This window comes from Acanthochromis polyacanthus, chromosome 10 (genome assembly GCF_021347895.1).
Source record: "Acanthochromis polyacanthus isolate Apoly-LR-REF ecotype Palm Island chromosome 10, KAUST_Apoly_ChrSc, whole genome shotgun sequence".
Lineage (NCBI taxonomy): Eukaryota > Metazoa > Chordata > Actinopteri > Pomacentridae > Acanthochromis > Acanthochromis polyacanthus.
The window spans coordinates 32,650,914-32,795,092 of record NC_067122.1 but is presented as its reverse complement, the minus strand read 5'-3'; the positions used below and the strand labels follow the sequence as shown (position 1 = coordinate 32,795,092).

The window sequence follows — 144,179 nt, the reverse complement described above, 5'->3', positions numbered from 1 at the left end:
CTAGCTGATGCAGTGAAGAGCTTTTCATTTCTTAAACAACTGTATCGAAAGACACATCTTATGGTCAGGGAAAGGATGTTACTCTGTCTCAGATGGGTTAAATTTTTGGCTGGCAGATAGCAAATAAACCACTGAGGAGATGCTTAAAACTACTAAAATCAGGTTAAGAACCGTCCAATGCATTATTAAAACCTGGAAGGATAGTGGTGAAGCATCATCGTTGAGAAAGAAATGTGGTCGGTACAAACTCTTAGATGATCATGATCAGAGATCATTTAAACGTTTGGTGAAATCATATCATAAGAAATCAACAGTAGAACTCACAGCTATGTTTTAATAATGAAAGGAAGAGGTTCAGGGGGCATGAGACATAATTTTCACACATGGATTGGCCTCCACAGAGTCCAGACTTCAGCTCCATTGAGAATCTTTGGGATGTGCTGAAGAAGACTTTATGCAGCACTCCAACTCTCTCATTGTCAACACAAGATCTTGGCAGAAAATTAAGCCAACTCTGGACAGAAGTAAATGCTGCGACACTGCAGAAGCTTACTAAAATGATACCACAGTGAATGCGTGCCATACTCAAAACGAAAAGCAGTCCAAGAAAATATGAAAGTGTGCGACTTTTTTGGGGGGCAGGCAGTATACATTCAGTGGTTCACTTCATCTGAGAATGGTAATGGTTTACTAGTATACATAAAAAGTCTGAATAAGTAATGTATGGCTTGCTGTAGACATGAGCATCAGGTGTGGAAATCATAGAAGGCATGTGGTGGAGGACTGGTGAACTGTAGGGCATGGGGGAGGGATGCAGCTAAAATGTGGAGGATGTGATGAAGTCTGTCACAGGGCTACATATACAGACACACAATCACACCTACGGGCAATTTAGAGTAATCAATTAACCTCAGCATATTTTTGGACTGTGGGAGGAAGCCGGAGTACCCGGAGAAAACCCACGCATGCTCAGGGAGAACATGCAAACTCCATGCAGAAAGATCCCAGGCCCACCCCAGGATTTGAACCGGGGACCTTCTTGGTGCAAGGCGAAAGTGCTAACCACTACTCTACTGTGCAGCCCCCTACTAGAACAGCTAAACTTTATTTGAGGTTAATCAGAGGCACTTTAAATGGTGACAGGTGTGTGCTAACACCAATTTCACATGAGTTTGAATGTACTTGGTTAAATCTGAACACAGTCACATTCCCAGTTATAAGAAGGTTTGCACACTTTTGCAAGCTCATTATTTCAGTTGTTTATTTTTACTTCACCTCCCTGAAAGGTTTTAGCTGTTTTTCAATTGTGTTGTACAGGTTATAGGTCACATTAAAGGTTGAAAAAGTTGTGAATTTATATATCTTGTCTTTTTTTTTGCAACACAAAAACTTGGCATTTGAACAGGGGTGTGTAGACTTTTTATATCCACTGTATACGTTGAAAAGGCTTGATCATTACCAAAACAGTGTTTTTTCATCTTGGTAGTATTGCTCATCATGGTGTGATAAAATAGACTGGATTACTATAATGCTTGATTATGGTAATGCTGTCTTCTTTTAAAAGTACTGTGTTGATATTTAATTATTTATTTTACATCTGTATGTGTGGTGCTAGTTATTAATGTAACATACTAGTGAAAATAAAGCTTGCATATGTGAAATTTAAGATGATGCACCATCACCAGTGTATGAATGATACCAACATGGTAGCAAAGATTAAACCTCAGCAACCATATAGGAACAATTCCTTTCTTTTACTTTGCATCCAGCTTAACAAACAAGATATGATGTGAGTTTGATGTGAGTATACATACATTATTTATACACCACTTAATCCTCATTAGGGTCATGGGGGGCTGGAGTCTATCCCAGCTGACTTGGGCAAAGGCAGGGGACACCCTGGACAGGTCACCAGTCTGTCACAGGGCTACATATACAGACAATCACACCCACGGACAATCTGGAATAATCAATTAATCTCGGCATATTTTTGGACTGTGGGAGGAAGCCGGAGTCCCTGGAGAAAACCCACACATGCACAGGGAGAACATGCAAACTCCATGCAGAAAGATCCCAGGAAAGTCGAGACGTGAACAAGGGATTTTCTCGCTGCAAGGCGAACGTGCTAACCAATACGCCACTGTGAATATACATATATATGCACACACACACACACACACACACACACACACACACACACACACACACACACACACACACACACACACACACACACACACACACACACACACAACCTTTTGCTTTTGAATGCTGTTAATTTACTTTATTTAAATGTATTTGAGCTTTTGAGCTAACCTTTTTCAAAAGTTTGCCAAAAAAAACCAAACGAAAATAAACAATGACAGAGCAACTTTGTCTTCATCTTAGTGTATTTTTGTTTTCATCTTCTCAGTTTTTCTGTCTCTCTGGAAATATTTCAACATGTCAAAGCTTAGCTTTCCTGCAGTGCCCAGCTATCTTGCCAACAGCTCTGCTTCTGCATAGCCTTGGATTTGGCACCACTATTGCTCTTCACAAACAATACACTGATGGAGGCGTAGAGATGGATAAAAATGTGTGGGATAAACCAGCTAGACACTAAGCGATTCTTGGATAAAGCTATGGGGCGAGACATGTCAATCCTGGTAAATCATGTAAATATTATAGAAAAAATAAAACTTACAAAATAAATTTATTTGGCAGTATAAGCAGCATCTGACATAAACCTAGGTCTGAATTTTAAATTAGTTTTCAAAATCTAATTTGTACTTGACAATGTCCACACACACAACTGAGTGAAAACAACATCTTGAATGGTAATAGGTATGAGCACGTTTTTTTTTCATGCTAAATGTTACTATGAAGCAATTTGAAATGACAAAATGTCTAAACAATGGTAAATTTATGTTTATTTATGTTGCAAAAGGTAACTCATTATTATTAATGCTGTGTGCTTTCATTTAAATTTTAGTACTGAATTTTTACCAGTTGTCTCAGTTCGTTACATATGCCACTTGTCTGAATGAATGACACATTGATAAGCATTCAGTGATAACTTTAGTACATGGATCAAGGGTTACCGGCCCAAAAGACTCTTTCTTTACAGGAACAACTGATCACTTATCCAACAGCAAACTGACCCTCCAGCAGCTCCACTGGCACAACAATAATTCTCTAACCTTTATGACACCACAGCCCTTCACTGACATGTGTTTACTGTGCTCAAATTTTAAACAGTTATTTAAGGCTCAAAAAGAGTATCTCAATTCGCTCATCTTTGCATCTGGCCACTGAGTTGTAACTCTAAATATGTACACTACCGTTCAAAAGTTTGGGGTCAGGTGGACAACTTCATGTTTTCCATGAAAACTCACACTTTTATTCATGTGCTAACATAACTGAACAAGGGTTTTCTAATCATCAATGATCCTTTCAGCACCATTAGCTAACACAATGTAGCATTAGAACACAGGAGTGATGGTTGCTGGAAATGTTCCTCTGTACCCCTATGGAGATATTCCATTAAAAAACAGTCGTTTACAGCTACAATAGTCATTTACCACATTAACTATGTCTACACTGGATTTATCATTCATTTCATGCTATCTTCACTGAAAAATGCTTTCCTTTCAAAAATATGAATATTTCTAAGCAACCCCAAACTTTTGAATGGTAGTGTATGTATGTGCTGTACCTATAATTGCATTGGTATTTACTCAGTCCATTAGAATACAATACAATTCCCAGCAGTGTGTTGTTTGGTGTTTATAGTCAGCCATCAGTCTTGTCTTAAAGATAGTCTAGCTGCAGTGGAGAAAAGCTGATCTCACAAGTCAAGCATGTAGGAGTCTTTTTAAAGTAGCTACAATGGCCACCTATTAACTGTCAAACCTCTCTGTCCATCCCTCATCTGTCCTGTCCCGTCTTTCATGAGACAGAACAGAGGCAGCAGGAGTTGTCAGGCTGAGAGTAGGCGGCGGCGCTCTGGGCGAAAATGAATAGACAGTTAAGATCTGACTATCAGCTCCAATGCTGTAAAGAAGAGGATGAAGCATCATTCATCACATTTCCCATTGACAGCGGTACTTTCACCTTCCTGTTACTTCATCAGTTCTGCCATGAAACACGGGAAAGGATACAAAGCCATCTTTGCCAAGTTGCCAAGCAAATATTGACTTCTTTCCACACTGCCAAGCAAACCAGTTTAATTAGTTTTTCACAGATTCAATTAAAGGTTTCATGTTAATGTGTTTCTCTGCCAGTGTTCAAAAAGTTATCTGATATTAATTTATCATGTTGAGGCGTCATGACACTGTCATCTTGATTGAAAAACAGAAGAGGAATCAAAAAAAGAAGAAAATCGCTTTATTTCAGGGAGGACTCGGGTCCTGCAATATTACTCTATGCATCTCGTTTTTTGTTGTTTTTTTTTACTTTCAGTGGTCCTAAAAAGTGTTTCAAACTCCATAAATGGTTCAATACATCAATGTGGTGGGTGGAAATGTTCCCTTTCAAAGTTTATGGAAATTTCATTTTGTCTGCAAACCTTCACAAGAAAATTAGATGTGCATATGTTTAAAGCCAGTCGCCATGATTGGGCAGGTGCCAGGCATATCTCAGCATACATCAGTCTTCTGGAAGTAGATTTTAATTTTACAAGGATACATGCAGTCACAATGACAGATTACATGCAGCTATATGGAAGTAGAGAAGCTTGACCAAAGAAACAGAAAAAAACTAACCTAAGCTAACCTTATGTGATGCTACATTTAAAAAATGACTTGAAAGCAACAGTGCTGTTGAAGAACAGACTAACAAGTTAAAGTGCACAAAACTCACCACTGAAAATAACTTCAACTGCTCACTATATGTTAAGTTATAGTAACAAAACACGAGAACCTCCAAGTTGCTCCGTTATGCAGTGATTGGTTGGGTGACTGGATATATGAAGGGAGACAACACAATGCAGTCCAACACTTTGTAGTTTCTGAAAGAATGCAGTGCTAGCTCCTCGCCTGTGTTTCACCATCTTTAATTGTAGATAACACACGGAGCTCCACAGATGAATTCATGAATTCATTTGTGTGATTTAAAATAGACTTTTATTCCTCTAGTTACTTCCTGTAGCCACATATCTGACTTTCCATGAGACTGCAACAACACTGTAGTTCTCCCTCTTATCACTATGACTGTCCTGGCTCTGACTTCTTACTCTCTCCACCCTCTGATGTCTGGACAGACATCCTCCCATTGACTGACATGAACAGTCTGAAGATCACTCATTAGCTAGGCTTTGCACAGCAATGTATACACTAGACAAAACTCTGCTCTTTGTTTATTTATGTGTTTTTTTCATGAATGCTGTTAAATAAAGGGTCCAAAAACCTCTGAGCTTCACTGTCTATCGATACGGTAATTTTGGTTGAAGTTATGGAATTTATATTTGACTATATCTTATTAGACTGACATTGTGACTCATGAGAGTGACTGTTTTGGCATTTCTGTTTTCCTTCAATTGCAGGTGGTGCCCTGATTGTAAACAAGACTGATGTTGTTGTACCTACACTATGATGACTTGCATTTCATCACACCCTCTAGTGTGGCCAGTTGCAAAAGCATAGACAATTTTGTGGGACTACATAGTGCATCATAAAATGATGGTAAATAGTACTTGGTTCATATAAATGTGTCCCAAAGGAACCTGACAGTGGGCTGCACAGTGGCGTGGTGGTTAGCACCTTCACGTTGCAGCTAGAAAATCCCCAGTTCGCATATCATATCTGCCCAAGGATCTTCCTGGGATCTTTCTGCATGGAGATGCGTGGATTTTCTCCGGATACTCCGGCTTCCTCCCATAATCCAAAATATTCTGAAGTTTATTGATTATCCTAAATTGCCCGTAGCTGTGAATGTGAGTGTGATTGTTTGTCTGTATAGACTATTCACAAAAAGTTAGGGATGTTGTTGCTTGAGTGCTTTTCCTATTTGGTCTGAATTTTAAAGAAATAAGTATAGTTCCCTTTGATACTGCTATTAATGAATGAGAAGAAACACCATTTTTATTAGTGTAATATTTATTACCCCAACAATTTATACAATAACAAAGATAGCCCCAAATAACCAACATTGACAAAGTCAGTAGCGGGTGTTTCCACCATTTGTCACAATGAGAGCCTGACATTGACGTCTCATGCTCTTAACTAGCCTCACGATGTTGTTCTGAGGCAATGCGTTCCACTCTTCCACACTGCCAGTAGTTCTGAGTCTTGCTGCAAGTCTGCTGATGACACTTTGAGACACACCAAGTTCACAGCAACATCTGACTGCCTGCTACCGACCTGAAGGCGTGCTATGGCCAGGTGGTGCTGCTCGTCCATTAAGTGACGTTGTGTGTTCATGGCTGCTTGAATGATGAACTGGGAATGACTTACTGACAATAGCAGCTTTTTATACCCCCACAATGTTGAAATTGATGCCACATTGAAAAGGGTTGTCTTTTTGTATTTGTTGGTATTTTCCCCAATATGTAAGGTGCACTGTACACAGTGAGACCATGATGTGGAAAACACAAAATGAGGTGTGTCTAGCACCCTAATACAATTACCTCCCTATCCCCAAAACAAACACCTTATGTATGAAATCCAGTGAGGACCTCACAATATCCCTAGCTTATTGTGTGTAGTGTATGTAGCCCTGCGACAGACTGGCGACCTGTCCAGGGTGTCCTCTGCCTTTGCCCCCAGTCAGCTGTGACAGTCTTAAGCCCCACCATGACCCTAATGAGGATTAAGCAGTATAGATAATGGATGATTGATCCTGACAGTGAGGCAGTATATGATGAGTTGGGAAACAGACTCCAGATTTCCTCTGTTTTAATTATCTACCTGAAATGCATCTCTGATGTTCTCAGGAGACACTTTGAAAAATTGGGTTTCAATCAATCTTGAAAGCTACATGGATGCATTTGCACTTAGTATCACATGCTGAAGCAATTTGACCTGAGAAAGATGGATAAAGTGTGGAAATTTTAATAGGACTGGTGTTTCTTGTGGAACCAAAGGCACAGTTTTGTTATCTAGGACTGGGGCAAAGGCAGGTGAAAAGACAGTACTAATGACCTTGCAAGCAGAAATCTGTGAAAGTAGTCCCATTTAACATGGTGTTTGTTGAATCTGAATGCATTCAATAAGCAATGATATTAGTCGTCCCTAATAATATTTTTACATCAAAATATTTCATGTAAATTCTTCTGAGGATTTCAAAATCTCAAATTTGGTGAGTCTGATAATCACACTTTATTGTCTTTTTTAAAAATCACACACACGGACATGTTCAACATCCTCCGTGTCTTTACTGACTGACATATATGTTTGTGGTGGGTTATTTAGTCCCACTATTGTCATTGCAATAATGTCATCTGTTCGTCTCTGGCATCATATATAAAGGCAAGTGGAAACATTTACCACTACTTGTAGGACAGGGGAGGAGGTTATTAGAAATATGAAAGTACAATAGACTAGGACAGCCACATAGCCAGTACAATAACCAATTCCTCCTACCAAGGGAGATTAAACCATTTAATCATTGAATTTAAAAGAGTAACAACAAATGAATACTGCATTACTGCCTTGAGTACTAAGCCTTACAAAGTTAATAAACTTGCTAATCTGCCAGCTAAGTGTATCAACAATGACAAAGTGCTACATTAGACTCATCAAGGGAAGTGAGTGACTCACAAACATATCTGTAGGTTCATTATTCTCATCTCTCAATATTTTTGCATTTATGTGTATATGAATGTGTGCATGTGTGAGTTGGCAATGTTTAACATTGGCAAGACAGGTGGCATGTCTGTCAACACATTGGAAGAGGACACACACATGGGCACACACACACGCGTTCAATTTAAGCACAGTTTCTGTGGTTTTTACAATAGCCTCAAGGCCATTTCACAACAAAGTCAAACTAGATAACATGGAACGTCATTTTAACCTCTTCTATTGGCTGTGTCTCCATTTTCTGATCCAAACACATATTGTAGCCAAGAAGATTCTTCTGTTTAAATTAATTACTTTTTATTTTTCTTAATTTGCTATGGTGATTAAAACTGTTGTCCTTCAGGAGTAGAAAAAAAATAGCTGCAACTGAATGATGAGTCATCAAAGCTAATGGCAAAAGTAAACACAATGCGTTTTCTTTTCATTTCTGTTGAACCTGTTTTTGTTTTAATCGCCACCGTTCTGAAACTGTCACCGCATAGTTATTTTAACCATGGCGATGATGTTGCCTGGAAAATCCAGACTGACTTTATTTATGTATTAATATAAATACAAATAAAGGCAGTCTGGCACTGTGATGATACGAGACGATTTCAAAAAGGAGGGGCTAACAAATGCAGCTTGAACGAGAAAGAACCAATCAGCGTAACACGGATGTGATGCACAAACAAATCGACCTTGAAGTCCATGTAGTCCAAACAACAATGGCATGCAGCCGAGAAAGCGTCGCGGTGAATGATTACTGCTGTTTTTGTCACAAAAATCTGCGAATACATGGGGTACTCTGAAGTACAACACTTATTTTTGAAAAGGCTACGCAACAAAAGACTCCTTCCGAACGATTAGCGGTGTTAGGAATAACTTTAAATCAGAGTCAAACCAAGTCGGAGCGTATGTGTAAAAGTTGCTTAAATGTACTCACGTTTGGAACGGGATTTTCCTCTGTACAAACAATGGCAAGAAGCCGAAAGTAACGAGCCATCCACTGCCTCCTCATCATCGGAAACGTCAAGTGAAAAGAGGCAACGACTAACGCCATCCAAAACGCCAAGAGACCACAAAAAGATTCGCTTTGGCCCCACTCCTCCTCCTCCTCCGGCATCATCTTCGAGGCGAAGCATTACCAAGGCAGCTGAAGTTGAACACTTGCATAAACAATATGTAGGCTTGCTGGGTGGTGTGACATGCAGGATTTGCGTCGGGTATCTTTTCTTCACATTGTTTCAAATAATGAATTGATTCTCTGACGTGAGATAGCCTCAATCCGTGTACTCTTTAGCAAATCGAAGTGTTTTTTTCTGTAATTCCGTTTAAAAAAATACTATGAAAAGACTAATATACAAAATCAAAAAAGTTGGATAGGGTTTGAGATATTTTCGTTTTGATCCGTGAATCGCTCTGATAATGCAGAACCAAAGCGCACGGAACAACACGTATGTCCAGCACTGATGCCGCTGTGGTGGGAAATATGGGTATAATTTGACAAAAGGTATTAAAAGCAAAAGTAAAGGTGGTGAAATCGGGAGTTGTTGTTTTGAAGTCACCAAGTTATTATTTGTAGCATTTATTTAGGCACTTTTAATGTTTTTACTCTTTCACTTACGTAAAAAAAAGACTTACTTTTATTAGACTTACTGTGTCTGTACTTTCACTCAAGTAATGATATAATTTACTTTACCACCTCTGAATATATCATATCAAACATCCAACAGCAAGCCTACTCAACACACTGTAAATTTAGCTCAAAAACAACTTTCAAGTCCTCCACTATATGAGTGTCTTTTTTCCCCACAGATGATCGCAACATTTCCCACTAAGTCAGTTAATACTGTTGCAGATCAGACGGAAGCAGGAATTCTTCAACATGTAGCCAACAGAAACTGGAAGACTGCTGCAAATTTAATCTCATCTCACAAAGAGCACATGGCTGAATTAAAACCCCAAATAATTGGCTTACTGGAAAAAGAATGCATCCACCTATGCAATCCACACCATGGATTCATGCTCTGGAAGTGTTCAGGAGAAGATCTGAAGGCATTCTCATTTTCAAACCTTTTGCTGGACCTTGAGCGTCGGTCTCCTTTCCTCTTAAGCATTTTCCAAACAATTAGCAAAACAATGTCCCAGCTCTTTGTGCTGGTCTATCTGTAGCATTGAGAGGAAGGGAACCTCATTTATCAGCCTTTGCCTATTATATTAACAGCATCTTGCAGCATGGTGGAACTAAAAAGGCTGCCTTTAATAGGCTGTCAAAAATGGCCATCACAACTAACTACAGCAATGCTATAGGAAGGCAGAAAGAGATAGCCAAACTTTGTGGAGAATCTCTCCAAACATTAAAAGTCAGCAATGAACTTTTCCTCACAGATACAGTTGAAAGGCGCTTGGAACTGGAGATCTCCAAGTGCATGGAAGACCTTACATTGACAAGTAAGATATTAGTGCACATATCATGCAACCAGAATTGTTTATTAAATGTTTACTCATGCAAATCTTTTCAAACAGGTGATGGTGTTGAATCTGATCACCTTACAGACCTGCCTTTCAGCCAACTGCATAATGCAGAACTTGAAGATGTCCAGAACACATCCACAAGCACTTCATCTTTACTGCCAGCTCCATCTTCACAACCAGCTCCACCTGCATCATACTCTATTATTTTTGACAATATAGACTTATTTGTGAAAGCACACCACCAGTCCTCACTACATACCAATAAGTCAATTCACTGGGTTCATCACATAGCTGTTGAGGATCGCATTCCAATTAACCATCTCAGCAATGAAAAACCAGTAGTTGATGTTTCAAAGTATGACATCATTCGCTCACTCCCTGGACCTGAAATTCAACATCATACCCGCAGAGAATTCACTGTGTTGGGAAGCTGAATTCTAACAGAGTATTTGGATGCCTTCAAACCCTTGGCAAAAGTTGTGGTGCAACAGATACCACACCAATATTCAGATGAAACAGCGCAGCGTTCCACTGATGTAAGTGAACACCAACAAAAAACAACAACACTATCAACACATCTGTAATATAGCTATAACTACTTTAATGGTATTACTTTGCATCTTCATTTCAGTACCCACTTGGCATTATCTTCAAAAATGAGAATAAAACCACAGAGCTTGTGAATGTGCTACAACATCTGCAAAAAGAGTATGTCTTTTTCTTAAGTCTGCATTGTAGCCAACTATCAATTCTTTTTGTTTTGCTTTATTTCTATATATACTCTGTTTTTCTTTCAGATATGTACCACGAGGACCTGATGGGGTTTCTTGTGTATTGGTGGGTGGGGACCGCCTGATGGAAGGCAACTGCTGTAATGTACAATGGGTTTTCGCAGATGCTGCTACCAAAGAGGGACGGTTTGAAGGACTGGCGTTCAAGCTCGAAGACTGGCACGCTATAAGAAACTTGCTTCAGGTAAAACATTCTTGTCTTTTACTATGCCTCAATTGTTTTATTACAATAATTGATTACATTATGTGGGTTGCATTGTATATCCACCACAAAATATTCGTCAAAAAGGAATCAGCGAAAGATCATGGCACACTCTATGCCAACATGAATGTGCTAAAGTAAGTATCATAAACTCTCCTATCTGTCTGTCTAAACTCAACTCTAATCAACTCAACTCAAATAAATTCCACTCAGTTCAATTCAATTCAATTCTATATTTTAGGTGCTCAAACAGGGTCCCAATGCAGCATACAACGAGTACAAAAGCTTTATGAAGAAAGATACAGTGGCTCTCTTCCTGGCTGCAGCGATGGAGAACTTCAGCCTCAAAGATATGAAAGGTATAGCCAAGATACATTTTAATTGTATATATACTTCATGTTTATTGAACACTGTGAAATTATAGGAAATAATCTTTTTTTTTTTTTTTGGTCTATAGACACTCCAACAGACTTCATTCCTAAGGCAGTGCTGACAGGAACAGAGGAGGAGAAGAGAGAGTGGTTACATGCAAAGGCTAGAGAAGTTGTTGACACGTTTGTTTTGCTTGATACTATGGTCCGACCAGAAGGTCCAGAAAAGGTGCACTTCACATGTTGTAAAGAAGATTGTGGAAAAAAATACCTTTCTGAGAAAGCAAAGCAAATCCATGAGTGTAAAAAGCACAACCTAGTGTCATCTACTCAGTCATGTCCCCCCATTACCTCCACATCATCCAAAAAGGATCACAAGAAGGAGCACTCTGAGACAAGACTTGGATTTGGCTTTTTGTTACTTGACATGCTGGATGCAGTCAAAGAAGGAGACGGTGAACGTCTACTTCGCCTCTATAAAGTAGCACTCCTTTACTATAAAGCATATGGCCACAGCCACTATGCTTACAGCACTTTTCTGATGACTGTACAGGTCAATTGCACACTGTCACCTCGAATGGCTCACAGCGTCACTTGGAACCGCTTTTGGAATGACCGGGGAGGGAAAAAAAAACAACATACCTCTCGACCTTCACCTGGAGCATCTTAACAACTACCTTAAGTCATTTTTGAAGGGGCTTGGTCCAAACTTGAATGAGAAGTCAGCAGACAGAGTGAGTCGGTCAATTGGTGTCCTAAAGGAATTTATGGACAACATTGATGGAGAACTTCGGGTCACAACACCTAGTGGACGGCACCGCACACATTCAGACCTAAATGACATTGAGAGCCTTGTTGACATTTTCATGAAAGTCAAACTCTTCAAGTGCCAACCACACAGGGAGTTTAGATCATTCCCTTCCTTCCAAAACGACCTTCTGGGAAAGTTAAAATACGATTCCCTGTGCCAGTGGATGAAAGACAAACTAAAAGACTGGAGAAATGTTCCCATTTGAAAACAATTCTTTTGAGCATGACTGTAATTTGACCTATGGATCAGTTGTTATCGGTTATTTTACTATTTTGTCATTTTGCACTTTCTTAAAAGTTCTTTGAAATGTAGCGCATATCTTCAGGTGAAGATAAACAAAAAAAACATTTTATATTGCTTTGTTTAAACTAATACTGTATTTTGTGAATTTAGAATTTATATTTGTTGTTTTATTATTATGCTAAACATATTTCTACATTATAGGACATTTTTTTCTCATGTTGCAAAAGAAAACTTACTGTGAATGTTATAAGTATGCAGTGTAATACTATTTTTTAGTTATTTATTTAATTTTTTTCATGTTTGCACTTCCTAAAGGTTTCTTATAAATGTAGCACATATCTTCAAATGAAGATAATAAAACAGTTTACATTCTTTTGTTTTAATTTAGATTGTATTTCGTAGATTTAGATTTGTTATTTTCTTGTCATGCTAAACTTTTCTACATTATAGTTCACCCTTTATCTTTTAATGTTGGAAAAGAAAACTTATTGTGAAGGTTATGATTATACGTGATTTTTTTTTATTTATTTCAAATTTTTGCACTTTCTTAGAAGTTGAACCTTCTTAAAAGGTCTTTAAAATGTAGCACATATCTTGATGGGAAGATAATGAAGCTTTTCACTCTTTATCTTGTTTTCTTTATACTGTTTTTTTGTCCATTTAAATTGGTTTTGCACTTTCTTAAAAGTTATTATGTTGTACATACCTTCAGGTGAAGATAAAGCTTTTCGCTCACATTGTTTTGTTTTACTTATACTGTTTTTGGTAGATAGAGATTGGTTTTTTCACCCTTTTTTACGGTGGCCCTGAAGTGCAAACCACAACAGCAAATAACTAAACATATTGGCAAATGACTAAACACAACAGCAAATTAAGAAACACATTGGCAAATAACTAAACACAACGGCAAATAACTAAACACAACGGCAAATAGCTCTGTATACCGGAAGAGGTAGGTACTTGTGGCGGTATTAATCGTCCGTGATTGGACGAGAGAGAGAGAGAGAAGGAGAACTTGCTTGATTGGCCAGGCATCACACCTATCGATGCCTGGCCAAGGACCTGGACGCTTACGCCATGAACACGGACATGACAATGGACTGCATTGGCAGCCTCCACGGCGGGGTGGCGGTGAGCTCCATGGCCCCTGACGCGGAGCTGATGAGCGGCGACAGCCCGCATCATTGCCGCGGCGGCTCGTCGGGGGGACACGGGGCTGCGGCTGTAGATATTACAAAACAGGGAGAAAGAGGAGTGCTCCTCACTGTCTTGCCCACTGTGTGCAGGAGAACATGTCACTCGGTGGAACACACTAGTTTAGCTGTGTTTAATTCATTAAAGGTTTGTTTATTTTAATGCACTGTTATTAATATGTTGTGTAAAATGTTTGTTAAAGCTTTATTAGAACAGGGTCACGTGAATAAAAAGTTTTGCTATTTGTAATAGTAGTGCTGATTTCAACCCCCAAATCGTTGTCCGTGAAAAATCAGATAGTGATGTTTGACTTTTCCACAGACAACGATGACCCCAGCACACTGATTGTAAAATATTTCTTGTAACTTGATTAGAACTTGATAAAAGGTTCTTGAATGAATGGACTTAAATACACTGTTAATACACAAAATACATTTATTTTTAATATATAATGTGTTTACATCATTAAATACTGATGTTCAAATTCCATGAACCCACATATTTATATGACATTATGCATAATAGAAAAGAGAACAGCAGATGACTGACATGACAGGCTCCGCACAGATTCACGGAAGCGCCTTCATCACTCGGATTACCAGCCAATCACGAGGCGCCTTCATCAGCCGGCTCATTAATATTTATGAGATTCCCGGATCTATCCTATGGAGAAAAAAAATATCGCTCACCGGTAACCATAGATATGCCGGTAATGCGAATGTTTAACCCTTTAAGCTTCAGTCAATTCCAGCCGTTTTCAGTACAAAAAAATCGCTAATATTCTATTTTTAAATAAAAAAAATTACGAAAAATACGGGGAATATTGGACGGGCATCGCGAGGTGCATTTCCTTGAAAACGACCGATTCGGGGATTTTATACCGACTTCAGGACATGTTTTGGACAAAATAGTTTACTGGCTTGTGTTGTCTGGATGTAAAAGGTTGGATTATGGCCGTTTGTTGTGTGTAGTAATGAACCCGGAAATGTGAGTCGCGCTGTGTGCGTTGAAGCCATGTATAGAGAACGGATGGATGAATATTCGTTTTTGTCGGACAAATGTGTTTTTCTCACCCGCTGTAGTAATCGCATCTGAAAGTGGTTTATACCGGCGGATTCATGAGAATCTAAGCTTTCCATCGGTGTATAGTGTTTGTATAATCGTGTTTGCAGCCGTCGGACATTCTTGAAATTCCTATGCAAATTAGTAGGTGTACCGCCGGCGGTACACTGAAGCTTAACGGGTTAAACCACACCAAATGCACAATAACTTCCTGGTCAAAGGTTAAACGGTGCTTTCGTCCAATCAAGCAAGTTCTCCTTCTCTCTCTCTCTCTCGTCCAATCACGGACGGTTAATACCGCCACAAGTACCTACCTCTTCTGGTATACAGAGCTATTTGCCGTTGTGTTTAGTTATTTGCCGTTGTGTTTAGTTATTTGCCAAAGTGTTTAGTTATTTGCCGTTGTGTTTTTTAATTTGCTGTTGTGTTTAGTTATTTGCCAAAGTGTTTAGTTATTTGCTGTTGTGGTTTGCACTTCAGGGCCACCGTACTTTTTTCATGTTGCAAAAGAAAACTTACTGTGGTTCTTTGTTTAAAAAATAAAGAGAATTCTGATCATTTAAAATGTTTAATATTTATTATTCATCATGTAGTTCACATCAAAGAAACAGTTGTAATTCAAAATTTAGGGATATATTCAAATGGTTTCGTAAGAAATACAAGTTGTTTTAGACATTATCTGAAAAGGCATGACATATAGAATGAGAATATCTTCATTCACAGTAATTACAAAAAAAAAGTAAATGAAAATCAGTATGAGCATTCCAATGGAGCTATTCCTGACTCTGAACTGCTAAGCGATGACGCACCCTGGGTCTCTTCTACATCAAAGTACCCGCTGTAATTTATATCAGGAATCGAAAAGGAATCAATGTCAGAATCTGCTGGACTTGGACAGTTTTCAATATCCTCAAAAACCTCTTGAACTATTCAGAGAATACCTTCAGCATGCTTGTATGCAAAAACTGGAAGGTGTGAAGTTTTGTAAGACACATCAAAGATTCTGGAACTGTGCTCTATGATGGCCTCAATGAGTTCTACACCAAAACCAGTGCAAGCAGTTTTACTAGTACAAAGGTGTGTAGTTTCATGAAGCAAATGGTCTTGGTATTGCTCCAGCAAATCTCTTAACAGTACTCTGTCATCATCCGTTAGCTCTCTACTTTTAGTGAATACAGATGCGTCACTTCGGGGTCGCTCATACGAAGCTAAGGGCTCCTTGCACCCGTCAGGGTGGCAGACACATTTTAAGTGACAATATGTACAGCACAAATATCCTGGAAGAACAGATGGGATCTTCATCAAAATGACTGTACAAAGCTTTTCGGATGCATCTACTCGGGGCTACATTCAGCAGCTCTTTTACTGTGCCATCCACATTTGTATTTTGTTTAATACTGTAAATCACAGCATGTGACTGCGCCCCGTTTCTCCCCGCCCTGCCAATCTCCTGAACAATTACTTCCACATCCTCAGGTACACCGTATAAAACTACATGGGACACATTAGGAAAATTTAATCCCATACCAAGAGCTGTTGTGGCCACCACAACTCTACAATTGCCATTTCTGCTGAAAGAGGATAGCACGTAATTTTTATTTTCTGAAAGCGTTTTACTGTGATACATGCCAACAAGCAAGTTCTCAAGTTTGTGCTCCGGATCCCTGTCAACCCAAGAATCCTCACCCAATTCTGCTTTTAAATAGCAGATGACTCTCCCAACAGCTTTTAATGTCCGGCAGTAAATTATTATCGGAGACATCGACAGCCTTTTGTCTTTTAGCTCCTCTACAATCCAGTCCAGACAGTCCAGAGAATCTCCAGAAATATGCTGGACTCCAAGTCTGATGTTTGATCTGTTAGGACTCTCTGTCAAAACCATTGGGTTGTCCAGAAGTAGCTGCCTTATCACCATTGCTCTGCAGAAGCTGTCAGTGTCAATGTTGGTGTACCTGGTGAAAAAAAAAACAATTTGTAATTCAACTGTAAATATGTCATAGCAATGATTTAAAAAATTATGAATACATAACTGGGGGGACATATTGACCTTAACTGTCATTCCTGTAAATTATTGTCATTACTGTCATATTGACAGTTTTTAATATATACTCGTATATATTTTTTGATCATAACTAGGCTAAATTATATAATTGTAACTTGGAACTTAAAATAAGTCACTTGGGCTAAATATTAAACAAGCTCTTGCAATATATTCCTCCATTTTGTAGTGAGGAACTATAGTATCATATCCACTATCCACACCCCGCAGAACACTCACATAAGTCGGACTAAGACCCTTGGTCTGATTTCCAAAATGCATATGAACATGTTAATTAAGTTGGAGGGGGGTCACAGAATAGAGGGTGCTCTAATGTATTCCAATGGGACAAGAACTGGTTTGAGCATACTGACTGGTTATCTTTAGGGTAATCGGACCAAGGCCAGCATGTGACTGCAGTGAATGTATCTCAATGGGATAAAAACTGGTTTGACTGGTTTTAATGCACATACCGATTGAAAATCAAATCTTTTGCATGTGAGTGCAACGAGTATTGCAGCTACCTTTGAGATCACACTGTTGATCCTTTGTAACTGTTAATATTACTGTAGTCATTTAACAATGTAAAAATAAATCTCACCAGCTTTGACCATGGATTGCAGTTCAGCCAGCCTTGAGAAACTATCTCTGAAAGCACGCCTGCCCTTTCCAGCTTGGCCCCTTGTGACAAAAGCATTTACATTAGAATGTTTACATTTTTAGCCTTGGTATTAGGGATCAGGTAATTTTACAGAAACAAAAAATACGTACCATTTGTATGTCAGGTGAACCTCGTCCACTACGACACCAACAAGATCCGTTTGGCTAGACAATAAATTACGCCATTTATCATTTAGCAGCCATGCCTTCGGACTTCCAAACAACAACTGAGCTTGACCGCTGAAAATGTCTTTGTCACTGTGTTCACCAAGCTGCATAGCAGTGACCCCAAATGTACTCGCATCCTTTACTTGTTGTTCCATCAGTGCCAAGAGTGGTGAAACAACCACCATGACTGGATTAGCATACAGGCCCATTTTCTTAGCTACGAGTGGAGCAAGCTGATAAATCAGACTTTTTCCAAATCCTGTCGGTAGTGTAGCAAAGACGTCACTTTTAAAAAGAAAAGCCCTCAAAGCTACTTCTTGCTGTGGTTTTAAGGTCAAATCGAGCTCATTCAAAACAGAAGAAAGAGCGGTGGTAAAAGATCGATGTGTTGCGGTCGCCATCTTGAATGTTTGTGTTTGGTTACGGGAGGTGCGCAGGTGTTTTATGGGTAATCCAAGCGCTGAAGATGACGCAGCATTAACTCCCGCCTCCCGTGCTATGATTGGTCGTACCAAACTGTACCGGGAGGGAAACGTGATTCAATTCGCACAATGTCAAACTGACTCTCCTGTATCTCCTAACATGGAGATAGGAGATTACATGGAGATTCAGTTTGGATTTTCCAAGCTAGCGATGATGGGTCTTTTATTGCATCAGACTACATATTAGTTAAACGATAGTTAACCCAACATGTGGTAAATGAGATGCCTGTCACTCTACCTGTTTTATGTGCATTTTCAAGTTATGTATGAAAACCCCAAGTTTAAGCATTGATCCTGCCTTAGAGTGATGCTGAAAACCTTGTCCATGCATTTATAACTATTATCCTAACCCTGTTATCAGGATGTCCCAATATTTCTCTGAAAAATCTCCAACTGATGAAAAATGCTGCAGCCAGAATTCTGACAGACAGTGTCTCCTACATTAGCTTCTCTCTCATGGCTCCCTATAAAATCCAGGGTAGAAATCAAGCCTGTAATCCTGCCTCTAATCTCTCAATATCTATATGTATATACACACGTGGACAAAATTGTTGGTACCCCTCAGTTAAAGAAGGAAAAACCCACAATTCTCACTGAAATCACTTGAAACTCACAAAAGTAACAATAAATAAAAATTTATTGAAAATTAAATAATCAAAATCAGCCATCACTTTTGAATTGTTGATTAACATAATTATTTAAAAAAAACAAACTAATGAAATAGGGCTGGACAAAAATGATGGTACCCATAACTTAATATTTTGTTGCACAACCTTTTGAGGCAATCACTGCAATTAAACGATTTCTGTATTTGTCAATGAGCGTTCTGCAGCTGTCAACAGGTATTTTGGCCCACTCCTCATGAGCAAACAGCTCCAGTTGTCTCAGGTTTGATGGGTGTCTTCTCCAAATGGCATGTTTCAGCTCCTTCCACATATGTTCAATGGGATTCAGATCTGGGCTCATAGAAGGCCACTTTAGAATAGTCCAACGCTTTTCTCTCAGCCATTCTTGGGTGTTTTTGGCTGTGTGTTTTGGATCGTTGTCCTGTTGGAAGACCCATGACCTGCGACTGAGACCAAGCTTTCTGACACTAGGCAGCACATTTCTCTCCAGAATGCCTTGATAGTCTTCAGATTTCATCGTACCTTGCACACTTTCAAGACACCCTGTGCCAGATGCAGCAAAGCAGCCCCAAAACATTACTGAACCTCCTCCATGTTTCACCGTAGGGACAGTGTTCTTTTCTTCGTATGCTTGGTTTGTGAGTCTATGAACATAGAGTTGATGTGTCTTACCAAAAAGCTCCAGTTTGGTCTCATCTGTCCAAAGGACATTCTCCCAGAAGCTTTGTGGCTTGTCAACATGCATTTTTGCAAATTCCAGTCTGGCTTTTTAATGAGTTTTTTTCAGCAGTGGTGTCCTCCTTGGTCGTCTCCCATGAAGTCCACTTTGGCTCAAACAACGACGAATGGTGCGATCTGACACTGATGTACCTTGGCCTTGGAGTTCACCTTTAATTTCTTTGGAGGTTGCTCTGGGCTCTTTGGATACAATTCCAACGATCCGTCTCTTCAATTTGTCATCAATTTTCCTCTTGCGGCCACGTCCAGGGAGGTTGGCTACTGTCCCGTGGGTCTTGAACTTCTGAATAATATGAGCCACTGTTGTCACAGGAACTTCAAGCTGTTTAGAGATGGTCTTATAGCCTTTACCTTTAAGATGTTTGTCTATATTTTTTTTTCGGATGTCCTGGGACAATTCTCTCCTTCGCTTTCTGTTGTCCATGTTCAGTGTGGTACACACCTTTTCACCAAACAGCAGGGTGACTACTTGTCTCCCTTTAAATAGGCAGACTGACTGATTATGAGTTTGGAAACACCTGTGATGTCAATTAAATGACACACCTGAGTTAATCATGTCACTCTGGTCAAATAGTTTTCAATCTTTTATAGAGGTACCATCATTTTTGTCCAGGCCTGTTTCATTAGTTTGTTTTTTTAAATAATTATGTTAATCAACAATTCAAAAGTAATGGCTGTTTTTGATTATTTAATTTTCAATAAATTTTTATTTATTGTTACTTTTGTGAGTTTCAAGTGATTTCAGTGAGAATTGTGGGTTTTTCCTTCTTTAACTGAGGGGTACCAACAATTTTGTCCACGTGTGTATATACATGTAGTGGTTAGCACTTTTACCTTGCAGCAAGAAGATCCCCGGTTCAAATCCCGGCCTGGACCTGGGATCTTTCTGCATGGAGTTTGCATGTTCTCCCTGTGCATGCGTGGGTTTTCTCCGGGTACTCCGGCTTCCTCCCACAGTCCAAAAATATGCTGAGGTTAATTGGTTACTCTAAATAGTCCGTAGGTGTGAATGTGAGTGTGATTGTGTGTCTGTATATGTAGCCCTGTGACAGACTGGTGACCTGTCCAGGGTGTCCCCTGCCTTCACCTGAGTCAGCTGGGATAGACTCCAGCACCCCCCATGACCATACTGAGGATAAAGCGGTATATTGAGGATGGATGATGCATATATATATATATATATATATATATATATAAATACACAAATTAACTAAGTTTCTCCATTGTGCAGTTACCTTTGCTTTAGAAAGTAGTTGCTGTCACAGTTTAGTTGTGTGAAAACACAATTTCTAGGAAACAGCTGCTTCCTCAGAAGTGAAATGAGTCAAATTATTAGAAGAAGAATATTTTCTGTCTGCCAACATTCTTATTCTATCTAAAACAAACATGCCAAAAAAAGCAAAACAAAATATTTCATGAAAGATGGGAAGCTGTGATTGGTCGGTACAGGATGTAGACACTGTATTCTTTGTTTTACTATATCTGTGTAGGTTCTCATTCATCCAGGTCATGGTTATCCAAAGTTGTTTAAATCAATCCACTGGACTTTAAGAAAGTTCCTTCAAGGAACTTTCTTGGGCAGAGAAAGTTCTGCAAGACACACTCTGCCCAAGAGTGTGTCTTGGGCAGAGTGTCTACATTCATTTCATTCATATATCTTTGATTAATTTGATTGATATTTACAGGGTGCTCAGTGGTGATTCTCTCATTCCCTTTTCAAACACCAAAGTGGCTGATTTTATATAAAAGTATGACCTCTCTCTGACATCGGTGATTCACCCCAGAGATTCTGTTAAAACTAGTGGTGGGGCACAATTTTAAAAAATGAATCAAATTACTCGTGATTTATCACATTTTTGTCAAATGGCAGTATTTGACAACAATTTTTTCAATTCAAATAAATTTTGGTTGATGACTGAATTGATGAATAAACATATACGTGAACTTAAATAACAAAAATGATGGTATTATTTCTATTTATCTACATTTTTCATCTGTCTACTACATTGATTATTGTAAACTTCAAGTGTAATTATAGTGATTATATTCAACATTTTAAGGCTTTTTATGAACTCAAGCACTTTCAATGTCTTGAAAAGGGGTGTATTATGGAATAGCCGCACCATTTGCTGCTATCGGGACTGTTGTAGTTAATGCTAGCTCTGGTGCTAACACCAACACCTTTTGAAATGCTGCAGTGATAAGCAAACTCTTTGTTGCACAATTTATACACAACCACGTTTTTATCCAAGCTGTCATTGAGAAGAGTTTTTGAGAAAACTTTTAAAGCAAAGCAATGCGGTCTTGTCTTCCATCACTGCTCATCAAACTTTCTTGTGCGCTGACATCTTGTGCATCTTCTTCGCGGCTGGAAAAAAAGACTTTAGGTTCATTACAGTCCCCTACTGGGCTGGAGTGTTCATCAATGTTACTGGTTTGCCAGACATTAGGGATCTGAGAAAGGTGCGATTAAATGCATCATTTTTTTTTTTTAATTAGCAGAAATGAACATGTTAAAGTCCCAGTCCCAGTTAAAACACAAACTTTTGCCATGAATGTAAGACATCTAGGAAAAATCATCTCAGTAACTCAGACGTAAAATCTACTTTGTGTCTCAGAGTTGGATGGAATGAAGAAACTAGAAAGAAACATGAGAGTGAGACACAGAGGTAAATCACAGGGAGAGGAGGATGTTCTCATTGACAAATTTGTTGTTTTGACAGTTGATATTCACTTCTCTGCTTATGCAGATAAACAGTCGTGCCAATAAATGTGGCGCTGAAATGGGAGAACTACATGGCATCAAAACTGCTGCATCTCCTGCTTCCTGACCGAGGGCCCCGGTTCCTTTTTCACATTTAATGTTGCTGCAATCTATCAGAGCCTCCATCTGTTCACCGTCACTCTGCCATCCACCCATCCATCAGCAGGACCCCCGTCTCTCTCTCTCTCTGAATATTAGCACTCTGCCGTTAGTGTGCTCACTAAGGTAAAAAAAAACAAAACAATGGTCCACACCTACAAGTCACACAAAAAAATGGTTAAATGGTCTGCACTTGTATAATGCTTTTCTACCTCAATGCCACTTAAAGGCTTTTACGGTGTTTCCGATGCACATAAACACAACAATGGCATTAGAGCTGCCATACAAGACGCTCACCTTTCATTGGCAGCAACTTTGGGTTCAGTGTCCAAGGAGACTTTGGCAACAAGAAAACCGACATCCTCCAATATTTAGAGGTATTTTACTTTGACATGTTGTTCCCTAGTGGGTGAGTTTTCTCATTGCAGTGACTGCAGATAGAAAGATGCACAATATGATGATACTTCATCCTGCTCAGTTATTTAAAAAAAAACACATGTAACTGAACTTTATGTGCCTGCTGTCAGCAACCTCTAACTTTTTTTGGAAATCTCCAAAGCATGATGTCATGGAAGGACAGTATTAATCAGGATGTTTCCGTGCATTTGTGACTCAACAAGACCAGTCAGTCACACTTCATCATATGGCTGAAAGAACATTTTGAGTTTTGACAGATCCACTGAGCTTTTTTGGAGGCAGGCTGTAGTCATGGAAGAAAGAGCTGCCAATTGTAAAAGTGTATGTCTTGCTGTGGGAGGAGGGTTACTGCAAATGTGTGCAGGGAGGTGAGGCTCTGGGACCACACTACTCTAAAAGAAGAAAGAAAAGCATACAATGGGGCATTGGAGAACCCAGGCGCAAGCACAGATATGGCAGACAGGTGGCAAATAGAAAACAGGTTTTTATTCAAACAAAACAGGAACTAAACCAATACAGAAAAGAGAAACCAAGGGGAAAAACTAAACCAAATCTAGTACTAAAATAAGCTACACTACTAAGCCTACAAAACCCACAGCTGAACTACAAAAAACAAACAGGAATAAACTGAACCAGGCAACAAAACAGAGTACTTACAAAAACCAGGGAAGCTAAGCTATATGGGGCAGGGAAGCAGGCACAGGGAATCCAAAGACCAACAACAAGACAAGGCAGGAGAAGACACATTGGAGACAGAAACGGTACAGACGGAAATCCAGGGGGAGAGCTAGGTCCATGGGTGAGTATTGTGTTCTGGAGATGATACAAGAACTGATGGAAATCCTTAAGGGTGAAACTGAGTCTGTCAGGAGAACTCAGACTATGGGGGGCTGAAGTCGTTGAGAGGAAAGCAGAGCTAGGTGGGGGAAAACAGAATCCATCAGAGAACTGAGTCTGTGATCTGGTGGAGAGTAAGTGAATGAACAGAGCTTAAATACCTGGAGGTGTGAGTGTACGCAGGTGAGTTGACTGGCCTGATTACTGCAGCTGACTCCTGTCACAGCAATCAGCAGAATGCAGACAAGTGTTGCAGGAGAGTGAGTGAGAGAGACAAAGGGAGAAGGCAGACAGACAGAGACCAACAGGTGCAAACAGAGGAAGCCAGAGGGACAAGATGATATAGGAAGGAGAAGGAGAAAGAAGGGCAGGAGCAGGGATCATAAAAATCTCACTTTTCTAATGTTTATTCTTGTGTAGACTACAGTTGGTTCACAATGTCACAGGTTTGTTAATGAGCTGAAGCTGCCAGAGCAGAAAGGTATGGAGAGGTAGAGACTTCATAGGTCTACACATCTTCACATAGATTATACACTTTCTAGTGGACGCAATGGCAAAGAGTTACAATGAAGTCATATTAAGTTGTAAAGGAATGATCTCCTTGGAAGAAAAACGAACAAAGAAAAGGATCACTCACCACACAAGTACACACTTCATACGCTCAAAATGTAATCAAGGTAAAAATCAACACTCATTTGTGGCTTCACCCAGGACTAAAACCATATTCTTATTAGTAGAAGTCTTCTGTTTAGCCCATTGAACCAGCACATCCTACTCTCTCCCTGGATCTTGGTGCCATTTATCCTATCTCATCGGATCAGTGAAATGCTTTGAGAATGACTGAAATGTTCCATCCTGGTCTAGTTTTCCTAAAGCTTAAAAATGGAGTTAGGAAGTGGAGCACCAGTCTAGTTTCTTCTCAGACCACTTAGAAGACAATATGGCGAAAGTTCAGCATTGAATTATTGCCCAATGACATCAAAATATCCTGCATACTTCAGCTTTTAGCAACTTCATATAATCTGCAAAGACGTCACACCTCAGTGTTAAAATTTTGAAGAGGGAACTAAATGGTGAAGATAAATACCTTACCTCTAACCTTTCCAAAGGTCTAAAGTCTTTCAATAGTGTCATGGTTTATAAAGAATTTAGATTCACATTAATTGACTTTTCAGTTACTGAAGGAAAAATGCTGTCCAGCCCCACCTTGCTTATGCAAAAAAAAAACAACAAAAAAAAACAATTCACCCTTAGCAACCAGTCTACCAAATAATCAAATTTATTCGGCAACTAAGTTCAGTTTTACCAGCCACACTCGCATATGACTACGGCCAGGCTTGCTGAATCTAAACATCACTAAATAGAACCTTTCTGGCATTGTGAATTAGCTAAAGGGTCTCAAAAAAGAGCACATAATGTCACATTCTAAAGACATACAAGAAGAAATGAGAAACAAATTCATTGACATTTGTCAGTCTGGAGGGTTGCAAAGCCATGAGGCTCTGGGACTCCAGAGAACCACAATGAGAACCAGAACTAGTAGTCTGCTGGGTGGACTTTACTTCAAAGCCTGGTCATCAGAGACAATGATCAGATTGGAGGGGTCTATCATGCCTTTCACATCTAGCTTTGCTTAGTTGGAGCTTTCTCTCTTCCCCACCTTCTCCCTCCCTATTTGTCCTTCATGTGGCCATGAGTGAAGTGTGTGTGCATGTATGTGTGTGCATGTGCGTGCTTGTGCGTGCATGTGTGTGTATTTTTTGTAGGTGCAGGCCATTGGATTTTTACCTGAGTGAGCACACGAGCAGCAGAGTAGTCGATCTGCTAATATTTACTTCTGCACCATAAATGCCAGGCTCAGACCATGGCACGATGCCGTTGATCATTGAATAACCTCAGTTAGTCAACCCAGCCACTACTGAGTAGTTTTTGTTCTCAGTTCATGCTTCTAAACTGTTTCTCCTTGTTCAGTCTGTGACCAACCCTGCCTGCTCTGCTTGCTTGCTCCGTTCACCTCCTGTCTGGGTTACAGATTGCACCTGCCATCTCCACTCTGGTCTCATCAGGTCACCTCATTGGAATCTTCACCTGACCTGCACCTGTCGAAGGCTCCATCACAGCTCCCATGCCGCTGGCCAAACTCCATTGGCTCCTTCGGCTGCCAGCTAAGTTACCCCTCTCTTTTGCTGGGTTCCTTGTTGTGTAGTTCTGTGTAATGTGTAGCATGTAGTTTCAGTTTCTGTATTTCTGGCCTGAGTTGCTGCTGATCAGTGTGGTCAGTATGAGGCTTCATGCTGACCACACTGATCTTCTGAGATTCCTGACGCTCATCAGTTCATCCTGAACATATGTGTGTACATTAAAGCAATTTGGATTTGTTTTTGTGGGCCAAAACCAACTGTGCAGTTACGTGCAATAAGCCAAGCAAATAAATCCTTGACACATTAGTAGGAGTGCAACTAAAATAAAAGTCTGCAACTGCCACAATTTTGGCCAACATACATAGAATGCTGAACTGACTGCTATCTGCTTTGTGGATCACACATTTTTGACGAAATGGAAGTTTGATTTGAATGGTAGCACTTTATGATGATCGTTTTTGAGAGAAAAATTTTGTTAAAAACCATAATGGTGTTGGAGACATTGAAGGATCACCAAATGAACCTTTAGATGCACGAATGATTGGACCCTACACTGTTCCATAAGTGGGTCAAAAATGACCCATATAGAATCAATTTGGATTTTGTGTCATTTTGGTATTATTGTTTGTATTACATTTTAGCCCACACAAAACTGATTTCTTGCTTGAAATATGTTTATTTTTCACTTTATAACAGATTTTGAACATTTTGATAATGGTTAAGTCTCTGGAGTACTGATTAGAAGATCAGTGGTTCAAACCCTGATACGACCACTGTCAGGCCTTTGAGCAAGGCACTTAACCCTTCCTGCTCCAGGGGTGCTGTACTATAGCTGACCCTGCGCTCATCCCATGATCGGGATAAGCGAAACATAACATTTCACAGTGCTGTAATGTTTTTGTGACAAATAAAGGCAAATTATTAATAATTATTACACAGACCAGCAATAGAAGAATGTCAACATCCATTTTGTAGACATTATGGCTCAGTCTGCTGCTGGATGTGGTTTGGACTTCACTGTCTTCTAAAGAGGACTCATCAGAGAAATCTTCTGTGTCTGATTGATCCTGTTCAGTTAGGAGAGATGAATTTCCAGGTGGACGACCAACACCTCCAGCCAGACGATTCTGAGTCCAATCCCATAACTGCCTCTCCATCATCCAGCGTCTGGGTGACCATTTCTCTTGTAAACCGAGCAGTCATGACAAAAAGCATAAAAGCAACAGTATGTTTTGCAAGCTGAGTTAGCTAACTAGTGTTAGCTAACTATAAAATAGGCTAATTTGACGATACATAATAATAACACAGTCTTTCACACAAGAGTCATGAATGTCCAAATATGTTGAAAAATATCAATTTGATGACATCATTTTTCTGAGGTAAAAAAAACTGTAGATGATACTTGTAAGTTTTAGGTCTTGCTGTGTAAAACAATCTTCCTGATTGGTGACACTTCTGACATAGTGTGTGTGGTCAACAGTAAATATATTCCTGACAGTTACAATTAATAAGAATTACAGATTTCCATGAATTTCTATGGGAAATGAATGCGAGTCATTTTTGACCCACTTACGGAAGCTTGAGGTAGTAATACGAACATTATAACTAGCTTCTTAAAAAGGTAACTTTAATTTAAATGGAATGATATCAAAAGCATGTTTTTGAAGAATACCTGGAATGTGAAATAACTTTTCATTCCAAAGATATTACAAGAAAATGACCTCACCGAGTCATTTTTGAACCACATATTCATCTAAGGGTTAGGGATGGCTCATCATCTGAAGACCAGAAATGTCTCTGCAAAAAGTCTTTGTAATCCATCCAACCGATCCATCCATCCATCCATCCCCAGTCCAACACTGTGCTGGAACTATGACTGTCTGAAATTACACAACCACTACTACAAGGCTGCAGCAGACAACACAGTTCTTTTCCTGTCTTTTGAAGCTAGCAGCTCATGTAAAATTAGGTAGCCTCGTGCTTCAGGTGAGTGCTAAATCCTTAAATACAGTACTGAAAGCCTTCACATGTCCTAAAATCTACTGAATCTGCTGTTCAGTGAGTCACAATGCTGAAGCTGAAACACCTGTCACAGTGACATCATTGTGGTTGTCACATAATGATAAGTTAATACTAAATGTAGGACTGGTGACTGGCATCTGAGGCAAAACTGGAGCAGTCAGACCTTACCTTGATCAGACATATTCAAAACTCAAGCAAATTTCATTGTTTTTACAGAGTGCAATGCATGAAATTAATGAAAGAAGCTGAAATGCTGCGCAAAATGTAGTGCTACTTTTGTTTTCTACATTTTTCCAAAAGTTCTCCTGTAACAAAGCCTGTTTTGTCGTCGGTGCCTAACTGTAAAGCATTTTAAAATTCTGGACAGTTCACCCACTTCACAAATCACTTTTGGTTTCATTTGTCTTTGTATTACTGTATGAGATTTATGTACCTACCCAATACAGAGGAGCTGAATTGAATTTTGCTTGCAGTGTTCTAAACTTACAAAAAAATAAGAAGACGTAAGAAATCAGCAACAGTCCCCGTGTTGCTTTGGATAATTTACTGACTTCATTTTGTAAAGGTCCTATAAGAGTAGTTGCTCCTAAAAAAGTTTACCTCGAAAAACCCTTAGAGAGCGCAGTACTCCACCAAGGTTGTTGAGCCCCCCATAAGGCGTTGTCAGAAATGCAGCACATTTTTGTATTTATTAGTTTTATTAGTATCAGTAGTTTTGTGTTTATTAGTGATTGATGATCAGAAATCACAGCAACACAGAATGTGTCCATTTAATACAGATGTACCCACAAACAAAATGACTTGGCTGAGCACAGGCGTGTGTTCTGCATGTGAATGTTATATACCGAAATATGTAGCAGGAGGCGGGAATTGATGGGACTCGGAAACACCTCCACAATTTAATCAGTTGTTCCTTGTATCATTTCTAATGGTTAAGTCCAGATAAGTCCAGAGCGGTAGATTTGTAGTAGGATTGCAATCATGTGATCGTCAGCAGGCAGCTGAGGTAGTGTTCACTGGTGTAATATTTACAGTGACGCTGTGCCGCTACCTCACAATGATACAGAAATCTTTAACAAATCCATGGATCCAGGCTATAAGCTGCATCACCGCCAAAATCTAATCACTTGGTCCTTGTATCATTTCTGACCTTCCCTGAAAATTTCATCCGAACCCATTATTCTGTTTTTGAGTAATGTTGTACACGGACAAACATAAATTGATCATCACATAACTTCACCACATTCCTTGACAGAGTAATTATTCAGGACAGTGTATTTTTTCAGTAACCAAATGCAAGCAATCCAGCAAGCAAATAAATAAATAGGAAAAAGAAAGAAAAAATGTTAAATGTAAAGGGTCAATAGTTGACTGGGTCACTCACAATAAATCACATACAACTCCACAGAAAAATTCACATGTATATGGTATGTGTGACAAGTAAAGGCCTTACGGAGAAATATAAGATTCAAGTGTGGCGGAGTGGGAAAGTTACCTAAGCAAGTAATGTCTTTGGTGGACATTAAGTTGCACTATTATAACTCATGTGGAGATCTTAGCAAAGTGTTTTGATGACTATCTTGCTAACCTGAATTGTTTTTCTTTTATTTCAATAAAGTTCATCTTGCTCATTTTTTGCGTGGTTTTCTGGTATTGTTCAAGAGTGATGAAAATATGTTTTTATTTGTTTTGCTCTGGGCGTAACTGAAAAAGAGAATCTGATGAGAAAATCGCTCAATATAACAGCAGCAGATCCGAGCATATTAAGAGAAGATCAATGAAAAAGGGTCCTGATATTATGGGTAATAACAGGAAAAGATCTCACAAGAGAAAATACAATGAGAAATGTTTTTTTTTTATTATTACAAGGAAACCTGATCCAGTGTTGTGGAGATGAATGCAACCCCAGTGCTGTGTTCAAGGTAAACTCTCTAGGTGATGTTTGTGAAATAATGAGAGGCATTTTGCTTGCTTAGTAATAAACATATTACAATATCCACGGAGCATAGATTGCAGCACATATATGTCTACAGTGCCAGAGATGATTATTTCCTTTGCGCTGCAAGAGGTGAAGCTGCCATGGTGCATATTAAACAGGCTCTCTCTGTAGACTTGCCCTCAGTGGTGCTCATATTAAACTGTTTAGTCAGACAAAGCAATTACGTGATTTTTTCAAAACTCTTCACAAGGCCCAGGTTCATTTCCTACCCCTTGGGGCATGATATAAGTAAACATTAAATATACACATTTACAAAGCAGTTAATGCTTTACAGTAGTAAAAGGTGGGAGAGCCTTGAGTTGCATAGTCCATAATGATAAAATGTCACTTCATTCATGACAAATGCTATTCATAACTGCCATACACATAGACAAGTATGTGAATGGACATTTTCTTTGTATGGAAAAGTCAGTACTATCTTTACTTGGACTTCCTAAGCACTGCAATCGACCTAATGGTGATATATCCGAGGTTCCAAATAACTAAAAACAGCTAAAAATGTACTGTCTCGCTGTACAGTACATCTTATTGGCTACTATTACTTCGACATGTGAAAGTTTGACATTTAATGTGTGCATTGTCTTTGTCCTGCAAAAGACAGCAGCTAAGGATGTAATGTTCCATTTGCCCAACATCGACGCAAGTATACAGATATAAAACTTGTGCTACATTCAATCATACTGGGGACAAAATTAATTTTCTTTAGTAATGGTAATGTTTAGTGTTTGTCTTTATGTCTTCATGTCAATTTACACACTTCAGTGTATAGCACTATACATCTCTCACTATGTAACTGTGAATCTGAATTTGACCAACATCAGACATTATTCGCTGAAACCCATATTAACAATGTTCACTGATTGCTTCATAATTTTTTGTTTCAATTCTGCGATGCCCACTGATGCATACTATAGATCCTGTACAAGAAAGACTTGTCAAGCTCACGTGTCAGAATTTTAAATGTTAAGGCTTCTAAACAAGGATTTCAATTTCAACATTGCCAATCTACACAGACGTTGATATGACAAGCCATGTTTAGGTGAATATACAGTGAACCCTCGTTTATCGCGGGGGTTACGTTCCAAAAAGAACCCGCAATAGGTGAAATCCGTGAAGTAGTCAGCTTTTTTATTTACCTTATTATACAATACTGCACTTAGGGGAGCGCTGCAGCTGCAGCCAGGTGGACGCCGTGGCGGTACTCTTGCCTCAGAGAGCGGGCCGGCTGAATCAATTGGAGGGGTCGGGGGTGGGGAAGGCTCGTGCCAGTGCTCTTCTCCTGGGGGACGCGGCTGCGGTGGCCAGAGACGGCTGGGGACCACGTCCACTGTCCGGTTGACGGTGGGGGAAAAGAATAAGGCTGCTCCGTCGGCTCCGTCGTTCAGGGTGTCTCACTACATGGAGACCAAGGAGAGAAATGATCCAGCACTCCACAGCAGGCAGCGCTGGCCTGTATGGCAGAGGAGACGAGGCGCGGAGACTGTTCACGTTGGTCAGTCCCTTAGCCAATCAGGATGCAGAACACAATGCACTGTTTAAAAAAATGAAAATGAAAATGATGAAAAATGAAATGATGGAGTAGGCAAACTGACAAGCAAGGACAGAAATCACGCATGCACATGCTTTTGTCAGTGCTGATAGATTTTCAATGGCAGGATTTGGAGGATGAGTGAATGTGCTGAGGCTTCATTAGCTCCGTCAGATGCTTTTAAGAGACATATTGACATGTTCATTAATGAGGAAATCAAGTGAGTTACAGAGTCAAAAATGTCTCTCTCAATTTGTTCAGGAGTGTTCAGAGAAGTGTGGAGCTGCATGTGTGCTGATGTATGTACATCTGTGTGAGACACCGTACTCCTACCGCTTCAGCTGGAATCACCTTCACTAGGTTTTAGTTTTACACTTGTGCGATACTGACATCCTAATAGTACAAGGTGAAATCAAATAAAATTAAAATGCCAAAACCTCACTTCCTAAAATTGGCCTGTGCCCAAGGGTAAAGATCAAGTTAAGCTGCTCATACTTCCAGCTAAAAGTTTGCTGGGCTGCAGGTGCATCTCTGTTGCTATTTTATTCAGGTTTCATTAAATGTCAGTCTTCTAAAAGATTCTAGAACTGAACATCAGGATGAGGCAGTAATTGCAATAAAGATGAAACCTGATTGTCTCCGTAAAACAAAATGTGATTGTCAATTGAGTTTACCAATACACTGTCACATATCACTGTTTTCTACTCTATTGCAATGTTTTCTACTGTTTGTTTTATTTCTTGGTTTTCTTTCATTATTCCAAATTGCTTCTGCAATTATTTATACCAAAATAAATATTACTTTACAATCAAAACCCTTTCATTGAAGATGCAGTGATAGCACTAGATGAGCATTCAGTGTGAGACTGAGAAGAGTTTATCCCTTGAAGACAGTCTAATGCTGCATATTTGTCAGATATCTTGAAATGCCAATCTTTTTCCATTTTTAATTTTTTAATAACCTAAATAGCCAATGAAGTATCTGCTCTCAGTGAGTGAATTTGCTCTGTGCATGGCAGCTTAACCTAATGCTGATGTCAGGTTTAGCTGATCAGGTTGCTGTCATTCTGGTTTTGTTGTTGCCCTTGAATGCGGCATTGCCTCTGGGGGTACTGTGTCTTTCTCATGCACCATCTCTCCACATCAAGGAAATGCCATCATTCATACACTTCTAAGCGAATTTCCATAGAATGGAGTGATGGATTCTTTTCTTTCCAAAACATGTCCTCTCCATCTCAGTTGGAATGTGTGTTTCTGTGCATAAGAAAATTGAATTCCCAACTTTGCTGCTTGGTGCAGGAAGGCATGAATGTATAATTAGAGGGCTGTAGGGAACAGATAAGAAAAATAAAGACTCACTTTGATGTTGATCACAAATTGTTTCATGCTTTGAGTAAGCGCACACACACACACACACACGCACACGCACACACACCCACACCCACGTGTCTGTCTTGCTATCATTGTGGGGACATACCATTGACTCCCATTCATATCTAACCCCTAACCCTAACCAAACCCTAACCCTAACCAAAACAATGTCTAACCCTAAAGAAACGTTTTTGTACTTTTATTTTTTTCAGTAACAACAACATGGCCAAGAAAACACTGTTTAAACTTGTGGGGACCAAAATGAGGTCCCCACAAGTGACATAGTTTTCGGTTTTCCTACAGTTGTGGGGACATTTGGTCCCCACAATGTAGCAAAAACATGGACACACACACACACACACACACACACACACACACACACACACACACACACACACACATTCCAAATCCACACAATAATACTACATTAATAATTTGCAAACACTATTAATACTGCAGACCTCTGTCAGAGTGGTCATCTTTGGTTTGTGTTTTCCTGTTTTGTTCTTGTTATTTTGTTGTTGTGTCTTCCAGGATCTCTCCATCTATCATGTATGGAATATGGAATTGGTTGTCATTTTCTGAAATCATTTCTGATGTGTCCTCTAAGTCAGTAGAGCCAAGGCTTGAGAAATTAGGTTACACATTACATAGAGATAAATTTCTAGTATTAAACTGACTGTGGACTTCAAATATGCAGTAGAAACTGGAATTTATTAGATCTTCAAGAAACAAATACTTTAATTCTTTTGCACTGATGAAGTCAGAGGCTGAGGGTCAGGGGGACAGGTCAGATATTTAGAAATATCTGACCTCCTTTGACTGTATTCTCCAAGAGATGTGAGATTTCTGTAGTGACTGATGATGTTCGTGCTGTATTTAGATTGGTGCAGTACAGCTTCAGCATGCCTCAGGATTCCATTGGAGAGTAATGGTGATGGATAGCACTGTTGGCCATGCTGGTCTAAAGTCTCCCATAAGTGTTCAGTTAGGTTGAGATTTGGTGACTGCAAAGGCTGTATCGTATGATTCACATCATATTCAGATTTATCAAACAATTCAGTGACTCATTGTCATCTATCTTTTAAGAGACCACTTGAGCCAAGACAAAACTGTTTTGTCTTATGATAAAGGTGATAACTCAGTACTACTTTATGATTTGCAGTGACTCTTTCCTCTAAGGCAACAAGGGGACCCAAACCATCAGCATAACGGAGCTAGCAGATTCACTCACTGGTCAATTCACATTACAATAGCAATATATATATTGTAGAACATAATATTTCCTTTTCGTAAACATTGTTGGCTAGTGATAGATAAATTGTAGAAATCTTTAACTGTAATACTACTAAAAAATTGCATTGTGGATATATTGGCATGGAATTTTTTTTTTCGCTGTGAAATTGGCTTGGAACTCACCACGAAGAAACTGTTAATATCTACAATTACTATTACTGCCACAGAAGGAATGTTATTAGTGCTTGTCAAACAGGAGAAACATAAGAAAAGCATAAGCTATTTTACCTTGTTATTTAACTAAATACACCTCTGAATCTGGATTTTTAAAATAAATCCCATATAAATCAGATACTGAGACTCTTATTAGTGAATTGATTCTTTGTAGTTATATGTCAAAACTTATGTGATAAAGGGCAACACATTCATTTTCTCAGGTTATTTCACCACTTCCAGGTGGGTGGATTGGATTTAGTTTGGCTTAGTTTAGGATGATTTCTGCATGAAAAACATGTGACTGAATTAAGAATGACATCTGTGGAAGCTGGTTTCCATGGAAGACTTTTTAAACCTGTCTGTGTTAGTAAACACAACAACAACAACATTTTTAAAAAAATTGCTAGCTAGGTTGTTCATGTTTTTTTTTTTTTTTTTAGATTAGCACTTTTATCCTGATCAAACAGGGATAATGCTGTTGGGACATATAAGAGGCATTTCGTTGCTCGGTGCTGGTGGGTGTATGCTTGCAACGCATTCACTGCATAACAACTATCCCACACAAACACATGTATGATCACAGTGAATTGGATGGCATTGCCCACAGGGACACAACTAATCCTCAGCATTTCCATTTATCAGCTGTGGGCAGAGGCTGCTCTCGGCAGATCACGGCCCATCACTTCTAACAATGTTTGAAAGGCTGTCGACCTGTTTCTCACAAAACAAAACCCTCTCATTCGCTCCCTCTCCCTCCACTAATAGCGTCTTATAAGGCCACAGGCCAGAATGTAATGCCTCCCAAACATATTCAATTTGATCATAATTAAGAATAGATTATCTATCCAGCTAAACACGATTTATCATAATCATCAGTCTAACCTTTTAGAGGTTTAAATAATCTGATGCAGGGATCCATAATTCCTTGTGACACCACAATAATTTGTTTACAGCCACATCTATTTGGTATACCATCCTTTAATCAATAGCAGTAAATCTACAGTCCATTTTGCTGCACATTTCTCCTCTTGGGAAAAAAAGGCCTTGTTGAGAACGGAGCAGTTTAGGCCTCAGGAATTGCATTCACACTTCATGTGGCTAATGCTTCACAAGTTTGAATGGGATTATGCTAGTCTGGTAATTGTAAACAGTGCTGTGTATCACAGGGCAGTCCACGAGGCAATGAAAGATTTAGATAACAGGAGTGATGTTGTCATAAACTAGAGATAATCAACTGATTCATTAAGATAAGAACAAGATGGATAGCCAGGGCAGTTCTTTTCACAGCACTGTAACTGAGAGCTGTGCAGCGAAGTGGCGTGGCCGCCCATATGTTGTGAACTGTTAGTCTCACAAATGTAACTTAAAATCCACATTAAACTGATCAAGCAGCTGAAACGGATCAGTCTAATGCTCAGAATCAGACAGTCATTGGCAAGGTCGCAATTTTATTTTTCAAAATGAACAGCAATGGTGTAATTTCCAGTTTGACCTGATGGTGGCAGTGCGACTCGAGTGCTATACTGCTTAAACCCTCGACACGATAGGCCATATTTGCTAATATGTGCATAAAAATGTTGCGACTTTGCTAATATGTGCACATAATTACCATCAATTTCCACTATGTTAATGCTAATGAATCAGTAATGTGTTATCAGCGTGCCATGCCCCCGCTTCTGTATATAAAGAATTACATTTGCCTGGAGGTGTATTATCGTGAGAGTGTTCAATTTGTTCTGAGAGAAGAACAGCCCTTAAAGCAAAAAAAGCAAAATAATTTTATCACCAAAGAATCCAAAACAATTCTGTCTGAGGGTAGAAGGCAGAAAAAGCACAAGTGTTTCCTAGTGTTATGAACCAAGGCAGTAAATGCTATATCCCCTGAGAACATAAATAAGGGTTGGTTTTGAAGTGTTTTATTAAATTTGCTGTGGAGAAATGTAGGCTTCATAACAGTATTTTCAGTTGGTCCTTTTCAAATTAATCATTTTTGAGTGACCTGACAGTGAGTGGTTAGGATGTACACCACATGGGTAAAAACAACATTAGTAGAGATTCCTACTTTAATCCTCAGGCAACCAGATCTTTATTGTTTGTTTCTGTTCCCCTGCTGTCCGTGGACAAGTCAAAGATATGTTCTGTTACGCTGTACTTGAGGGGTAAAGGTGGCAAAGAGTCATCAGTTTTCTGCCATATCTTCAGTCACCTAAACAATAGGAATTATTTTAGCATAAACAGAATATAATGTTTAGATTCAATAACTTACACAAAAGACCCTCACTAACAAGCCTTATGCAATTTATAGTGTACAGTGTTGAGTGCATGGCAGTCAACATCATAGACTACCCAGATAGCACTGAATGTTCCAAAATATAGTCTAATATATTTATTAAACAACTGTGTAAAGGTTCCTAATTAACATATTAATGTTTGAGTTCTGGCGACTGTGAACTTTGACCTTTGACAACTAAAGCCAACCCAAAGGCGTAATGCTTGTGACCGCCATTGTTGCCAGTGTGGAGGCATAAAAAGGGTACATTTCACGCAAAAGGTTAACTACCATATGCAAGTGATGCAGTACTTTTGGACTTGCAACAGTTTGATTAAATTTCTTCCACTATCATGAGTAATTAACTTAGATGACTTTTAAATAAGAAGCCAAACCCCACAAAAGATCAGTGTTTTTTCCTGCCTGTGTTAACACAATGGGAAAAAAAAGTTTTCTCAATGTAAGCATGTCAAGGAACAGAAAACACTATAACATGATCAATGCTAGAACAAATAGATCAAGAAGCAAACAAACAAACAACTTCAGAAATCACTACAATCCGTTTAATTTATCGCAAAAAAAAGTCCAGTTTGTTTTTTCTTAAATAATTATTTCCCTCCCTGTCTGCGCTAATGTGTCATCACTTGGACATAATTGCCATGCTGTTTGCAGGAGAGGGAATAGATAATTATATCATCAAGGTACACAAAGTAAGTGTTTCCCTGAAGTGCTCTAAGTACCACATCCCTGAGCTTTTGGATGGTGGCAGGGACATTTTATAAAACAAAATTCATTACCTTAAACTGGAGACACAAGGGCATATAAACACCATCTTAGCTCATGATTCTGGATCTATCTTGACTTGCCAGTATTCACAGTTCCAGATCCAGAGCAAGATCCAGAGCAGAGAACACTGTGGCTCCTGCCAGAGATTCCAAGATTTCCTGAATGGTAGGGGTGGGTGTAGGATCCACCAGCCATTATCAACAATGAAACAGAACCAGGACAGGGTTTTGTTTATTCCCCCACCGAAAGCTCTGGAGTCCTAGCACCTCTGTAGCCACAGGATGGAGACAGGCTCCCCTTTTGATCAGCGAAGCAAGAGGGACACCAGGACACCACGCCAGATGTGGGAAATATCTGGCATGGGGGTGCGAAGCATCAAATCAGCAGGAAGCGAGGCCGAGAGCTGACTTCAAAGGATTCCCCCCACTACAGACCTCCAGGATGCGTATTGGACCTGTCTTAGCAAAAGACTGGCTCAAAACCCCCAAGTACCACCAAGCCTCCAAGGAACCAAGTTGATGGCAATAAAAATTCTGACTGATTCCTGAACCACAGAAAGGAAGAAGCTCAGAAACCTGGAGGAACACTTCAAAGACATTCCATTCACAGACAAAGGAACTCTGGACTCACCTCAAAACAAACAAAGACAATCATCCCACAATTCTGGACAAAACTCCTTTTATGTACATCCATTTCATCAAACAAGTGAACTTTTCAATGACTTTGTGATTAATCTACCTCTTGCCTTACTTTTAATATTCTATTCCTCCTGATTAGTATCAATGTAATAATTTTTAACATGTCTGCCGATTACATATGAGCATGTTTGGTACCATTTTAATCAGCTATCTATCAGTAATGCTCCTAGATAAACCATGTTCACCAAATTTCAATATTTTGGAAAGTTATAGAAATTACCTGGAAATGTAACTCTGTGAGAGACATCTGGACCTCAGCCTTCCCTGATGGAAGATGTACCAGACCCCTGCTGAGTTAATGATATGCAAAGGCCCACTTCAAAAGACCACATCAGAAAGGACCACTTTGACTTCTCCTGAATTTTGAAGTCGACTTGCTATCCATCACTCTGAGGCTCCACTCTGTCCACCGTTGTTCCGACCCGCTTCCACAGGCCAACCGGACCGCACGCATCATCGTCACCTTCGTCATCATCATCATGGGCACGCAAGTACCTTCCAATCACTGAATACTTGGTGCATTCCTCTAAATTCTTAGATTTCCTAAAACCATTAATTTGGCAGACTTTCACATTGGCATTTCCCAAAAGTCACGGCTGCTTTCAGGTGTAGTCTTCTAATTTCGTCCTCCCAGAGCGCCATATTACAATGTAATATTCTCCCAATATATGCGTCGTAATATTGTACTCTATTCCTTCCCTTCCCCGTCATTCACATTCCTCTTACTGTTTGTTTTGTGTTAGTGTTTTGTGTTGTATGTGTATTGTTGTGCTATTATTTTTTAGATATCATTAATCATAGTTAGTTGTTGTCTTGTTTGTTGTTAGTAAGTAAATGTTTTAATAACTAAGTCCAGTTGACTCAACTGTTTATTGTTCACATTTTGGTCCCTAAGTTGTATTTGATTCCAGCTACCGAAATTCTACTCATAACCTTCTTGAGCTAAAATAATTCCCTTGCTTACTTTATGAGGTTTTTCTTGTCTGCAGAAAGAGATGTTTCAGATGCTGCTTTAATATATTGGAATAACTCAAATATTTCACTGGCCGAAAACTAGTTAGACTACTTAAAAATTCTGCACAAAGTAATCTTAACCCCATTTACCGTAACATTTCATTATTTGGTGGAGAAAGAATTTCAACTTTACAAACACATATGTAAAAAATCCTACAGTGGGTGTGGTGTTATTGTATGTTGATTCATAGTATGGTTTAATGCTATGGGAGTACTTGAGTTATGTTACCAGGTGGTGGCGCTGTGGTGCCATGTGGGATGGCTGTGCTCTGATTAAAGAAAAAAGGAATTGGTATTGGACAAGTCGGAGGGAGTCTTACTTTTTCTTACTAAATACTGCTGTAAGAACACGACATGGTGTCAGAAGTGCTGTGAGCCTGTAACCTGAACGGGAAACGTCCCATCTGGAAGTAAAAACAAGAGTTTTAGTGTGCAAGGCGAATGAGTGACAGAGAAGACGAGCACGGTGGAGAAGGAGCTAGCAGGATGGCTAACACACCCACCGCTACGTTTAGCATTCAGCCGCCGGAGCCCTTCGACTTTTCCAAGCCGCACGAGTGGACAAAATGGATAAGACGATTTGAAAGATTTCGTCAAGCAAGTAACTTATCTGCAAGCTCCGAAGAAAACCAGGTGAATACTTTAATTTACTGTATGGGAGATGAAGCGGACGATGTTTTGAGAGGCTTGAAGCTTAGTGATGCAGACCAGTGCCAGTACACTAAAGTAAGAGATGGCTTCCAGTCATTCTTCATAGTGAAGAAGAACATTGTGTATGAACGTGCACGCTTTAATATGCGCAAACAGGAGCCAAATGAGACTGTCGATGCATTCGTCACCGCTCTGTATACATTAGCAGAGCACTGCAATTATGGGGTATTGCATGATGAGCTAATCAGGGACAGGATAGTGGTTGGACTGGCTGACACACGACTCTCAGAACGCATGCAGATGGAAAAAGACTTGGACTTGGAAAAAGCCATTAATATTGCAAGGCAATCAGAGGAAATCAAAAAGCAGCAAAACACGCTGAGGAGTGAAGCCAGCAGTGTAAAACAGATGGATGTATGCTCCGTAGATAGAGTATTTAAAGGGAATCAGCAAAAGGAGAAGCCAAGATCCAACAAGTTCAATAGTAATGGAGCTAAGCCACGCAGCAGTCAGAGCAAAAACCAAAAAGGCTCCCGGTGCTACAAATGTGGCGGCACACCTCACCCAAAACATGAGTGCCCTGCTAAGGATGCCAAGTGCCATTCCTGTGGGAAAAAGGGTCACTACCAGCGTGTGTGCCGTGCAGGAAACGCTGTGCATGGTATAGAGGAAGAGGAGGAAAGTTTCTTTTTGGGCTCTGTGACATCAGATGGCAATATGTGGACTGCTGACATAGACATAATGGACAAAAATATTACCTTCAAACTCGACACTGGAGCAGATGTCACCGCTGTATCACAGACAGAGTTTAACAACATCTTTTCCAACACACAGCAGCCTGTTCTCCAAAAGCCAGAAAAACCTTTATTAGGCCCTGGACGAATTCCTTTGGAGGTGTCGGGGTTCTCCAGACTTATGCTAAAGAAAGGGACTAAGCAGACGATGGAGAAGGTCTACGTAGTCAAAAACCTGAGTACACCTTTGCTTGGGTTGCCAGCCATTAAAGCCCTTGGCTTGCTCATCCGTGTCAATAGCATAGACATGCAGACTTTCAAGACAAGTTACCCTAAGCTGTGCAGTGGACTAGGCATGCTACAGCAACCTTACACCATCAAGTTCAAGCCAGGTGCTGTGCCGTATTCTGTAAAGACCCCCAGGAGGATTCCACTACCTCTGGTGAACGAAGTTAAAAAAGAGCTCCAGCGAATGGAAGCTCTGGGCGTTATCAGCAGGGTGGAGGAGCCGACAGACTGGTGTGCTGGCATGGTGGTTGTGCCTAAAAAGGAAAAAAAAAAGGTACGGCTTTGTGTGGATCTGACCGGCTTAAACAAGTACGTGTGCCGTGAAAAGTACATTCTGCCATCAGTGGAACAGAGCCTGGGAACACTGACTGGAGCTGAAGTGTTCAGCAAGTTGGATGCCAATATGGGGTTCTGGCAGATTCCACTAACGGAGGAATCGGCCAAGTACACTACTTTTATAACACCCTTCGGGCGGTTCCATTTTAACCGTCTTCCATTTGGCATCGCCTCTGCACCCGAACATTTCCAATGCAGGATGGCAGAGATCACGGAGGGGCTCGAAGGTGTGGTCTGCCACATCGATGATCTGTTGGTGTGGGGGCGGGACCAGGAAGAGCATGACGCTCGACTTCACGCCGTGCTGCGGAGGCTGGAAAAAGCAGGCATCACACTAAATGTGGACAAGTGTGAACTCTCCAAGAGTGAGGTAGCCTTCCTGGGCCATATCATCACAGCTGCAGGCATCCGCCCAGACCCAAGAAAGACAGAGGCCATCACAGACATGGCAGAGCCCACAAATGTGAGTGAGTTAAGGAGTTTCCTTGGTATGGTCAACCAGCTGGGAAAATTTATTCCCCAGCTAGCGGAAAAAGATAAACCACTCCGTGACCTTCTCTCGAAGAAAAACTGCTGGGTCTGGGATGTGGACCAGGCAGCAGCGTTTGCAGCGCTAAAGAAAGCTCTATCCTCTCCTCCCGTGCTTGCTATGTACGACTCTGGCAGAGACACCAAAGTATCTGCTGATGCGTCATCATATGGCTTGGGGGGCGTTCTTCTCCAGAAGTGGGAGGAAGAATGGAAGCCTGTGGCTTATGCTTCTCGGTCACTCACCCCAACCGAGCAACGATACGCTCAGGTAGAGAAGGAGGCCCTGGGCCTCACATGGGCCTGCGAGCGGTTCCGGGATTTCCTCATAGGAAAGCATTTTTGCCTGGAGACCGACCATAAACCTCTCCTCAGCCTGCTTGCAGCTCAAGCGTTAGATCTTTTGCCACCAAGAATACAGCGCTTCAGGATGAGGCCGATGCGCTATGCATACTCCATCGAGCATGTACCAGGAAAGTCACTGTGGACAGCGGACACACTGTCACGCTCACCTGTAAAAGCAGGCACGTCCACTGATGAGCAGGAGCTGATGGAGAGCACCAACATTTACGTGGACTGTGTCATTGAAAGTCTACCTGTCAGCTCATCATACATGGAATATCTGAAAGAGCAGCTGAAAGTTGACAGCGTCTGCTCACGCGTCATGACACTGTGCACAGAAGGATGGCCAGCACATGCAAAACAGGAACCAGTGCTGAAACACTACTGGCCAGAGCGTGCTACACTCACAGTGGAAGATGGCTTATTGTTGAAAGACACACGGCTTGTAATACCGTCAGCAATGCGGAATGACGTTCTCGCTAAACTTCACGAAGGACACCTCGGTGTAGTGAAGTGTAAAGCACGTGCACATCAGTCTGTGTGGTGGCCGGGAATTAGCCAGCAAGTGAAAGAAATGGTGCTCAAATGCAGGACATGCATACAGGAGCGACATAATCCCAGAGAGCCACTTATGCCATCAGAGCGCCCCGAAAGACCATGGCAAAAGTTGGGGACAGACCTGTTTGTCCTGGGGAGTAAAACATACTTGCTTGTTATTGATTATTTCTCCAGGTATGTTGAGATTGCACAATTATCTCACACCAGGTCGACTGACATCATTGTTCATCTGAAGTCAATCTTTGCTCGCCATGGCATCCCGGAGGTCCTGATGTCGGATAATGGGCCACAGTTTTCTGGACAAGTCTTCACATCCTTTGCAACTTCATACGGGTTCAGGCACGTCACGAGCAGCCCGGGATATCCGCAGAGTAATGGTGAAGCAGAACGGGCAGTCCAGACAGTAAAAAACCTCCTGAAAAAGGCAGCAGACCCATATCTGGCTTTACTCTCCTATAGGGCCACACCTCTCCAGAGTGGGTACAGCCCAGCTCAACTCCTCATGGGCCGACGTCTTCGCACTACGGTACCGACTCTTCCCTCTCAGCTGGACCCTGCACTGCCTGACAGTGTTACGTTCGCCAGGAAAGAAAAGGTGAAGGAGTTGGCAGATGCTGGGAACTATAACAGGCGTCACCGTGCCCAAATTCTCAGTGACTTGTCACCAGGACAACAGGTATGGGAAACCAATGCGAAGCTATCTGGAACTGTACTCCGGCGCTACACCGCTCCGAGGTCATACTTGGTGGGTTTACCTCAGGGGGTCGTGAGACGAAACCGTCATCACTTAATACCTCTACCCACACCTGCACGAAACAGAGGTTCACCACCGCCGCAGCAGATGCCAGAGCCATCTCCAACACAGGCATCTCGGTCGCCTGCTGTGGTAACCCAGGTCTCACCTGCAGAGACTCCTGCTCCCAGAACCAGGTCTGGGAGAGCTATTGTTAAACCTGTTAGGCTTAACTTATAAACTGACATGCAAAAAAAAAAAAAAAAAAGGACAACGTGAAAACCTGAAATAAGGAAATATTGAGAAAAAGAAAGAAACCCCTATTTTATTTTATGTTATGGACACTCTATGTTAATGTATGTGGGGTAATTTTCAGTACTTTTAGAATAATATTTGAGGATTTGAGAAATGGTAATTGATTGATTGCATTAGACTGACGAACCACTAGAGAGTCTATGTTATAGTGTTCTCCTGTTCCAGATTTTGATAGGAACAGACCTTTCTACAATGGAGGCAGAATAATCCTTCAAGGTCTGATGAGACAAAGGTAGTCTACCCTTTGTTCTCTAGAAAGAGGAGATGTGGTGTTATTGTATGTTGATTCATAGTATGGTTTAATGCTATGGGAGTACTTGAGTTATGTTACCAGGTGGTGGCGCTGTGGTGCCATGTGGGATGGCTGTGCTCTGATTAAAGAAAAAAGGAATTGGTATTGGACAAGTCGGAGGGAGTCTTACTTTTTCTTACTAAATACTGCTGTAAGAACACGACAGTGGGATAGGCATCAGCATGAGTGTTGGTATTTGGTTTTCTGTAATCCACACAGAACCTGGAAAACTAAATTTTTCTATCGGTGAGACCCACGCTGAAAAGGAACGCTCTGTCACATTATTTGCCAACATTTTATCCAGAAGGCAACACCTTTTGGTGGAGAGGGGTGGGAGGGTTTCTTTTTTATTGGCACATTATCTGTCAAAAATATTTTATGTTCCAGCAACCTAGTGTTGTAAGGGCTCCTCTGCTGTTGTGTGGTGTTGTGTTTCTTTCCCTCTCTCTCTCCTCTCTCTCCTCCTGTTCTCTCTTCCCTCCGGCTGTGGCTGGGTGGAGGCAGCCCACGGCTGGCTCCACTCAGTAATCAGTGTCCCTCCAGATCACGAGCAGCTGAGCGTCATCAATCAATCTACACACCTGCAATGAAAGACCGGTCCCTGCTTGTACACCCTACCAGATCGTAAACTATGCTCATGCAGTTAGTTTCCCTCTCGCCACGTATGTATTCTGTAACTTACAATTTGTGTAACTAATTCCTGCCTGTCCTCCTTTCCATGCAGTTGGACCCAGCTGCTCGGATCGTCTCCTGCCTCTGTTGGATTATTCGGTGTGTTTCCTTGGATCTCTGGTTCCGTCCTTCGTCTGCCCAACCGGACTCCCTGCCTCCCAGCTCTACTGTCTGTTGGGTTCTCCTCTCCGGCAACTGAGCCCCCACCCTGCTCACCTCCCCTGAGTCTCCAGGCCACCGCTCCGCTCACCTCCGCCGAGCCTCCGTCTGCTTCCAGCCGCCACACTCTCGCCCTTCCCCGGTGACCACCAGCTGTCGTCCCCTGGCTCCGATACCCTCGCCTTCAAGCCCAGAAGCCAGCTGATTCCCCAGGACCCAATTCCCCCTCCCTCATTTCCCCCTGATTTCTCCATTAAATCTGCTAAATCCTGTCTCAGCCTTCTCTGTGTATTCTCTGCTTGGGTTCAACAAATTAGCGTTCCTTAACAGTACGATCTGGCCACCATGAACCCAGAGAACATGCAGTTGGGGTCTGACCAGTCATCCCCTCCCAAAGTGCTGCAAGCTGTAGCCTGCCAAGGAAAACTGCTCGGACAACATAATAAGACGCTCCAGGAGCTCGCTGAATCCAACCAGCAGATGAGTACTCAGTTGCAGGCAGTTACAGAACAATTAAATCATGTTTCCTCAGTCCTCGCCCAACTCACAGCCCTGCACGCCCCGTCAGTCCCATCTCCTGTCATTCCACCAGTCCCAGCACCCGTAACCTCCGCTCCAGAATCAATGCGAGAACCACATGTCCCCACCCCAGAACATTATGCTGGCGACCAGGGCGCCTGTCAGGAATGTTTAATGCAGACCTCGCTGGTATTCCAGATGCAGCCTAACACTTGCCGCACTGACGAGTCACATATCGCATACACCCTCAGTCTCCTCACCGGGGCAGCGCGACGCTGGGGAAGGGCAGTATGGATGTCCAACAATCCCATCTGTGGCTCGTATCAGTCGTTTGTGGAGGAGATGAGATGGGTTTTTGATCACCCGGTCCAAGGACAGAACCCTGGAAAACAACTCAGCAATTTAACCCAGGGAGGCTTGAGTGTAGCGGAGTATGCGGTGGAGTTTAGAACGCTCGCGGCGGAGTGTAATTGGAATGACTCCGCTCTCCAGGAAGCGTTCCAGCGAGGACTCAGCGAGCGTTTAAAGGATGAACTCGCCTCCAAGGATGAGGCTGCGGATTTAAACGCTCTCATCGCCCTGACCATCCACCTGGACAACCGCCTTCAGGAGCGCCGACGTGAGAAGGCAACCCTGGAGCAGAGGGGCATTTTATTGACGAGGCCCTCGTCCGTCAACTGCAGATCCCCACTGAGCCTGTTCACCCTCCTTTATGCGTTCTAGCCTTGAACGGGCAGAAGTTGGCCCGTGTGCAGATCCAGACCCTCCCAGTTACCATCGGAATCGCAGGTAATCATTCTGAGTCTATTGCTTTTTGTACTTTGCAAAACCTCCATACCCCCTGGTCCTTGGGCACCCATGGCTAGTTCTTCACAACCCTCACATCGATTGGAGCCAGGGGAGGATCCTGACCTGGAGTCCAGCCTGTCACTCATCCTGTTTGCTCTCGGCGCCACCTCCCGGTAGTCCAGCTCCCCCAACCCGTGCAAAACCCCCAGATCTGTCCAATATTCCTGCCGAGTACCATGACCTGGCCCAGGTCTTCGATAAAGATCTGGCGTTGTCTCTCCCCCCCACCGCCCAAGCAGCAGGTCTGATTCGCCCCTCTATGTCCCCCGTGGGAGCTGGATTCTTCTTTGTCGGGAAGAAGGATGGCGGATTACACCCCTGTGTGGACTATCGGGGGTTGAACAAGGTGACCATCAGGAACAAGTACCCACTTCCCCTCATTGACTCTGCATTTACCCCACTACATGGCGCCTTCATATTCTCCAAACTCGATCTCCGCAATGCATACCACCTGGTGCGGATCCGAGAAGGAGACGAGTGGAAGACGGCTTTCAATACCCTCCTTGGCCACTTCGAGTATCAGGTCTTGCCCTTCGGACTTACCAATGCCCCAGCAGTATTTCAGCATCTGGTCAATGTTTTTTGACAGGTTCAACTTTACTCTGTCATATCGCCCTGGTACCAGAAATATTAAACCCGACCCTCTGTCCCGCATCTACCGTAAGGAGGAGTCCCCGGAGGCTCCAGAACCCATCCTGTCCCCCTGCCACCTGGCTTGTCTGACCTGGGATATAGACACCACCGTCCGACAGGCACAGCATGACCAACCTGACCTCGGAGGTGGTCCACCCAACACCTTATTCGTCCCAGACTCAGTTTGATCCAACATTCTCCAGTGGGTTAACTCCAGCCAGTTCTCCTGCCACCCTGGGGTCTCCAGGATGCTAGCGGTTCTTCGCCGGAGGTTCTGATGGCCTTCCATGATCCGAGACACCCGTGAGTACATCTCAGTCTGCTCCGTCTGCACCCAGAACAAGACCTCCACACAGCCTAGTACTGGCCTATTGCATCCTCTGCCTATCCCTAGATGACCTTGGTCCCATATAGCTCTAGATTTCGTTACTGGCCTTCCCCCCTCACAGGGTAACACCGCCATCCTCTCCATTATTGACTGTTTCTCCAAATCGGCCCACTTTGTTCCCCTGCCAAAACTCCCCACAGCCCGAGAATTTAGATAGATTTAGAAATTAGCATTCCTTAACAAGTGTGTCCTACTTTGGTTGTACAGATGACATTGTTGATTTGCAGCTTCTTCAAATGTGTCATTTCTTTTTCCTGCGTGTGAGTCTTGAGCTGCCTTGTCTAATAGATTGGAGTCTTGGGGGATATAAGGCTGTATGACCCAAGGACCATCTGCCGAGACGAGAGCAGCATGGTAGCCTCTCTCCCTTCCAGGGTGATGGGTTGACTGGCCTGTGAAACATACCTCCCTCTCTCCCCATTGAACCAGTAGGAGCTCCCTGCAGCATCTATTTGCATTCCACTTAAAAACACAAAGTCCAGTCCTGGCACAACAGAGAAAGTCAGTTCTTGAGGAGAAAGCACAACTAATAGGTATTAATCACGTTTTCACGTGCAGGTCTCAACATCAGTCCATCCAAGATAGTGCTCTGGTTTTCCGTGTAATTGGATGCCTGTGCATATATTAAGTTTGGCTTCTGTTAGCCTGATGTCATTTCATAACTGTTCATTGATTAATATGGATGAAGATCCAGTATCCAAGATGGCAGCTTCTTACTATGCTCTGATGGTGAGTGGCACTTTTAAGTGTCACAGTAATGGACTGTCTAAGGAAGAGGCAGCATCATTTCCATATGCCAGAGTGATGGATTGGAAAGGAAATATTGACTGCATCTCTATTTGACCAAGAGCACTGGCATATGACTGGCTTGCTTGCACATTCCATGACTGCTGCACTTTGCCTTGTGTCATGGTGGGAGGCTTTGGTTTCTTCTACTGGAAATTTGAAAATGCATAAGGAGGATGACTGCCTTTTCACATCCAGCAAAATACTTGAGCAGCGCTGGGCTGCTCTGCAGGTAAGGGTTGGTACTGCTGTGAGGGTGTTTGGGTTGATTCTCCTTTGTCTATTTGTTGACTTAGTTGTATTTTTTTTCCTGTTGGTCATGTTGTGTTTGTGAGTCTGCTGCTCACACAGCGTGCAAAGTATGGAACACAGACAGAATAGGTTGTCATTGGGAAAAAAATGACATTAAAAATAAAATTTGTCAGTGAAAAAAATAATTTTTCATTGAAAATGAAATCAGATATTTTTTTATGTCTGTGATTTAAAAGACAAATTCATTTCTTATGCTCAAAGTTTTACAATGTTTCTTTTGGCATGGAGGTGATCAGTCTGAAGGGAGGGGCAATAATCGCTTCATTTACATTTCATTTGCAAGCCAAGAAGCATCGCCCTCTGTTCAGAATCTGCCAGTGACTGACAAGTTCAGGGCACACAGCCCTGTCTCTTTATGCTTTCATATGAAAATAATTCATGCCAATATATTCTGAAGTTTCTAGGATCATTTTACAATCTTTATTTAGGATGTCCCTGCTGATACCAGAAGTGTTGAGCTTCTTTAGTAGATACTGTTGTTGCTGACATTCTCTGAAGATAATGAAGACATTTCTCCTCAGTGTTGGAGGAAAATTTGAATGTATTAACAAAAATTCCTGTGAAAATTTCTCAAGCTGCTGATTGCTGTGAGTTTGTGAGCTGTGAGGAAGCTTTGAAGGCAGTGCATAAAAGGAAAAAGCAAACAGCCTGGGGTTTGAGGCAAAGAAGCAATGTGAAACCAAAAGTAACATGGGCTACATGGTGGAAAAGAAGCAGGACTCTGATTTCTGTACCCTAACCTCCCTTACTCATTGTTGTTTTCAGTTGTTGTTCTTCTTTCTTGTGATATGTGGTGATTTTGACAATCCAGCTAATGTGAGCTTGAACTCCTCCTTCAGGCTGTTTCATGCATAGACCTGCATGTTATTATTTACAGAAATATATTAGTCCAGTGTGCTGTCGTACAGATGAGGTGATATATTTTAGATTTTGACCTGAGGTCACAGTTCATAGTCCTGATAGCATGAAGAAAGAAGCTCTTCCAGAATCTCTCTGTGTTTGCCTTGATGTTCCTCAGGTGTTGGCCAGAACGTTTGCTGGGGTGGTGGGGGTACTCTATGATCCTGTTTGCCCTGATCACATTTCTCCTGATGTAGATGTAGGTGTAGATGTCCTTCATGGTGGGAGCACTGTGGTCGGTATGCTTTGCTGACCTCAGCACCCTCTACAGGGCCCTCCAGTCCCAGGCAGTGTTGTATCTACACCACTGGGGAATATTCCCAGTCAGGGCCCTCTCCACCATTCCTTTGTAAAACATCTTCAGAACCTTCAGAGAGACTCTGAATTTCCTCAGCTGTCTGAGGTAATAAAGGCACTGCCTTGCCTTCTTCACCTTATTGCCTGTGTGTTTTGACCATGAGAGATCCTCAGAGATGTGCCCTCTGTGGGTGAAGAAAAAGAATCACTCTCTCAAAATGAGGATCTTGAAGTCAGTGTCTCTTTATTCAGCAGTGCACATAATCTCACACAACACTGGATTTTGGGAGAGAAACTCCCCAATATAAAAGGACTGTCAGTATTTGTGAAGGTTCTCAGTCTTCCAGTATTTATACTTCATAGCATATAGCTGTTACGGTTTGAGGCAAAATTGAACCCAAATGAGAGTAGCACAGAGCAGACGACAGGCAGACTAGAATAAATGTGTTATTTTACAATAACACAAACACTCACAAACGACAGCTACACACGTGGACAAAATTGTTGGTACCCCTCAGTTAAAGAAGGAAAAACCCACAATTCTCACTGAAATCACTTGAAACTCACAAAAGTAACAATAAATAAAAATTTATTGAAAATTAAATAATCAAAAACAGCCATTACTTTTGAATTGTTGATTAACATAATTATTTAAAAAAACAAACTAATGAAACAGGCCTGGACAAAAATGATGGTACCTCTATAAAAGATTGAAAACTATTTGACCAGAGTGACATGATTAACTCAGGTGTGTCATTTAATTGACATCACAGGTGTTTCCAAACTCATAATCAGTCAGTCTGCCTATTTAAAGGGAGACAAGTAGTCACCCTGCTGTTTGGTGAAAAGGTGTGTACCACACTGAACATGGACAACAGAAAGCGAAGGAGAGAATTGTCCCAGGACATCCAAAAAAAATGATAGACAAACATCTTAAAGGTAAAGGCTATAAGACCATCTCTAAACAGCTTGAAGTTCCTGTGACAACAGTGGCTCATATTATTCAGAAGTTCAAGACCCACGGGACAGTAGCCAACCTCCCTGGACGTGGCCGCAAGAGGAAAATTGATGACAAATTGAAGAGACGGATCGTTCGAATTGTATCTAAAGAGCCCAGAGCAACCTCCAAAGAAATTAAAGGTGAACTCCAAGGCCAAGGTACATCAGTGTCAGATCGCACCATTCGTCGTCGTTTGAGCCAAAGTGGACTTCATGGGAGACGACCAAGGAGGACACCACTGCTGAAAAAAAGTCATAAAAAAGCGAGACTGGAATTTGCAAAAATGCATGTTGACAAGCCACAAAGCTTCTGGGAGAATGTCCTTTGGACAGATGAGACCAAACTGGAGCTTTTTGGTAAGGCACATCAACTCTATGTTCATAGACTCAAAAACCAAGCATACGAAGAAAAGAACACTGTCCCTACGGTGAAACATGGAGGAGGCTCAGTAATGTTTTGGGGCTGCTTTGCTGCATCTGGCACAGGGTGTCTTGAAAGTGTGCAAGGTACGATGAAATCTGAAGACTATCAAGGCATTCTGGAGAGAAATGTGCTGCCTAGTGTCAGAAAGCTTGGTCTCAGTCGCAGGTCATGGGTCTTCCAACAGGACAACGATCCAAAACACACAGCCAAAAACACCCAAGAATGGCTGAGAGAAAAGCGTTGGACTATTCTAAAGTGGCCTTCTATGAGCCCAGATCTGAATCCCATTCAACATATGTGGAAGGAGCTGAAACATGCCATTTGGAGAAGACACCCATCAAACCTGAGACAACTGGAGCTGTTTGCTCATGAGGAGTGGGCCAAAATACCTGTTGACAGCTGCAGAACGCTCATTGACAAATACAGAAATCGTTTAATTGCAGTGATTGTCTCAAAAGGTTGTGCAACAAAATATTAAGTTATGGGTACCATCATTTTTGTCCAGCCCTATTTCATTAGTTTGTTTTTTTAAATAATTATGTTAATCAACAATTCAAAAGTGATGGCTGATTTTGATTATTTAATTTTCAATAAATTTTTATTTATTGTTACTTTTGTGAGTTTCAAGTGATTTCAGTGAGAATTGTGGGTTTTTCCTTCTTTAACTGAGGGGTATCAACAATTTTGTCCACGTGTGGAGGCCAGAACTCTCTACTCGTGAAAGAGGGAGGAAGACGGGCTCCCAGGGGGCGGCAGTTGAGGTGGAGGCGACAATGGCACTCACAGCAACTGGCAGAGCATGGCAGCAGTGGCCATGAACGTTGCTGGGTCCTTCTTGGGAAGTAGACCAGCCGATTGGGGTAGTCCAGGGAGTGGAAGTCCACATTCTCTCTTTGGAGGACGGCTGGGGGAAAAGTAGGCTGCTCCGTCGGCTCAATCTCAAGCCGTGTCTCCTCAGTGGAGACCAACAACGGCAGGAAATGATCCGGTGCTGCACTGCACACGGCGCCGGTCTTTATCGGTGATGATTGGACCAGCTGCAAGTGTGCATCTGGTGCACCTGCTCTGCATCCACGCTGATCTCCAGCAGCGTGGATGGAGGGGCCGTGACAATAGCCTCTGGTCACAACACCTTCATTCTGTGCCATTCTTTGTTTGTATCTTGGCATCAGGAGGGCGGTGCTATGGTATGATTTGCTGAGGCAGGTGAGGCAGAGAAACCGCTTTGTAGCACTCTTTGAATGGTGTGTTGCTGTGGTCCAGTATGTTGCTCCCTCTGGTGAAACATGTGAAGTGTTGATACAAATTCTTTATCACCTTCCTGAGATTTGTCTTATTAAAATCCCCAGCCACAATGAGGACACTGTCCAGGTGTTTTTTTGGTACTAACGCAGCATGTCTTGTAGCTCCATGTCGTGTCGGTGCGAATCACTATAACACTGTAACGGATGGAAATTAGCCTAGTGCTAAATCTGACATATTTACTGCAACCTTGTGTAAACTATTATGCTAACGGTGGTCATTAGCATGAGCCACCTCACATGAGTCATTCTGCTGAGTAGTTCTTTTGGGGAGTTTTGAAAGGACCTGATTGTAAATCGGCGAAAGATGATGTCGCAGACCACCCCCCCTCTACTTTGTCAAAGTAGAGAAGCCATCTCTGAACAGGGGGGGTGGTCTATGACATCATCTTTCACCAATTTACAATCAGGTCCTTTCAAAACTCCCCAAAAGAACTACTCAGCAGAATGACTCATGTGAGGTGGCTCATGCTAATGACCACCATTAGCATACGAGGGCTCGGTGAAATTCGGATTTCAGGGACCCCCATTGCACTCCCTGGCTCCCAACGACCATCGTTGAGGAGCCTGACAGGTCTTGGCAATGGTTGTTGGAATATGAATAGCACTGATCACACCTCAGAGAGGTTATTAGCTGAGGGAACTCCAACCACCACCAGAACTGAAGAAGCCTCTTGGATGAGAGGTGAAATGTTTTAAAGGAACTTTCCTAAAGTCCAGTGGATTGTTTTAAACAACTTTGGAGAACCATGACCTGGATGAATGAGAACCTACACAGACATCTCAGCAGGCTAGAAATTCATCCTTCTTACGTCTAAGTGTGAACAACATTATATGTTTATCACATGAAGAACAAATTATAATGGTCGACCAGTATAAAATGGAAAAACAGCACAGCTGCTGCAGCCAAAGTCAGGAAGGAAAGCTGCAAACAGCTGCAGACTGTGTGAAAGCATAATGGATATTTCACTGCCCCATTGTGTATAAGTTGTCAGACGTAGATTTCTTATTCAAGATTCAGTTGAATTATCATTGTGCATCACAAATTTGTATAACAAAATTACAGATGCTGTCCTTTTATGCTACTACTAAAAAAAGACATTATTTAAAGCATAATTAACAAAGTAATAAAAATGGGGAAAAAAATGCTTTCAATGTGACGTGGAAGATGGATCCATTAATCTCACATCAAGTCCCATTTTTAAGGTGTATAAACATTCTTAGCTTCATTCTTTCAGCTGCTTGGTGGTGTTAAATGGTTTTACAAGCAAATAAAGAAAAAATACAAAAATATAGTTCAAATCAGTAAGTTTAGTGCAAATCTTACGAGCTCTCCTCGAAGTTTCTGCACACCCAGCTCTGTTAGATCCTCCAAGAGAACTAATTCATCAGCAGGTAGTGTTTTAATATGTATTGATCTGTTATCTTGAACATAATGTAGTCACATAATATAGTCTATGTTTATACCTATATTTACTACACTTAAATGGCAGTGCACACGGACGCAGTGGCTCAACACTTTTCATTTTATTTTTGATCAATTTTGTTGCAAAATTTGCAATGGTAATGAAAGGAACTCCATTATGTAACCTTTTCCAGAACAAGATAGACATTCAACACTGAATTAAACATGATGATAACCTCAGACTCTGCTTCCTAATACAGGTGTCATGCCCTCCACCTCCACCTCTGTTTATTTGGCAGCTTCCTCTTCTTCCTCCTTCCCTTTTCCCTTCATGTGGGCATGAGTTAGTTGTGTGTGTTGGAATGTGTGTACTTACAGCTCATTGGATAATCACCTGATCAGGAGGTTCACTTGCAAATTCTCACCTCTCACCATATTAGCTGAGCTCAGACCACTGGACACCACATCAACATCTCAATATCCTGCACCTCCTGCTGAAGCCTAAGCTCCTGTCTTTCCTGCCCAGACCCGGTACCTGTTGCCTCCATGGATTTCCCTACCTGACTCCTGCACCTGTCGGAGTGACCATTCCTGGCACACTACATACCTCCTCCACCCGTATTCCCTCAACTATTCTCCCAGTCAGGCTGCAACTAACTTTTAGTTTCACTCTTGGGCTTGTAGTATGTCAGATCCTGCATGTAGTACTTTTGTCTTGTTAATATTAAAATCCATGTGTTAGCTGCCACGTCTCACCAGAGTAGTGGTACGCCATGTCAGCATTCTGTACTGTGTGTGTTTGTTTGCAAAATCAGTTATCACATCGAGCATTTTGTTACCACACTGTATGCATGTTTCTTTATTCCTGATCTGTCCTAGTCTTTCCTAGCCTGGTATTACTCAGTCCTGGTTAGCTTTGTGCCTCTATATTAGTGCTCTTGTAAAATTAGGTCTGTATTGGTGTTGTATTGTTGTCTGAAATCTCACAAACTTAGTCTCTGGTCCTGCCTCGTCTAATTCCCCCTCCTGTCGCAAGTTGTCTTCTTTGGGAGAAGTCCTGCCTAGTGTGTGCCCTGGTGGCTTCAGTTCCTCTTCTTTACACCGCGTGTCTATTTATATTGATATTGGAAATAAATTGTTTATTGTCTGAATGTGCTGGTCTGTTGCGTCTTTGCTGTCTGCACTTGCAGTCTTTGACTTCTTGTGACAACTAGCCTCTGAACAGTCAACAGTCTGGCTGATGGATGGTATGCTGAATATCTGGCAGGGCAGAACTTTTGGTTGGGTTGCATTTCATACAGGTCAATAATTGGATTACCAACATTATCTGCTTACAAATTCCAGTGAAGTTGTTTAAATATTATTGCAGTGAAGATCAGCATCAGAAATGGATGGGAAGATTTCAAAAGGCTAAGACTTTAAATGGTTCATGTCAGAATGGCCTGGATTTGCTTTGTTCACAAAATAGATGCACAATGTCATCAATAAACTCCAAGAAAACAGAAACACATGTTAGATCTGTAATGTATGATAAGTATGTATCAGCATTTAGTGCTTTTTTGGTATAAAAATAAGAGATTGATGTGCTACGTTGTGGGAATGTAATTTGAAATATACAGCAAAATATAACACTACAACTCAGACTTCTGTTGACCTATGACAATGATGTTTGCCTGATTGTATTTGGCATTTGTCATTGCTTTCAGAAAAATAAATAAATAAATAAATACAAATAATTCTAATGTTGACAAAAACACTGTACAAATGTGGAACTGAAAGTAACAGTAAGAAATGAATACAACACAATGTGCATCTGCAGAGGTCTGAAACACAGATTTGAAGCAAGGGAATGTACATGTTTTCATTCATGTTTGAGGGTGCCATCTTTGACAGGATGTCATCCAAAACCCAGACTATCGTACTATTTAATGTGCCAGAAAACAGGGCTTAGGATACCACAGTACAGTACATAGTATGTCAATCCAGTGTGCAGAGGAAAATATGTCACAGACGTCATGGAGTCTAGTCGAGTACAAACAAGCATGAACCACTGAGCATACACAGGCGGCAGCTCATTTCACTCTGCAGACTGAGATGAATACTCGAGCAAGACAGTTAAAGCAGCATGCCCCACTTGTGTGCACACTGCATGCAACAGTATGTACTTTCTAAGGATAACTGCAGTACATAGTGAAAGTAAAGGGACAGCACATGCAATTTGGAATCAGGAATGTACTCTGCTTGTGTCTCCCGTCCCTTCATTGCCTGCACTGTCTTTCTGTCTCTTGTGAGACTGCGTCTTTGTGTCCCTAATTCCAGGAGTAGTGACAGGTGTGCTGGAGCTACCAGTCCGAGCCTCGGCCACACATTCCCCCAGCTTGCTCTCCTGTACCTCGCTCATTTTAAAATTGACCACTTCCTTTGCCTTGTACCTCAGGCTCTACACTTGGGTTCACCAGTCTATTCATGGCAGCTTAGTATTAGTATTAGTTTTAATATTTCCTTTCCCCCCCACTTTGGACAGAGCTAGGATAGATGTTTGCTCATGTTTCCAGTGTTTATGTTAACATCCTGACCTAAAAAAACATGGTAATGTTTCTGATCTTTTCATGAGGAACAATAAAATCAATGCAAATATTTTCCAAAATGTTGAACTTTCCTTTTATATTTTGTTTCAGTAGTGTGATTGATTCACATCTGAGTGTGCCTCTTGTAATTACTCCGCCAAGGAATGCGGCAAAGTTATGTCCGTCCGTTTGTCTGTCCGTTCACAGCATTTCCCAAAAACGGACTAACGGATTTGGATGAAATTTTCAAGGAAGAGTGGAACAGACACAAGGACCAAGAGATTAGATTTTGGCAGAGATGTGGCTTATAGTCTGGATCCACAGATTTGTTAAGGATTTCCGTGTCACTGCGGAATAGCATCACGGTGTCACTGTAACTATGACATCAAGTGAATGCTACGTCACCTGCCTGCCCACGATCATGATTGGGATCCTACTACAAACCACTGCTGTGAGCCATAAATTCTTTAAAGATTTCATCCATCAGAAATCGTAAGACTGAGCAGCCGTGAAGTAGTACTGTGCTCTCTGAGTGCTTTTCTTGTTTTTTCTGTGATGATCATTTGTAAATACAACCATCAAACAATGCTAATAAATCATATGATCTTAATATGTGTTTTTTTTCTCCAGCTGAGCTTGATGTATGTTTCCAGCTACATATTGTTTTGCAGTATTTCTGCTTGAGCCAAGTCTGTGAAGGTAATGACAAGCAGGATGACTGACTGATGGAATGATTAAGCTGTGGGACCAAACTGTTTGTTTTTGAAAGCTAATAATACCAAAATCAATATGTTCTGTGAGGCTGTGAGGCTAAGTAGAAGGTGTTTGAGGAGGCACAGATAACTTGAGAATGAATATGGAGGAAGGCTTTTGTAGACTTTTGTTCTTTCAAACCCTTTCCACTCTTCCCATCCATGTACAGTGTTTGCACTGGCGTTGTTAGTATTTACCCGTGCAGTGCTGTGGCTGGGCCCTGCAGGCTCCAAAGCCATCTAATTGCCTGTCACATGAAAAGCTTTGTCTTCTGTCACACGGATCAACTGGAGATCAATACTGCCAACTGAGCAAGGTGTGTGTGTTGGTGTGTGTGTGTGCGTGCATGAGTGGAGACAAATGAGTTTGAATACCTGTGAGGAAAGGGAGACTTTGAAGGATGCAGCAGCTTTACTGTCATCTTGTTGCCTGGTGTGCACAGGAGAGAGAGCTAACACGCACAAGTATGCAGAGACGTTCTCAACACACACATGCAATCTGGCGTATTCACACTGTTACACGCCACCTCGCAGCACTGCCAAGTACAGGGTTAAAAAGTGGGTGGACTCTAGCTGGAAAACCTCATTAAGTTTTAATTCCTTCCTGTATCCTTTTTCTATAATGGGGAATTGATTTTTACTTAGTGCACTGGACCAGAAATAATTCTATTTCAAATCATTTTATTCTCTTCTGTTTGTCTTTGTGTGTGTGTGTGTGTGTGTGTGTGTGTGTGTGTGTGTGTGTGTGTGTGTGTGTGTCTATGATCCGCATTCAGCGAAGATGCCGATGTTTATCCTTAATCCATTCGGAACGAGAAAAAGAGACTGTCATTCTTTGTGAACACACATTGTTAAGCCGTTTTAATGGGTGCACACTTGCTGATGCGCCTCCAGTACACATGCTTTAAATATAATCAATATAACATATCAGGGATTCCTTTGAACACGATACCATGCTATTATTGATAAAGAATAATTTTTCATTCCTTTCATATGATGATATTGGGGTAATTTCCTGCTTTAATCAACAAAAAAGTCATAATTAATTGAAAGCAACTTTGCAGGATTAACGTATTCAGACAGTCAGAGAATGTGTGATAATGAGACCTGGCAGAGCAACAAACAGCATACTGATTAGTTGTGAGGTTAAAATTGGATTCTCGTGTGGGACAAGGAAACCACCGCTCTGATTTGTTTAACAGTCTTGGGAAAGCAGTGTCTGTCTGTTAGCTTAGCCAGAGCCTAAGCCTGTTCAAACCAGGTTTTGTTTAGAATGGGCGGAGTGAACCCAAGCAGCAGGCGGACACACAGGCAGATTGGTAATAAACAAGGTTTTAATAATAAAACATAACACAAAAACTCTCCATATGGGAGGCACGGAAACTAAACAGACAGGGCTAAACTAAAACGTAACTGAGGGTGATGATGCGGGGCCGTGGAGGTGACTAAACTAAAACTGACAGGGAGAGGTGACTCACACAATGTCCGGGGAATCGAAAGACGAGGTGGGGGACAGAGCTGTGGGAGCCGGTGGCGAGGATATGGTGAGAACCGTGGAGCAGGCAGACCAGGAGCAGACGAAGGAGGGGTGCAGAGCGGGGGGAGTGGTGACGAGCAGACGAGGGGTTCCGAGGTGAGGAGGGAAGACGGAGCTGGCAAGGTAATCCACAGGTAGCCTAGCCGCGCTAGACAACCCACGGCAACGAATTTAATTCTCTGCCAGGGTGGGTCTAGTTACCCTCCATAAGGCTCGAGGCTGGATTCTCCTAAAACTGGTCGGACGAATCACCATGAAGTGTAGAGTCAGAAGGTGGGCGTAACTAAGTGACGACAGAGGCGCGACGATTCTGACAGAAACAACCGGAAACAACTAGCTTAGCCGCGCTACACAACACACGGCAACAAATTTAATTCTCTCCCAGGGTCGACAACAAAAACGACAGCAGTCGTTGAGCTCCATTAGCACCGACTCTGAATAATCTTTCTGTTAACATGTCTGTAATATACTTGAGCTTCACCCATTGACTCTATAAATAAGGCTTCACCAAACTACCGCATCCTCTGATTTCCGGCGCTCTAGGAGCCTATTCGTTGTGCTGATTGGTTGTATACCTACCCAATTGCTGCAGAGTGATTTGATAGACAACCTTTTAGCCCGTCTCCCTCCCTGTCGAGCGTTCCTAGACCCTTGTGCCTTCAGAAACAAGGGTCTAGCGTGGCTAGGCTAATCCACAGAATGATAGAATCCAAACAGCGATGTGTGCATGACAGAGTTCCACATGTTGAGACAAAGTCCAGGGAGCGACGTGCATGGAACGGAGAGCGGCATGCAATGGCCCAGCGTCAGAGCTGAGGCAGAGCCAGGCCTTTATCAGCCGCTGATTGCTGATCACGAGCAGCTGCGCTCGTCCACAGCTGCTCGTGATAAGCGGAGCCAGAGCACCCGAGAGGGAGAGGGCATGACAGGTTTCATGTCTCTGTGTCTTTGCTTTGTTTCTTGTAACATTTTTTATCCTTTACACAAACATGTGCAAAAGTGTTTTTGAAAATAGACACATTTTAAAATTTGCAGATGACACTGTCATTGTCAGTTTGCTGCCTAATAATGAATCCAGCCATGGTCCAGTCCTGCAGGATTTCATCAGTTGGTGTGACCTTTCCTTCTTGGTGCTGAACACGTCAAAGACAAAGGACATGTTCATTGATTTTAGAACACAGGCTCCAAACTGCGACCCCACAATCATTAAGGGCCAGCCTGTTGAACGTGTGGACTGCTACAAATATCTTGGGACTGTCATTGACGCCAAACTGACTTTTAGTAGGAATTGTGAAGAGCTGTGCAAGAAGAGACATCAGCGTTTATTTTACTTGCGGAAGCTGTCCCGTTTTAATATTGACAGATCTATGCTGACCCTGTTCTATCATGCTTTTATTGAGTCTGTATTATCTTTTGCTCTGGTTACCTGGTTTGGAAATTTGTCTCTACAGGACAAAAATTCCCTCAACCTAATTATCAAGTGGGCTGGTCGGTTAATTGGGAAGCCTCAACCCACTATGCCAGCCTTGTATAGCACACAGCTGCAGCGTAAAGTCAGCACCATTCTAAAAGACTGCTCACATCACCCGGAATGGGGAGTTCCAGCTCCTTCGTTCAGGCTGCCGGTTTGTGGTCCCTCAGGGACAGACAAAACGCTATAGGTGCAGTTTTGTACCCTCAGATATTTTAATGCTTAACTGCAAGTCCACCAGGTGAACACTCTTGTGCAGATTGTTTTTAGGTAGATCAGGATATGTTGGAGCAGTTTCCCTTTTCTTTTATTTCTGATTATGCTTTTTGTGTGATTTGTCTGGTCTGAATGTTTGTTGGGTGTTTTGTTATTTCACTTGTTGGGATCGCTGAGTTCCTTTTTGCACAACAATTTTACCATTTGGTACAATAAAGAAACCTTGAACCTTGAACCTTGATTATCATGCATGCACTTGGACAACTTTCTATCATGTTAATTGAGTTTTTTGTAAATTCCTTCTGGCCTAATGACTGAGTCATAGCCTCTTCAATATACGAGGTCTGTAGAGTCCTCCTTGTCAGCAATGTTCTAAATATGGAGAAACCATGACATGATCACAGGGTGGTGGGGAATGTGCTGAAACAAGTCTGGTCCACCACAGCTAGTGTGCTTACTTTGCAGGACTTAAGGGAGCTTCTGTTAACTTCTTGGTAGACATTTTTAGAGGACTTGTAGAATTCACTACTCAGTGAGTTGGAGCCATTTTTAGTGACCTACAGAGGACCGACAGATTGTTAGGCAGGAGAAACTATAATGTTTTCAGGGAAACACTTTGTTATCTGATGCTGTATGTATATTTTGTTCCCATTACTTCTTACATTAAATGTTGAATACAAGACTTTTACATGTAACAATGGTTCTCCAGCATAGTGTTGTTACTGTTACTTTCCCCTCTGGGTGTATCTGTACTATCTTTGTGGGTATCTTGGAGCATAGGATACTGACAGTGTTTCTAGAGTATCATGTGAGTGTTTTGATGCTTACACATAATCCTAGTAGTTCTAGCAAAAACTAACATCAGCACTAGCCTGTATACCAAACATGCCTCCGAATAATGCTGACATGTTATAATTTAAACACATTCTGTCAATACAAGTTGGAAAGAGTTAACTGCTGAGATGAAAAACTAAGGCAATCCAAAATAACAGTAATAATAATAATAAAACATTTGATTTGTGAAGAGAGCACCAAAACAATGGCAAATGGTAAAATTATAGCCCAAAGTATGAATTCCAATGGTCCTTGCAGTACTTTGACATAATGCATTTAAAAGGATTTTTGGAGGATATGCTTTTTGTGCATGCTCAGCAATCTGTAAATGACATGGTATTGATAATGCTTACTGTACACCTATTACAGTGGCACTGCTTACGGGTATGAAGAAGAGGATCACTGACACAATCAATCTTGATAGAGTTAAGGAGGCTTCCAGCTCCTCATCAGACATTTACTCTCTGTGGGTGTGAAAGTCTCCACAGACAGCAGTTCGGCCCAGCGGCCTCCATTGGTTTCACTTACTAAGACGACTAATAGGCTGCTACCCCTGAACATTATATTATGATCGATTGAGATTCATACTGTGCTGTTATATCAAATTCACTCTGATAATGATCCTCTCCTCCTTGTGAAGCATATACTGTATGTGCAGCCTTATTTCCTCTTTGACATAAAAAGCAGTCATGGTTATAATTATATACCATGATATCTTCTCAATGCCACTGATTCTGCTTTTTCTGCTCAACCTTTTCCTCTTGCAAGCTACTTGTCTTTGTCTCCCTCATCCAATCTACTGGCCTCCCTCCCTCCATCCTGCACAAAACCAGACGCTCTTATTAAGGTTGAACTCCTTCTAGGCCCCTGTATCTTCCTCTCCCTGCCTTCACCTTGCCCTCATCTGCTCCCATAGCTTCCTCAGAGCAGCCCAATTTCACCAACCTGAGTTTCTGAGTTCCACCTTTGGTGCATAGAGCCCTTCTCTGGGGATCCCAAAGCAATAATACAGCGTCTGAGGCAAAAACAATAATCAAATCTAATGCACTTGCTGATCTGACTTCCATAACCTCGCTTATACCTTAATTTATTAGACATGGCCAAGAGGAGAGATTGAGGAATTCGATGTGTGTCTGACCCCCAAGATGCTTTCAGAAGATATTGTTTATTGCTTGGGATTTATAATTTGGAATACAGGCCATTTCTTAGCTTTCTGGTGTTGGACTAAGTTTCCATTGTATGATTCTCCAACGTTTAAATATTAGGTATAACATAAACAACACAAGTTGACTTTTATGATAGGTGTAAATGTATACAAGCATCTTAAAATAGTATAATATTTCATATCAGGTTTGAATAAATCACTGTATGAATACTGTGTATCTTTCAGTCTAGTTCAGTGTATGCCAGCAGTCATAGTGTTCTATTGAATGGTAAGTTGAACGGATGGAAGGGAGTGGATGGAAAAGAGTGGTAGAGGATAATAATAGAAGAATTCATTACTGTGCAACCAACACTTAAATATTGTTGGTCAAGAACATTGTTGCACTACCAGTATTTCATGTGTATTGCACCATTATGTACAGTTTCTTTTATCTGCACCTGTTCTCATAGGTCACTCATAAGTGCCCTCTGGAAACCCTTTAGTGTCTGTCTCATACAAATGTTTCTGTCACAGCTTTTCGAACTGTATGTCCTCTCTGGATCTCAATATTTGCTCCATCAACTTGGATGGGTTATTGACATTAAGAGCTCTGTGTAAGTTTGTGTAGGCCTGTGAATTGTATTTATACTATATAATGTAATGATATGACATTAATTGTTGTTGGCATTCTTCCAGATACAACATTAACTGGTCAGATGACATCTGGTACTCAGCTAACAGCAAGAGTCTCTTTCATTCTTGAAGGAGAATGAGATTAGGAATGTAGACGGTGATGATGAGAGCATCAACTCTATAGAGCTAAGACATAGGAAAGAAGAACCATGTGTCAGCAGGAGATTATATGGTTTTACTCACTTTCAGCAAAAGATGAGAAACTGGTGTAGTTGTTGGTTTTAATGAAAATATCTGATTTAATCTATGGTTTTATTGTTGGTATTATTCTAAACAGTGATGGTGGTGTTCTTTCTGTGGCATTTGCTTGGACATGCTTCCAATCAGTATGGACCCCGACTAAACTTGCACAGACATACCACAAATCACCACCGAGAATCCTGATCCAGAGTCATGTGTGAAGACAATGTCATCGGCCATACAGCATCTATTCCATATGATAGTCTGAAATGACTTTCTAAATATCTTCCGCTACCTGTGCTACATGTGGACTGTGCAGAATCCTGTAACATCCCCAAGAAAGTGAAATACACATAATATTCAGGGCCACAGCTACTGTAAGTGAAAAGGTGAGTCCAATTTTGGCATAAATTGTATGTCTTCATAAAAATCCTCTGCTCTGCTGGCCCATAGACTGTATATAAAGATGGACGTAGCATCTGGCTCCAAAAATGAAGCCCACCCAGAAGTGTCAAAAACTTGCAATATCACACTGTCCGCTAGGGTTGGCTCCAAAAAGCTTTTGCTCCATAGACCCCAATTCATCACCGGAAAAAATAAAATTTGATAGACTGATTTTCTACAGCTCAGGATTTTTTCCCGTTAGTTTTCATGGTCAAAATGAGACATCAGGTGGCGGATCTTAAAATAAATCAATACTGAATTTTAAATAAATTGTTAAAGTTGGCGGAGCCAGGGGGCGTGGCTATACTTGATAGACAGTCTTGTCTGGAATGATTGACAGATCCTTTAGGGCGAGGCTTTCAGCAGTCTGGCTTGAGTATGGCCCACCCATAGACTGGTCCTGCCCCTAGTTGCTCTCCGGTCCAGTCTGTTTGATGACGCTTTTTACGTCACTGGCTCCAAAAAATCCAAAATGGCGACCAGGAAGTAGCAAAATCCAGGCTTCATTTTTTCGGCGTTGAAACCAACGGGTGACGTCATGGTTAGTTCACGCCTGTGCTGGCCATAATGTGCATAATGTGACATTCACTTATACACACATAGTTGTTCCTTCCAGCTAAAATCCACAGCCACTGGATCTTTCACTGCAGAAGTCCCAGGTTCAGGTTTCTTTGCTTTTACCCATCAGTGTGCGCCTTTGTTACATTCTCAAAATTATTGTGAATACTGTATGTACTTTTGCATTTTGTGTTGGCTTATGTACATATTTGTCATACATATTTTGCATTTTAGATCCCATTCCTACACCCTTTTTTAAATCGGTCCATGGCTTTTTGGTTAAGGATTTGCTCGACATAATAAACAACTCTCTCCAGATCGGTGTTTTCCCATCCTCACTCAAAACTGCAATAGTCAAACCCCTTCTGAAAAGAAACAGTCTAGATCCATCAATTCTCAGTAATTACAGACCAGTATCCAATCTGACATTTTTAAGTAAGATCTTAGAAAAGCTTGTTTTTAATCAGTTAAATGATTTTTTAAATTGTAATGACATTGCCGAAAAATTTCAATCTGGTTTTCGGGTCAAACACAGTGCAGAGTCGGCATTAACAAAAGTTGTGAACGACCTAAGGTCCAACATGGATGTGAAGAAACTTTCTGTTCTGGTTTTACTGGACCTAAGTGCAGCATTTGACACGGTTGACCACAAAATCCTTCTGAACAGACCTCACACCATGGTTGGTCTCTCTGGCACTGTTTTTAGCTGGTTCAAATCCTACCTTACTGGTAGAGAGTTTTTTATAAGCATGGGTGGATACTCCTCAAGGAGCTATGGATTGAAGTGTGGTGTCCCTCAAGGTTCAATTTTAGGTCCCACTCTTTTTAATCTTTATATGTTGCCACTGGGCGATGTCATCAGGAAACATGGCATTAATTTCCATAGTTACGCTGATGACACTCAGCTTTACGTAGCCGTGTCTCCTGATGACACCAGGCCAACAGATGCACTTTTAAATTGTATTTCGGATATTAAGTTACGGATGGCAGGTAACTTCTTACAGCTCAACCAGGACAAAACAGAAGTACTTGTTATCGGTCCTGAGGCAGACAGGGAAAAGTTTAACTTACGACTCAAAGCCCTGGATTTTAACTCATCTGATCGAGTAAAAAACCTTGGTACTATTCTAGATTTTAAATAAAATTTTAATGCTCACATTAAAAGCATAGTTAGGAGCGGTTTTTATCATCTCAAGAACATTTCCAGGGTACGGCCATTTTTATCTCAAGCCAACACTGAAGCACTAATGCATGCTTTTATTACCTGCAGAATAGATTACTGTAACGCTCTTCTTTCTGGTCTCTCTAAAAAAAGTATTATCCCACTACAGCATCTTCAGAACTCAGCTGCACAGGTTTTGACGAGGACCAGAAAGAAAGCACACATTACACCAATTTTAAAGTCTCTGCACTGGTTACCTGTCTGCTTCAGAATCGATTTTAAGATTCTTTTAATGGTTTTTAAAGCTTTTAATGGTTTTGGTCCAAATTACTTATCTGATCTGCTTTTGAAATATGTGCCTTTTAGAACCCTCAGGTCTTCAGGCAGCACTCTTCTAACTGTTCCTCATGTTTTAACCAAACCATATGGTGAGGCCTCTTTCTGCCATTACGGCCCATGTTTGTGGAACAGTCTGCCTGAGGACCTGAGGAAAACAGAGAATGTGGACATTTTTAAAAGCAAACTCAAGACCTACCTTTTTAGCTTGGCTTTTGATTAAACTATATTTATTATTTGTTTATTATTTTAACCTTTTAGTCTGGTTTTAGCTACTTGTGTTATTTTATTATTTGTCGTGTTTTTATTTTTTACATCGGCTTCAGTCCGGTCTGAAGTCTTTTATTCCTTGTATTTATTTATCTTAATTTTTTATTGCTCTTATTTGCTTTTATTTATATATCCTATTTATTTTTATTTATATATCCTTTTACCGATTCATCTTAATTTTTCTTTGCTTTTATTGCTTTTATTTATATATCCTATTTTTTCCATTTTAATCTAAACCTCATTCTCTGTTGTTTCCCCACTGTGTGAGGTAGCGTTTCCTCAAGTGTTCTTAATTCCCGAGTTTGTGCAAGTGTGTGTTTATGTGTAGGTGTATGTGTGTGCGTATGTTTGTTTTTATATCTCTTGTATTAAGTGCTTTTAATTGTTGTATTGTTTTTATGTAAAGCACTTTGAGCTGCTCCCTGGCATGAAAAGGGCTTTATAAATAAAGATTGATTGATTGATTTACTTAACTATTCATTGACAACAGGACATGGAGTGACGGGAAAGGGGCAAACTGAGAGGGGGGAGCTGAAATGTGAATAAATGAAATGTCCAGTGGCCACATCAAACTTTCCAATTATGCGTCACTTTCATTTACTTATTAAATCAGTGAACATCCAAAATGGCTAACAAGCATAGAAATGACTCTCTCCATATATAGGACAACAATAATCTCTCCTAGAAAATCCTGTCATAGACAAATTACGACTGATGTTGACTTGTTGGTTGTGTTTTCAATCTTGTGACATGATGAATAAAAGGGGAGGTTTTAATTATGTCTGGACGTGTACACACTTAGGGCTGAGGACGTACATTATCAGAGGAGGCAGAAATCATTAGAGTTCTCCTGTGCTGCTGAAGGTTTTTCGCTGCCAAGAGGCATCAAAGGCATTGGAGCCCACCCCATATTAAAAATGGTAAACTGGGGTCATGTCTTATTAACCTTCTTTAGGTGTTTTAATAGTGCTCCTGCCTACCTCATGTTGCCCATAGCTTTGATTTTAGCAGATTACTTAATAAACTTGCTCTTCCTACCCGTTAGGCATTCTTTGACTGCCATTCTGAATCTGTGCTGCTGTGACTTAGAACAGTGAAGCCAAAGTAAGAGCAAGCATACCATGTGTTTGTCATTTTGACATATGCAACAAAAACAAAAAGGTGACAACAAAAGTCACCAGTACAAAAACAACAACAACAACTAAAGCAAATCAAGAAAAAAAAATTGCTTGAACATTCATGAGAACCTTGCGGAACTTCCTCAAGTTGAACAACAAGAAGGTTTAAGCATGTGAATTATGCAAAGATAAAGCATGATAAAACACATAGACTATGCCATTTTAGCCAGGCTTGGGTCACCTTTATACAGTGCCTTGTGAAAGTATTCGGCCCCCTTGAACTTTCCAACCTTTCGCCACATTTCAGGCTTCAAACATAAAGATATAAAATTTAAATTTTTTTGTCAAGAATCAACAACAATTGGGACACAATCTTGAAGTGGAATGAAATTTATTGAATATTTTATACTTTTTTAACAAATAAAAAACTGAAAAGTGGGGTGTGCAATATTATTCGGCCCCTTTACTTTCAGTGCAGCAAACTCACTCCAGAAGTTCAGTGAGGATCTCTGAATGATCCAATGTTGTCCTAAATGACTGATGATGATAAATAGAATCCACCTGTGTGTAATCAAGTCTCCGTATAAATGCACCTGCTCTGTGATAGTCTCAGGGTTCTGTTTAAAGTGCAGAGAGCATCATGAAGACCAAAGAACACACCAGGCAGGTCCCAGATACTGTTGTGGAGAAATTTAAAGCCGGATTTGGATACAAAAAGATTTCCCAAGCTTTAAACATCTCAAGGAGCACTGTGCAAGCAATCATATTGAAATGGAAGGAGTATCAGACCACTGCAGATCTACCAACACCCGGCCGTCCCTCTAAACTTTCACCTCCAACAAGGAGAAGACTGATCAGAGATGCAGCCAAGAGGCCCATGATCACTCTGGATGAACTGCAGAGATCTACAGCTGAGGTGGGAGAGTCTGTCCATAGGACAACAATCAGTCATACACTGCACAAATCTGGCCTTTATGGAAGAGTGGCAAGAAGAAAGCCATTTCTCAAAGATATCCATAAAAAGTCTGGTTTGAAGTTTGCCACAAGCTACCTGGGAGACACACCAAACATGTGGAAGAAGGTGCTCTGGTCAGATGAAACCAAAATCCAACTTTTTGGCCACAATGCAAAACGATATGTTTGGCGTAAAAGCAACACAGCTTATCACCCTGAACACACCATCCCCACTGTCAAACATGGTGGTGGCAGCCTCATGGTTTGGGCCTGCTTTTCTTCAGCTGGGACAGGGAAGATGGTTAAAATTGATGGGAAGATGAATGGAGCCAAATACAGGAGCATTCTGGAAGAAAACCTGTTGGAGTCTGCAAAAGACCTGAGACTGGGACGGAGATTTATCTTCCAACAGGACAATGATCCAAAACATAAAGCCAAATCTACAATGGAATGGTTCACAAATAAACGTATCCAGGTGTTAGAATGGCCAAGTCAAAGTCCAGACCTGAATCCAATCCAGAATCTGTGGGCAGAGCTGAAGACTGCTGTTCACAAACGCTCTCCATCCAACCTCACTGAGCTCGAGCTGTTTTGCAAGGAAGAATGGGCAAGAATTTCAGTCTCTCAATGTGCAAAACTGATAGAGACATACCCCAAGCGACTTGCAGCTGTAATTGCAGCAAAAGGTGGTGCTACAAAGTATTAATGCAAGGGGGCCGAATGATATTGCACGCCCCACTTTTCAGGTTTTTATTTGTTAAAAAAGTTTAAAATATCCAATTGTGTCCCACTTGTTGTTGATTCTTGACAAAAAATTAAAATTTTATATCTTTATGTTTGAAGCCTGAAATGTGGCGAAAGGTTGAAAAGTTCAAGGGGGCCGAATACTTTCACAAGGCACTGTAGGAGAAAAAAAATTGCACTGATTTGGGAAAAACTTTTATAAGTTTTTGGACAGCAGGATTTTATTTTATTTTTTTACATGGCAGAGCAGGGAAAAAACTAATTTAAATCAAGTCAAAAATAGTTAAATAATTAGCTGCCTCTGTTTCTGTACCATACTATTCAGGGTCCTCTTTATTTGCTCACTGCCATACTGTCATAACCATGTCTGCTGTGGAAAAGATCTATTAGCTAATGAAGACAATTTCTTGCTCCATCCCTTCCTAAATGACCAAAAACAAGAGTAAAATGGGACCAGCAACTAGCCTAGCCGCGCTAGACAACCCACGGCAAAGAATTTAATTCTCTGCCAGGGTGGGTCTAGTTACCCTCCATAAAGCTCGAGGCTGGATTCTCCTGGCCGGACCAATCACCATGAAGTGTAGAGTCAGAAGGCGGGTGTAACTAAGTGACGACAGAGGCGTGACGATTCTGACAGAAACAAACGGCGCACAATAAACAGTTATCTTTCGACTCGGCTTTGGCCACAGCCCTTAAAGATTTGAAGCTAAAATTCAACTTGAAAGATAAACAAAGGATGGCACTGAAGTGTTTCATTGAGAAGAAAGACGTATTTGGACTTATGCCAATGGGATATGGCAAATCCTTAATATACCAGTTGGCTCTGCTGGTTGGGAAGCTAATGGGACTTAGCCACAATCCACCGGCGCTCCAGGAACTACGTCAGCCTATTCGTTGCGCTGATTGGTTGTATACCTACCCAATTGCTGCAGAGTGATTTGAAAGACAACCTTTTAGCCCCCCTCCCTCCCTGTCGAGCGGCCCTAGACCCTTGTGCCTTCAGAAACATGGGTCTAGCGTGGCTAGGCTAACCAGCAACAGCAATAGAATAATAAACCTGAAACATGACTGTCACATCTTATTGGAATAATGTAAGTGTGCTGGAACAGATTGGCTCACTGTCAAAAGTGGTGACAACCTCGAAAACAGATACTGTGTGGTAGCTTTTTATGTTCATATTGATATAAATGTAGATGGATATATATTATTATATCCATCATGGTCTAAATTAAAGCAGATGTCACATGTGATGTTTGTCCCGACTGTGGTTTGTCGGGAAGCTCTGCAGCAGGAGCAATAATGTAATGTAATAATTCTCTGCTGAAATGAGGGCTGGCTATGAGAAGTATTGGCTGGTGTCCAAAGAAGCAGCATCAGTTGTTGAAACATAGATGGGATTAATGATACATCAGTACTCTTTTTATTTATATGCCTCTAATCTCACTCATCTCCCGACAAATACAATTTCTTTTGCAGTAGATCATGTTTGTTACATACTATGTGACGAAATACCATCCACCAGCTTGGCGACGGGATGTGAGGAATGTTTCCCAGGATGACAAACATTTGTTTTTCCCTGCTTTATGACACACTTAAAGTGTGTGTCCTATATAACAACAATATAAATGACAATATACAAAATGCAGGCATCATACAATCCTGGAGTCAGAACGATCCACATTTTCTTCAAACAGTGGCACTGTGTCACAAAAATAATTTTAAAGTTTCATGGTGCAGATTTGCTAAAAAGAAAGCACTCAAGGTGTCAGTGGCAATACAACTGGCAAAACCTAAATCAGCATGACAACCACAATGCCAAAGTTCAGAACATGCTATCTGAAATAGAAGTAAAAAACAAAACTACAGCAGAGGTGACACAATTAGTGCCTCGTATCTCTTCTCATTACATTAGTGAGGCTAATATATTTTATCTCTGAACCTGGCTCTTCTCTTCTACTTCCTATGGAAATACAGCCAACCTATTCATTCTTTACAATTACTGTGTTTTCTATAAAACCCTACCTTTCCCTTGACTGTACAGGAATGTAGCACAACATGAAAATCAATATCTGTCAGAAAATAGACAATAATACAAGTCTGGGAAAAGGCATATGGAAACGAAGAGAAGACGAGTAATATTTTTTAAAATAAAAAATGTTTTTCTTTGTAAAAAAGCAAAGTGTAAATTGAATCTTTTTTTGACTGATTCATTTGTATTAAAGGCTATGAAGCAGCATTTAATATGTTAGCTGAAATGATTCATATTTCTATTAAATATATAAATTGCCATGAAAAAGTAGTAAAGAACAAATGCAAAAAAAAAAAAAAAGTCATTGACATTTACCAGTGCGGAGGGTTATAAAGCCATTGTGAAGGCTCTAGGACTTCAGAGAAACACAGTGAGAAGCATTAACCACAAATCGAGAATGGAACAGTGGTGAACTTTCGCAGGAGTGGACCAGCGACCAACATTTCTCTAAGAACATGTCAATATCTAATCCAGGAGATCTCAAAATAACCCAGTTGAACATCAAAAGATTTGCAGAGCTCAGAGGCCTCATTGAAGGTCCATCTATGAGATTCCACAATAAGGAAGACCCTGAGCTAAAATCACATCCATGGGAACGCTGCAGGGTGCAAGCCATGACTGACTAAAATCAACATTAAAGTTCGTCATTTGGAAAAATAAGTATCTAGATGAGCCCCAAGACTTTTGGGATAACATCCTGTGAACTGATAAGTCAAAGGTGGAACTTTTTGGAAGACATGGGTCCTATTACATCTAGTGTAAAGCTAATACTGCATTCCACAAGAAGAACATGATACCAATCAGTGTTTCCTCTCGGTTTTTTTTTTTCAGCAGCAGCAACAGGCTCTCCAGGAGACGTGGCGACAAATGACATTTGACTGTAGATTTTACTTGTACAGTCTATTAATTGAATGGCCAGTTAAAAATAGCTTTTTAAAGGATATAAAAAAGGCTATAAAAAAAGCCCACAGGCTACGGGTACGGCACTTTCCATTTGCCAGACAGATACGGACCCGTACGCGAGTCTCGCGAGTCAAGAAGCTGCTAACCACTGCAAACTGTTGAAAGGTAAGCAAAGGTTAAGGTTAGGGTTAGTGTTAGGGTCAGGTTTAGGGTCCGTACCCGTCGTACCGATGCTACGGGTCCGTACAGCTAGCGTCTACCGGGAGTCACGTGACCAGATCTCGCGTATCTGATTGGCAAATGGCAAGTGCCGTATCCGTAGTCCACAGGCTACGGGTACGGGTCCGTACCTCTAGCAACAACCATAAAAAAAACAAAAAATTGAACAAGCTCATCTGAAAATGCAGTCAGCAGTTACATCACGGCATGTAGATAGTAGCTTAATGCTATCAATAGTTTACTCATGTTAGCAACACTGAGTTAGCACCAGGCCCAATTAACTGAAGCTACTGATTTGTTACGTCACCTTAGCTGTAAATCAATATTTTACGAATATGTACTGAACTTGTAAAATCTATTATGAGTTATCTTAAGCTAATAACTTTTCTCTGGTAACTCACTCTCCTATTTTCCAAGACGACACTCCTCTGACTCTCTGACCTGCTGCCTTGTTGCTTGACGTGACGTCACTTACAAGGCTACGCTCTCGCGACATCAACGTTGTATTAACCCGACATATCAAAGAGTAGATACTGAGCAAGATAGTTATCTGTAGTTTGCCTTGGTACTTGCAAGTGCCCGACACAGTACAGAACTCTGCTGTGAAGGTGGAGACATGCGGCAGTGGTGTATTTGCGACAATTAAAGGAAAAAGAAAGAAAGAAATCTGAAGAAGCTGCGGCTAGGATCTAGGAATGGCGGCTCGCGGCTCCTCAATGAAAGTAGAGGAAACACTGCCAATAGTGAACCATGGTGGTTTTAGGGTGATGTCTTGGGGCTGCTTTGCTTCCACAGGACCCGTACAACTTGTCATAATTGATTGAGTTATGAATCCTGCTCTCTATCAGAAAAAAATCCTCCTGGAGAGTATCCACCATCAGTACATGACCTAAAACTCAACACAAATGGTTTATGCAGCATGACAATGAGCCAAACCACCCAAACAAGTCCACCTGTGCGTGGCAAGAACAAAATGAAGGTTCTGCAGTGGCCGAGTTAAAGTTCGAACTTGCATCCAATTGAGATGCTGTGGCAAGACCTCAAAAGGACAGTTCATGCTGGAAAAGCATCAAATGTGACCGAAATAAAACTATTCTGCAGGGAAGTCTGGACGAAAATTCCTCCGTGTTGATGTAAAAGACTGATCACAACCTGTAACAAACGTTTAACTACAGTTGTTGCTGCCAAGAGTGGACCAGCCAGTTAGTAGGGCTAGAGGGGCAGTTACTTCTTCACAGTGGTTTTACAGGTTTTTAGTCAATCTTTAATAATCATAATTTAAAAATTGCTTTTTGTGTTTTGTGGGTAATCTCTTTCTTTTATTCAATAAATATAAATATTAGGTTGATGATCGGGAATATTTAAGTGTGAAAACTATTTTTTTTAAAAAGACATCAGGAAATCAGTCAGTAAAATACTTTTCACAGCACTGTATATCCATTTATTGCAGAGAGAGTAAAACAGTAATGAGTGTGACAGTCTATCTGACTGTACTTTCGCTAAACTGAATTTGTAAATATGAAACTGAGAAACCCAAAACTACACCGATTAAAACATATACAGAAAACATTCATAAGGCATACTTTCATATTGCATACCTCAGCTTTCTGCTATTGTACAGACACAAAACATGTCCCTAGAATACAAATGGAGCTGACCTCAGGCGAGAACATTTGCGAAGCACTGTTTAACTTGATTTACTCAGTGTAGTTGCAGCGTAATCCATAACAAGTGTTTGACCTATAAATGAGCATGTTGCTATTTACTTAATAACTATGTGTACTGTCATCATTCAACATCTTTAACTAATGCTGTGTGCTTGCTGGAAGGAGACTGAACGCCCATGAAATCATTGATTCCATTTCCACAGCCAAACCCAGAAATAGTCTTGGCTGTGGCTCATGCCTCTCAGCGCCCCTGCCTTAATCATAGCACTCAGCTACTAAATACACCCAATAGCCTGTCAGTGTGATCCCTGTGGGGTGAGACAGCAGTGGGATAAATTGATGTCATAGATGACTACTCACACTTTTCAGTTTCTACAAATCACTTTTTGCCATTCATCTCCCAAAGAAAATGAAATACAGTTTTGGATAATTCCATTCCAGGGTGGTCCAGTGGATCAATGGTTAGCACTGTTGCCTCACAGCTGGAAGACTCCTGGTTCGCATCCCGGCCTGGGGTCGTTCTGCATGTTCTCCCTGCGCCTGCATGGGTTCTCACTGGGTGCTCCCACTGTCCAAAAAATATGCTGAGGTTAACTGGTGATTCTAAATTGTCCAGTGGTGCGAATGTGAGTGTGATTGCTTGTCTCTATGTGTAGCCCTGTGATAGTAAGTCAGCTGGGATAGACTCCAGCCCCCCTGACACCCTACAGAGGGTTAAGCGCTGTGTAGATAATGGATGGATGAATAGTTCCATCCCTTAGGGCTGTAGGAAAGTAGCTACAGGTCAAATACGATAAACTGTATTTCATGTCTATTCTTCGGTTCTGGGCTGGGGATAGTGGTCAATGATAGTCACTCTTAATTGAATGAACAGTACTCTGTGCCTGCACCTGCCACACCCACAACAACACTTACATCCAGATTCCTAAACATCATCAGATTTTACAGTGACGCTCACACATCCCATGAACCTAAACAAACAGATGTTAGTCACTGTGTCAGCGTCGCAAACTCACACTTCATTAGTGTAAAGTGTATTCCTATACTGATGAGCCAAAAGAAATGTTTGATGTAAAGTTCAGTACTTGTTCACCTGGAAACTAAAATAGAACAGATATATAGGCCATGTCATGACCCCCCAGGGTCGACCTCAGTCCCTGCATGCCTCCCTCTTTCTTTCTCCCCTCCTCTCCCTCTTATTGTCCCTCTTGCTTGGCCTCTCTCTCTCTCTCTCCTGTCTTTCCAGTCCTGCAGACAGTGTGCTAGATTACAGGGATTCAAGACAGCTGCAGGGATCAGCTCACTTGCGTTCAATCACCATGTGCCATGAAATCCTGGTTCATTCCACCACATGCTGCCAGACCAGGTCTCTGACCTGATCCTTCACAGACTTTTACTCTAAATGAGTCAAAAAGTGAAAACACACTGACTTCAGGTTTGGATTTTTATACAAACTTTGAAAAAAAATTACCTTACCACTCCCCACCTTTGCTGCTGTTGGCCTGAATAGGCTCATATTTAGCCAGGTGGCCATGCTAGCCAGCTACTTTCACCATGGGACTGTGTGAGAAATGCATACCGGTCTACTCACAGTTCACTGAAGACATCCGTCGCTTACAAGAGGATCTGAAGAAGAAGGATATGGAACAACGACACCACCCTGCCCTGGACTAGGTCTATCCTCGCCATGGGTGAAGCGGCCCGCTGGCTGCTAAGGGGGACCTATGTTTGTGCTTGGGGGTAAAGCCATTGAACACAGCATGTTCCACACCGGAGCCCTGGTCAGTGTTCATTGTTAGAAGGCATGAAGACAAGTGCCCACCTTCCTACTCCATACCAGAAAGCATCCGACTGGAGAACAAGTTTGAAGCGTTGGGGGGTCGGATCAATTTCCAGAATGAGCTAGAGTTTCCTCCACTGTGTGGACAGCTCCAACCTTATGTGGACAACTTCATGACCTTCTACAACATCCTGTCTCCTATCTGTGATGATGTGGGTGCTTCTATCAAGTCAAGTCTTCCTGCTACAGTTTCATGTGCCATCAGTGTACCTCAACGCTTCAACGAGTTCATTTCTTTGAAAGCTAGACTGTTCAACAGTAGCTCTATCACTGTAGAGGATGTTTATGACTTAGTAGTACTTATCAGTCAGCAGGCTGCAGCAGAAAATTTGATGTTTTGACCAAAACAGTTTTCCTATATTTTGCAAGACACCAAATATTCAAAGTAGTGTTTTGTCTGTCCATACAGACAATACAGAGGCATCATCTACAGAAACACCTCTACTTCCACTCTGAAAGCTTTAGATTCAGTTCATCTCTCAACCCTCAGTTCAATTCAATTCATTTCAATTCAGTTCAATTCAATTTTATTTATATAGCGCCAATTACAGTCAAATTGTCTCAAGACGCTTTACAGACCCCATATGCCTGACCCCCAGAGCAAGCCCTCAGATTCACATTACCTGTGACAGCTACTCCACTCATTACTGCTTGGTGTTAAAAATGTTTTAGCTTTTCAGCTGCACATACTTGGAACATCACTACGGCAACAGCATTCTTTATGGTTCATCTTCAGAAGTTCTCAGTAAACTTCAGTACATCCAGAACTCTGCTGCTGCCTCCTCACCCACCCCTGCTGCCGTGAACACATCACCTCTGTCCTCCAAAACCTCCACTGGCTCCCTGTCCCACAATGCATCCAGAAACCTGCTCCACCACCACACTCCCTCCCGCAACCTTTGTTCATCTACAGCAAACCTTCTCTCCCCCCCGCTCAGAACCAAGCACTGAACCTGGAGGGACAGAGTCTTCTCCTTATCTGCCCCCACAACACCCCAACACATCCGTAACTGCACAGACCTGACCACTTTCAAATCACTCCTGAAGACCAAACTGCTTTTAACACATAATACAAACTTATTTTTATGATGTATCTTATGAGTTTTTGTATGATGGTCCTTTATTATTAATGTTTGCTAATTTTATGTTATAGTATTATAAGTGTCTTTGAATGTTCTAAAAAAGAGCGCTATACAAACAAAACTTATCATTGTTATTATTATTACTATTATGAATATTATGTTGCAGAAAACATTAAAGCTTGGTGCAGCCTATCTGATCACTGACTGTACAGTTTCTGAAAGTGATTATTTTTAACTGTGCTCCTTGATTTGCTGTTTTATTAGGGTCCGAGCACCGAGGGTGCCGAGGACAGGCGGTGCAAGGGCACCGACTGTCCAAGGCACCAGCGGTGCCTAGGACCCTATTGAAACCCGAGGGTTTATTAGGGTCCGAGCACCGAGGGTGCCGAGGACAGGCGGTGCAAGGGCACCGACTGTCCAAGGCACCAGCGGTGCCAAGGACCCTATTGAAACCCTAGGGTTTCAATAGGGTCCTTTTTTTTCTCCCGGAAAGTAAATTGGCTTTTTGGGGGCCTTATCATACTCCAAAACGCATGAAATTTGGCATGCACATCAGGACTGGCGAAAAATTTGATATTTCATGGGAGTTGCACATGCGCGTGGCAAAATGGCTCTATAGCGCCACCTGCAAACTTGAAAAAGTAGTCATTAGGCCAACTGCCACAATGTTTCATGTACAGCTACAATATTTGGTGGGCATATGCAGAACATCAGGACACACCAAAAAGTCAATTACAGCCACGCCCTAAACTCAACAGGAAGTCGGCCATCTTGAATTTGCTGTACATTTGTCAAAATTAATAGCTCCTAGTGGATAAGTCTGAGAGAACTGAAATTTGGCCAGTACATGCACCAGACCTTTCTGATGAAAAGTTATCAAAAACTCAACCAGAAGCCAAAAGGTGTGGCCATGGCGGAGCCTCAAACAACTGATCCTTTGCCATGAAACAGGAAGTGGTGTCTAATTCTTCTCAATATGCTCCAATCTGCCTGAAACTTTACATGTATGATGACAGTCCTGTCCTGATGTCATCCACATAGGGATATTCATTGACAGTCATAGCACCACCTTGTGGTTTCAGGAAATAGACATCTTTTACACTTTCATGCCCTATTGTTACCCGGTTGATCATATTCACTTCAAATGCTGTGACAACAGGCTGAACACATTGATGATGCATCCCAGTGAAAATGGTGACTTGTCATCAAAGGGCGTGTCTGTGGCGGCCAAACCAATTTCGATGTTTCGCCATGAAAATGTAACGATTCATATCTCAGCTGAACAAGATCCTATCTGCCCCAAACTTCACATGATGGACACCAGGTCCAGTCTGAACACATCCACACTCATAAATTCCACAAAGGTCATAGCGCCACCTGTTGGTAATAGTAAGTTTAAGGCCTTATATTTTCAGGTACAATGGCCCCAAACTTGGTGATATCATGCTGGAAATTGGTCAGTCGAGTCTTCACCTCTTGACAATCCCACACTGTGAAGGGTGTGACATTTCATGCAACGCTGTTGCCGTAGCAACCAAATATCCCCATGTAAAACAACGTGCCTTTTGACAGGTTAGGAATACTCCAATGCTCACTAAAATTACCACACACATCACCATCGACCCAAGGAACGACACCGTGTGCATCTCGGCACTGCACATGCTATAGCGCCCCCTACAGTATTTTTAACAAACAGCCCCCCCAGCACGTTTCACCTACATCCATGAAATTTGGGAGGCTTATAGAGCACATCAGGACGCACAAAAAAGCCTCTTGGAGCCATGTCCTAAACCCAACAGGAAGTCGGCCATCTTGGATTAATTGTGAGATTTTTGATGATTTTTCTCATTTTTGAGAGTGAATACCTCCTAGGGGATAATTCCAGGAGACCTGAAATTTTGTCAGTCCACACAGCAGGACTTGGTGATGAAAAGTTATCAAAAGTTTAACCAGAAGCCAAATGGCGTGGCCATGGCGACCATCAGAGTTTTGATGCTTCGCCATGAAACAACAACTGCTGTATAACTCTCTTCTGCATGCTCCAGTCTGCCTCAAACTTTCCATGTGTGATCACAATCCAATCCTGATCACATCTACAGGCCAACAGACACTCTCAGTTGCAGCGCCACCTGTTGGAGGGACAGTAAATGCTGTATAACTGGCCTCTACATGATCAAATCAGCCTGAAACTTTTCATGAGTGATCAGAGTCCAGCCCTCATCACATCCACTGTTTGAAATACACTCTGAGTTACAGCGCCACCTGGTGGTGGATGGGCAGGAAATGCTGTATAACTAGTCTGAACATGCTCCAATCTGGCTGAAATTTTACGTGTGATTAAACTCTGGTCCAGATGTGATTCAGAGGCCGGCACACACTCTCAGTCACAGTGCCACCTGGTGGACGTGCATGGATTCGCCGACCAGCGTGGATGCGAGGACCCGTCCATCGCTGCTTGCAGCTTTAATTTAGAGTTGTTCCCTGTTTTTTGTAGTTTTGCCCTTTATTAAAACTTACACTTGGTTTCTCCAATCTGTTTTCCCCTCAGTTTAGTTTCCTCTTCCTGTATTGGTTTCAGTTTAATTCTGTTGTCTATATCCCCATTTTGTCAGTTTAGTTTCATTTATTCATGTCTCTTTTCCTCAGGTCTCTCCTCTGCTGTTACTTTGAGTATTTCTTAAGTTTTGCAGTTTTGTCCCTTCTTTGAATTGGGTTTGCTTTGCTGCTGCTCCATTTTCCCCTCAGCTTAGTTTTCCCATTCTATATTAGTTTGAGTTCTATCCTTGCACAAAAAAATCCTTTGAAAACTCTGCCTGGCTCTGCCTGCTCTGTGTCTCCTCTTAAGGTTCCCAGACCCAACAAGTATTGGTTACATTTGCGCTTTTCCTACTAAAGCAAATCAATAATCCTAACTACAGTGAGGCAACTTAATTTCTAAATGTCGCTTTTTCTTTTTTGCATTCCATCGAGGCCTAAGACTGCATGCAATTCCAAGAAAACTGAGCTTTTCCAAGATGATCTCCAATCTGTGTGTCCAAAAATGCCAATTTGCCATTGTAGAGTGGATGTGTAGTTCAACAGCCATTTTGTGGTTGTACTCAATGCATTTTGTTTATTTACTTTCATCTAAAAGCAGAAGAGGAAGAGGAGGAAATACCATAAAAGCAACAATGGCAATGGCTTAATGTGACTGTTGTCTTTGTTTCTTATAGGTTGTCTACAGTTGAACACTGTCATCCAGCATAGATGGCCTGCCTACATACTAAATAAGTAATTTAATTTACAGATGTTGAACAAGCCATAGCTCAAAACTGTCTGATATAAACAGTCCACTCAAAATTGCTTACTGACTGCAGGTTCTCTGTGGCTGACTTGCTCATGTCTACTCTGCACATGTCCAGTAGAAGTGGTGTAATGTCCTACTGGAGTGTGCATCATTTTAATGCGGATGGTATCTGCATAAAATGACCTGGGATGGATGCATGTTGTCTTTGTACGAAAGCAGTATTTTAAATTTTAGCTTAATGTGACCAAAATGGCTTCTGTAAGGAATAACGGAACACCAAGTCAAACTCAAACCATGCATAAGCATGACTGCAGTACTGATTTGTTACACAAAAAGTCTGTCCTCTCTCACTTTAACAAACATGGCAAAACAAACAGCAGACACATCTTCAAATACAACCTTCATCATGAGATAAGAGACAAACAGGCTTTTCCACTTTTACTGCGCAGAGGTTCTCTTCTGAGGAGATAAAAACAAGGCAGCGGGGGAGATGCACAGTAAGGCCGAGGCAGACAAAGTAGCAGGCAGACATGGAGTCAAACAGCGAGGGCTCACGTAGAGACAGCAGGGAGACTCACTGATCAATTATTCAGTTCATCACTAGCTTTTCCTGGAATGGGCAATGTGCAGGCCGGACGGTCGGGGGCGTCTCTTTAGTTGAGAAGATGCCACACTGAAAACAGTTTTCCCTTCACCAACCACTGTTAATAACCCACACCAGCCTCAAACACTCATTTTTTTCTGTAAATCCATGTAAATATATCAGCATCTGTTTATCCACCTTATTTACCTTATTACACAGCAGAAACTGTCAGAGCTCCCTTCTCATCCCCTGTCTTTCCCATCTGGCATCCCAAATACCTTTTTCCCCATCTCTCTCCCTCTCATGCTCCTCTCCCCTTCTCCTGTTCCTCTCCCTCTCATGCTCTGGTCTCCCATCCGCTCCTCTGCCTTGTCTCTCCCTCTGCAGCTCGGTGCCTGAGTGGAGTCGAGCTTCCCAGCTGACTCCACTCAGGCAATCAACCTCCTCTACAGCTCCCGGACAGCTGATGAACATCATTCTGATTACACACCTCTGCAATAAGAACCGGCTCTTCCTTCCACTCTCTGCCAGATTGTTGAACAAAGACCTCACAGTCAGTTTGCTGTCTAGCCTCCTGTTTGATCTGTTCAGTTTGCCCGTTGTTTTACATTGTTTTTTCCTTCTGCCTCTGCCAGATTCAGCTGTCCGGGATCCCCGCTGTCCTCCTCCCCCTCCGGCTCTCCCCAACCCAGTCGTCACCGGTTTTCTCCTCCTAGACCCCCCCTGCTCATGCCTGGACCCCCATTCCTGCCTGGACCCCTTCTGTCCCTGCCTGGACCCCCCGTTCCTGGCCAAAACCCCCCACTACACCAGCCGTTTCTGCACTCTGGTTTCCCCATCTCGGCCATTATTCATCCCCAGCAATAAATCATTCTAAATCTCCTCTGGTCTTGGTGGTGTGGCTCTCTGCTTTGGTCCAGCCCTCCCTAGTTCGTGACAGAAACACAAAGTGATGATTACATAATGACTTCTGAGATCATGGAGTCCTTACTGAACAACATGAATTCATCCTCTTTGCTCAACAAGGGAGTTTATTTTATGAATTTATGTTCCATCCCATTTTTTTTCCCTCCAGTCATGAATTTGATGAAAGATACATTTGCCAATTAAATTATCCCTTTTGGCACAATTAAATGTGCCCACTGAAGATGTTAAATGATTTAATTCGCCTTTGTTTTTGTTTTTTTTGTTTGTTTTTGTTTAAATATAAAAACAGGTTGATGCAATTTTAAAATGTTTGCTTTGTCCCAGATATCATGCTGCTGCAAAAGTTTAGGGGTGACTTGGCTTGTTGTTCAGCAACGTAAGATTAAACTTGATTTTAATAGCAAGGCTACTTTTTAGCTCTCTGATCTTTAGCCTAGATTTGAATCATGAAGAACTGGAACTGGGGTGGCGTAGTGGAGTAGTGGTTAGCACTTTCACCTTGCAGCAAGAAGATCCCCGGTTCAAATCCCGGCCTGGGGTCTTTCTGCATGGAGTTTGCATGTTCTCCCTGTGCATGCGTGGGTTTTCTCCGGGTACTCCGGCTTCCTCCCACAGTCCAAAAACATGCTGAGGTTAATTGGTTACTCTAAATTGTCCGTAGGTGTGAATGTGAGTGTGATTGTGTGTCTGTATATGTAGCCCTGTGACAGACTGGTGACCTGTCCAGGGTGTCCCCTGCCTTCACCTGAGTCAGCTGGGATAGACTCCAGCACCCCCCATGACCCTAGTGAGGATAAAGCGGTGGATAGAGGATGGATGGATGGATGGATGGATGTGTCAGTAATCTCCACAAGCCTTTCATCAAGATCCAGGATGCAACCAGGAACCACACCATACAATTGTTTAAATGTTTCTAAAAGACTTAAAGCTGAAGAGGCTCAAACTAGAGGGAGGTCTTTACTTCTCCCTGTTCTGCTATGGATGTGAGCCACTGAATTTGAATAAGCAGGAGTCTGCTAGTGATTTGTGAGTCAGGCCAGAGAGAGTGCACTGCAGTAATCCAGTCTGCATTAAACAGAGCCATGCATAAGCTTGTCTGCACTTGACAGGGGAAGGTGCGGTCTGACATTTGTAGGGTCTTCTTAGGACTGTTTCAGTTTCTTAATTTCTTAATACCTAGTTTGTGATCTGTGACACCCCCACTATAATAATCATAAAATGATGTTATTAATACACAGCCACATTTAATGAACTCCAAATCCATTATTCATTCTAAAAAATCAAAACCACCAAAACACAATAAAGCAGCATTTTCTTGCATTTCAAATGAGTTCAGTTCAGTGTTATTGATATAGCACCAGTTCACAACATATGTCATTTTAAGGCACTTCGTACAGTCAGGTGATGACCTTACAACATGTAGACAGAGAAACTCAACAAATCTGAACATTAACAAAAACAAACTTATAATAAAACCTCACGTATATGTTGCTGTGTAACTGCCACCTCACGGATAGTTACATTGACTTTATGACCACCATTACACTGTGTTTTAACGTTTAACTAGTGATGTCCATTACTCAGTCACAGAGGCCACTGGTTACTAGAAGATATCTGTTACTCTAGCTTTAAAATTTAATTACCTCTCACTGTTTTACTATTTAAATGGGCAATTTTAGTTCATTTGTTTTTCTTCATAACACTATTACAGCTCATGTTCCCTCAGTCCAAAAGAATCATTTATATGTGTTTTGTAGTCATATGCTGCCACTTAGTACTTTGTTTGGATCCGCCCTTTGTTCCACAACCCCTACTCAGAGAACGTGTGTGCGTGCGTGCGTGCGTGCGTGCGTGCGTGCATTTATGTGTGTGCATGCAGGCATCCGTGCGTGCTAAGGGTTGTATAGAAAGTTGTAGACAGAGGGAGCAGCGATCTGGGTCAGTGTGCTGTGTCGTGTGCAGGCAGCAGCATCACTGCCCAGCAGGCTGCACACTTCCTGGTGGTTGTACACACTGACACGGTGGATTGGGAAGGGGGAGGGGAACCGCCTTGAGGTGCATTCTGGGTGACAAAGACGGGACATGAAACAGAAAACCCACTGAAACACATCAAATTGTGCTTGGTAGACTGAATCCACAGAACACAGACAACAGGTCACTGCTGCAGAGGCACGAAAGACAGAGAACAGAGAGTAAGACTACAGTTTTTACCAATGTATTTACATCACTGGGTTAATGGCATACTGTAAAAGCCAATTCTGTGGATGGAGTTGCGACAGTGAGTGGACAAGCGGTGGATAGTGGGATTCAATGTGGAGGCACATTACAACAGAAACAGACCTGATTACACATCTGTATACACAGTAAAGAGAGATGCACTCTGAGGGAACACCGCCAAACTTGTTGATCTTTACTGTGTCCTGCAGATGTAGCAGCTGAGAGAAGCCTTTCGCTATTTGACAACTGTCTCATCTCTTAATACATTTTTTCTGCCTTTACCTCATCATCTGCACTTTCTCTTTGCCATCATATCTCTTTTACGCGTCCCTCTTCTCTCAGTATGATCATACAAATGTTGCTGAAAGCACTGCCACACAGTTTCCCCATGACCTTTACTCCTAGAAGTGTGTAATATCACTACATATACTGTATGTTAAAGTTTTTTGACTGCTCATAATCCACAGAACTGTGAGCATTGTGTGAGCATTTTTTGCTCCTGTCACATTTACTTGTTGTGGGCTCATTTTCCACTGCAATGTAGAGTTTGGCACTTCTATGGGGATAGCACAACCATGAAGAAGTAGAGAGAAGTAAAAACAAACTGCAATATATACATATATATATATATATATATATATATATATGTATACACCCTCTGTCAAAAGTTTATGACACTTTCTCATTCAGCTTGGTGTCACTGCATGCTTGGCTAACTTTCCAGGTGCTGTCCCCTGTGGCTCGGCGTGGTTGGCCTTGCCCCTCGGCACTGTTGCCAACTCCTCAGCAAGGAAAGTCGCTGTTGGCCGTCCTAAAAGTCGCCAGAAGTCACTAAATGACGTCATCACCTAATTTGCATATTTCCAAGTTTGCATGTAATTGTACTTAACATTGTAGGAGAGAGGAATAACGTTGTGGAAGAGACCAAAAAGTGAGTATAAAACACCCAAAATATGTTTTTGTACTAGAAGCTAAATGCTGTGGTTTATTTTGGCATGACAGTGAAGAAACATTTTCATTTATATTCCGCTCCGTAAGTCTGGATGGGATCTGTAGGGACTTTGCGCATGCGCGATTCATCTGCCGTCTGGCCGCAGAGTGATATGGTCTCCCCCTCCCCTCACTGGGACTGATGTGGGGTTACTGGACTGACAGCCTGTGCTCTGGGAGGGGGAGGAGTTCACAGCAGCACCTGACCTGCTGCTTGTTGAAAACAGTAACTGCAGAATGATCCGAGTTTTCCTATCAGAGTCTCCAAAACGGTAGAAAAAGTCGCGAGATTTGTCGCTAGTCGCTTTTGACAAAAAAAAGTCGCTAGGAGCTTTGAAAAGTCGCTAGATTTAGCGAGAAAGTCGCTAAGTTGGCAACACTGAAAAGAAAAAGAAAAAAAATGGAATGATCTGCTTCATCTGCTGCCTTCGCGACCTGATGCCTGAAAGAAAATGAATGGATGGATGGATGGATGGATTCAGTAGATGTAGCATTACATTACTGTCACCATTTAAGATTATGATGAGCTTTGGAAACAGAACTTACTTTACAGTACTGAATACATTTTCAAACATGCAAGTAATATTATTCCTCGTTTTTTGTAGGGAAACCATTATGTGCATACTGTGCACCTCTATGTCCAGATGGTAACATTTATGTCTCAAAACATTCCAGCACATATTGTTTAATTTGCATTTTTAACCTCATCTTTTGTCTTAGTCTCGTAATTATTAGTATAATTACAATAAGCAATGAAAACAGCTACATCCGTCTGACATGAGTACATTGTTCATGTTTATACCTAAAGATAGACCACATTTTCTATGAATACCGTCGCTGCCCTTCCCTCTCTGCTCGCTTGTGTCTTTTTTTGTTAGCATCACAGCAAGTAATTCTTTCCTCAGCCTCCACATTAGCAAAGGCCTCCAATCTTCCTGCTCATTGTTTCATTTGTTTGCATTCATTGTGCTCCCCTCATAATTCTGCTCATCTGTGAAGTAATGCTCTGGCGATTAATTGATCTGAAGATGACTCATGGAGCCCGTAATAAAAGAAAAGATGCCTTTGTTGTTTATCTTATTGTTTCACTTGCAAATCAGGAAACTACCAGCTGAATAGAAACAAGTCTTTCTTGCTTAAATACTCATGCATTACTACAGATACATACGTGTTGCTAATAATATAGTTTCATGCATTTTACACTTCTTCTTGTTTCCTGCAATTTTGTCATGAGGAATTACCTTACATTTTAACTGGGCCTTTCTGCCAGTGAAGAAAGTATTTTGTCTGTTGTTATTAAGATATAAGCTATAGAGAGTATCCTGATATCGAATGTATTATTCAGCTGTGTCAATGCATTCTATTATAGTTCAAAAACTATTAAAAACACGAGGGACATGCATTGTTGCACTGAGTGACACATTCTGTCCTCACCATGAATACACGCTTTATTTTATTTTGAAAATGTCCCACACTGTCCTGCTGCCAAAAACGGCCCAGTGTCAGTTCACAATATGCCACGTGCTTAACTCTGACACATAATGGCAAATAAAGAAATTCTTGACATGAAGCACCTTAGGAAGACACAAAACAGTCATAATGGAGTCAGTGGCATGTACAGTAACTATAATTAACTCCAGTAAAAAGCATATCTTTCTCAGACACTGCATGTACATCAGCAGAGATGTTCCCAACAGAAATCCATTTTCATATTTTGCCTTATTATGGGAGTTAAACCTACTTCATCAAACATGGGAGATTGTCCCATCTAATTAGCTGATTCAAATGATATCATTTGTTAGATAATTTTCAGCCGGAATCTAATTTTGAACTTTATTGCAAAGGAGTCAGATGGGTGTAATAAATATCAGAATAAAATAATTTCATGTCCCCTTGCCTATTACTTATGTCTCCATAAAAGTAGGGGAGTGTATTAAGCTGGCAATTAGGATTTCATTAAAATCTATAAATGGAGGTTCATTTATAGTGGATGAATTATCATAGACATCTTTACACACTATCTTCAGGGCATATTGGAGATGTCTGATGATTGCACACACACACACACACACACACACACACACACACACACACACACACACACACACACACACACACACACACACACACACACACACACACACACACACACCTTTGGTTCCACGCTGATCAGTTTACTCTGTCATATTGAACCAAATCTATCTTGGCGCCGTGTTCTTCTCGGAAGGAAAACTGTACCTCGGTAGATGAAAAAACAAGCCACAGAGTGTGTGTGTGCTGTGAGATACATAAATACACCCCCACAATTCCACACAAACACACAAAGGAGACAATCCGTCGCTGTCAGCACAATAGCCGATATTAATATTTCACCATTCCCCTTTGTCTTCATTGACCACCACATACCAGAAACTGTGTGAATGACAGTTTCAAATGAGTGCATGTCTGGATCTGGGCTGGACATACCTGCTAAGGACTTGCAGAGCAAACATCTACAGCCCCCCATCCCCTACCTGTCTTCACCAGTTAGAACTCAGTGAGTGTAATGCTAATTGCTGGTTTTACTCAGTGTAGTTTGATTGGGAAAAAATTGTAATAGGATTACCTCTTGCTTAGTAATAGGTTGCTCTTGAAGAACATACAATCAAATCAAGTTTATTTATATGGTACATTTAAAAACAACCGCAGCTGACCAAAGTGCTACACACGTGGACAAAATTGTTGGTACCCCTCAGTTAAAGAAGGAAAAACCCACAATTCTCACTGAAATCACTTGAAACTCACAAAAGTAACAATAAATAAAAAATTTATTGAAAATTAAATAATCAAAATCAGCCATCACTTTTGAATTGTTGATTAACATAATTATTTAAAAAAACAAACTAATGAAATAGGGCTGGACAAAAATGATGGTACCCATAACTTAATATTTTGTTGCACAACCTTTTGAGGCAATCACTGCAATTAAACGATTTCTGTATTTGTCAATGAGCGTTCTGCAGCTGTCAACAGGTATTTTGGCCCACTCCTCATGAGCAAACAGCTCCAGTTGTCTCAGGTTTGATGGGTGTCTTCTCCAAATGGCATGTTTCAGCTCCTTCCACATATGTTCAATGGGATTCAGATCTGGGCTCATAGAAGGCCACTTTAGAATAGTCCAACGCTTTTCTCTCAGCCATTCTTGGGTGTTTTTGGCTGTGTGTTTTGGATCGTTGTCCTGTTGGAAGACCCATGACCTGCGACTGAGACCAAGCTTTCTGACACGAGGCAGCACATTTCTCTCCAGAATGCCTTGATAGTCTTCAGATTTCATCGTACCTTGCACACTTTCAAGACACCCTGTGCCAGATGCAGCAAAGCAGCCCCAAAACATTACTGAGCCTCCTCCATGTTTCACCGTAGGGACAGTGTTCTTTTCTTCGTATGCTTGGTTTTTGAGTCTATGAACATAGAGTTGATGTGCCTTACCAAAAAGCTCCAGTTTGGTCTCATCTGTCCAAAGGACATTCTCCCAGAAGCTTTGTGGCTTGTCAACATGCATTTTTGCAAATTCCAGTCTGGCTTTTTTATGAGTTTTTTTCAGCAGTGGTGTCCTCCTTGGTCGTCTCCCATGAAGTCCACTTTGGCTCAAACAACGACGAATGGTGCGATCTGACACTGATGTACCTTGGCCTTGGAGTTCACCTTTAATTTCTTTGGAGGTTGCTCTGGGCTCTTTGGATACAATTCCAACGATCCGTCTCTTCAATTTGTCATCAGTTTTCCTCTTGCGGCCACGTCCAGGGAGGTTGGCTACTGTCCCGTGGGTCTTGAACTTCTGAATAATATGAGCCACTGTTGTCACAGGAACTTCAAGCTGTTTAGAGATGGTCTTATAGCCTTTACCTTTAAGATGTTTGTCTATAATTTTTTTTCGGATGTCCTGGGACAATTCTCTCCTTCGCTTTCTGTTGTCCATGTTCAGTGTGGTACACACCTTTTCACCAAACAGCAGGGTGACTACTTGTCTCCCTTTAAATAGGCAGACTGACTGATTATGAGTTTGGAAACACCTGTGATGTCAATTAAATGACACACCTGAGTTAATCATGTCACTCTGGTCAAATAGTTTTCAATCTTTTATAGAGGTACCATCATTTTTGTCCAGGCCTGTTTCATTAGTTTGTTTTTTTAAATAATTATGTTAATCAACAATTCAAAAGTAATGGCTGTTTTTGATTATTTAATTTTCAATAAATTTTTATTTATTGTTACTTTTGTGAGTTTCAAGTGATTTCAGTGAGAATTGTGGGTTTTTCCTTCTTTAACTGAGGGGTACCAACAATTTTGTCCACGTGTGTACATACATACATACATACATACATACATATATACATATATTGTTTTTGTCTCTGAAAAGACTACGAAGCGGCTTACCATCAGGGTTAAAAGTAGATTTTTGCTGCCTTGAAATTTCACTGTTTCACTTTTGACCACAGTTAAAAACAATGTGGAGAATAGCTTGACTATTTAATTTAGAATTGTAGGCATTCACATTCATCTGGTGCTTTGTGTTTTTGCTGAAAGCAGCAAAACAGTAAAAGTGCAGCTGTGCAGTAATGAACTTATAAATAAATAAATAAATAATTCAAAACAGATAGGGATGTATATTAATAAATCATAAGTTAATGAGTTCATAATTGTCTCACAAAATAGTTCACAAATCGGATGAGGCAACAATTTATTACATTATAACTCACTATTCATGGTCGTGGTGTATTGACTTACATACAATTACAATCTTACCAGCCGAAATTGTATTTTAAAATATCTACAACTTTGATTGTATTTATTAAAACTAAATTAAAATTATGTAGATGTAAGATGTATTTCAACTTTTTATTATATATACCCCGAATTCACTTCTTCCAAGCTTTTAAAAAGACGTATCCATAGTTCTCATTTCAGGTATCCACAATTTTTAATATCCAAAATCCTGAATAAACTTCTCATAGGAAAAAAAAACAATTCAGCTGCTGATAATGTTAATTTCAAATGAAAACCAGGGGTGCCCAGGTAGGTCAGCTGGCTGAGCAGGTCACCCGTAAACAGGGACTACAGTCCTTGATGCAGCGGCCCGGATTCGATTCCAGCTCTCAGCCCTTTGCCCCTATTCTTCTCCCTACTTTCTGTCTGTCTCTCTACATCAACCTGTCTAATAAAGCCAAACAAATATCTTTCAAAAAAAGAAAACCAGACATCTGTATTGTAAATCTTGCAAACCAGACACAGCTTAGATCAGTGAACAGTAGACAGTAATAAGTAACAAGAGAAGCACTCAGAGAGCGCAGTACTCTGCCAAGGCTGTTCATTTCCCCATATGGCATTTTCAGAAATGCAGCATATTTTTATTTTTATTTTTTTTTAAATGCAACATTTCTTTATTAGTTGTTGATGATTAGAAATCATGGCAACATAGAATGTGAGTTTTTAATATAGATGTACCCACAAACTAAATGATCTTGTGCTGAGCACAGACATGTATCGAATTGCGTGACCTAAATTTGTAGCTGGCGGCGGGAATTGATGTGACTCGGAAACACCACCACAAGTGACTCAACTGTTCCTTGTATCATTTCCAGTGGATAAGTCCCGATAAGTCTGCAATAGTCGATTTGTAGTAGGATCACAATCATGTGATCATCAGCAGGCAGCTGACGTAGTGTTCACTTGTTGTCATGGTTACAGTGATGCCGTGCCACTATCTCACAATGACACAACAGAAAAAAACAATCTAAAATCTATAAAGGTGGTCCTTGCGTCAATTCTGACTTTCCCTGGACATTTCCTCCAAATCTGTCGCACACAGGCAGAATAAAAGACAGAACAACAAACTTGTGCCAATCGTCCACTGTGTTCCTTGGTAAATGTGCATCCACATCTATCATAGAATTATGGCAAGTAGATATGCGGTCACAGATTGTATTGTGGATATTTGCAAATGGATATATATTTGAGTCATAAAATATACAGCCCGCCCCAGATGTGAGGGCACCGTAACAACCAAAGGTAAAATGATTTGAATGGTATCATTTCTCATGGTCTCTTATGAACAATCAAAAACAAAGATTTTTGAAACATTATGTATTATATTGTCTTGTATTAGATGTCATTTGGCAAGTATTTATGAATCAATTACCAGATTGTTCCTGACTGACTCCTCAGTATACACAAATCTGTTCTGAGCTGTTGACAGTAGACCCAGATGGCAGCATCAAAACAATAAGACAAAATACTTGATAACCTTAGAGTTTTTTAGAAAATGAAAAAGACATAAAATCCATTGACTTAAACTGAACGTCTCTTGAGGATGTTTTCTGCCACCAGTCGTGTTTACAGTTAATACACCATGCCAGCAAACTAAAATTTAACTTAATGATTTAATGTGCTTTCTAACACTAATTTTATCAAGGCTGGATTCGTGTTCTCTCACTGTACCTGGGAATCAGCCGTCCTCCCTGTCTCATCTGCAGCTGCTGCAGAAAGCTGTCGTGAGACTCATAATAGGGACCACAAAAATGAAAAATATTAATCCTGCACCAGTGTCCCTGAACCGACTACCTGCGAAGTACAGAATCAATTTTCAGGTTCTTTCTTTTGTTTTTCAGACATACATGAGTTAGCACCTTTCTGCACTTCTTTGGAAAAACTCCACATGAAAGCCTCTCAGATACTCAGTTAAGCTGCTGTTCACTGTTTTTCTCACAATGAAAAGTTCCTCTGACATTTTAACGAAAAATCTCAAGATGTAAACTACCGTTCAAAAGTTTGAGGTCACTTAGAAATGTCCTTATATTTGAAAGAAAAACTTTTTTTCAAAGAAGACAACATAAAATGAATGATAAATCCAGTGTAGACATAGTTAATGTGGTAAATGACTATTCTATCTGTAAACGGCTGATTTTTAATGGAATATCTCCATAGGGGTACAGAGGAACATTTCCAGCAACCATCACTCCTGTGTTCTAATGCTACATTGTGTTAGCTAATGGTGCTGAAAGGCTCATTGATGGTTAGAAAACCCTTGTAGCTATGTTAGCACATGGATAAAAGAGGGAGTTTACATGGAAAACATGGAATTGCCTGGGTGACCCCAAACTTTGGAACGGTAGTGTACATATTTCCATTAGCCTTTGGTAATCCTCAGAATGATGTAGCTTGGTACCCTGTTTTGCCTGGCTTTAATAGTTGATACAGTATTTTTCTCCTTTACAAATTGTTTGCTTGTTGCACTTATCTGTTGTGACTACTTGACTGCTACAATATATACACACGTGGACAAAATTGTTGGTACCCCTCAGTTAAAGAAGGAAAAACCCACAATTCTCACTGAAATCACTTGAAACTCACAAAAGTAACAATAAATAAAAATTTATTGAAAATTAAATAATCAAAAACAGCCATTACTTTTGAATTGTTGATTAACATAATTATTTAAAAAAACAAACTAATGAAACAGGCCTGGACAAAAATGATGGTACCTCTATAAAAGATTGAAAACTATTTGACCAGAGTGACATGATTAACTCAGGTGTGTCATTTAATTGACATCACAGGTGTTTCCAAACTCATAATCAGTCAGTCTGCCTATTTAAAGGGAGACAAGTAGTCACCCTGCTGTTTGGTGAAAAGGTGTGTACCACACTGAACATGGACAACAGAAAGCGAAGGAGAGAATTGTCCCAGGACATCCGAAAAAAAATGATAGACAAACATCTTAAAGGTAAAGGCTATAAGACCATCTCTAAACAGCTTGAAGTTCCTGTGACAACAGTGGCTCATATTATTCAGAAGTTCAAGACCCACGGGACAGTAGCCAACCTCCCTGGACGTGGCCGCAAGAGGAAAACTGATGACAAATTGAAGAGACGGATCGTTGGAATTGTATCCAAAGAGCCCAGAGCAACCTCCAAAGAAATTAAAGGTGAACTCCAAGGCCAAGGTACATCAGTGTCAGATCGCACCATTCGTCGTTGTTTGAGCCAAAGTGGACTTCATGGGAGACGACCAAGGAGGACACCACTGCTGAAAAAAACTCATAAAAAAGCCAGACTGGAATTTGCAAAAATGCATGTTGACAAGCCACAAAGCTTCTGGGAGAATGTCCTTTGGACAGATGAGACCAAACTGGAGCTTTTTGGTAAGGCACATCAACTCTATGTTCATAGACTCAAAAACCAAGCATACGAAGAAAAGAACACTGTCCCTACGGTGAAACATGGAGGAGGCTCAGTAATGTTTTGGGGCTGCTTTGCTGCATCTGGCACAGGGTGTCTTGAAAGTGTGCAAGGTACGATGAAATCTGAAGACTATCAAGGCATTCTGGAGAGAAATGTGCTGCCTAGTGTCAGAAAGCTTGGTCTCAGTCGCAGGTCATGGGTCTTCCAACAGGACAACGATCCAAAACACACAGCCAAAAACACCCAAGAATGGCTGAGAGAAAAGCGTTGGACTATTCTAAAGTGGCCTTCTATGAGCCCAGATCTGAATCCCATTGAACATATGTGGAAGGAGCTGAAACATGCCATTTGGAGAAGACACCCATCAAACCTGAGACAACTGGAGCTGTTTGCTCATGAGGAGTGGGCCAAAATACCTGTTGACAGCTGCAGAACGCTCATTGACAAATACAGAAATCGTTTAATTGCAGTGATTGCCTCAAAAGGTTGTGCAACAAAATATTAAGTTATGGGTACCATCATTTTTGTCCAGCCCTATTTCATTAGTTTGTTTTTTTAAATAATTATGTTAATCAACAATTCAAAAGTAATGGCTGATTTTGATGATTTAATTTTCAGTAAATTTTTATTTATTGTTACTTTTGTGAGTTTCAAGTGATTTCAGTGAGAATTGTGGGTTTTTCCTTCTTTAACTGAGGGGTACCAACAATTTTGTCCACGTGTGTATATACATACATACATGTACACAAACACACACACACACACACACACACACACACACACACACACACACATATATACTGTATATAGTTCAGTTCCATGCTTAGCAGACTTCTTATAACATTGTGCACTGTTGAAACAGGATGCCAAAGTCCTTGGTGATGGCCTTATATCCTTTAGAAGTCTTGTGTTTGCTAATAATACAACCCGGTCTCACGGGGATTCGTGAAACTGTCACGTAAGTTTTAGTTTCGGTTTCGTGCGCACCAACACGATTTCGTCATGTTTTTCGTGCCGCTCACCACGAAATGTTTTTCGCTGTGGTAATCACATCTGAAAGTGGTTTATACCGGCGGATTCATGACGATCTAAGCTGTCCATCGGCGTATACTGCTTGTGTGATCGCGTTTGCGGCCGCCGGCCGCCGGACATTCTTGAAATTCCTATGCAAATTGGTAAGTGTACCACCGGGTTATGGTTAGGTTATGGTTAGGATTATGGTTAGGGTTATGTTTAGGGACGATGTCATGCAAAATATAGCGTTGGATTCGCCACGGTTTTACATTAAAAATATAATATACACATTCTTTTGAAATACGTTCTGAGTGGCACGAAAAGTCCGCCGTTTAAAATACATTGGTGCGCATTTCGTGGTGAGCGGCACGAAAAACATGACGAAATCGTGTTGGTGCACATGAAACCGAAACTAAAACTTACGTGACAGTTTCACGAATCCCCGTGAGATCGGGCTGAATAATAACACTGCTAATGTCCTCAAACAGCTCCCTTGTCTTCATCATTGTGACAAACGAACAGGGAGTGACATGTGGCTTTTTAAAACATTAAAGTCATCATTCATTGGCTAATTTATATCAGTTTATCACCAGGTGATTCTAATATCTGATTAATCACAGCTGAGTCAGAATAGGGAGTTTGCCCAGTCTGACTTAAAGGGTGCCAACACCAATGTCACAGTGCAATGTTTCCATTCCTATTTTTTCTCTTATTGCTTTTTAAAATTGTTGTTTTATCATTTGCTGTTTAGTACCAAACGTGAACTGTCGGTAGACCAAAGGTGTTTCACTAGATTCATTTTTTCAGGAGACAGTCCACATTACATATTTCAATTTCATGTATGAGAATAATGGTGACCAGGACTGTCTATGTTTGTTAATGTCTTTATTTCAACAGTGTGGTAGGTGAAAAATTACATTCTGCCATGTTGTGCTTTCCAGGGGATATTTGTAACTTACAAAAAACAAACAAACAAAGATCTCAGAACTGTACTATGTCCTGGAGTTATATCAAAATTAAATGTGGTGACAAATCAGTATTGTAATAATAATTGACTTAATAGTAGTAGTGGGAGAAGGAGAAAAACGCTCAATTAAATTACACAAGGCGACACTTTCTGGTGCTCTCTGAGGCATTGACCATATTTTCTAACTGGGTGTGGGAGTGTAATTTACGGTTTTGTCATGCATCTTCTCTTGAGGTGTTGCACTTTACACGCCTACCTTTCTTGTTCCAGCACATCACAACCTCACAGCTGAAGCTCTTGCTCCAACTACATTCAGCTACATCATTTTTTTCTTTTTGTTTTCACTGATACATGTTAAACACATTTGCAGGTATTAATTGGCAATGTTCTGCATTTAAGTTTGCATGGTGATGAAAGACACAGAGGCTGACAAGGAGCTATTCTCACTTAGTCAGACTGCATGTCATCCCTCTATTCACAGACACACATACACTCACTTCCCACGCTGACCTTTCACCACATATAACACAAATTACACATTAACAACTGCATTGGGGCTGCCAGTCATAAGACAGCATCTTAAGAAAAAATGAGGGTGTAGGAAGTGACCTTATCAGACGGTTGGTGTACATAACCACAGCATCATGTAGAAAACAACGTGTTTCAATCCATGGTGATACGCTCTGAAATGCATTTATCCTGCTTGATGATAAATTTCTGCTATTTCAACAGCCTGATGGTGATTTTGTGTTTGGGGAGTCTCCCAGCTATCTGAATCATCACTCTAAATGTCAGTATCAGTCAGCGCAACAAAGAAGCAGATTCTACTGAAGATGGATATTTTGTCATTCCATCCAGGACAAACCAAGACATATGGGGCCCGTGTCATTTGGAACTGTTCTGAATGGCACTGAAAAGGCCCAAAGTTACAGATATTTGGACTAAATAAATGAGAGACCTCCTATTCTAAGAGAAAGGGGCAGAGCTGACCCTTCTGCTTTGAATGACAACATGTTTAAACTGTCTTTCTATATCGATATGTGGCTGAGTCTGTTTGCTCACAGTTGTATGAACCAAAAGGTGCATGTAGAACAAACTGACATAAATCAGATACACCAGTATATCTATATATATACTTAAAGTGGAGCACTGATGAAAAATGCAGTATGAAAATGTGAATAAACTTTAACAAATGAAAAGAAAAACAACATATTTTTCTTGTTTTAGGTGATAGATGCTGCTACTTTCACGACCACATGCTTCACCCTAAATGGCTCTTCAATGCAATTCCAGGTAAAAAGGTTTGAAACAAAGTCTGGAATATAGATTTGAGAAGTCGGCAAATATGCTGATGCCCGCTGGCAAGTGAGCTACCATCCACTCGCTGGAGCTGATGCCATCTGGTGCATCCCATCCAGAGACCAGCCCATGTCAAACAACGCCAAGAACACTGCAAGGCTCCGCAGAGACGGAGATAAAACTGCTCTCTGTACTTTCTGTTTCACCATCTACTCAGATTCGAGGGTGGAGAAGGAAAGGAAGATAAAGAGCAGGAAAGGAAAAGGAGGATGGAAAAGCAGCAAGATGTAGAAAGATAGATGGATACAAACCAAGGTTTGTGCTGCTCTGATAAGAAGTCAAGGAATCCAAAGACTGTGTATCACCAGAATTGTATTTCTATAGAAAGTAGGCGTTCTGTGTTCAACCTTTTACCCTAAGTTCCTCGTGAACACACACACCCACACACACACACACACACACACACACACCCACCCACACACACACACACACACACACACACACACACACACACACACACACACACACACACACACACACACACACACACACACACTCAGGGACAACCTCAAGGCACTCAAGCACCCACTCGAAAACAAAAGACGACAGAAAAGCACTCAAACAAAACATTGCTTTAAATCTCAGAAGAGAGAATGAAATGCAACATTTATGACCTGGACTCATGTTGTTTGCATCCCACTTTTCTTCTTTTGTCTGTGTGTCTGTGTGTGTGTGTGTGTGTGTGTGTGTGTGTGTGTGTGTGTGTGTGTGTGTGTGTGTGTGTGAACATGTAGATGAAAGACAGAGAAACCGACAGGATAGACGAACAGTTCAGCACCACGCACCTTTACCTTCCTACAAAATTAAGAGTGTTAGTCAAGCAGCCAAGAAACAGTTAGGACCTCCATGTCGTGCACAGTGAAATGTTGTCAGTGTCACAAATCCTTTTGTACTGCTGGTTCACCCACTGCCAGGTAGTCTGTAGCAGCATATGAAAGACCTCCAGGAATTTGCGATGTTGCGATCATGAGAATTCAACCAATCTCTGCGACTTCTGCGTGACCTTGCAATTTCAATCACCGCAACTTCTCCGCAATTTTGGCCAGCCTCTAATAGTTTCCACCAATCATAGCAATCCCCAGCTCAAACCTAATGCACGTACATCACTGAATTCACTTCCTGTTCATGGTGTGAAGATGCAGACGTGTGCGATACTAATGTCTCTGATTTACCAACAAAAATTACTGCTGAAGACCGTGATAAACAATTAATTCACTGATGTTCTTCACCAAAGCGGAGCTAAACTGTTTTACACCCGTGCAATATTGTGGTGGAATACAAAAAAAAGAATCATTGATTGATAAACACTTTTCTACCACAAAACATATTAGGAGAACGGCTGAAACTAGCGGACCACAGACCAGACAAATCACCCAACCCGGTCTCACGGGGATTCGTGAAACTGTCACGTAAGTTTTAGTTTCGGTTTCGTGCGCACCAACACGATTTCGTCATGTTTTTCGTGCCGCTCACCACGAAATGTTTTTCGCTGTGGTAATCACATCTGAAAGTGGTTTATACCGGCGGATTCATGACGATCTAAGCTGTCCATCGGCGTATACTGCTTGTGTGATCGCGTTTGCGGCCGCCGGCCGCCGGACATTCTTGAAATTCCTATGCAAATTGGTAAGTGTAGCACCGGCTTATGGTTAGGGTTATGGTTAGGATTATGGTTAAGGTTATGTTTAGGGACGATGTCATGCAAAATATAGCGTTGGATTCGCCACGGTTTTACATTAAAAATATAATATAGCCATTCTTTTGAAATACGTTCTGAGTGGCACGAAAAGTCCGCCGTTTAAAATACATTGGTGTGCATTTCGTGGTGAGCGGCACGAAAAACATGATGAAATCGTGTTGGTGCGCACGAAACCGAAACAAAAATTTACGTGACAGTTTCACGAATCCTCGTGAGATCGGGCTGAATCACCATGATGGAAGCTGTTTCATTCAGATCTGTTAGAGCTCTGAAAGAATGAAGGTAAATTAGATTAATTATTTCCCCTAAGAACACGGCGGAGTTATGTGACGATCGGTGTACGTGAATCCTTCCTCTGTTAGCAACATTACTCAGAAACAGACTAAGGAATATGGATGAAATTTTCAGGGTCGGTCAGAAATGACACAAGGACCAAATGATTAGACTTCAGCAGTGATACGGCTTCAAGTTTGGATCCACGGATTTGATAAGGATTTCCCATTGAGGTAGGGTTAGGCACGGTCTGATAGCGGCACGGTAACCATGGCAACAAGTGAACTACCTCAGTAACCTGCTGACGATCACATGATTGTGATCCTACAACAAATCTACCACTGTGGACGTACCGGAAATGATACAAGGAACAGTTTATTAAATTGTGGGGGTGTTTCTGAGTCCCATCAATTCCCGTCACCCGCTACATATTTAGGTCACACGATTAGGCATGTACACATGCAGAACACACACCTGTGTTCAGCGCAAGGTCAGGTAATGAACAGTCTTGGTGGAGGACTGCGCTCTCTCAGTGCTGTTCTTGTTAACTGACGTGACAAACCGTGAAAATGTGTGTGTGTGAACACGTGTGTGCCAGGAAGTGAAACAAACTTTTTAGGCCACTGACAGATATGTCCAAATATGATTCATTCTATCGTGAATTATCATTTTGTGCCACAAATCTACCAACCACGTCATATTAGACCAGTATCTGGCTGCTGCTAATGTCCCACCGTCGTGTGCCAGCTTTTGTATAAATGGGTTGGAACGCAAAATAATTAATTTCAGAATAAATATTGTTAATTATAACATGTTCTAAAAGCTGAAAAAAATGCATCTTTTTGGCAATTGTCACTGTCTCTCGCAAATTCATTGCAACAAATAAGCTTAAAATATTGCAGCTTACATCACAATTTTTTAGAAAAGCTGCTGCGAATTCAGGCAATTTTGGCCGCAACAATCTCAAAAAATGTTCGCGAAATCCTGGAAGGACTGGAAAGAGAATGTTATCGCTCATGTCTGTTGCTAGAGGTTCTCTCAATGCACTGGCATCGCTGACTGTTTATAGTAATGATCAGGACTCTGTCTATGGTCAAATTCTGTGTGTCTACCAATATTAATGTGACAAAAATAATAATTGTTGAGGTCCATTTCTCTGCAATTTTAGGAAGTCAGTTTGCAATGCTAATAATGCAGTCCGGTCTGCAGAAACCAAACTGAACAGAGGCAAATCCTTCAAGTTCAAGCTTTAACTTTTTGACTTAATGTCCATTTATTATTAAATGCATCTTCTGTTGTCATGTAAATGGATAACTGTCAATGTGTGACATAGATGACCAACACGGTCTCACGGGGATTCGTGAAACTGTCACGTCAGTTTTTGTTTCGGTTTCATGCGCACCAACACGATGTCGTCATGTTTTTCGTGCCGCTCACCACGAGCGAAACCCGCTGTGGTAATCACATCTGAAAGTGGTTTATACCGGCGGATTCATGACGATCTAAGCTGTCCATCGGCGTTTGTGGCCGCCGCAGCCACGCTCGTGGTGAGCGGCACGAAAAACATGACGACATCGTGTTGGTGCGCACAAAACCGAAACAAAAACTGACGTGACAGTTTCACGAATCCCCGTGAGACCGGGCTGAGATGACTGCATACATACTTGTCATGCAATAATATCTAGCAAATTCTTTTTCTGGATAAAAGTCCAAGTGAACACACGTGTATTCAGTGTTGGGCTATGTGTTTGCAAATGTACTCTGCCACGCCTAGCTAGTACTCATACTTGAAGTCTGCCTGGTCACATAAATGTCATTTAGCTTGCAAATGTTTGATTAAAAACACTTTGATCTTGGGATGCAAACGAGGTGAACACAATTTCAGTGGAAATAAGGTCACATCTAGATTTCAAAAAGGGATGCCTCCAAAAGACGGCTGTCACCAAACCAGGCAATGCAGGAAATGCATAATGATATTATATTTTGTTCTTGCATCAAACACATATACACTATTGCTCAAAAGTGTTGGGTCACTCATGCATTTTCATAGCCTAGCCGCGCTAGACAACCCACGGCAACGAATTTAATTCTCTGCCAGGGAGGGTCTAGTTACCCTCCATAAGGCTCGAGGCTGGATTCTCCTAAAACTGGCCGGACCAATCACCATGAAGTGTAGAGTCAGAAGGCGGGCGTAACGAAGTGACGACAGAGGCGCGACGATTCTGACAGAAACAACCGGCGCACAATAAACAGTTATCTTTCCACTCGGCTTTGGCCACAGCCCTTAAAGATTTGAAGCTAAAATTCAACTTGAAAGATAAACAAAGGACGGCACTGAAGTGTTTCATTGAGAAGAAAGACGTATTTGGACTTATGCCGACGGGATATGGCAAATCCTTAATACACCAGTTGGCTCCGCGGCTCCGCTGGTTGGGAAGCTAATGGGACTTAGCCACAATCGAGGAACTACGTCAGCCTATTCGATGCGTTGATTGGTTGTATACCTACTCAATTGCTGCAGAGAGATTTGATAGACAACCTTTTAGCCCGCCTCCCTCCCTGTCGAGCTTCCCTAGACCCTTGTGCCGTCAGAAACATGGGTGTAGCGTGGCTAGGCTAGCATTTTCATGTTTTCCATGAAAACTTTTATCCATGTGCTAACATAACTGCACAAGGGTTTTCTAATCATCAATGAGCCTTTCAACACCATTAGCTAACACAATGTAGCATTAGAACACAGGAGTTATGGTTGCTGGAAATGTTCCTCTGTACCCCTATGGAGGTATTCCATTAAAAATCAGCTACAATAGTCATTTACCACATTAACTATGTCTACACTGGATTTATCACTCATTTGATGTTATCTTCATTGAAAAAAAAAGCTTTTCTTTAACAATAAAGACATTTCTGAGTGACCCTCAACTTTTGAACGGTAGTGTAGGGAGATATATTCTCACAGGATCAGTGTTTTACTGTGTCTAATTTATAATGCCCTGTCAGACATTAGCAATCACTGTAGTTTGGGCCAAAATTTTGTAACGTTGTAAGCAGTTTGGTCTCAACAGGGACAGGCCAACCCGCTTAACCTCCTGTTCTTTTTCTGATCCTTTACTCCATTTCTCTAAAACACTTAAAATTCTCCTTCTATTCCTCCTTGAATTCATACAAATCGCTCTGCTTCCTGTTCTGAAGCTTAAAAATCCAACTAATTGCCTTGACTTTTTCCAGAAAATACATTTTTCAGTTTAAAATTTTCTTGTCGGTCATTTGTCATCTTTCTGCTTTGTATCCAGAAATTCAGTCAGTAAAAGAGACTGAGAAGTTTTGGTGGTGAATGATATTTGGGCTAGGATGCTGTTGTCCTCAGTAAAGGAAAGTGAAGCTGCAGCCTGGAAGACAGGCCTTTGTTCATATGAAAGATATACTAATCTGTGTAATACTCTGAGAGGAGAATTAGATGCCAAGGAGACTGATTTCCTCCTTTTTTGTCTGCTCCTCTAAATCACTGCTGTTATAGTGTGTGTGTGTGTGCGTGCGTGCGTGCGTGCGTGCGTGCGTGCGTGCGTGCGTGTGTGCATCGATGTGAATGTGTATTTAAATGCAGCATGGGAATGTGTGCAGCGCTCTCTGCTAACCATTCAGTGTTGGACAGTGTTAAGATAACAGTCAGCTCAGGCAAAATTTCCATTTGGATTTCCCCTCACTCTGGACAATTCAACGCGGACGCCATCCACCTGACCTCGTCTCAGCCCTTCACCACGACTCTGGACCTCCTGTCAGTATTCCGGGATGAAAATCCCACGCCACACTTCCTCTTCCATTTACAGATCCGTGACCACTCTCCCTCTCCCCTGCTTGCCAGTTAAGTAGAATAGTCTGCTTTGTAAGTTCTTTAGTCTTAGTGCTACGTTTATATTCTAAGAGATTATTTATAGCGCCTGTGTTTTGTGTAGTGGTGGGACGCAATTTTAAAAAAAAAGATGACTAATTGATGATTAACTAATGATGATAAATCACATTTTTGTCAAATAGCAAATCTGACACATTGAGGTTAACTGAATCGATGAATAGACATATACATGAACTTAAACAACCAAAATGTTTGTTTTATTTATTTTTCATCTGCCGTCTACATTCACAGATCACTAAAAACTCAATGTGCAGTTATAGCGATTATATTCAACATTTTAAGACTTTTTGTAAACTCTTGAAAAGTGGTCTATGGTGGGCTGGCTACCAGGACTAACATCTGAGCTAACGTTAGCTCAGGTGCTGTTTTGTGTTAAGCTGATGATCAGATAAATCTTTGTTTCACAATTAGCACACAATCACGCTTTTATCCAAGCTGCCATCGGGAAGTTTTTTAAAAGATAGCTTTCTGCCCAACAAGCTCAATGCGGTCTCGTCTTTCTTCACTGTTCACCAAAGCTGACATCACTCAGTGTGTCCTACACATCTTCATCGTGGCAGGTAAACAGATTTTAGGTTCATTACCTCCACCTACTGGACTGGAGTGCACATCAGTTTTACTGGTGTGCCAGAAATTAGGGAACTGAGAAGGGTGCAATTAAATGTGCTTTTTTAACGTTATTTTTAAGTTTAATATGATGTTTTAGTGCAGCTTCAGTTTCTGTGCTGATGCTTTTATGTACAGGGGCCTGTTTCACGAAGCAGGTTTAACAAACTGAGTTTAATCCTCAGCTCTGAGTTGATCTACTCTGAGATAGGAAACTCTGAGTTTTTGGTTTCACAACGGCTGATTTGAGTTGGTTTAATCAACTCGGAGTCGTTTCACTCGGAGTTAAGCGCGTGCACCACAACTCTGAAAAGACAGCATCAATGGAGCCCCGATTCAACGAGTCACCATGGAAACGGGGAAGCGAAAGTTTGCGTTTTTGAACTGGAAATTTTTAACGCGCTCATATGGAGAGTTTGAACACGTTTGAACAGTTTGAAGTGCAACACCGCTGCAGCTGCAAAAGAGAGAGAGAGACGGCTTGGAGAACACTGCTGCCCGGATCAATGTGTAAGTTTAAATGTAGTCCTTTGTAATTGTAATAATATTACAGGAAAAAACTGTCTGAATGGTAGAATATTAAGTTATTTCATTTAGGTGAAATCCCGCAGGGGGAACGTGGCAGGAGCTAGAAGCAAGAAGATCCCTGGTTCAAATCCCGGTCTGGGATCTTTCTGCATGGAGTTTGCATGTTCTCCCTGTCCATGCGTGGGTTTTCTCTGGGTACTCCGGCTTCCTCCCACAGTCCAAAAATATGCTGAGGTTAATTGATTACTCTAAATTGCCCGTAGGTGTGAATATGATTGTGTGTCTGTATATGTAGCCCTGTGACAGACTGGTGACCTGTCCAGGGTGTCCCCTGCCTTCACCCGAGTCAGCTGGGATAGACTCCAGCACCCCCCATGACCCTAGTGAGGATAAAGCGGTGTGTAGAGGATGGATGGATGAAACATGTCACTGATCTAGGATGAAGAGGATGAAACTGTGTCTGCTGCCTTTACAGAGGGGGATCCAGAAAGGCATAAAGAGCTATGTTACTGATAGTTCTCTTCTCATTCACATTTTGGGTGGAATATAGAGTGTGACATTTAGCCTACACTGAAGTATTGCACATTCTCATCCTTTTTAACAGAGCATGGCTGGACAGCAGCAGGATGGTTCCTCAACTGCACAGACTGACACAGTGAGATGGATGTTCAGGAAACACCAGAGCTTCATTCTGTGGAATTCATGTGCAACTGTATAATTTAATGTCCTCTATGTATTCCCAGTTATCAGTAAAACAGATTTACAAACTGCATTTGCTGAGAAAAATCCAAAAAACAGATTAGGAGGGCAGACCTGGAAATTGAAACACTGGAGCACAAGTTAGAGGTGGTGATGGTCACAGGTGAATTATGTTAACTACTGGAACATGAACTGAACTATCTTTTATTTGTAGGAAATAAAGAAGAGCAAATGAAATGTGTATCATGTCTTTATTTGCTGTGGTGGTGTAAGATTCAGGTGGTAAAAGAGGCTCTTACTTGCCCGGGATGGCTATTGCAGCTGAGATGGTGGAAAAGAATAAGGTGAAACTTGCAGAGGATGCAGATCTTCATGTTTATTCACCAGCACATCACGAAGCAGTCCGACAGCATTTCCCCAGCACACAGAACAGGCCCACCTCAAAATCCCCTCACACCCAATATATAGGTGAGCTTAAACCACTATGCCCCATTGACAGGTAGAATTCAAGGAGCAGTGCAGCAGAATTACTTACAATATATTACAATTTATATACAAAATATGCCTATTTATTATTAACAAAACACATTACAGTTTCCAAACTCATATGTACACTAAAAACTACCCCTTTAAGTTACATTAATTACCCACTACAATACATTTTCCCCAGCCCAACCTCCCCTCCCATGAGACCACTTGGCTCAGTCCAATCAGGGGAGATGAACAGCACCTGGACTGCACTCACATGGGCACGCCTCCATGGAGTAACCCAGCCAATCACACCTGATCAGTGAGGGAAGATTTACAATCCCTCACATTTCCTCCCCCTTCGGAAGGCTGGCCCTCTTCTCTCCGGGACAGAAAATCCGCTACAGAGTTCTGTCTCCCTGGAATGTAGCAGATGTTGAACCTGTATGGTTGGAGTGACAGGAACCATCTAGTGATGCGACTGTTTGTGTCTTTCATCGACTCCAGCCACTGGAGCGCCCTGTGGTCCGTTTCCAAGGTGAACTCCCTTCCCAGGAGATAGTACTTGAAGGAATCGATCACCCACTTGATGGCCAAACACTCCAGCTCCACTGTGGAGTAGCGGGTCTCTCGTGGGAATAGCTTCCTGCTCACAAAAGCCACCGGTTGCTTGTCCTCCCCCTCGCCTTGCAGAAGCACTCCTCCAATTCCTCTGTGAGATGCGTCAGTCTGGACAGTGAACGGTAGACTGAAGTTTGGACTCTGGAGAACCGGCTTGTGACACAGGGCCTCCTTGAGATCCTGGAACGCCTTCTCCTGCTCCTCTCCCCAGGTCCACTTGGTCTTGCTGGCACTAGTAAGGTCAGAAAGAGGGGCTGCCCGGGCTGAGAAGTTCCGGATGAACCGACGATACCAGCCCACCAAGCCCAGGAAGGAGCGGACCTGCTTCCTGGTGGTTGGTCTCTCAGCCGCTTGCACCGCCTCCACCTTGTCCTTGACTGGCCGGATCACCCCATTGCCCAGGACATGCCCCAGGTATTGCAGCTCCCGCCTGGCCAAAGAACATTTCTTTGGGTTTATCGTCAGGCCAGCTTGCTTGATTCGGCCAAGAACGGCTTTTAGATGCCCCAGGTGTTCCTGCCATGAGTTGCTGAAAATGATAACATCATCAAGGTATGCTCCAGAAAATGACTCCATACCTGCCAACACCTGGTTCATCAGTCTTTGAAACGTCGCAGGAGCCCCATGGAGGCCAAAAGGCATCTTTGTGAACTGCCACAGTCCATGGGGGGTCCTGAAGGCGGTGAGGGGCTTGGCAGCATCCGCGAGAGGCACTTGCCAGTACCCCTTACACAAGTCCAGGGTACTGATGAACTGGGACTGGCCAACCCGCTCTATCAGATCATCTAACCTGGGCAAAGGAAAGGCATCAAATTTTGACTGTGCATTTACCCTCCTGAAGTCGATGCAAAAGCGAATGCTCCCGTCCTTCTTGATGACCAGTACAACAGGATTGCTCCACTCACTGGTGGATGGCTCTATCACTCCCAGTTCAAGCATGGTCTCAATCTCCTCTAATAGAACTGGCACCATCCTCTCCGGGATGCGGTACATCCTCTGCCTGATGGGGGTGCTGTCTGTCAGCTGAATGTCATGGTACACCAGATCTGTGGTCCCTGGCTTCTCCTTAAAGAGGTCAGGGGAGATGATGGCTTCCAGCTCCTGCTGCTGTATAGGAGGGAGATGGGACAAGTCAATTTGTGTGGCTGAAGGCTTTGCTGGAGTAAACTCACCCTCCTCATCTTCCTCCGGCACAGCCCGAACATAAAACTGTGGGCTAGGGGGGGGATCTCGAGTCTTCCACTCTTTCAATAAATTAATGTGAAAAGTCTGTTTTTTGTTCCTCCGCTCAGGCATGTCTATTTCGTAGACAGTGTCACTCTGCTTTCTCAGCACTGTATATGGACCCTTCCATTTTGCCAGTAGCTTATTTTCAGAGGTAGGTAACAATAACAGAACTTGCTGACCTGGTTTGAAGGACCTCTGTCTTGCAGCGCGATCGTACCAGGTTTTCTGGTTCTGCTGTACTTTCGCCATCTCTCTCCTCACCAGCTGTGTCGACTGTTCCATCTTGTCACGCATTTTAAGGACATAGGTGAGGATGTTAGTTGCTGTCCCCTCTGGTTTCCCAATCCAGGACTCCTGCAGGACATCCAGAGGCCCCCGGACCTGACGACCATAGAGGAGTTCGAACGGCGAGAACCCTGTGGACGCCTGTGGAACTTCACGGTAAGCGAAAAGAAGATAAGGTAACCATTTATCCCAGTCTTTGCCACTGATGGAAACAACCTTCTTCAACATGCTTTTTAGGGTCCTGTTATACCGCTCACAAAGTCCATCAGTCTGTGGGTGGTAAGGCGTGGTCCGGATACTCTTAATACCCAACAGCCTGTACACCTGCTTTAGAGTGTTGGACAGAAAGTTTGTACCCTGATCTGTTAAGATCTCAAAAGGAAATCCTACTCTAGAGAAGAGCTGAAGAAGAGCGTAGGCTATCTGCTTAGCTGTAATATCCCTTAAGGGGAATGCCTCAGGGTAGCGAGTAGCATAGTCACAAATAGTGAGAATAAACCGGTTCCCTGACTGTGACCTTTCTAGAGGCCCCACTATATCCATGGCTATCCTACTGAAAGGAACATCAATAATGGGAAGTGGCTGAAGTGGATATTTAGGGACATTCTTATTAGCAAAGAGCTGACAAACAGGACATGACTGACAAAAGTTCTTTACTGCGGACTGGAGACCAGGCCAAAAAAATTTACTGGCAATCCGGTCAAAAGTCTTTTTGGAGCCCAGATGACCCGCCCATGGAATGCTATGACCCAGCTTTAGCACCTGCTCACGTAACTGGGTGGGGACCACTAGCCTCTCTGCTTGTGATTTCCCAGACTGGTGGTACAGCAACCCCTCCCTCAGGACGTAACCCTCCCTAGGGGCCGCCTCACCAGCCTCCTGCTTTGCCTGGCCGAAGGCCTCCTGCAATGACTCATCCTGACTCTGGAGCTGTAGAAAATTTAGAGGCATGTCAATATCAGAGTCCCCTGGATTTGGAATACATTTCATTAGCATTTTTGCAGTACCTTCCATTTTTTCCCGTCTTTTCTGGCGTCTACTTTTTCGAGGTTTAAAGGAGCCCATCTGAGGGACATTAGATCCAAAAAATGGTAGGTAACTCAATGGATTTGGATCAACAGGGGGAGAACTTTGGATTTCCTGGGGATTAACATCTCCCCTTTGTATGTCTAAACCAGCCTTTGACTGCCCTTTGCTTTGGGATCTGGTCACCACACAGACAGGTTTAACAGACTGGACTAGCTCGGACAATACAGGAATATCCTGGCCTAAAATCACCTGATGAGCGAGATTTTTCACCACCCCAACTGTTAGCAAATATGTTTGACCTGCCACTTCAACATACACTATAGCAGTGGGGTAAGTGCGATGATCCCCGTGGACACAGGAAATATCCAAGCCTGGTCCAACAAAATGGCCCTGACTTTTCAAAATGGCGGGATTGACTAGCGTTTGCACACTCCTAGTGTCAAGTAAAGCCAATGCTGGCTCCCCATTAACTTTAACCTCCGTTAACTGCTGTTTGTCATTTCCCCGAACCTCCTCCCTTCCCGGTCGAGGCACAGTACAAAAATAGGCAGATTTAGCTTTCCTGGCAGGGCAATCAGGTTTTTTGTGTCCTTCCTGACCACAGAAGAAACATACGAGACCCTTACCAGAGGGCTTAACTTTATCCAAGTCAACATTTTCCTCTCTAGGCCTACTCGCCCCACCTGCCTGATCCGGACCAACCCCCTTGCCAAAACCCACAGACCTACCCTGTAATGTACTGCCTTTGGAGTATGGGTCGAACCGGAATGTCTTCGGTCCTCATCTGGCTGACAGGAAGTTCTCCACAAACTCCACAGCTTCACGTCCCGAGGTTGGGTTACGCTCCTTAACCCAAACTCTCAGCTCTGGTGACAGCGAACGGTAGAACTGCTCCAAGATGAGGATTTCACCCACTTGCTTCTTCGTCTTCTTCTCTGGCTGCATCCATTTTTGGTATAAGTCTTTGAGGCGGTTGTAGAACTCCCGTGGAGTCTCCCCGGGCTGGAAGTCTGGCTCACGAAACCGCTGGCGATATACATCTTCATTAATTTCATATTTTGTCAAAATGGCTTCTTTCACACTTTTATAGTCACATGAATCTTCCAAAGCCATAGCAACATAGGCTGCACGGGCCTTACCAGTCAGATGTGGAATTAGCCTCACTGCCCAGTCCATCTCTGGCCATTGATAAGCGGTGGCCAGACGTTCGAAGGTGGTAAGATATTGCTCAATGTCGTCACCATCCTCCAACCTGGGAATAGCCGACTGTGCCCAGCCTCTACCAGTGTGTTCCTGTGCCACTGGTACCGATTCGGCCTGTTGCTGTGGTGGGGGATGGGGGGGTGCTTGTACCTCAACCCTGGGGCTCGATCTTTCACCCAGGCGGCGGACCTGCGCCTGCATCTGCTTCCATCGTTCCTCTTGCTCCTGCGTCTCCCGGTTCCATCGATTGCTCAGGTCGGTTTGGGACTGCAGGCATTTCTGTAGCATACACATGATGGAGGACAGATCCGCGGCACCTGGAGGCTCTTCTTTGGACTGGGACTCCACATGTTCTCCTCCTGCGGCTCCCTCCTCCAAAAACTTTTCCTCGTTCTTCTTCTTAGGTGGCATGACTGATGTGATGTGCGTACTCAGTTTGGCAGCACCAATCCCACTTCTGACACCACAATGTAAGATTCAGGTGGTAAAAGAGGCTCTTACTTGCCCGGGATGGCTATTGCAGCTGAGATGGTGGAAAAGAATAAGGTGAAACTTGCAGAGGATGCAGATCTTCATGTTTATTCACGAAGCAGTCCGACAGCATTTCCCCAGCACACAGAACAGGCCCACCTCAAAATCCCCTCACACCCAATATATAGGTGAGCTTAAACCACTATGCCCCATTGACAGGTAGAATTCAAGGAGCAGTGCAGCAGAATTACTTACAATATATTACAATTTATATACAAAATATGCCTATTTATTATTAACAAAACACATTACAGTTTCCAAACTCATATGTACACTAAAAACTACCCCTTTAAGTTACATTAATTACCCACTACAATACATTTTCCCCAGCCCAACCTCCCCTCCCATGAGGCCACTTGGCTCAGTCCAATCAGGGGAGATGAACAGCACCTGGACTGCACTCACATGGGCACGCCTCCATGGAGTAACCCAGCCAATCACACCTGATCAGTGAGGGAAGATTTACAATCCCTCACAGGTGGTGATGATGGAGACTTAAACTCTAAAGTGATTATTGCATACGGTGTCTCTGACTGCTCTGCTGTCCTGGATAGCTGCAGGTGGACGGGCTCATCATCTGGGTCTTCAGTTTGTAGGGCAGGGTGTTGCTCTCCTCTAATAGTGGTAATATTATGAAGAACAACACATGCCACAGTAATATCACAGGCCCTCTCAGGGGTCACCCTGAGGAGACGTAGGCTCTGGAAACGGGCTTTCAGCAGGCCTATGGTCATCTCCACCCGGGCTCTGGTCCTGCAGTGAGTCCGGTTGAAGTTCTGTTGGGGGCCTGGTTCAGGGTCAGGGTATGAGGTCATCAGCCTGGGTTGGCATGGTAACCCCTGTCACCCAGCAGAAGGCCATCAAACTCTCCTGTAATGTATAGTGGATACATCAGAGTATATTAAAGGAGGGAGACAAGAGAATTCTATTGTGAAAATCTTTGGGCTGCTGACCATGCTGCAGTCTGTTGCTCAGGTTAGACTCTCCATAAATCCTGGAGTCATGAACAGACCCAGACCACGTGGCCTCCACATTAGAAATGATGTATGCAGCATCACATATGATCTGGACAGTGCAGAGAATGACAGATGTTGAACTATGATGCAGTCTTTAACATTTAGAAACAGTAATCAGTCTACCTGTAGCCTACCTGCACATTTATGCTGTGAATGGACTTCCTGTTCATGATGTGAGGGAGCTGTGATGGGGATGTGTGTGCATCTATGCAGCCAATCACACTGGGAAATCCTAAAAGAAATGAAAATGACTAATCCCAGTCTGAGGCTGCAACACAATGTCATTAACAGAATATGATTTAAAATGAATTTAACAGATCTCTACATCATTCACCTGCAATCCTGTGGAACTCCTCCTTGATGTTCTGACAGGTTTGTGTCCAGGAAAACCACAATGATGAGTAAAAGTCGTTTCAGGTTCAGGAACACTTTTCTGACCGTCCTCCAAGTTGTCTTACTCTGCAAATGGAAGTTTTCATATAATGTTGGAGATGCAAAGAACCGCAGCGCAACACACAATATCTGCTGGATGTGAGAGCATGACTGGTTGGTAATGTAAATGTGAGGACGGATTAGGTTGTTTATGTAGATTATGGACTCGAAACGATGATGAAACGGTACCGCTCAAACCGATAATTGTCCGGAAATGCGAGAACATTTAACATTTAACATTTGGCTAGGGTCAGAGTCACTTCTGGTAGCATGAGGTGTTACCTGGACCCTCCAGAGGTTCCACAGACAGTCCAACTCCTCCAGGATGAAACATCAATGTGTGCCATTGCCAGAAGGTTTGCTGTGTCTGCCAGCACAGTCTCAAGCGCATGGAGGAGATTCCAGGAGACAGGCAGTTAGTCTGGGAGAGCTTGACAGGGCTGTCGAAGGTCCTCAACTGATCAGCAGGACAGGTATCTGCTCCTTTGTGCAAGGAGGAACAGGATGAGCACTGCAATAGCTCTACAAAATGACCTCCAGCAGACCACTGGTGTGAATGTCTCTGATCAAACTATCAGAAAGAGATGTAATGAGAGTGGTCTGAGGGCCCAGCGTCCTCTAGTGCCCGCTGTGCTCGCTGACCGGCACCGTGGAGCTCGGCTGGCATTTGCCATAGAACACAGGAACTGGTAGGTCCACCACTGGTGCCCTGTGCTTTTCACAGATGAGAGCAGGTTCACACTGAGCGCATGTGACAGACATGAAAGGGTCTGGAGAAGCCGTGGAGAACGTTATGCTGCCTGTAACATTGTTCAGCATGACCGGTTTGGTGGTGGGTCAGTGATGGTGTGGGGAGACATATCCATGGAGGGACGCACAGACCTCTACAGGCTGGACAATGACATTCTGACTGCCATTAGGTATCAGGATGAAATCCTTGGATCCATTGTCAGACCCTACATTGGTGCAGTGGTCCTGGATTCCTTCTGGTGCATGACAATGCCCAGTCTTATGTGGTAAGAGAACTCATGCAGTTCCTGGAGGATGAAGGAACTGATACCATTAGCTGGCCCCCATGCTCACCTGACCTGAATCCAATAGAACACCTTTGGAACATTATGTTTTGTTCCATCCGACACCATCAGGTTGCTCCTCAGACTGTCCAGGAGCTCAGCGATGCCCTGGTTCAGATCTGGGAGGAGATACCCCAGGACACCATCTGTTGTCTCATTCAGAGCTTGTCCTGGCATCGTTAATCATGCATACAAGCACATGGAGGCCATACAAACTACTGAATACCATTTTGAGTTGCTGCCAAGGAATTTCAGAAAGATGGACCAGCCTGCCACATCAGTTTTTCACTTTGATTTTGGGGTGTCTTGAATTTAGCCCTCCTGGGGGGTTGGTCATTTTCATTCCTATCAAACAATGTGGCACTTTTCATTCCTAACACATTATCCAGTCCATATCAATGCTAATATCCAGTTCGTTTTCCCCCCACATTGAAATATGATGCATTTTAAAAGTGTTCCCTTAATTTCTTTGAGCAGTGTATTTACTTCTCACTGCTGGGTTGTGTCTTTTTTCGAGTTATGTGCAGTCTTACAGCTCACATTTTCCATCTCATCTGCTCAACCTTGTTTTCTTCTTTTTTTATTGTTCCTTCAAAAACACTGAGGAGATTTTCAAGGGTATTAGGGCATGCTTTACTCAAGTAGTATGTACCGCAGTATTGTTCACCACCAAGGCTGCCATGGTTGTAGCTCTCTGTGAATCCAAAATTGATTAACTGGTTTCTTTATACAGACAAACACCAAAAATTACCCACGGTCCCCTTTAGCATGAAGTGAGTTCTTCAGCAGAACACACACAAAAAACTGTTTAGAGAAGAGGGACAACATTCAAATGACAAATTCCAAGTTGTTTGTGTAACTCAGAGAGCCTTTCAGTCACACACAGGTCAGCTGTCTCTAGATAGGCATGGAGCACATGGATACAGCTCAACATTTCCCCTGCAACTTAAACCAAATAACACCTTTCTAGAAATTAGTAGGAGAGATTTAAAAAAAAAAAACGTGAAAAATGAGGCATTGCTTCTTATTCCATCCAATCAATTCCATGAGAAAACTATGTAGCCTATAACAGAAGTGAATATACAGTGGGTACGGAAAGTATTCAGACCCCTTGAAATGTTTCACTCTCTGTGTCATTGCAGCCATTTGCCAAAATCCAAAAAGTTCATTTTATTTCTCATTAATGTACACTCAGCACCCCATCTTGACAGAAAAAAACAGAAATGTAGAAATTTTTGCAAATTTATTAAAAAATAAAAACTGAAATATCACATGGTCAGAAGTATTCAGACCCTGTGCTCAGTATTGAGTAGAAGCTCCTTTTCAGCTCGTACAGCCATGAGTCTTCTTGGGAATGACGCAACAAGTTTTTCACACCTGGATTTGGGGATCCTCTGCCATTCTTCCTTGCAGATCCTCTCCAGTTCTGTCAGGTTGGATGGTGAACGTTGGTGGACAGACATTCTGAGGTCTCTCCAGAGATGCTCAATTGGGTTTAGGTCAGGGCTCTGGCTGGGCCAGTCAAGAACGGTCACAGAGTTGTTCTGAAGCCACTCCTTTGTTATTTTAGCTGTGTGCTTAGGGTCATTGTCCTGTTGAAAGGTGAACCTTCGGCCCAGTCTGAGGTCCTGAGCACTCTGGAAGAGGTTTTCCTCCAGGATATCTCTGTACTTGGCCGCATTCATCCTTCCTTCAATTGCAACCAGTCGTCCTGTCCCTGCAGCTGAAAAACACCCCCCCACAGCATGATGCTCCCACCACCATGTTTCACTGTAGGGATTGTATTGGGCAGGTGATGAGCAGTGCCTGCTTTTCTCCACACATACCGCTTAGAATTAACACCAAAAAGTTCAGTCTTGGTCTCATCAGACCAGAGAATCTTATTTCTCATAGTCTGGGAGTCCTTCATGTGTTTTTTCAAACTCTATGCGGCTTTCATGTGTCTTGCACTGAGGAGAGGCTTCCGTCGGGCCACTCTGCCATAAAGCCCCGACTGGTGGAGGGCTGCAGTGATAGTTGACTTTGTGGAACTTTCTCCTATCTCCCGACTGCATCTCTGGAGCTCAGCCACAGTGATCTTTGGGTTCTTCTTTACCTCTCTCACCAAGGCTCTTCTCCCACCATTGCTCAGTTTGGCTGGACGGCCAGGTCTAGGAAGAGTTGTGGTCGTCCCAAACTTCTTCCATTTGAGGATTATGGAGGCCACTGTGCTCTGAGGAACCTTGAGTGCTGCAGAAATTCTTTTGTATCCTTGTCCAGATCTGTGCCTTGCCACAATTCTGTCTCTGAGCTCCTTGGGCAGTTCCTTCCACCTCATGATTCTCATTTGCTCTGACATGCACTGTGAGCTGTAAGGCCTTATATAGACAGGTGTGTGCCTTTCCTAATCAAGTCCAGTCAGTTTAATTAAACACAGCTGGACTCCAATAAAGAAGCAGAACCATCTTGAGGAGGATCAGAAGAAATGGACAGCATGTGAGTTAAATATGAATGTCGCTGCAAAGGCTCTGAATACTTCTGACCATGTGATATTTCAGTTTTTCTTTTTTTAAAAATTTGAAAAAATTTCTACATTTCTGTTTTTTTCTGTCAAGATGGGGTGCTGAGTGTACATTCATGAGAAATAAAATGAACATTTTTTTTGATTTTGGCAAATGGCTGCAATGACACAGAGAGTGAAAAATTTTAAGGGGTCTGAATACTTTCAGTACCCACTGTACCTCAGAAAAAATCACTTAATTCTGAAATGATTCAAAGTGTCTCATGTCTGAACCATTGTATGACTTCTAATTTGTCAATTAGATTACTTCCTCTTATGAATGATCAAAAACAAGTACTTTAGAGAGGCTGTCCTGAAAACAGGCCCCACAGTATAAACCTAGAAGAACAAGATGAATACAGCTGTGACCATGGACACACACATTCAGACAATGTGACCACTAAAACCAAATGAAGTGCGCATATGTTTTCCAGTTAGTGTAACTGCGTGAACATGCCTTGATATCAAGTTACTGTTGCAGGACGTGAGGGCAGGTCTGGTGTAACTGTTCATCTGTTCAGTTTAGTCAAACAAAAAAAGCACTATTTTCTGATTTTTCCTCTGAAGTCACTGTAATTTTCACTCTGGTATAAAATGTAGCTCTCCAGATCCACCTGCCATTGTAGGCAGCAGCAGCAACACCAGCAGGCTGCGTGGACAATGTGCAAAGACTTTAAAAGAAAAAAAGATGTTTTAATTGGCTGTATTTTTAGATGTGTGGATTGCCCATGATACCATCATTAAGAAAACAAGAACTGTTGAACTAATCAACAAGAAAGGCTGAAAAAAACACTGCAAGAGGAGCTTCAGAGTAAAATATATGACAGTATTCCACCCAGTTTCTGCTTGGGGACACTGAGAAAGCCAATTTCTGCACCAGCACTGAAATCTGTGTAAAAACACTTTCCTCTTCACTCCATGTGGCAGAACACAGTGCAACTGTGATTGAGGAAGTATTTTTCACTCAAGGTTGTGTCCAATAATTCCAGTGTCATGGCGATGGCCCGAGGAGCTGGACCACTTTTCACCTTTGCAGTGTAAAGCAACATTTCACATTGCAACATTTTTGCTTTTCAGCAGCTAGTAATTCAAAAGAATCCAGGAGCCCTGTGGGAGTCTGAAGGATTTTTTCTGTCAAAGATGCAGCTTCAAACAGACCACTTTAGGATTTAGGGCACTAAATATTTCAGCACACTAATTTCTCCTCAATGCTGAAGTGAACAAAAAAGTTCCTCAACAGGCAAACAAAAAGTAATAAACAATATCCCCTGACATTAGAAAAAGACTGTTTACTTCAATATTGACTTTTATTGACCGACACTGTGTCAAATCACAATTTGTATGATTAACTGTAAAAGTAATTTCGACTCTTGTTGATGTTGTCTGCCTTTCATATCAGTAAGATATCTTCCACTGCTGGAAAGTGATGCTGTGCCTTTTTTGATTCTGACATCACAAGAAAGTTTGGACACACCTTCCTGTTCAATGTTTACATTTTATCATAAACAAAAAAATGTTAATCTTAAGTATTAATCTACAATGTATACACACAAATATATGTGAATATATATATATATATATATATATATATATATATATATACATACATACATATACACACACACACACACACACACACATATATATATATATATACATACATACATATACACATGTAATTCTTTTCCATCAAATCATGTCTGCCACAATTATTAGCACCCCTGATGCTAATACTTTGTGCAAACGTCTTTTGCTAACAAAACAGCACCTAATCTTCTCCTATAATACATTTTTCAACAACTTTCAGTGTGAGAGTATGCTTCTGCAATAAAAATTGAATTTATTTTAAGGCGTTCAACACATCTTAACCGGGGTGCCGATAATTATGGAGGGCGCTGTGTGAGACATGCTGGTAATAATGTGCTCAGATGTTTATATAATCTCCCTGTCTCACTTAAAAAGTGTTTAAAAGTAAAACAATTCAGATCCACCTGTTTAATTGCAGTAATCTTTGAAAACAGTAGCAGTACTTGTTGTGCTGTTTCTGTCTGACCATTGGACTGAAGCCACAGACTGTCACCAGTTAATGTGGTGTAAATTGTCACCCTCTGTCACTGCTTGAGCTATTTCCACTCAACTGGATGGAAGCCCTTATTAAACCGTGCATTTTACTTGTAGACTGCTGTGAGCCAGAATAGAACAATAACAATGTGTGGGATTAATGTTAAAGCAGACAGCAAAAACATTTCACAACAGTTTATTGATGCCTGTGTGTTTTGAACAGGCATCGGCACAGTCACCTAAGGTCTATATTGCCATTGTAACAGTTGCCTCAATTACTGAATATCACCAGTTAATGGAAACACCAGTAAATTCAAGTGTCAAGTGTCTTCTCCTTCCACATGGTTAGGGTATCCTGCCTGCTTCCAACTAGCCTCAGTACTTGTTCCTGTAGACAGTCGGTTTCCCTCTATCCCTTTCCATTTCATCCTCACCTTTTCTTCGCACCTTGCATATTCATTCATTCTTACCTTTATCGGGTCTCCTTTGCGGTCGTCTCCAACTTCCTGTGACAAGAACAAAATATTTCAGAGTTGGCATGCTGAACTCATTCGTCTAAGGTTCGTTTTTTTTGGTTAAAAAAACTATGGGACTGCCTTTTTAATATCAGAATTCATCACTGCAGCTGTTTTGTAGGTATGTTTATATCTTACCTTCGGCCTAGATGCATCAAGAAAAGTGGATATTGTGTTTCTATCTTAAAGGAGAAACACACTGGTACTGTTTTCAGATTTCTTCTGCTGCATCTTCCCTGTGATGTCGTGTTGCATTTCTTGACAACTTCTGATGCCTTACATGCTGCTGCAGCTTCTGCACAGCTCTATTCCAACTTTTAGCTCCAAACTCCACCACAGAATGCATCACTTTGGTCTCCGAGGACTTGTGTGCAGACTGCTGAGATGAGCGCCAACATCTTGACTAGTCTTCCATTCCACTCACCCTGCATCTGCTTGCCCAGCACTTCTCATAAGCAGAAAATGCTCTGCCGATTTTCATACTGTGGATATCACAACCCCCTAGTGGTGCTTAGACCCACTGCATCCACCACAGCCACACATAAACATTCATTTGGAATTCATTATCCCCTTTTAATTCAGCCAAGCCTTCAAAGCTTCTAAATGCCTTTCAACTGTTGCTAATGTTTTCTTTTGCTTGCTGCTCGTTTGCCCTTTAAGATTGTTGCCATTGGGCTCCATTTGAATTCAACACTTGCTGCCAAAGAGCTTTGCTGTTGTGAAGAGAGAAATGAGGTTATGAAGATGTGTGTGTGTGTGTGTGTGTGTGTGTGTGTGTGTGTGTGTGTGTGTGTGTGTGTGTGTGTGTGTGTGTGTGTGTGTGTGTGGTGTGTGTGTGTGTGTGTGTGTGTGTGTGTTCTTTGAGGTTTCTTGCTCAGCTACTCACTGTGGTAGAGGAAGTTAGCATAGCAACTGATGGTGTCAGGTAGTGCCTTCATCACTGCCAGTTGTTCTCCTGTGATTCTAAAAATGTGTCATGGGATAACAAATCACATGCAGGGAGGGTGTTTCTATAGAAAGATACTTCTACCGTCCAAATTGCACAAAAGTAAATTAGAATGGTATGTATTGGTTGTATAGAGTACACTTTCTCACACATAGACATACTGTAGCCCCAGCAAATGTGCTGTCTATGCATTTATTCATGCCATCAAAACATTGGCTCTTGCAAAGAATATTTCAGTGTCCGTGTTGAGGACTGAACTGGCAACCCTGAGGCTCTGTCAGCATCCATGCCAAGCTGCCATGAGAGAATGGACAAGAAATGTAGAGGTAGGAGAGAGAGAGAGACGTTCAGAGGGAAGAGGCATGCAGAACTAATGTGTGTGGATAAGGGACTGTAAAAAAAAACTATTAGTGATGAAGGGTGCTGAATCCTATGACTCCCTTTTAAGACAGGCAGTTAGTAATGTTTCTCTGACACATCCTTTGCTCACTATCACATGTAGAAAATGTATCACCAGGATCAGATAGAAAGCTTGTCACATACCTTGGGACTCTAATCACAAACTATTTTACAGATAAACATTACATCACTTTTGATATTTTTACAGACAGCATCTTTAATATTATCGAGATGAGCGATTTGTAGAATAAAGAGAATGAATTCAGCAAGATAAATGTAAACATAAATGTTTAAAATAAACTACTCTGGCATAAACTTTTTTATTTGTCTTTTTTTTTATGTGTCACAGTGAGATTAAGATATGCAGACTCAATAAAAATCAATAGAGGTTCCTCTTGTGTTATTTTTCAAAATCATCATTCAATTACCACAATATTGATCAAATGATAGAAAAAAACGTGGCATTCAAAAAGCGATTTTTACTATGAATATTTTGTTCTTATCCACTCTGAGAAATAAAAGAGTTAAACTTGAAGAAAACAAAGGTTGCATCCAACATGGAGGCGTTTCTTTCTTTCTGGGCAAATAAGCAAAGATGTGAGGAAGACAGGGCAGAAAGGAACAATTAAGACTCCTCTGCACTCCTGTGAGATCTTGCAGATGTGTTATAATTTAAGAGTGCACAGTGGTTCGGTCAGAGCCGGCCCACGGCATAGGCGGCCTAGACCGTTGCCTAGGGCGCCATCTGGTGAGGGGGCGCCAAATGGCAGTCTCCCTCTCAGTCTTTCTTTCCTTTTTTTTTAAATTTTTTTTTTATTCACTTTCTTAATGCACCATTATGTTTACTCTCAGTCTCTCAACCTATAAATAACTACAAATTTTGTGAAACTTAAAATAAAACTCGTTTTCACTAATCATGACTCACAACTCTCGCGAGTTGTGAGTCACGCATGCATCCTTTTCCATCTGATCTGCGGCGCCGCCGCCGGGCGGCGCCCCGCGCTACTACAGCATGCTGTTGAGTTTACAAGGTGAGTGAGTGGGGGATGGGCAGCGCATCCCATCAGTTTATTGATGAGATGGTCGTCGTCGTAGCGCTGTCATTTTTGTAAACATAAAACTTTTATCATGAAAAGGCTGTCCAAGCCTTCGGGTGCTGCTTTCAGAAAGCGAAGAAGAGAAGAGGAGGAGAAACGGGCTCAAAGTCGAGGTATATATTCTTTGGATAATGACATAATTCGACCTTTCATCTGGATGTCAATTTACGATTGTGCTAACGCTAGCTAAGTCAAATGCTACTTATTATGTGCTATAACCTACCTCTATTTGTTGAAACATCATACATTCTTGCCTGTGCCAGTTTATTTAATAGAGCAGACGTTTTACCTCGTTGGTTTAGTCACTTTTGTGCATAATCCACAAATTCATGTAATGTGCAAGCATGTTTCTTTTGATCAGATGCTCTGAGAAAATATCTACAGCCACGACAGGGGCCAACTGTAGAAGCTGCTGCAGAAGAGGCAGCAAGCTCGGTCTCACAGTTACCTTCTCCTGTGGCTGTTAGTGACAGTGACAGTGAACATTGTAAGTTGAAAGGATTACTAATGTTTATGTAATAGTTTTGTTGGAGTGGTATGAGATACTCCACTGTCTATGACTTATATATGTTATTATGTTGGCTCACCAAAAAGTCAATAATCTATTATTTGGTGTTTTACACAGCATCTCAAGCATTAAGCAGAAGCACAGCAGTGATTGAGACACAACTTCAAAATGTTGATGCTGGTGAGCATTACAATAGCAAAGTAGTAGCAATGTAATTATACGTCTTATATAAGATTTGAATCAAATCCATCCACTTTATGTTTTGTATTATATAATTTTCACAAAAACAATTGAGGAAAAAAAGTAATTCTTAAAGATCTATATGTTTTTGCTTTGTACAGGAGCAGTCAGTGAAGCACCAAGCAGCAGCACTGTAATTCTTCAGACACCACCTCAAACGGTTGAACCAGGTGAGTATTATACATTTTGTATTATATATAGGAATATACATTCATTCTATTTTATATATATATATATATATATATATATATATATATATATATATATAAACTCGTGAGAAAAGCATACACAATTACTTAAACAATCAATACATCATGTTATGGTCATTTGTTGGCAAATAAAAGAAAGAGTAAAAAAAAAAATCTTGGTGTTCTTCAAAAATATGGTACAATTTAGTGTTTTAGTTTGTTGCTCACTGTGTGCATTATCTTTATTTAATGCCAGAATGCAAATTATGCATACTTATCATACTTTGAAAAACAAATATATTTTCTGCATTTTATAGAAATATTTGAATCACAGTAAAAAAATAAATAAATAAAATTTATTTGTCCTGTCATTGACATCTTGTGTATTTTAATCTCTTACAGAAGGACCCAGCACCAGCAGTCTCAATACAATCCGCCAGCCTACAGGCGCTCCATCAACATCAACAGATGTATGTGAGCCCATCTCAGCAGCCCCCATTGATCCCGCTGATTGGCCACCCAACTTGTCTGATTCAGAGAGGACTGAATTGGTTAGTCGAGGACCACCTGTAATAAGGTCAGACTTCTCGTTCCCCAAAAAACAGGATGGAAGAAGTTGCCATCACCGCCATTTCTTCAGACTGTTGACCAATGGGGAAAAAATCAAAAGGTCATGGCTCATGTATTCAAAAAAGAAAGATAGTTTGTACTGTTTCTGCTGCAAGCTCTTCTCACAGAAGACTTTTAAACTTAGCAAGGATGGCACTGATGACTGGAAAAACTGTGGTGACATACTTAAAACACATGAAAACAGTAAAGAACACACAAATAACATGGGAAGCTGGAGAGAACTTGAAAGTCGTTCAAAAAAGGGTCAAACAATTGACAATATTGAGATGGCCATAATACATGCTGAAAGGAGGAGATGGCGGGAAGTTCTCACCAGACTTGTGGCAATTATTAAGTCACTGGCAGAGAGAAATATTGCACTCAGGGGTTCCACAGACCAACTTAATCAGCCAAACAATGGAAATTTCCTTAAGGAAGTGGAGTTAATGGCTCAGTTTGATCCTGTGCTGAAAGAGCACATTATTAAGATTGAAGGAGGAGCCAGTCACACAACCTACCTGGGGAAGACCATTCAAAATGAACTGATTGACTGCCTTAGTGAAAGGATTTTGCATGCCATTGTAAAGGAAATCAATGAGTCCAAATATTACGCAATCATTTTAGACTGCACACCTGATGTGAGCCATGTGGAGCAATTATCAGTTATAATTCGCATTGTCTCTGTTGAAGGCACTCCACAGATTAAAGAACATTTTCTGGGGTTTCTAGAGGCAGAGGAAACAACAGGAGAAGGCCTCTCAGCCCTCATTCTTAAGAAATTACTACAACTTAATATGACATGGTTAAAACCTACAAAAAGTGGATTTTGCATGATATAGCTCCTATTGTTATGATTATGTTAACAAATTAAAGCAGGTCTTTAGTGTAGACACCTCTGCTGAATCTCTGCGCAGAGATTTATGGGAAAGTGTATTGGATTCGAAGGGGGGGGGGGCGCCGTATTACTATTTTGCCTAGGGTGCCTGTGAACCTAGGGCCGGCCCTGGGTTCGGTGGTTAACCGGTGGTGTCACCTCACAGCTACAGGAGCCCCAGTTTGTGTCTCACCCTGGGATCTTTCTGTGTGGACTCTGCATGTTCTCCCTGTGCATGCGTGGCTTTTCTCCAGGTTCTCCGGCTTCCTCCCACAGTCCACAAACATGTTGAGGTTAGCTGGTGATTCTAAACTGTCTAGGTGTGAATGTGAGTGTGATTGTGTGTCTCTATGTGTAGCTCTGTGATAGACAGGTGTCTCCTGCCTTCACCCTCAGTCAGCTGGGATAGACTCCAGCCCCCCACCACCCTGATGAAGATCAAAGGGTGTATAGATAATGGAATGGATGGATAATCTAAGAGCCAGAATATCACATGCTATGCCCTATAAAGGACAACCTAAATAAAAAAAGAACTGAAAAATACCTGAAGCTACTCTTGTCATAAACAGTGTTTTGGGGTTGTTTGTGTCATAGGCCAGCAGTCTTCAGACAGAACCCTTTCTATCTCTCCATCACACTGCTGACTCCCTTACCCCCACCTCTGACTAGATGACTCTCATCCTCCATCAGGACGTTTGACAGGCTGGTAGGGGCTCACATTTTACATCTGGATGTAGATGTGAGAGACTAAAGGGTGAATGTGAGGCGCGGTGACATTTCAAAGTTCTGAGATGTGAAGACTGAACTAAGAGGAACACCAAAATGAAACAACAATCAAGTGGCACAGGGGTTCTCCTCACTAAAGTCATTAAATGTCAGTATGGGATACTCTTGTCATACCATTAAAACAGTTCCTTCACTAGAATTTAACTCAGTTGCTGAGAGAGACAGGCAGACAGTGAAAGAAAAGAGAGACATCAGGACTGATGGAGATCAATAAGAGATGAGGTGGCTGGATGTTGTTCTAAGTGGAATAAAGAGAGGAAATGTAGTCTGACGCAGGACAGTCTGAAACCAGTCCACTGAGAGACAGTGAGAGCTACGCAGCTAACCAGATGGTAAAACAATGACATGATTTCAAAAACACAGAGCATGATTTTAGTATGATCTCAACGGGCAAAGGCAGATTTGCCTTTTCATCATACATTTCCCATGAAGAAAACATAAGCCGTCTTTAGGACAGTGATGCAAACATGATTTGAGGCATACAGACAGAAATAAAGAACACCATGGATCAAGAATTACTGCGGACAAAAAATAGAAATAAAAAAAGACAAATCAGCCTGTTATGACAAAATGAATGTAATTTAATGCAGAAAAGAGTTTTTCCTGTGTGACGTTGTTTTAATCATGACAGACAGACAGACAGACAGACAGACAGACAGACAGACAGACAGACAGACAGACAGAGAGACAGACAGACAGACAGACAGACAGAGACAGACAGACAGACAGACAGACAGAGAGACAGACAGACAGACAGACAGACAGAGAGACAGACAGAGAGACAGACAGACAGACAGACAGACAGAGAGACAGACAGACAGACAGACAGACAGACAGACAGAGAGACAGACAGACAGACAGACAGACAGAGAGACAGACAGACAGACAGAGAGACAGACAGACAGACAGACAGAGAGACAGACAGACAGACAGACAGACAGACAGACAGAGAGACAGACAGACAGACAGACAGAGAGACAGACAGACAGACAGAGAGACAGAGAGACAGACAGACAGACAGACAGAGAGACAGACAGACAGACAGAGAGACAGACAGACAGACAGACAGACAGAGAGACAGACAGACAGACAGACAGAGAGACAGACAGACGACAGACAGACAGACAGACAGACAGACAGACAGACAGACAGACAGACAGGACAGACAGAGAGACAGACAGACAGACAGACAGAGAGACAGACAGACAGACAGACAGACAGACAGACAGACAGAGAGACAGACAGACAGACAGACAGACAGAGAGACAGAGAGACAGACAGACAGACAGACAGACAGAGAGACAGACAGACAGACAGACAGACAGACAGACAGAGAGACAGACAGACAGACAGACAGACAGAGAGACAGACAGACAGACAGACAGAGAGACAGACAGACAGACAGACAGACAGACAGACAGACAGACAGACAGACAGAGAGACAGACAGACAGACAGACAGACAGAGAGACAGACAGACAGACAGACAGACAGAGAGACAGACAGACAGACAGACAGACAGACAGATAGATTACCTGAGAGATTGAACTGACATTTTTTTCCCCAAACTGACATAGATATCCAAGGACAAGACATGTTTCAAAATGTATTCCCTCTACAAAAAAACTCCCCATTTCAAATAAATAAAGAATACACTCTAATTTGCTTTCACTACTTTTCCCAGCCATCCTGACATTTGTTCTCAATACATGAACGTGCACATGAATGTTTTCAGTCATAATATTTACAGTATATTGTAAATATTTAGCTATGTATTGGGTTCAGGTTGAGCAGGAATGTTTGGTGGTGGACGGTACAATTTGCTTGGAGATTCTAGGAAGGGATTAGTCTGATCATTTTCAGTAGTGGGATACCAATCTATTCTTGTCTGACAGGAAAGAAGCGGAATCAGCAACAATCCTAAGCCTGTTTTTGTGGTTTTGTTTACTGGTTCCAGCCCCTCATCCTTATTCACTTAAATGAATGGCTGAAAACTCCTCCTCTTGTTTCCAAACACCCCTCCCTCTCTCTGTCCCTCCCTCCCAGGTCCTGTGGGATTACTTTAATCCATAATCTGGCACTGTTTGAGCCTCTATCACTGAAATGCCATTTGACTGAATTAAGATGTATTCCTCAATTTGGAGGCAGAGAGGCACTTTGATAATTGCAGCAGTAGAACTGGACCTCTTCTCTGATTGTGTGTGTGCGTGTGTGTTTGAACATGTGGAGTGTACATATATTTACTGGCACAGTGACATGCAGGGTTAAGATCCAGCTCACTGTGAGCTCCGGGCTCCAGTCCTTATTCATCAGGTCGGGCAATCAAGACAATGGACCTGCCATTAGCAATATTAATGAACTCCGCTTCGAGGTCACATTTTCCAGTGCAGTTTTTTGTTTGTTTATTATATTTTTCATTTTTTTAAAGATTAAAAAATACATGAACATATGCTATTGTTATGGCAGAGAAAAATATATTAAAAAAATATATAAAAACAATATATTTTGTTTTTCAACCATGCAAAGTAAATGGTCAGACTTCTGTATTTTTGACTTATGTGATATATGTAGTGGTTCAATTTATTAGACCACCTGTAATAAAAATCAAACTGAGTCAAACTAAAAGAAAAGTGTATTGTTAATTTTTAGGCAAACTGGAACAACTAAATAGTCCTTTTTCACATACATTAACCAAAAATCTTAATATTTTGCCTAGCCTCATTTGGCCCTTTTAACTTGCATTCTCACTGCCATTATTTTTATACACTTTCAACAGACTCTTCTGTCATTGAGTTCCAAATAGTTTCTAGCTGTTCCCAGAGACTTCAGATGAAACTTTTGTGTGATTCTTCCTTGGCACATTTTGTCAGTACCAGTCTCTGCAATCAAGTCCAAGGCATACTTGACCATGTGAGAACACTTTATGTCTTGCCCTATTTGTCTCTAGACCATCCAGCATCATGAGGCACTTTAATTCACACTCTGTCTTTCTCAGTGAGTTCCCTACGCTTCATCATGTTAAACAGGAATAAAGACTTTCAAAGTGAATTCACATGTCTGAGCCAGCACACTGCAATTATCTGAGCAGTCAGAAATTAATCAATGATAACGTTCAACCACTGAAACTGTAATTTGGCATCTTGATCAAAAAGTAATAATATGCTGTACTGTTTTTTTTTTTTTTTTTGCTTTTTTTTGCAAAACAGTAAATTAGAAAATTCATGGATACCAACGATAATATTTTAGTGTTAAAGATATCATTTTGATTAAAGAGCTTGCTCACAGTAGCAGATGAGCATTACAGAAACATAGAAAGATATTTTAGTAATCAGCAATATTGTAAATTTAGACTGGAGTTGGCAAACAATTTGCACTGGGTGGTGGTCTAATGAATAAATGTGTTCAGCACTCTATATAGGTATGTATACTCTATATAGGTGTGTGTGTGTGTGTGTGTGTGTGTGTGTGTGTGTGTGTGTGTGTGTGTGTGTGTGTGTGTGTGTGTGTGTGTGTGCGCGTGCCTAGTGATGACATCACCAGAGATTGCTTTAATTTGAACGTCAACTCTGCAACAAATGTAGCTTATACTGTATGTCTTCATAAAATTAAACAAAAAACAAACATAAATAAAGACTGCCTTACTTTGAGCCTTTTAACTGTTGTTTGTATTCAGGATTTGTTCTTTCACAGTTTGGAAAAGGTACTAACGTGAAAGGTGGCACGAGCCCACCAGGTGTTATACAGATCCAAAGTATACACATTGTAATTTAAGTGCCTGATTGATTGTGTCTGTGCGATAAATAAATGCTTTTGAACAAATAGATTGTCCTAACACGTTTGTGGATTATGTAATCAAATAATTAGATTTTCTGAAGTCTTGCTCTTCAGTTAAGTGGCTTTTAATGCAAATGAACAGAACACAGCATTAGATTGTTTCCTACAATGTGTTCACAGCACACATTTTCATGTGTAGCAATGGAGTTTTCTTTACCCTGATACCATTTTAAGTGTGTCCTGCACCTAGCATGTGTACCAGAGAGTAGTCACTGATGACATTCACATGTAGTACACCCCCCCCCCATACACACACACACACACACACACACACACACACACACACACACACACACACTACAGAATGGATGCACATGTCCTTTTCTGTTATTGTAGTTGAGGCAGCAGAATCAGCCACAAACATCCCCTCTGATCTCCCTGGTTGCCTAATCCACCATTACCATAATGAAAACCCATCTAATCGAATCAGAGGAGGTTCATCCTAAAAGGATCATACATGGATGACAGATTAATAAAGAAATAGATAGAGAGAGGACTGGAAGGGAAATGCATGCAATACAAACCCAAATAGATTGTTGGACTTATTTAGATCAGACGAAATCACAGTGGGAATGAGATACAGTGGCCAGTGATCAGTATATAGATGGAGCTTTAAAAAGGTTTATGGACAACAGACTGGAGCTGTAGGAGATATGGTCTGACGTAGCTAATGCCTCTAATAACATCACACTGCCCTGATTGAAGAGCCATACAATCATTCGTCATTTTAGGCAGTCAATATAAAACATGTAAAGTCAGGCCATCTCACCCCTTATGTGCCACCCCCCCCCCCCAACCCCCCCCCCCCCCACCCACCCACACACACACACCCACCCACCCACACACACACACACATACACCCCCCCCCACACACACACACACTTTTTTTTATTTCATTCATTAAAAACGATACAACACAGCATCTATTAAATGAATGAAAAGGAGCAGAGGGAAGCTATAGCTTATAGTATCTGCCCCTTATCAATAACAATTTTTTCACATTTCAGTACTGTTTGGCTGTCACACACAGCCCTTTTAACCGACATTTAACATGATCTAAGAAAACAATTTCTGGTTATTCACAAGTATCGTGTGTCTTCAGTAACAACTCTTTCACACTTTTCTTAAAAATACAAATTGACTGAGACATTTTAATTTCAGAATTCAGATTGTTCCACAGATTGACGCCTTGGATTGAGATGCATCTTTCTTTTGGTTTTGTGCCTGACTCAGGTCTCAAAAAGACTTCAGTTCCTCTTAGTTCCTTCAGACTTACCTGTCTCATAGTGTGCATATATGTAAGTGATGAGATGCGACTAAAAAAGTACCTAATTAATGACACAGGCTTTGTAATTAATTAGACATGATTAATCACATTTTCATCACTAACGATTTGGGGTTGTTACAGACTGGGTGGAACAGGACAAATGATATTGTGTGAAAGGCAAATGACCCAGGTCATGTTTGGGACTACTCTTGAAAACAGTCTTCCTCCATCAGCTGGAAAACTCTTTCCTGCCTCCAGTGACTGGATTTTCCAACAAGACAATGCCCCTTGCCACACAACAAGGTCAGTTAAAGCCTGGATGGAGAACCAGAGTACTGGAACCATGCCTTGGCTGCTCAGTCAGCAGATTTAAATCCAATTGAAAACTTGTGGAAAATGGAGAGCAGGATTTGATGTCATAGCGATTGATGGAAGAACTTGAGAGATTTTGATTATTATCAAGAAAATCATGAAAAATGTCTAGATAATTAATTAAACTCTTATGAGCTATTTTTGTTGTTATTATATGTGTCCAAACAAATGTACCTTTAGTTGTATATAATGTGACACAAACAAGGGTGGTGCAATCATATTTTCCATGACTGTGTATGATATTTTTCCCACAATTTTCAAACATTATAAATTAACCAGTTCTGCTTCTGCTTCTAACAGTGACTGCATTCGCTTAAGTACATTTACATATATTATACATAAATCAGTATACTCTACATGTGAAGAATGAGTCAGTGTCATTCACTGCCTACATTATGTGGCATCTCCATCTGTACTGCTCTATATTCTTGGTGTTAATTTGGACAGACTGACAGTCAGCCTTGCTAACAGCCTTTGACTGCAACAACTAGTGCGTAATAATAGTGGCAGTGGGCCCATTATGTTGTTAAGGGCCAATGCTATATTCAAAAAGACAATAGCAGCAGCAGCAGCAGCAGAGCAAGGTTAATCAACACAAAATAAAACACAGAGAAGGTGCCAATAAATACAACAAGTGCCAGGAATGAATGTTTAGACATTTCTAACAATTGTGAGCTATTTAACTGCAATAAATGTAATTTTTTCTCAGGGAATATGGCTTACCGTATTACCATGGTAATCCCCAATTACTGGCACAAGCTGCACTTTATGTGTGACACACACACAAACACAAGCAGTTGAGGTGTGCTATTTTTCATGGATGTGTGGAGAGAAGAGCCAATTAGTGAGCATCCAGATGCTGTTTAGCTAATCCCTGCTCTGGAGGAGAGCCTGCACACACACGCACAAACTTATACTTTTACATCAATGTGAGCAATCAAGCTTCCAGGGTGCATAAATCCAAAATATGCGTTCAAACAGCTCCTGGAGAAGACACAGAATACACACAAAATATACAAACATCCATGCAGACAAACTGATGCTGGATGTGTTGCAGTACATCATTCCCCCCTTTCAATTACAGCAGACTTGCTCAAGTCTTAATGGGCCCATTCACAATCTCTCAACAAGTTTTCATTCTTCCTAAGTCCCATAGCTTCAGCTTGAACCTGAACAGAACAATAGACTTATTTCCATACAGCGTGATCAACAGTGTGTGTTGACCAGTGAGGCTCCAAGGTAACCACAGACACTGAGGCTTTGTATGAAAATATGTCATTTCACCAAGTGGAACAGATGTTATGCTAATGCGGCCTGTCCATCAGTTCGTGGGACTGATGGGGAGCCGTCATTACAAAGACAGGGCCCAGTCATTTCAAATGCTAACAGCTCACGTTGGAATAAACAGCATGTGGGCAAAGTATTAGGCCAACTGAACGGGAGGAGGGGGGGTTTGAAACTGAACAGGATCACAAAGGAATTTCCAAGGAAGAGCGGGAGTGAAGGAGGTAAAAGTGAAGTTACACAACAGACTTTTTTCAGTTCACTGAATGTATGAGTCAGCTGCATTCCCTGTGCTACTTCATCAACTCTGATGTCTTCACAGTATTTTGTGATTATAATGGGAGAGGCACAAATCTGAAAATACCACCAAAGAAAAGCTTTTCAGTGCTTTCTCTTCTTCGAGAGCACATTTTGATCCTGGTTGTAAGGAAAACAGAATGGTGTCTATATTAAGAAAACTGTTCCCTGTGTAATAGGATGGTGATGGTAAAATAATTCATTTAAAAGGAAAACAAACTTATTCTACATGCCTTAAAGTACTTCTTTTTGCTCTCCTTTCTTGTATAGCCTCAACTTTCTTCTGATTTGCCCATATGTTTTATTTTGAAGACTCTCTACTTTGCGCCCTTCGTGACATAACCATCTGGACCTAATATTATCGTAGTCTTAGGAACTATACCTGAACAGACTATATTAGCTTAGGTAGAGTACTGCAGTGATGATTCGGGAAAGAGCCCTCAACAAAGTACTTTGAATACTTTGTGTTAGTGCAGTGAGATGAATTGTTTCCAGTCAGCTAAGTTTAGTCGTGCAAACTTCCACTCGCTGCACCTTTGGTCTCCTTTCAGGGGAAGACCTGCAGACGGCAGAAAGTCAAACTCGGACAAGGTGTCTCTGGTTGAAATCGGAGTCATTTGTGTAGTCCTGAAAAGACTTTTACTTTTTTAAATAAAGGTTTGGTGCAGTATAGAATTGAATGCAAATCTCAGTTATTTAAAGAAACCATGTTGCAGCCGCGGTAATTATTTTCTAATCCGTCAGAATGGCAGTGGGATTCATCTGTCAGTGCCACTAAAACTCTGTAAATGACAGTTCACAAATGTGTGTGGTCTTCTGTATCCTTCTCTCAAATATTTACCAAGATTTGACTGACGTGGGATTTGAAAGGCCAATATTTCATTTGTGAGGCAAAATGCTACATTAAAGACCAGAGGTTTTCAACCTGTGAGCTGCTATGGGGGCTCAGAAGGCGATACAAATACAGAAATGACAGATGTATTCTGGGTAATCGAAAAACACAAATACAGAATCAGTTACTATGAAATTCATCTAATTTTTCATTCTTTCCTCCTATGCCCCTGTCTATCACTTAATGGTGCAACTTCTGTTCCCCCTCACAATCCCCCCCCACCCCCACCCCCTACTTCCAAAAATGAATCTTAGGACAGAGGAGTGGAATGAGGAGTCATGCAGGAGGAATTAAAAGCAGAGGTGCACAGGTTTATCCTCAGTGCTTGTCAATCAAAAAAAGGAACAGATGTAAACATACACATCTCCGTACACGTTATTCACTGGACACAAAAAACCGTGAGCTCTGGGTCCAAGCCAATTCATGCCAAGTCATTCATGAAATAAAGGTATGAGTACAAACAATTTGTAAGTACTTCCAGCTAGCAAAAAAAAGAACAGAAAAATGTTTGCCTGCTCACAATCTTATGTAAAATTCATCTACAAGTGAATAATACTACTGAACCACTTATCACTTGGAGAGGAGTTACTGTAAATTATTTTTAAGTATTTATTTCTGTGGCAAGCTGTGTTGAAGAATGACCCTGGAGAATGGATTTATGTCTTTGATGCATTCTGCAACTGACAGATACTATTATTTTCAAACACACATTGAGCACCACTATAGAAAATGTGGCAGGAAGTCACTAAACACACTTCACACTACTCACGGTCCAAACGAGCCTGACTAAACCACAAAAACACAATAAAATACAAACACTAATAGCACTGTATCACTGACATAAACCACAACAATGACATTTAAACCCCCAACACCTCGAACTCCCATGGTGCATTGCAGCAGTTCAGTCATAGTGACCGGCTCTGTGATCCAACTCGCGACATTATTTTAATTATTTTGGTGGCAAAATAAGCATTTTCTAGCCCAAAAATTGAAATCAATAAAACCAAAAAATATATTTAAAAAAATAATGAAAGCATAATAAAAGAATATTTAATCTAAATAAAATGAGTAGTGTACAGCGCTGGATGCTGATTGGCTCAGCGACCGTAGCATCAGTCTCCTCCGTCTCCTGTGTTTAGCAGCATTCACATCTGGCCTTGTGCTTTTAACAGACGTCTGATCGCTGCGCATAGTGTTGCTCTGTGGTGTTGTGTGGGGTTCGTTTAAAAAACATCTAAATAACAAAATAAATGTGGTCGCTGCTTTTCGTGTATCGTGGTGGGCTCTTGAACATAAACCCCGCGATAGACGAAGGACCACTGTACTGTGACACAGAATTCAGTAAAGAAAAAACTGTATCAACTCATACAGAAACCAACAGAGGTCATTGTTTGCAAGAGAAGCAACAGCTGAGGTGCTCTGGGGAGTAGAAGATCAAAACCAGCTCTCTACTGCTTGTTTGAATGAAATTATGGGAGCTTTAAGCACACACACACACACACACACACACACACACACACACACACACACACACACACACACACACACACACACACACACACTTGTACCTGGTTGCGCAGACAGTCACATTATCACAGTCTGTCCATTGTTAAGGCTCCCCTGAGCCTACTTCCTCCATAGTACATCACTTCATTTCACCACTTAAATAATCCCCAGAATCCGTCAGAGAGACCGTCCTGCTCTCACATAATTAACACCTGAGAGGCTGCAGTGTGTGTGTGTGTGTGTGTGTGTGTGTGTGTGTGTGTGTGTGTGTGTGTGTGTGTGTGTGTGTGTGTGTGTGTGTGTGTGTGTGTGTGTGGGCGGGCGCGCACATACATGTACATTTGTAGACATACCTATTGGTGTGTCTGCATCTGTGTGTACATGTAAACGTCTGTGTGTATGTGTGTTAGTTTGTGTTCATGCCTAAATGTGTACATATGTGTGTGTCTGTGTGCTAAGTCTTTCCCCTGCGGAGATGGGCTCAGCACTTTGTTTCTTATTCATCAACAAGTGCATGAGGAAGACGTGTTGAGCAGAACGAGGTGTACGTACACACACACACACACACACACACACACACACACACACACACACACAAAACAAGGTATTGTATTTTAGCATACCTCAGGGGCCACTAAGGAACAAAAAGAGCCGCAGGATTACAGCGTTTCTGTAAGAAATGGATAGCAATAAACTCTCAGGTAATAGTTTGGTTTGGGGAGCAGGCTGGTTGACACCGATGCCTGGAACAGTTAGAGTGAAGGGAGTAAAGTAGCTGCCAGGGAATTAACACTGAGGTAACACACACACATACACTTTAGCAACAGTAAAATGAAGCACTACATCAGTAAATTTCCTGTGATAGTACAGAGACAGGGCACTACTGAATGTTCTGTTGCAGCAGAAAAGATGTCTCAGAGGGAGAGTAAATATCTGCTGAACACACACTATATACAACTCTACATGTAGAAATGTTTTTTATAATACTGGTACCTTCTGGACAACGCTCAAGATTTATGGGGGAATCGACAGTTATTAGTTGGTGTTTTCTCATTAATGTATTTTGTATTTGTAGAAGCACAAATGAACAAAATGAATGTTAAATACACTGACAGAGAAATGATTTTGTCATATTTAGTCTTTGAAAAAAGACTTCCGTATTTTCTGCACGATAAGGCGCACTTAGAAGCCTTTAATTTTCTCAAAAATTGACGGTGCACCTTTTAACCTGGTGCGTCTTATGTGTACACCGAGTTCCAAAATCTGACTGCTGGACCATTTCCCACCGACATAGGGACGTAATACGTTCACTACACATGCTGGCAGCGATAAACCTATTAGAGAACATTACATAAAGCTACATACAGTACTGACTATTGTCTGAGCTTTCGTGAAAGCCGGCATCATTGCTGAACAGCCACCTGACAACAAGACTGACTCAGACAATGACGCAAGTGAACCCGGCATGTTTGATGTCGAAATTGCCCAGCTGTTCAATTCAGATACAGAAGATGAGGACTTTGATCAAAAAATAATGTGTTTATTTTTAAATACGAAGTAGAATAAAGTTCAACCAAACTCACTGTTTTGCGTCCGTTTCCTTGTTTTAGCATGCGCCCAATAATACGGTGCGCCTTATATATGACTTAAGTACTTAGGATGCCCGATAGTAGACCAGATTTGTAAAACTTTGTTTGATATAATGGAACTGTCCCGTGTTACTCTGAGTATAATGACAGAGCAAGAAAAAAATAATCAATTGTTAAATCAAGGCTCAATTGTGGTACTCTTTCTTTCTGACTCTGCCTTTTTTGTGTAGTTTGTGTTGTCTGTCTTTCTTTCTTTTTACCACTATTGGGTAACTCTCTCAGGTTGGATAAAGTTGTAAGTTCCAAACATTTTCCTCAAAATCTCTCCAATTAATTTCAGACCTGAAAGCTGTGAACAAAGAATCAGGGAGAAAAAATGCAAATGTGCAGACAAGACAACATATAGCCCATCTTTCAGAGATGTTCGGAAGCCTGTTCAATGCTGCTGTTGCTGCTGCAGGGTTAGCCAAACAACACTGATAGTTCAGACTTTGGTTTGTCTTTTCAGAAAACATTTCACCCAGTTTAAGAAACCAAAACAGGTTTACAGCATGAAAAATATATCAATCTTTCACTGAAGCCTTGACCTTTTGGCACAAACACTTACTGACTCTTCAGATCTAGCTGATATATAAACTGTGGCATGTCTCCAGCTTATAGTTTTCATCCAGACTCTGAAAATAAATATAGAGTTAACCGGAAATATACTTTTTATGTTTCCTTATAGTTTCTCTTGTAAACTCTCTCTCTGAACTCTGACCTTCTCCACCCTGCATCATCTGGAGGCTTCTGGCTCCTGAAGCCATTGTGGGTGCTGGGTGGGCCCCAGGGGCAGCCTGCAGTGTGTTTTTGGGGCCATGGCAGGTTCAGGGGCGTAGGTGGAGTGAGATAGCATAGCCGCTCTCTTCAGGCGCTTCCTGGCCTACTGATCCCAAATGGAGGAAAGCCAGGCATTGCTTTTCTCTCCATCTATCTCGTGTTGTTTCTCCTACTCTCTCACCTCTTACTTCCAGCAAAAATATATGTAGCCAGGTGGTAAAAGAAAAAATATTTACTTACAAGTAGATGCTTTATTGAACTTAAGACGGTCTAAAAAAACACAGATTTAGAAAGCTAAATTGGCTGTTCGTAGTACGTTTAGGATGCAAACAGTATTCGCGAGTGATGTGACGCTGGCGATTAAGTTGTTGGTTTAAATGGCTCTTTTAAGTGAATGATGAGAACCAGTTCGCAGCTGTGAGCTGTTCGTATGTGCAGGTTGTCCACAGTGTGTTCCTGTGTCACCTGGGTGCCCCATGAGTCTGAGATGTCCACGCTGCCTTCGTGTGAACGACTAATGACATCTCTGAGTTGGAGTCGTCCACAGCAGCTCCCTTCATGAGAACGCAGCTCTATATGCAACTAACTTAAAGAGTATGAGCACCACTGGATTCCTACTGACTGGAGACCGGAGCAGAGCCAAATATACCACTTTATCAGGGACAAGGAGATATTAGCTATGGAAAAAAAAAACACACAAAATGAGCCAGAGTCAAAGGAAACGTAGCAGCATTTGGATGCATCTTTCTGGGGACGACATGCAAGGTTGAGCAAAATGCAGTATTTGTCAGAAAAACATTTCTTTCAAGACCAGGCCAACAAACAGCTTACACCACCATACAGTCATGTGAAAAAAATACGACACCCTATGAAAGCCTGTATGTTTTTTTGTTTGTTTTTAAACTTAATTAGACATTTGGACATTTAATATCAATTTTTAAAAATACTGAGAGATTCAAGTAATATGACTGAACAATGAAAATTGAAGAGAAGACTTTTTAAAAGTTTCTTCAAAATGTAATTTAAAAAAATGCAATTTCTGGTGAGGAATAAATTAGGACACCCCCACATTTATTCCCACTTAACATGGCTAAAATCACACAGCTGTATCACATCAGGTGCACATGATTAGAACATCATTAGTCCGCATTTGTAAAGAAGTTTGTCCTATTTAGGCCTCAGACATTTAGTTTCTAGTGCTCCTGACTGTTGAAGTCACAATGAACTCCATGGCAAGATCGAAAGAGCTGTCTGAGGCCATCAGAAAGAAGACTGTCGCAACTTATGAGTCTGGAAAGGCATTTAAAAAGATCTGAAAAGAATTTGAAATTAGCCATTCCACTGTCCGGAAAATAGTCTACAAGTGGAGGACTTTCAAAACAACTGTCATTTTGCCCAGGTCCATGCAAGTTCACCCAGAGAGCAGACCGCAAGACGCTAAAAGAAGTCTCCAAAAACCCTAAAATGTCATCACGGGATGTACAGCAGCCTCTTGCTGCCGTTGATGTGTAGGTTTCCTCTACAATCAGAAAGAGACTGCACAAGTTTAACTTTCATGGGAGGCGTGCAAGAAGGAAACCGTTGCTCTCTAAGAGAAACATGAAGGCCAGACTGAAGTTTGCCAGAGAGAACAAAGACAAAGACTAAGGCTTCTGGAATAATGTTCTTTGGACAGATGAGTCTAAAATTGAATTATTTGGACACCAGAACAGAGGACATGTTTGGCATAAATCAAAAACCAAAAAAAATAACCCATCATACCAACTGTAAAGCATGGAGGTGGAGGTGTCATGGTTTGGGGATGCTTTGCTGCAGCAGGACCTGGCCAGCTCACCATTATAGAATCCACCATGAATTCTGCCATGTATCAGAGGGTGCTTGAGGAAAATGTGAGACTCTGTGAAAATATTAAAGCTGAAGCGAAGCTGGACCCTGTAACATGACAATGACCCAAAACATACCAGTAAATCCACCAAGGACTGGCTGAAAACTAAGAAATGGAGAATCAAGGAATGGCCAAAGAGCCCAGATCTTAATCCCATGAGATGCGGTGGGGTGACTTGATATGGGCTGCACACGCAAGAAACCCCACAAATATCTCGAAGTTAAAAGAATTTTGTATTGAGGAGGGGGGCAAACTTTCCTCAGACCGATGACAGAGACTGGTAGATGCTACAAGAAGCGTCTCACGGAAGTTATTTCAGCCAAATGGGGTAACACCAGCTATTAATGGGTAGGGTGTCCTAATTATTTCTTCTGTTGGAATATGTATTTTTGTTGATATCTTTTGTTTGATGAGAGAAACAAGAATAATTTTTGTTGTTTACCTGCAATTAAATCATATTCTTTTCCAGAGATAAAAAAACAAGATTAGACATCAATATGTGAACATTTCTTAATAAAGAATTGAATATTTAATGGGATGTCTTAATTTTTTCACATGACTGGATATCATACATATATACCCTACCTTTGAAAGGTTTGGGTTCACTTATAAATGTCTTTATTGCAGTTTCTTGCAATGCAGATAACCTTAAATTAATGATAAATCCAGTGCAGACATAGTTAATGTGGTAAATGACTTTTGTAGCTGTAAACAGCTGATTTTTAATGGAATATCTCCATAGGGGTACAGAGGAACATTTCCAGCAACCATCACTCCTGTGTTCTAATGCTACATTGTGTTAGCTAATGGTGCTGAAAGGCTCATTGATGATTAGAAAACCCTTGTGCAGTTATGTTAGCACATGGATAAAAGTAGGACTTTTGAACATTAGTGTATGTACATAATAACAAAAACAATGTAAAGCAGAGAACATTTTAACAATACAGAAAAAAATACATGTAAGTAATAAACAAGAATAAAATGTAGATATGCATAGAAAAACTGTAAATAAAATCCAATAGAGTACATCCTGGTGGCATGTGTACGTTTGAATTGTTCTGATCTACATCGTATCTGATAACTGCTACCAGTGACTGTTTCCTTGATACGAATGAGTTACCCCTGGCTGACTTCTAAAAAAAAAATAAATGAACATAAAAGGAGCCAGTCTTTTGAACAGCTCTCTGAAAGGAACGGCTCCTCAAGATCCTTCTCCCTGCAAAGACACGTAAATCCCATCTCTACTGTTCATTGGTGTGCCTTTCTTCATTCTTTAATGTTTTTGTTTCATGCCTCAAAAACTTCACTGAGAGCTTTTTTTTAAAACATTTTTTAAACCATTATGAGGTACATGGTCACAACTGCCTTTTTACAGATGGCAAATAGAAGATGGCATTTGTCTCCAGTATAGTTTCATTTGAATTATAGTTATTTGTTGGAGGATAAAGAGACAATCAGATAAAAGATTGGATAAAAGGTTAAAAAAAAGGCAAACGACGGGTCGTTCTCATAAAGTATGTTGCAGTCCTCGTATGTTTATGCATATTTTTAATGTGTGCATTAAAAACCTGCAAAAAAGGAAAAAAAAATTAAGACTAAAATGTTGCCAAACATCAAAGTTCTTTAGCTGCACTAGAGAGAGAAATCAGACCCGTGTTTAGCAATGTGGAAATATAACATATATCTCAAGAGTGGCAGAAATAATGTTTTTTTTCACCTTTTCTGGTTTCACTGGAACTCTCTCAATTACACCACGTCTTTGTATCTTCTTCTGCACAGTTTTAATGGAACTCAGTGGAGATTTAGCTCCACAAGCTGCTTTTCTAGATCAACCAATTCCTTATCATCATCAAATGGTAGTACAAGAAAACACATGTTAATTAGCATTTTATTTCGCTGATTTTCTTGAAAGTTTGTTCAGGTTTGGTTTTTCTGTTTTGCTGCATGTCTCTAGTCAGTTTTGGAACATTTCTGGAATGTTTCTCTGATCACCTCTCACCACCACCGCCGTACTAACACGTATATTCACTGCTAGTTTGATCTGTCTCATCTCATTTGTAGATCTAAGTTGTCTTCATCAAAACCAAAAGAAAAATCAGTTCGCAGTAATTAAATGTCTAGGCTTTTATCTGTGTAGCAGCAGATAGGTTATACTAATTATATGTTTTTCATATAAACAAAAAATAAACTTTCATGTTAAAAATAGGTGGAGCACCCCTTTATGTTACATTTACAAGAGTTTCTTCAGTGTTTTTACCCTCTGAACTTTGAAAATGGCAAATGTACAGCATTTGTGATAAGCTTAACCAATAACAAAATAGCATGTGTACTGAAAATCACTGGCTTTAGCAAAGTCCAAGCAAAGACATGACATTGCTGATATCAAGACACTAAAATACCCTTAGCTTATTAAGAGCAACACCTAGATTTCCACACGGCCTAACCTTCTCTCTGTCATATTACAGCCTCTGTGTTCCACGTAGGGCTGACTCTCTGTGAATGGGGTAGAACTGACAAACACCAACACACTCACATACAGTCCTGCTTCCAACACTTCAGATTACATTGCAGTAGCTTATTTATTTTCTGGAAACTTACCCTAACCACAGCAAGTACTTGCCTAATCCTACGCTATTACCCAGTGTAAAAAAAAAAACACACAATCACAATCACATAAACAGCCAAAACATTTGCCACCGAGCATGTCGACACTATGACTCTTCTTAGGATCAAATGATGGATGAAGGCATATAATTTTCATTATATATCAATAGGAGACCCTTTAAAAAATGCACGTACAAATTATGTCAGTTTTTCTGTTGTTATTTTATTTGCTTCCTCTTGAACAAGTTTCATACAGGCTGTGTCCGAAATGGCATACTAACGTACTACTCATACTAAATGTGACGTCAAAATAAGTATGTAGTGCGTTCACATTAGATAGTATGAAAAGACTGAGTATGCGAGAAATACCCAGATGTATACTATATCCGGAAAATTTTTAAGTATGCGCGGTGACCACACTAGTCATACTCAACCGCCCCATAATGCTTTGCGAGCTATCCACCGAAATGGAAGCCTCCGCGGGATACGTGGCCGGACCAGGGCGATTTTTATTTTATTTTATGTGGTTAAGTAGTCATCCTAATCACCCCACAGATTTGAGAAATAGGCGTTTTCTGACCAACGTTTTAAATTTGTCAGACGCCTCACAACGTGCTACTGAATGCTAGCAGCTAGTTGCAGCAGCTCGCTTTGCATACAGAACAAGTAGCAGCTACCTCCAGTAGCCTGCAGCTACAATTGAAACGATTCACATAATCTGGCTAATAACTGCATGAGGAGTGCCGGCTTGAAATTACCACATTAATTATGCGACTGTTTGTTAGCGTAAAATCGACCTGAAGCCGGCATTGAGCCGAGATATTTGATAGCCGTACTTCCGGTTTTTGTCGTCGGAGGTTTGAAATGCATTATGGGAAACGTAGTAGTATACTACAGTGTGAACGGTCGGCATTCTAATCATACTTATAGTACGTAGTATACAGTATGTACTCATTGAGAATGTAGTATGTAGTACGTTAGTATGTAGTACGTTAGTATGCGATTTCGGACACAGCTACAGACATCTCCTTCCACCGATGCAGACAGGAAGTAAAGAGGCCTCGTCATGTGACCATTCACTCTGGTCACATGACATTGACACAACTGAGAGGAGACAATGCATTCTTTTATTTTACAACTTGCATGAGCTGCCTAAAGCCAAAACAACATTTTTAGAGCATAAAAATTAACAGAAAAATGAGCAGCAACAATTGTTTCCAGTGGGATTAAACGGGTTAATCTAATCGTCAACCTTATTATAATGTTCTACATGATAGGGATGTATTTGTGGTCCCCACAACGTAGGGTGTGTGAACAGATTTCTGTTCCTACAATATGAGTAATACAGAGTAATACTGTACAATGTCTCTCTCTCTGTCACACACACACACACACACGTGCGCACACACAGTTCCTCCCCTCTGGCCCTGACCTTCCTCTCAGTGGTTCAGCGGTTAAATCATGTGTGATATTCCTCCCGGCTAAACACATGGCACCAAAGCGAGTGCAGGTTTCCTCCTCCTCTGTGGCTCTTTACCGACAGCACCGTAACTCACACATCACTGGCTATTTTCAAATAAATAATTGCTTATCCACCTAAAAGTAAAGGCTGAATGAAGGCTCTTAGTACTGAGTTTCAGACAAGTGACACATTTTATTAGAACTCACTGGGTGATGTTTTCCAGTATGAGTCAAAGGTATTCACTGTAGTATCAGTAATTATGATCATGTCAGAACATATGGGAGATTTGTCATGTTGTCACACATCAGTATATTTATTAAAAATACTTCCAACCAGCCATTTAAGAAAAATCCCATTGAAACTGAAACAATACAAATCACATTGCTGGGAAGACTGGGGCTGCTTGGTGAGTTTGTAATTCAAAGCAACAAAATGATGGAGATTTCCTGGACTTTTTTGTCTGTGCACCCACCATAAACAACTTGACAGTTTGCAAAAGCAGAATAACACTGGATATATGGTCTTTTTGATGCTGATACATCACAGACTTCCATTTAGCTGGACTAAAAGGCTAAGGGTCCCATCTTTGCACATTGTGCAGAAGAACAGTTGGTGCTACTTCTTCTGCAAAGGTCTGATGGTAGTTGACTCTAGGATGAGGTGTAACAGGACGACTTATGTAAAAGAGCTCTAATCAAATCTCAAAGCATAAGGAAGAATGAAGAAAACATGACAGAAATGTGGCATTACCTTTAATTGTATAAATTACTGTGAAAAAGATTTCCTCCATTTCTCACCTTGCACAAGCATCACATGCTTTATGCGAGTCATCATTAAATGACTGTTTCTATTGTCACTGTCAGTGCTCTTCTCTGTTCAGTGAGGTTACCTACAAACTGTGCTTGATTGATATCTTAAAATATTTCTTGTGAGTTAGAACTAATCCAGACACTATGTAGAACTACATATTAATCTGTTTCTTCATTCACGTCAACATTTTGTGACCGCTACACTTGTATTACTTGGATAGTCTAACACATAGACTGTACATAAAGATGGACGTAGCATCTGGCTCCAGAATTGAAGCCAACCTGGAAGTGTCAAAAACTTGCAATATCACGCCATCCGCTAGGGTTGGCTCCAAAAAGCTTTTTCTCCATAGACCCCAATTCATTTTTGGAAAAAACAAAATTTGATAGACTGATGTTCTACAGCTCAGGATTTTTTTCCCGTTAATTTTCATGGTCAAAATGAGAGATCAGGTGGCCGATCTTAAAATAAATCAATACTGAATTTTAAATAAATCGTTAAAGTTGGCAGAGTCAGGGGGCGTGGCTATACTTGATAGACAGCAACAGAAGCCTCTGTGGTAAAATGTGGGCGGGATAAGAGAGTCCTCAGCCAATCCTGCCCCTAGTTGCTCTCCGGTCCAGTCTGTTTGATGACGCTTTTTACGTCACTGGCTCCAAAAAATCCAAAACGGCGACCAGGAAGTAGCAAAATCCGGGCTTCATTTTCTCGGCGTTGAAACCAACGGGTGACGTCACGGTTAGTTTACACCTGGTCTAACATGATTCCCAGCAGAGTTCTAATCATCAGGAGCAGTTTAAAAACAGGAATAAACACCTGAGTAGGAGTGCACAGTAGGTTTTGACGATCTTCTCCAAAGCATGAATGAAAGCTGTTCTTTGAAGCAATTAAAATAATTAGGATAATTAATATTTTAGTTTAAAAATCCCAGTGACAAGTAATTCCTACATTTGATTGGATGAAGCCCTGACCTGTACTCACAAAAGTGGGCTGAAATTGGATCATGGAAAAATAAATGTTCATGTAATTACTGGGCAGTTGGAATTCATAAAGGCCTTGAGTTGTCCGGACACATTATAAAGCAGAAAGCATTTCAGCGTGAAGCAGCGAGTTGAACTGAGTAGTATTTTGTTTAATGTGGTTCAGTGCTGTGGTGCTGACAACTGTCACAGCCCCAGGAAACAGTTGATATTGTCAGCTGCGGTTTGACTCCTGCTAATCAACAGGACAAATTGGTGTCGGTTAGACTTCTGGTGCTCTGCAGAGGATTTTGCTTGAGTGTGAGCAGACTTGGCATGTGCCAACTCTGCCACCACAGCAACCAAGAATGTAACTGTGAAGTCAGTACAGTGGGTGACAAGAGAGGAGACAGAATTATTACAGGGAGACTGATTTTCCCTTCTTTATTTTCAATGATGTCAAGAAAAAAATAAATGCAGTCTTGTGGGTCATCAGTGAACATGCATTAAATGCTTCTATCTGAGACCATTTTAATTAACCATCTTTCCTTCTACACTAATTGAAAATGTCTGCTTTCTTCTTGTAGGGTCTCATGATAGCTCGAGACAGATTTTGAATGGTTACATAGAGATTAAGTCATTGTTATTAAACTCTGTTCCTTTAATCTGATGGCAACTAAAACAGGTGGACTAAGGCGTTTTGAGTTGTGTGAAAGGATTTGAAGGATTTTCTACTTTTCAGCACCAATATTGGTACAACATATTGGTACACATCAGAGATGCTTAATACACAGTTTGCATGCCAAAATCACACCACACCTTTTTCATGCCTTTTTATTTGCAGTTTCAAATAATTTTAGGCAGCAAAATGAAATGTCTATATTAAAACCTGACTGCTGCTGTGGTTGTTGAGGGACAACTCCGGTACAGACACTAGTGTGAATGAGGAAAGCAGGGAAAGCATAAACATCTGCAGAAGGTGTTTACAGGATATGAAAAGCAATGTGCACAGCTTTTTACGGAGGTCATCCATCCGTTATCTATACACCGCTAAATACTCATTAGGGTCACGGGTGGATGGAGTCTATCCCAGCTGACTGAGCGTGAAGGCAGGGGACACCTGGACAGGTAACAGTCTATCACAGGGTTACATATACAGACAATCACACGCACACCTACGGGCAATTTAGAATTATCCAGTAACCTCAGCATGTTTTTGCACTGTGGGAGGAAGCTGGAGAAAACCCACACATGCACAGGGAGAACATGCAAACTTCATGCAGAAAGGCTGGGACATGAATCGGGGATCTTCTCGCTGCAAGACAAAAGTGCTAACCACCAAGCCACTGTGGAGACCTTGTACTGGGGTCAAGAACATGGAAACTAAACACACCAGTGCAGTGAATTAAGGAGACAGAACCACCAAACAAACTAAACTAAAGGCTAGGTGACAGAGCAGGTTAGGAACAAACATGTAAGACAAGGATAGGAAAGCTAAAAGGAATACACAAACAAGAAGACTAAGCTTATGCTAACCAAAACCATGTATGACAAGATTAGTAAAGCTACTGGGAATAACCTAATGAGACAGAACAGTGAACACAATACAGAAAAAAACCCAGACTACAGAGTAGGGAGCTTAGCTGGCAGGATGGGGTTGGAAGGGACAGGAAGGAGTCTGCATGGCAGCAGGCAGCCTGTGTGTGGATGGAAGAAATGTATCTGTGAGGAAGAATGAGGCAGGATGGTAAATCCAATGGATTCATACAGAGAGCAGATATGGCACATGCAGTGAAATTCAAAGCAAAATTCTAGTGAGGGACAATGCTGGGGACCTGACCAGGGAATGCTGCTGCAATGACACACTTGGCACTGAGTGATCATCTGAACCAGGCTTTCACAGAGTGGAGCGTTGACTGGAAGAAGGTGAGCAGCTCCTGGTGTCTTTACTTGCTGCTGATTAGGGTGCAGTTCTCACCGAGTCCTCCTGCTTCCTCCCACAGTCCAAAACCATGCTGAGGTTAACTGGTGATTCTAATCTGTCCATAGGTGAGAATGTGAGTGTGTTTGTTTGTCTGTATATGTAAACCTGTGATACATTGGTGACTTGTCCAGAGCATCCCCTGCCTTCACCGTCAGTCCGTTGGGATAGACTCCAGCCTCATGGTCCTACAGAGGATTCAGTGGTGTATGGATCAATGGATGGATGTTTAAAAAATCAGATAAACTGTAGTGTTCGTTATTTGAACTCTTTGATCAGTTGCTATTGGTTTTGTTTTGTTCCGCTGTTGCATTATCATATACCATACATCGCTTGGTGTATTGACTGGTCACGCATGAATGATAGATTTTGTGTGCTCACTGCAGCACTTTCTGGCACTGTGAATGCAGCCGTGAGGGAAAAAACGTAAAGCTGAAACATGTTTGAAAAGGGTTAATGTGTACAGTACTGTCAATTTAATGGATTGATAAAGCCACCAATGTTCCATGCCCCATGTATGAAAGGGACTTTAATTTC

The 144,179-nt window shown here is 41.4% G+C and overlaps 1 protein-coding gene and 2 long non-coding RNA genes across 3 annotated transcripts; 1 reads left to right on the top strand and 2 right to left on the bottom strand.

Moving 5' to 3' along the window:
- Positions 1 to 27,482: 27,482 nt before the first annotated feature.
- On the bottom strand, positions 27,483 to 116,913 carry LOC127535699 (uncharacterized). Its single transcript, XR_007944555.1, has 3 exons — positions 116,571 to 116,913; positions 116,388 to 116,423; positions 27,483 to 31,428 (listed from the first exon to the last, which is right to left on the bottom strand). It is a non-coding gene; the product is annotated as an uncharacterized LOC127535699 (long non-coding RNA).
- On the bottom strand, positions 109,412 to 110,266 carry LOC127535689 (uncharacterized). Its single transcript, XR_007944543.1, has 3 exons — positions 110,147 to 110,266; positions 109,750 to 110,044; positions 109,412 to 109,666 (listed from the first exon to the last, which is right to left on the bottom strand). It is a non-coding gene; the product is annotated as an uncharacterized LOC127535689 (long non-coding RNA).
- Positions 116,914 to 118,770: 1,857 nt separating the features above from the next.
- LOC110961001 (zinc finger MYM-type protein 1-like) lies at positions 118,771 to 134,421 on the top strand. Its single transcript, XM_051954720.1, has 6 exons — positions 118,771 to 118,987; positions 119,236 to 119,361; positions 119,500 to 119,562; positions 119,724 to 119,792; positions 120,213 to 121,221; positions 134,391 to 134,421. The coding sequence occupies exons 1-6, from the start codon at positions 118,906 to 118,908 to the stop codon at positions 134,419 to 134,421; spliced, it is 1,380 nt and encodes a 459-aa protein (XP_051810680.1). The 5' UTR covers positions 118,771 to 118,905.
- The last annotated feature ends 9,758 nt before the right edge of the window (positions 134,422 to 144,179 follow it).

Excerpts from the sequence above, each read along its gene's own strand:
- LOC110961001 (XM_051954720.1), top strand. The coding sequence starts at position 118,906 with ATGAAAAGGCTGTCCAAGCCTTCGGGTGCTGCTTTCAGAAAGCGAAGA. Across the intron at positions 119,362-119,499 it reads TGACAGTGACAGTGAACATT|CATCTCAAGCATTAAGCAGA; the intron begins GTAAGTTGAAAG and ends TGTTTTACACAG. Across the intron at positions 119,563-119,723 it reads ACTTCAAAATGTTGATGCTG|GAGCAGTCAGTGAAGCACCA; the intron begins GTGAGCATTACA and ends TGCTTTGTACAG.